Source organism: Balaenoptera musculus, chromosome 1, assembly GCF_009873245.2.
Source record: "Balaenoptera musculus isolate JJ_BM4_2016_0621 chromosome 1, mBalMus1.pri.v3, whole genome shotgun sequence".
In the NCBI taxonomy this organism is placed as follows: Eukaryota; Metazoa; Chordata; class Mammalia; order Artiodactyla; family Balaenopteridae; genus Balaenoptera; species Balaenoptera musculus.
In genome coordinates this window covers 9,115,696-9,255,916 of record NC_045785.1, presented here as the reverse complement: position 1 = coordinate 9,255,916, position 140,221 = coordinate 9,115,696, and the positions used below count along the sequence as shown (strand labels likewise).

Genomic DNA, 140,221 nt, shown 5'->3' with positions numbered 1-140,221 from the left:
ATGGCACACAGTGTGTCCCTGTCCTGGCCGTATCCCTCATGGCCATCACACCTATGTTGAGGATCCAGTTCCTACCTCTGGTCTCCAGGAAGCTGAGGGGGAGTGTGTATGGTTCCATGCAGCCTGGCCTCACAGCTGGAGATAAAACCCAAAGACAGTAGACACAGAAAGAGCCTGGAAGGAAGAGGAAGGAGCCTGGAGCCCCTGGCAGGAGGAACAGGTAAGCACCTCCTCTGAGATGAAGTTTATGAGAGTTGATGGGTTTATCCTCACTGAGTATCTTCCATGTGGGATGGAGGAAGATGAGAAGGGGTCTGTGTGGGACTTCCCTGGTGGTGCAGTGGTTAAGAATCCACCTGCCAATGCAGGGGACACGGGTTCGAGTCCTGGTCCAGGGAGATCCCACATGCCGCGGAGCAGCTAAGCCCGTGCGCCACAACTACTGAGCCCATGTGCCACAACTGTTGAAGCCTGCGCACCTAGAGCCCGTGCTCCGCAACAAGAGAAGCCACCGCGATGAGACACCCACGCACCGTAACAAAGAGTAGCTTCCGTTCGCCACAACTAGAGAAAGCCTGCGTGCAGAAACGAAGACCCAATGCAGCCAAAAATTAATTAATTAATTAATTTTTTTAAAAAAGAATTGTACCAATTCAAAAAAAAAAAAATGGAAGGGGTCTGTGGTCAGCAGAATAGTCCCCCTCCAAAGATGTCCACGCCCTAATCCCCGGAACCTATGTCATCTTAAATGGCAATGGGGAATTAAGGTGGCAGATGGAATTAAAATTGCTAATCAGTGACCTTGAGAAGGGGTGATGATCCTGGATTACAGGGGGCACAACATAATCACAAGGGTCCTTAAAAGTGCAAGAGGGAGGCTGAAGAGTCAGAGTCAGAGTGTCAGAGAAGGAGACGGGATGGATGCAGGGTCGGACGGACGCTATGCAGCTGGTGTGAAGACGGAGGAAGGGGCCACGAGCCAAGGAGTGCAGGTGGCCTCTGGCAGCCAGAAAGACAAGGGACTGGATTTTCCCCTGGAGCCTCCAGAGAGGAGCACAGCCCTGCGTACGCCTTGATTCCAGCCCAGGGACAACCATCTCGGACTCATGAACTACAGACCTGAAAGATAATAATCTGTGTTGTTTCAAGCCACTGATTTTGTAGTAATGACAGTCACAATAAGAAAATAAAACAGGGCCCCTCCTGAGAAGTCAAAGAGTAACCCTGAGTCCCCTCTACCACTCATTCACTGAAGGCCCCGCAGGAACCAGGCGCTGTGCTACGTGCTGGGGACGACACAGAGGCCAACGCCAGACAGTGAGGTTTCGTGAGGACAGCTCCCAGGACAGACACATGGGAGACACTAAATAACAATCCATGGAATGAATGATGAAGGGGACCCTCACAGATGGGATCAGAAAAATACACGAATCACTAGCACAAAGCAGAATAACATAAGAATCATGATATAAGCAGAGAAAAAGAACTAACTTGGGGGATTCATGATGGTTCTTGGAGGAGGAGAACTTCCGTTTTGGGGTTTTTTTTTGTTTTGTTTTGTTTTTTTTGAAGGATTCTTGAGGGGAGGGAATCTCAGGCAGAAAGCTCCGCAGAAGCAATGGTACAGAGGCCGGCAAGCACAGAGCTGTGGGGCATTCAGTGTTTTGATGGGCTGGACAGTGGGAGCAGACAGATAGGAGGCCCAGGACTCAGGGCCTCAGTCTGCACTGAACTCTCATGTCCCACCCTGCGTTCCAGCAAACGCTGGTGCTGCAGGCTGTCAGCAGGTGACAAGCAAAACAAGAAACAAAACACAAAGAATCACTGGGTTCCATTTGAGCGGTTTCTCAGAGCCTTTTGTCTGCTTACTTGCTCCCTGATTCTCCAAGGAAAGGTTCAGGGTGGGGAAATGGGAGCAGAGAGACAAACTGTTTCCCAAACTTAGTTGGCTATAGAGCCCTTTCCTCGTGGAACTACGATTCCCTGGAAGTGACTTTGGGAAATGCTGCCTTTGGCAATAGGGAGCCACTAAGGGTTGTAGAGCAGCTAATACGTGAGGGGATGGACAGGACAGAGGTGAGTAACAAAACCAAGGTCTGGCCTCGGAGTCCAAATTCTGCAACTTCTTACTCCTCACTTCCCACTTACGCCCCTCCTGCCCAGGAGAAACCCCAAGCCAGCCATGTGAGCCTGTTGTTCAGATAATAGCCTTCCTGGAGGTCCTGGGGCTGCAGCAAGTGTCCGAAATGCACACTCAGCTATACCTCAGACGTGGTAAAGTCCACCCCCGTCCTGGAATAACAGTCCCCTGTAGCGCCAGCCACCAAGGGACACTAGCAACGCCAATGAAAACTTGATGGTGTCAAAGAGTAAGGATGGGGCTTCCCTGGTGGCGCAGTGGTTGAGAATCTGCCTGCCAATGCAGGAGACACGGGTTCGAGCCCTGGTCTGGGAAGATCCCACATGCCGTGGAGCAACTAGGCCCGTGAGCCGCAACTACTGAGCCTGCGCGTCTGGAGCCTGTGCTCCGCAACAAGAGAGGCCGCGATAGTGAGAGGCCCGCGCACCGCGATGAGGAGTGGCCCCCACTTGCCGCAACTAGAGAAAGCCCTCACACAGAAACGAAGACCCAACACAGCCTAAAATAAATAAATTAATTAAAAAAAAAAATAGTAAGGATGGGTGGAGAGTCAGCTCCCCAGTGGTACTTTGGCTTTCCAAGCCCTCTTGGAGGTGCCTGGGATGCCTTCCCCAGCGTCAGCCCACCTGCCCGGATGGGGCCGGCATGCTTCCGTGACCACCTCTGTCCTCCCAGCCTGCATGGGGCGGGGGAAGCTGGGTCCAGCCCCACCGCCGGACTATCGGGACAGAGAGAACTCTTGGTCCCCCTGTCCTGACTCAGTAGCAGAGAGAGCACGTGTCCTGGCTGGGAAGGTGAAGGTTTGGTTTAGGGGTTTCATGGTCCTGGACGGTTGGAACCATTTCAGAGGACCACGCCCTCCCCGAGCACGGGAACAACGTGGGGCTCACGGCAGGCAATGAAATGAGGCCATGGACGATGCCTCTGGGAGTTCTCAGCCCCCTGGAGGTCCAGAGCCCCCCACGTGAAACCTGCTGACGGAGCTTCCAGAGCAAGCCCCGGGCCCGCCCCAGACGCCCTTGCTGATGATCCGTGTGACCTGGATGTTGGTGAGGACGTTGGCAGCATCCATGGCACAGAGCCTGTCGTCCCAAACTCTACAGGCTGGCCACCTCCTCCTCCCCTCCAGAAACTTTTCCCCTCCAACCCAGGCAGAGGTGAGGACAGGCCCTTGTGGGCTCCCGCAGGCCTGGGACGGTTCTCCGCATAGTATTAATTACACTGCCTTCCACGTCCCACTTCCCATGCTGCCGCCCTGGAGGGCAGGGACTGTGGCTGGTTCACCTGCATCCTGCATCCACGATGCCTAGCATACAACAGGCACTTAATAATGGCTTACCTCCACACAGCTCTCACCACATGCCAGGAGCTGTTCTCAGCACTTTTCATCTATTATCCCCTATAATCCTTCCATCAGCCCTGCAAGGTAGCTACTATGAGTATCCCCATTCTATGGATGGGGAAACTGAGGCCCAGAGAAGTGACTTAACCTGCCCAAGAGCACCATATGGTAAGTGTCAGAGGCAGGGTGTAAACTTGTCAGGCTGACCCTTAACCAGGATGCTCTACTGTCTCCCAAAAAAGATTTGACAGGGTTGCGGAGTGGGGGCAAAATAGATGAAGGGGATTAAAAGGTACAAACTTCCAGTTATAAAATTAATTAAGTCATGTGGATGTAATGTACAGCATAGGGAATATATTGTCACTAACATTGTAACATGTGTGGTGACAGATGGTTACTAGACTTATTGTGATGATCAATTCATAAAGTACATATCAATAAATGTCGAATCACTATGCTGTATATCTGAAACTAATAAAATATTGTATGTCAACTATACTTCAATTTTAAAAAAGATTTTTCTAAAAAGATGACATGAAGTATGTGGTAGGTGGAATAATGATCCTCAAAAATGTCCACATCCTATGGAAACAACCTAAATGTCCATCACCAGATGAATGGATAAAGAAGATGTGGTACATATACACAATGGAATATTACTCAGCCATACAAAAGAATGAAATAATGCCATTTGCAGCAACATGGATGGACCTAGAGATTATCATACTAAGTAAAGTAAGTCAGACAGAGAAAGACAAATATCATATCACTTATATGTGGAATCTAAAAAAATTATACAAATGAACTTATTTACAAAACAGAAAGAGATTCATAGACATAGAAAACAAACTTACTGTTACCAAAGGGGAAAGGTGGCAGGGAGGGATAAATTAGGAGTTTGGGATTAACATATACACACTACTATATATAAAATAGATAATCAACAAGGACCTGCTGTATAGCACAGGGAACTCTACTCAATATTCTGTAATAACTTATATGGGAAAAGAATCTGAAAAAGAATAGATATATGTATATGTATAAATGAATCACTTTGCGTACACCTGAAACTAACACAACACTGTAAATCAACTATACTCCAATATAAAATAAAAATTAAAAAAAAAAGAATACACACTAAGTGGGCTTATAGGTGCTTTTAATTTTCTTCTCTTTATGTTTATTTTCTACTTTTTCTGTAATAAATACAAATGTTTATTTTTAAAAACATCCACGTCCTAATTCCTGCAATTTGTGAATATGTTACCTTATACGGCAAAAGGGGCTATGCTGACGTGACCAAGTTTAGGGTCTTGAGATGCGGAGATTATTCTGGATTATCCTGGTGGCCCCTATGTAATCACAGGGCTCCTTATAAGAGGGAGGCAGGAGGGGCGGAGTCAGAGAAGGAGCTGTAACAATGAAAGCAGAGGCCAGAGTGATTGGGGGCCATGAGCTAAGGAATACAGGCAGCCTCTGGAAGCTGGAAAAGGCGAGGAAACAGATTTCCCCCTAATGTATCTGGAAGAAATGCAGCCCTGCTGTGACCTGTTTTATTTAGACTTTTGACCTTCCGAGTTATAAGGTAATAAATTTGTGTTGTTGTAAACCACCAAATTTGTGACTGTTACATCAGCAAGAGAAAACGAATATCAAATGTAACCAGGATGAGATGGAACTCCCTGGTGGTCCAGCGGTTAAGACCCCGAGCTTCCACTGCGGGGGGCACAGGTTCTATCCTGGTTGAGGAACTAAGATCCCCATGCCACGCGGCGCAGCCAAAAAAAAATGTAACCAGGATGAATGATGGAAGATCCTACCGTTGGGTTGGAATGAATCAACAGGAAAACATAGTGGCCCCCAAAAGACGTGGGGTCGTGGCCCACATCAGTAGAAGCAAGGTGGCTCCACTGAGGGAGGGTTGATGCTCCCTCCCCCATTCCCCCCCTCCCAGGCAGCACCACATCAGGGGCCCGAGCTCTGCAGAGAGCTCCCGACTCCAACACTCAACCCCGCGCTGACACTTGGACATGCGCAAAACAGAACTAGTGCTTTTCTCCAAAACACCTTTCTGTCCCATACCCAGTTTTCCCACCTCCGTAAACGACACCACCATTCAGCCAGGTGCGGAGCCCTCAAATCTGGACAGGATCCCCCATTCCCATCTTGCCCTCTGCACTCACACCCAGTCCAAACACAGGTCCTATCAATTCTAGCTCCAAAGTACTTTCCTGTTTTCACGTCTCCACCGACCCCTCCCCTGGACCACAGCAACAGCGGGGCCTCCTGCTCCCCGTCCTGCCCCATCCCCAGCAGACAGACAGACCTTTAAAACATACGTGACGTCACTCCCCCGGCAAAACCCTCCAACCACAGACAGAAGTCTGTGTTATCCCCTACTTCCCTGCCACCTTCTCACGCCTCTCACCACACTGGCCTCCGTCCTGTTCCTCCAGTTTTCACTCCTGTGTTGTCCCCACCTCCCAGGGAGAGGACGTCCTGTTTTCCCCACCTAGGGTAGCTGAGCCCCTCTCACACTACCTGGTTAGAATTCTCTCCACTGCAAGGAGCACAGTCCGTGCACTGTCTGTCTGTCAACCTGGCGGAATGTCAGCTGCATGAGGCAGAGACCTGGTGTGCTGGCCTGGAGGCACCTGCAGCCTCCAGAACACTCCCTGGCACATAGTAGGTGCTTGATAAACATTTGTGGAATGGATGAACTGGTAATGTTAGGTAGTTAGTCAGACATTAGCAGCAAGGAGGTGACAGTGGAGAGAAAAACAAGAAGAAATCGAGTCACGCACCCAGCCCTCTGGGGACTCTCCCTTGACCCACCCCCAGAACAGGTGAAACTATGGCCGTGTGGTGGGCAGCTTATCCTGATAAAGAGGGGCACCGTAACACAAGGGGAGGTCCCCGGGCTGTGCAGGCCCAGACCAGACAGGCGTATAACCTATAGTAAACCCAAACTCATTATATAATATCATAATTATAATAAAATCTACACTGTGGTTTTGCCCCCGAGTGGGTGTTTCTTAGGGATTCAAAGGTGAGAGCGTGCACAGCAGCAAACTTGTTACAGAGCTTGGGACTGTCAATCAAATAGTGATCCCCTGTCCCTCACCCCCGCCTCCCTGCAAAATGCTCCTTAAAAGAGCCCTTAAGCCTGGATAGGAATGCTGCTTTCAATTCGCTGAAACAGCCCACTCTCAGAAACAGCCCAAGCGTGCGCTCTCTCTCTCTCTCTCTCTCTCTCTCCCCCTCTCCGAGAGTGTACCTATGCTTAAATAAACTTTGCTTTGTGCTTAAGCTTAACATGGTAGTTTGCAATTCTTTCCTTACTATCGTGAGCCGAGATTGCTGGTCCGGGCCTTCCGTTGACCTCCTCGGTTGAAGCTATTTTGTTACAACGCACGTTCACCCAGTGACATTGCGAGCAGGCTTGACGCCCATGGCACATGAGGAATAAACGTTGGAGGCCCTGGGTGGTCTGGGAGACGGACTGGGAGACCTCGGGGGCCCCTCAGGGGTCTCTGTCTTCATCTCACTGGGAGGAATTTCTGAGGAAGGTGGACACATCTTGCTTACATAGCCGCAGTTTCCAGAACCAGGACCAATGGGTAGACGCTTCGAGGAGATAGATTTCAGCACATCCTAAAGACCTTCTAGATGTCAGGGTAACCCAGGTTGGCATGAGCTGCCTGGGGAGGACGGAAGGGAGGCCTGTCCCCAGAGGCCTACAAGAGGCTGAGTAATTACCAGGAGCAGCCTGGGACGAAAGCCCTGGAGCGATGCCTGGCACAGAGCAGCTGCTCCTTTAAGATTTTTATGAATGAATGAATGAATACTTGGATGAATGGACCTGAAGAGTTAGGTACTCAATGAGTAACTGATTGGCATATTAAAAGTCCCTCCTGATAAATGGAGTATTTATAAAGGGAATGGAATATTTATAAGTGGAATATTTCCTGCCATATCAATAAACAAAGGATGTCGCAGTCACCAATGATTGTAGCCCTCCAATGGGAGCTGGTGAGCCCTGAGGAAACTCAAGATGTGAAAATACAGGCCCCAGATAGCTAAGGTGCATATCAAAGGAATGATTTCAGTGAGCCCAGACACTTGCACCTTCCCATACATAGAAAAGCGCTAAATTCCTAACTTAAGATATCTGGTTTTCTTTATTTAACAATAATCTTTTGACGTTCCGATTACCTGCCCTTCGTTACAAAACTCCTATATATTGGGGCAGTTTCTCAGAGTTATCTGAAACGTTGTCTCCCGGGCTGCAGTCCTCATTTTGCCCCAGATAAAACTTAACTTGCAACACTCACGTGTGCATACGTGTTTGTTTAAGTCACCACTCCCCACCAGCAAGGCCACAGAGGATGCCCAGTGGTTTTCAGCCCTAGGCAGCAAAGATTCTGGCATGGAGTCTTCCTACCCTCACGCCAACAGCCTCTGGCAGGAGGGGGAAGAGAGAACGATGCTGGAGGACCAGCTTTGCCTGGAGCTGCCTTTTTGGACAGTCTGTCCATCGGGTCTGGGGTTCTGGTCCTGCTCTGCCCCTGACCAGTCCTGGGACTGTGGGCAAGACCCCCCTCCACCTCTGAGCCTCCACGTCCTTGTTTGGAAAATGAGGATCATGAGGCCAGATAAGGCACCCCCACGTGGTGTCAGGGCCCCCACGGGCCCGACAAGGCCACGCGTGGGCCAGGCTGAACTAAACTAACCATCTGTGCCAAGGACACCGCCCCCCACCAAGCCTCCCAGTGTTCCCCAGACCCAGACATGCCTCAGCTTCATTTTCCTATAATGATGCTCCTTGAGGTGAAGGGAGGGTTGAGGAAGGTGTGCACGAGCCTAAGGATGAATCACAACGCAACAAACAAGTCTAGGTCAGATATGAGTGGAAGCAGAGCAGAAACTTACAGTAAACGCTGCCCTTCTCCCAGCACTGACGGCTCTCAAGCTGAGAATGCTCCCCCATCGTCTCCTGGCGGCCCTGGCTTCCCTCTGAAGAAGGGGAGGCCTCGCTTCAGACCAACCCACATCTCCTTCCACCTCTTCACATCAGGGGCCCCTCTCCGGGTCCCCTCATTCTCATGTAGAGTGGAATTCTGCCCCCAGGCAGGATTGGGGCCGCCCTTTCCAATACAAAACCAGAAAGTCTTTCCTGCCCTCCTGCTGGCATATCCGTAGGTCAGCACTCCACTCTATGGGGTCACGTGAGCTGAGCTCTGGAAACCCCGGTGGGAGGAGCGCCACATGCCTGAGAACCTTCCTCAGCAGGATGGCTAACTCAGGGCAGAGGTCCACATCTGGCTGGAGGAAAATGGAGTTGGAATGGGGGTGTGGATGTGGGAAGGAGGCTGGCCTGGAGGAGGATGATAGGGGAGCTCTGCATCTGCAGAACTCCTGGAAAGGTCTTGGGCCTCCCTGTCCCGCCACCTCCACCCCCGGGGGCCTGGATAAAAGGATGGAGAAGTGAAGGAGGCGTTCACTCGGACAATGAATTTTTCCCTCAGGATTTGCACCAGAGTAATCCTGGATCACATTACAAAAGCGTTAGAGGGGAGACTGTAGGAAGAGGCATCAGAGGCTAAATCTCTTTCTCAGAAGGTGACACACAGTAAGAGAGCATTCTTGCCTCAGAGAGCCCACCACAAAATGATGGAGTCATGTTAAATCGGATGGCGAAGAAGAAAGGATTTAAAATTCACGCCCTGATTTGGTGGGGCAAGGGGAGGGGTTGTTTTTTCTTTTTAATAATGAACTTTCCAAGTTCTTACTGGAATCATAGAGGTGGAAGAAGGTTTGAAGCGGGCAGGGGAGTACCGAGATGGGCAGACAGCCCCTCCCTCACTGGCGCCCCAATTCCTGCCCAGAAATGACCCATGTCTGGGCCCACAGGGGACAAGGGATGATCAGCCTCTCCAGTAGGGGGGAAATGCAAATGAACACAGCAAGGATATGGCCCTCTTCACCGGTCACATTGACAAAAATAAAAACTTTGATAAGATCAAAAGCCGGTTGGGATGTGGGGAAGTCACTACTCTACACTCATGCCCTGCTGGTGGGAGAGAAAAGCCTCTAGTCACCCTGGGAGGCAATTCTGTGGCATCTTTTCATTTGAATGCATTTTCACCTTGTACTCCGATACTCTCTTCTCAGCTTCTTCTCTGAGAAGGAAGCACAAACCGTTCCCCAAAGCATCCATGCGAGGCTGTATGTTGCAAGAGCCTCATGTTGCAAGCAAGCAAGCAAGCAAAAAACAATGATAGGAACCTTACCACCCACCCATCAGGGACACGAGTTAACAGACGATGGAACCCCCCTGTTTGGTAGAATACTAGATAGCATTTTAAAAGGTAAGTGGGAGATCTGTAAGTATCCACGTGGAAAGCTCCCCAAGACACACTGCAGACATTGTAAAAGCCAAATGAAGAAAGACCTGTATGTTCCATATAGTATAGGATATGGAAAGCCCTATGTATTTTTACAAAACAGATATAAATATGGACGTGCATTTATAAAGGTCTGCAGAGGAAACACCAAAGCAATAATGGCGGCTACATCGTCGTAGGAATCAGGATAAGATACCCAACGATTTAGCTTTATCTGTAGGGTTTCAATTTTCTTTTCTTTTCTTTTTGCATTGGGGATATATTCGTTTATTCCTTGTGTAATTAAATACCTATTATTTTTTTAATTTAAAAAGCGATTTCACTCTATTGAAAGGAAGCACATGAGCGCCAGCCACCAAATGCTAGCAACCTTCGCAGCCCCCCTCACAGTCCTCCCTTCCCTTTATCTCCCCAAGACCTTGGCACCCCAAACTCTCACCCTCCCCCAGGTTATCAGCAGAGGGCTTGGAGGGCTGGGAGGGGGTTCTCTAGCCAGGGCCTCTGTCGTGTAACATGCAACGCTGTCAGCTGCCCCCCTTTGCCCTCTGTTGTGTGTGTGGCAGGGGCGGGGGGGTGTCTCACATTGCCCTGTTGAAGATGGAAGGGGAGTAGGTGCTTGTGCACTTTCCCTCCTTCAGCCTGATGCCCACTCCACTTCCCTCCTCCCCCTGCCCTAAGGTTGGATGAATTGGACTGAACTCCATTTTGGGGGGCCCCCTCTTCCCGTAGGATTAAAGTGGGGGGGAGGGCCCTGCCCCTCCCCCAACAGAATGTCATTGTTCCCACCTTTGCCTTCTGTACCCATATGCAGCAGGCACTCACCAACACCTGCTGTGTTCTATGCAGGGGTCCACCAGGACCTCTGTCTCCTCTTCAGACCCTGTGCTCAGTGCTTAGGCAGTAGACCACATCTGATTAACCTGAGTTCTCCCCCCACCCCGTGCCTAGCTCGGTCCTGGCCACTGGTAAGTGCTCAGTTTTCCTAAAGCAGTCCCCAGATTCGGTTCTGGGGCTTCCCACAACATATGTTTGCCCCACCGCTGACCTTCATCCAGGGGTGGACACCCACCACGTGCTCTAGGGCATGAAATCTACACGTTGGTTGGCTGAACAGGGGTGGGGGAAGTTAATCTGTCTGATCCGGCTGGCTCACCCCTGCTTCTCACCCACACCTAACTCTCCCTCCCTCCCTAGACCCTGGGAGAGCCTGAATCCCAACCTCTTCTGGCCAAGGGAGACCCCACCTGTCCTGCCCAGACCCCCATGGGCCTCACCTGATCTGCCCAGGACCCCCAGCCACAAACAGCCCACCTCCTGCAGGCAGTCCCCTCTGCTCATTTATATTAAATGAATGAATGAATGAATCATCCCAGCACCCTGAGAGGGCGGGAGAGGCGCCCCTACTCGTCTGTCAGCCAACCGCCCACCTGTGAATACTTGCGATTGCGGTCCCCCTGCTTGTCACCTGTGCCCCCTCACCCCGGCTGGGCAGGGAACTAGCTGTGGAGCACCCCTGTTCTCTCCTTCGTCCCACCGGCCCTACACTGTCCCGGGCTCAGGGCAACGACGGCAAGAAGGGGGCTCTGGCTCGCTGGCGCCTCCCCAGGATCCTGTCATCCCCCTTACCTGCGGTAAGGCTCGGAGCACCCCCAGGAGCAACAGTCCCAGCACAGCGCGGAGGGCGCGCATCCCGGCCGGGGGGTGGGGGGGAGGACTGGGCTCGCAGCCCACGCCACCTGCGCAGCCTGGGGAGCACGCCGCACCCACGTGCGGGGCCAGCTGCCAGGAGCCGCGCACGGGCCCGCAGACCTCCCGCGGCGCACCTCGCAGGCACCCAACCGCACGCTGTGAAGTCACTTCCAAAGTGGACGCTCTTTCTCTGAAGGTTCAGCCTTAACCCTTCCCTTCCACCACCACCCGAGGCGCGCTAGGTACCCCAGACTGTTTCCAGGAACGCAGCTACTAGCACTCAAGACAAAAAGGGAGCAAACACGTGCAGAGATGACTCAGGAAAGCCACACTCCCCTTTTGCTGTTTGAATGGCCTGCCCCGGATTTGACAGAACCGGGTCCTGCTGCTTCGGGGTGGGGGGTGGGGGGTGGGGCGGGGTGTTGCCCAGCCCAGCTGGGCTGAGGGGCGGGGAGAGCAGCTCCCGCCCCTGGATGGGGGAAAGGGGGCGGGTACTCACAGGAGATTGGGAGGCTCCAGTGGGTCTCAACCGTCCCACCCCAACCCAAAAAATGGTGACACCTGAGTAAGTTCCTGCTCCTGACGCTCTAATCGACCCAGACCTTCTCTCCTGACCTGGAGATTCTTTGGAAAGGACCGCTGGAGTCAGGAGACTGCGGAGAGAGCCACCATCAACAATTCACTCCCATTCGTAAATATTTGGTGTAAAATGAATCAGTAGACGGATGATAGATGGTTGGGTGGGTGGGTGGCTAGGCAGATGGACTGACTGTTGGAGGGACTGATGGAGAAAAGAACAGACATTGGTTATCAATCCACAGGTGTTTCCCTGCCCCCTGAGAGTTTTCTGCCCAGAGGAGGAGACTAGCACTTTTCCCTAAAAGAAAGAAAACGTACAAGCCTCATTCGAATTAAGTTCTCACTTGCAGCAGATGATTTTCCCTTCCAGTGCTTCTCCATCCCATGGGTTCTCGGCTCCTTTCATTCTACATTTCATACATATTTGTTGCACATCCACTGAGTATGCCGCAGGCCAAGGGTTCATTTGCTTGTCTTGTGTTTGTTTTTTTCAGAAGTGGAAACCAAGGCTCAGAGACAGGCAGCTGGTCCTAGGTGCTCTGACTAAAGATGGCCAGAGGACATCCAAGGACCGAGGACCATCCAGGTTGGCCCGCGGAACCTCAGGATTCTGCACTTCAGTCTGTCTTGCAAGGCGTAAGGCCCCCATCTTCCAGAAATACCTCCATCTCCTTGGGCCACTAGCAGCTGTCTCCCATCAGGACCCTCCCAACACAGTCTCCACAACCCTCCTTGAACTCCTGGATTCCACTTGAAAGGTGCCCATATTGTGCACCCTCCCTGGAGACCCACTTCTGGGCTCTCCCCGGATGCGCCAGGCCCAGCATCCTGGGATGTTTGAGCCGGGATTGTGGTTAAACAATTAAGAGATTATAGAAGTGACCGCCATGGCGTCCACAGAACCAGGCAGGGGCAGGAGCAACCCAGGACGCCTGCTTCCCAGTCCGGAGCTTTCTACTGTAGAAGAGCTGGTGCTCTGAATAAATAAATACTTGTTAAACACACATCCGCACACAACCAAATAACAACATCAAAACAGCTGACGCAAAGGGAGATACAAATTAACATTAATTACAATCATGAAAATTCCACCTTTCTAGCAATCGAAGAGATGCAAATCAAAGCAAATTAAAGCAAATTTTGATACCTTTTTAGACTTATTAAGTCATCAGGGTTTTTTTTTTTCTTTATAAAAACAACTTTGGTAAAATCCAACCCCAAAGTTGTGGTGAAACCAGAATACACGTTCATACTCTGCTAGTAAATGTTACAACCCTTTTCAGAAAGCAATATGGAAGTTCTTAACAAACACCCCCCCCCACCCCCCAAAAAAAAAGCTTACGACGTCTGGCTCAGTAATTTCACCCTAGTAAAGAAAAACTAAGAACGTAGTTGAACTGGAAAAAGAAAAAAGAAAACTACAAACACAGTCACGTTTCCTAAAACATTATTTATAAATTTTGGAAATACCCTAATAATCACAAAAACAAGGAATGGTTGAGGAAATTGTGGTATGCCCATTTAATGGAATACTACACATCCATCAGAAATGATCATTATAGCGATGCAGTGGAAATCTGTCTCTCCCTCCTGTCCTTCCCCTCCTTGGGCAGAAAGGAACCCTTCACCCAGCCTGCTCTGTCGGGGTTCTCATCACCTGACAAATTGTATCATTTACTTATTGTAATAATAGTAGCTGCCTTTGAGTGCTTACTTTGTGCTAAGAGTTTTCAGGCCTTTGTTCCTTGAATCCTCAGGGAAACTCCATGAAGAAGATCCAATTTGTGTGCCCGTTCTGCAGGTGAGCAACTCTGAGGCAAGAGCAGTGAATCCACGAAGCCCGGGGTCCCCAGAGCCAGTGGTGCTCAAGGCCCTTCCCCGCCTGGCTTGGTCCTACGTCTCCAGCTTTACCTGTGCCTCTCCTCCTCCCTGCCACCCCCCGGCGCTCCAGCCTCTCAGGCCACACTCCCCCCAGCCCCACGCCTTTGCACACAGGTCCTCCACTTAGAACACACCTCCGACTCCTGTTTGTCCTCAGAACCCGCTCCAATGCCACCTCCTCTTTGCAGCTTTCCTGGCACTGTTCCCTCCCCTCCCCCAGCCATCTTCCCAGTCAGAAAGGCGGTTTCTCTCGTTTTTTTGGTAGCTCAATTCTAGAACTGATCTCACTGTGTCATGACTGTAATGACTGATTCATGTATCCCTCTGCCCCAGGAAACGGTGGGTTCCTGGAGCACCAGGATGTCCTGGGGAGCCTGATACAGAGCCTAGCCCAGGGCTTCGAGCCAATGACCAGCCAGCCCAGAGAAGGGCGCATCCCGTGGCCAGGGAACAAGCTGGGTCCCAGGAGGGGTTGGGGGCCAGGGTGGGGGAACGTCAGCCTCTACTGGAGAAATTGCAGCAGCCAAGAAAAATGGATGCTTGGGGGATTCTAAAGGGCAGGCGCTGGCCAGAGCTGAGTCCCTGTCTCCTGCAGGTTTCAGGTGGTTCGCCAACCCCTGAACGCATGTGAAAGTGCTTTGAAGGGCGGGAGGGGAAGTCCCGAGGGCCCGAGCGAGGCACAGCAGCGGGTCCTGTTGTGGGATCGCGGGGGGCCCCAGCAGAGCAAGCTGTGGAAGCCAGGCCCCCAGGCCTGCAGGAGGCAGGAAGGTGAACGGCACTGCCCGGACCATCTCATCTCGGAGGAAGGGGGCGGAAAGCAGGTGCAGCAAGAAGCTCTCTGCAGAGGACTGGGAACCTGTGTCACCAAAGGGATGCTGAGCAAGACACCAGGTTCCGACTTGGTTCAGGAAATTCAGGGACTTCCCCAACAGCTGGAACCCCAGCCCCAAATGGCCCCAAATGGCCCCAAAATACCCTCAGCAGATAAAGGGATTCTTTCTGCCACAGGCAGCAGCAGGCAGGTAGGAGGCTGAAAGCCGGAGGGGGAAAGCCTGGACCTTTTTTCTCTGATTGGCACAGGTGCTTCTCTGAGTCCCTTTCTTGAGAGCCTTGATGGAAGTGGGACTTCATTTGGGGGCTTCTCTGGTGGGACCTACATGTCAGGCTGCCTTGCTTGAACTCAAGCCCCCAGAGCTCTCCCCTCCTCAAGGCCCAGGACTAGCTAGACCCTGGTCACTCAGCTCTGGCCCCTTGGAGGGGTGGTAAGAAATGGTGGAGTTCAGGCCTCGGCATTGGGAGAAAATATTAGGGGCTCTCAGCTGACTGGGGGGGGGGGACCCCAACAATGCACAGCGGCAAGCCGGATACCCAGGCCCTTGGCCAGACATTTAAGCCTGGCAACAAGATTTTATTCAACTCAATATTTCTATCTCCACTTCATAGATGAACAAACTCAGAGTAGTTAAGTAACTTGCCTGAGGTCACACAGCTTGAGAGTGGCAGGGCTGGGATTTGGCTCCAATCCACTCTAACTTTCAAGCCTCAGCTGCCTTCTCTTCCCTCTGTAGGCCCCCTGATGCCCTTGCTTTCCCCAGGAGAAACAGCACTGGTATGGGAGTCCTAGTCTGGCCGTGCGACTGTGGGCAAGTCATTTCTTTTCTCTGAGTGTATTAGTTATCTATTGCTGTGTACCTCAAACCTTAGCAGCTTAAAATCACAAACATTGTAGCACACTGTTTCTGTGGGCCAGCAATTTGGGAAAGACTGGACAGGGTGATTTTTCTAGTAAGGTTACAGTCAAATGTCAGCTGGGGCTGCAGTCATCTGAAAGGCTTGACTGAGGCTTCCAAAATGAACCACTCACATGGCTGTGCAGGAGGTCTCAGCTGCACAGGGCTGCTTGAGCGTCCTCACAACCCGGCAGTGGGCTTCCTCCGGAGCGAGTGGTCCCAAGAGAGCAAGATGGAAGCCACATTGTCTTTTATGATCTAGCCTCAGAAATCACAATTCATCATTTCCACGATGTTCTGTTGGTTGCACAGGCTGCCTCTCCTCAAGGTGAGTGGGGACTGCACAGGGGCAGGAGTACCAGGAGGCAGGTGGGGATCATCTGGGCATGTTTCCTTCTCTGCCAGATGTGGATTTTAGCGCTACCCGGCAGCCTTCTGAGGGTTGCAAGGAACCCTGAATGAAACAATGGACATAGAAAGCTCTTTGGATTAGAGGAAAGAAATCAATGTAAGGGGCTTTGCCGTCCTTTGCCCTAAGCCCACCAGGTACACAGGCCCCTGCTAAGGCACCAGACCTCTCCATTCAGGACCACAGCTGAAATGCCCATGGCCTGGTAGTCCCCTTCCCAACGGGTGAGTTGACCACGGCATTCACCATTCCAGCCAAGAGGTGACTCATGCAGAGGCCCACAGGCAAGGCCCTTGGGGATCAGAGGTCTTTCCCCGCCCCTCAGGTGATGCCAGGTGGGTGCCTCAGCACACCGAGCCAGCTGGTCACACAGCCACTGTGGGGACCCTTCCTCGGGCCTCGGGCACCCAGGTCTGGCCTCAGCCATGGCTCCAGCTTGATAGGTAGCAGTTCTAGTGTGCGAAGACCACACGGAGAGTGAGGAGCCCAGCCTGAGGGCCAGCTCGTCCTCCAGCCCTGTGACTTCTCCTCCCGGGGGCCTCTGCACCGTGGTCTGTGAAATGAGGGGCTGGGATTTGATGATCTGCTCTGAGGCTCCAGGGAGGGTGAGAGAGATAGGAGGCCTGCATCCACATCTGGGCCTGGGGGCTCCTGAAGGATGCTTCCAGCTCTCTTCTGGGCTGGCCTAGACCTTGCAACGACACAGCCCGGTCAATCCCATCTCTGCCACTTACTACCTGTGTAGATTTGGCCAAGTTTCTCGTCCTCTCTGAGCCTCAATTTCTTCATCCATAATATGGGAATGATGATGTCTACTGTAAAGTGTTGTAGCGAATGACACCATGGGGAAGCTCTCTCTCTCAGCCCCAGCCCCAGGAAGGGCATCTGTCCTCAGCGACAGCCTAGCCTCCAGGCTCAGGCACCTCTCACCCCATCCATAGCCTTGTGGCTCTTACGCCTCGTGAACTCCTGGGACTGGTGGCTGGGGAGCCATCCAGCCACCGGTCCAGCCACTGTCCAGGATGTCCCAGTCCTGGGACATCTGCTGTGTCCCATCATTTCTTTCCACCTTCCAGAGAGGCAGAGGAGGAAGGTAAGACCAGAGAGGGAAAGAGACTTGGCCAAGGCCCACAGCATGGCGGGGATGACTCCCTGGGCCAAGACTCTCCATCATGGAGTCCCCGTCTCCCCCAGACCTACCTGCTCAGCAGGGCCGTTGTGAATGGGGGTGAGTCATTTAGACTCTCAGGAAACCAAACCCAGTCCAATATTAATCACGGAATCAGAGGCATCGGGTGCAAGAAGGAAACAGAAGCAACGGATGGCGGCGGCAACTCAGCCGGAGGTGCAGCCAAGGAGTGTGTACTCATGGGCGTGTCCGCACAGGGAGCTCCCCGGTCCCGTGTGCCCCGACGGGAAGGCCAGGGCTGCACCCCGGGGAGGAGAGGACCACTCCTCACAGGGCCCTTCTTATCCCAGTGAGCCATTACTCTCTTCAGAAGCACTGTCCCCACCCTACAGAAGGAAAAATTGAGGCCAGGGTCTGCTGGCATCTTGGGAGGAAAAGCATCACCCAGGGCAGGGATTTTGCCCATCATGTTCAGTGCCTGGCATCAGCAAAAAAGGCAGAATGAATCAGAGGTGCTTACAAGATAGCCGGCACAATGGCCCTGCAAAGTGACAATTTAAAAACATTTCATGCGAAAAGAGACGCTTGGAGAAGTCCGTTGCTCAAGCCACACAGTAAGTTCTAGAGCCATGATGCAGACCCAAGTCTGTGACTCAAGGGTGGCCCTCTCCCCTCTCTAGGGCGGTGGTTTTCCTTGCTGTAGCTGTGCCCCCGCCTCCTGTTGTCCTGAAGGCCGAGGGGCGGCCCGCACCCCCTGGTCGCCCTGGAACCTGCTCTTGGCTCCCAGCGGTGTCTGTGGTGAAGGAGTTTGCTATGCAGAGTTGTCCTTGGGTTCCTTGTCACCCCACTCCTGCCCCACGTGGGCCAGGTCTCTGGCAGTCAGGCTGAGGAAGACTCCCAAGGGCCGGCTCTGGAGGATTTGAGGGGGCCAAAGGTACCCCATCCTCAAATCAAGACTTACAGCACAGAATGTTCCAGAAGCCAGTTTCACTTTCCTGAAGGCTGAGAACTTAGAGACCCAAGGAGGGATTGATCAAGGCTCCATGTACTGCCTGCCCCTCAGCCTGAAATTCCACCATTACTCACTCCTTTGGGCCGAGGTATTGAAGGCCCCAGTTAAAATGTAAATCATTTCTGGGGGAAACCACTTGATAAGTCATTAGCGGGTGTCACTGCCCCACATGGGCTGGTTTCTCAGAAGAGCCTGGGAGGAGAACGGGGCCAGACGGTCTGATGGCCAAGTGTAACGTGCTGCTCTCTCAGCAATCTGAGGAATGCTCAGATTCAGACCCCAGCTTCTCAGCTCGGCCAAAAAGTGCCCCAGGTGGGGCTCCTGCCCCCCTGACCTTATCCCCTGTCACATTCCCCACTGGCCTCCTTTCTGCTCCTGGGGCCACCAAGTTTGTCCCTGCCACTGGGCCTTTGCACTTGCCAGTCCCTCCGCCTAAAACCCTCTTCCCCCAGCTCTTTGCCCCTCCCAGGAAACTTTCGGGGTAATGGATATGTTCATTATCTTGGTTGTGGTGATGGATGAATACAGATGCCAAAATGTATCAAATTGTACACTTTAAATAGGTGAAGTTTATCATATGTCAATTACACCTTAATAAAGCTGTAAAATGTATATATATATTTTTTTATGCAGCCCCTTCTCATCCTTCAGGTCTTGGCTTAGATGAAACCTCTTCAAAGAAGACTTTCCTGACCACCCAAGCTGATATTACCACTCTGTGTCACCTCACCCTGTTTATTCCCTTCAAGGGACAACACATCACACCACCATCTGAAACCGTGTATTTGCCAGTAGCCTGACATTCCCCCTAAGATGGGAGCTCGCGGGCTCGGGGACTCTCTGATGCAGATGGGGGCTTGGCTTAATGCATATTTTCTGGAGGACTGAATGACCAAGGCCAGGGGCCCTGGGAGGATGGCGGACATCAGCCCTGCCTCCCGGGCTTCCCTGCAGCTGTGCGGCGTGGAGACTGAGAAGGACAGCCTCTGCTCTGAGAGTGAAACCGGAACGGAGCTTCTGCCCGCGCTTCCGAGCCATCATCCACGTGGTCACCGCAGGAGGACAGCGGGCCGCACTCCCAGCAGGAGGGACCCTGTTCCCTCCCGGGTTTTCCTCATCAGTCCCGCCACGCCACTGGGGGAGGGTAGGCCCCACACCCAGGCCCTTCTCTCTCTCCAGATCGGAGCCATGAGGCCTTAAGGTCTGGGGAGGCCTGGAGCTCACCAGCCGTGAAATCCTGGAGATCCGGGGAAACTAAGGCATGGTCCCACTCTGGCCTCAGTTAGGTCTAGAACTCATGGGGTTCCTGCTGGAGACTGGGACATGGTCTGGGCTATGGAAAACCAACAGCTGTCATCCACAATCCCAGCTGCTCATGATCAACTAGTTTCTGATTTGCGTAAGAAGTTGATCCAGAGTGTGAGAGCCGAGGGGATCTGGAGAGTAAGAGTCCCTCCCCCACCTCTTCACACTGACCCTGAGGCCAAAGTCATGCAGCAAGTTAGTGCAGGGACAGCCCCCAGACCCAGGCTTCTGACACTCCCTCCTTCGCCACCACCTGCTTTATCGTGTTTCTTTGCTGCTTTGGAGCATCTGCCTTCTCCAGGCCTGCCATCAGGGGAGCAAAGGCTTGACCCCAGAGTTTCAGACCCTGGCAAGGGAGGCAGGCGGGGAGCCGGATGACTGCAGAGGCTGATGGAATGTCAGGGGTTGGGGAGTGGTCGGCCTGTTTGAACGCTGCAGGCACAAATGCCCCGCGCACACACCCGTGCCATCCCAGACACCCAGCACAGCAGATCCATCGCCACCTGGAAGTGGTCCTGGTGTCTGTCCAAAGAGATACTGGGGAAATAAGCACCGCACCAAGAGTAAGAAATGGGTGTGTCGTCTGCCCCGTGCCCGCCTCCCGGGGATCTGTGTGTTGGTGGGCTGACACTGCGTTTCAAACGCCCACTAGTTGGCTGCAGTAACCCAACGGAAGCAGCCTGTCCTGTGCTCCTTGAGGCCTAAAGGCCAGCCACTCGCCGGCATCCCACCCTTGTGCTTGGCAGCAGTTAGAGCAGCTACTGCCCTTACTGGGAGGGACCCTGCTCAATGGACCAGGGGCCTTTCTGAGCCATGGCCTTTCAGCTCTGTAAGAGCCATTGAACTAAGCCACATAAAGAAACTGTCAGTACCTACAGGTAGTGGTGGCCGTCACTGTGTCCCCAGCCCCTGAGGCCCCTTCCGTGTTGTGCTACAGGGGCCAGAGCTTGGCCATCCAGGCCTGTGTGGCATGTCAAGTAGAGCTGGGTGCCCACCAAGACCTGGAACTCGACCAGGCCCACATCCCATGGGACCCGACCAGTGCCGCGGGTTTAACCCGCCTGAAGGAACAAAAATGTTTGAATGAGAGGAACACATTGCCACTTGTTTGAGGGGGTGAGTGGTGGGAATTGTCATTTATTCATTCAACAAACACTACAGGGGTGTGGGTAGCAGGCCCCCGGGCTAGGTGCTGAGGATACAGCAGTGAACACAGTCAAAACGCCCTGCCTTTGAAGAGTTTCCATTCTAGTGAGGGGAAGACAGACAACACAGAAAATAAATGAGTAAAGCGCTGGGATTTTTGAGGGGAAAGTGCTGTAGAGAAAAATAAGGGGAAGGGACAAAAAGCAGGTATGCTGGGGCGGAGGAGTACACATTTAAATAAAGTGATCGAGAAAGGCCTCACAGAGAAAGTGGCTTTTGAGCAAAGACATGAAGAAAGATTGAGAGGGAGGGAGCACAGAGCAGCCAGTGCAAAGGCCCTGAGGTGGGGTGAACCAGCCCGGGGGGCTGGCAGGGGGTGAGGTCAGAGGAGCAATGCAGGGTTGTGCAGGGCCTGTGGTCTCTGTAAGGACTTTGGCTTTTACTCTCACTCAGATGGGGGCCACTCAGGAGCTTTGAGCAGAGGAGAAGCATGACCTAACTTGGGTTTTGCCGGGGTCACTCCAGCTGCCATGTTGGAAATAGGGCTGGGGGGTGGGGTGGAGGAATGGAAGCAGGAAGGCCAGGTAGGAGGCCGACTAGAGCATTCAGTGGAGAGGTGATAGAGGCTTGGACCAGGAGGGAGCAATGGAGGATGTGAAAAGGGGCCAGATTCGAAAGGGAGAATGGACAGAATTGGCTGACAGAGGCATTGAGGACGACTCAAGGGAACCTGGGAAACTGGAAGGATGGAGTTGCCTTCAGCTGAGATGGGAGAAGGGGATAATTAATTAGTCACCCACTGGTGACTGTTAGGAGGGAAAGCGAGTGCTGCAGAAGCACATGGCAAGGCCACCTAACCAGACTGTGACGTGGTGCGTGTGGTGGTCAGAGAGGGCTTCCCGGAGGAGGTGACATTTAAGCTGCGACCTGAAGGAAGAACGAACGGGCTGGGGAGAAAGGACGAGAACCAGCAGAGTAGGGCTGCTGGGAAGACTTCAATGAGGGCAGTTAGGGGGAACTTCCAGCAGCCCCAAGGGGCCCGAGTGCGCTGAGGGCTGAGGGCGAGGCCAGAGGTGGGCAGGACTGGCCGGGCTGCTTACTCAGCACCCAGAAGGGAGGAGGCTTGGCCCTGGAGCAGCCCAATCAGACCGAGAAATGGAAATGGGTAATAAATAGCCGCAAATGAGTCATCTCAAGCCCCAATTTTGAGCCTGCTTTGCAGCTCTCCCCAGCCTGCATCCTTCCCGGGTGGGGCCTCTGATTTCAGAATGACCAGGTCAGGCAGAGCTCAGCCCCCAGGGCCCCCCTTGCCAGGAGCTCACCCCTGCAAAACCCCAGGCGGTAAGGCAGCTCTTCTTGCAGGAGTTGGGTCCACATCACCGTCCTCAGGACTCAGACTAAAATGAAGCACACACAGAAAACCTTTTTCTAGACCATCAGTGCTTCACATTTTTTTAAAAAAGAAAAAGAAAAACTTGTACAAATAAAATGCAATTGGACGTACTCAGATGTTTGTTTGTTTGTTTTTAAGCATTTGAAAAAGTCAGACAAAGTTGGGTTCAAATCCCACCTCTGCCGCTGCCACAACTGAGCAACTTGGAACAAGTCGGTTAACCTCCAGGGGCCTCTGTTTCACCCACTTCATAGGGTTGTGCAAAGATTAAAGGAGATGATAAATCTTAGCACAGAGCCGGGCACACAGGAAGCTCTCGAATACTCATTGCCCAACTGCTACAAAGACAAGGATCTCTTCTAAATATGTGGCCACCTAGTCAGGGCCCAACCACATGAACAGAAAGGGCTGCCATTCTTTCCACAGGCCTCCCGGGTCCCCTGGGCCGGAACGCTGGAGCACCTGCCCCTGGCGTCTCAGGACATCTTCTGGAAGACACTATCTCTGTGCAAACGTCCTTGAAAAGATTGTCCAGGCCAAAAGCTGACCTAAGATGTGTAGAAACACCAGGGAGAATTATCTCTCAACAATAATATTGACTATCTTTTACTGAGCAGTTACTATGTACTCGCCAGAGCTCACCATACTGGCCCTTGGATTAGTTTGCTGCTGCTGCTGCAACAAAATACCACAGACTGGGTGACGTAAACAACAGGAATTTATTTCTAACAGTTCTGAAAGCTGGAAGACCAAGATCAAGGTGTCAGCAGCTTTGGTTGCTCCTGAGGCCTCTCTCCTCGGCTTGCAGTCAACCACCTTCTTGCTGTGTCCTCACATGGCCTTTTCTCTGTGTGTGCACATCCGTGGGGTCCTTTCCTCTTTTTTTTTTTTTTTTTTTTTTTTTGGCCACGCCGTGCAGCTTGCAGGATCTTAGTTCCCTGACCAGGGATTGAACCTAGGCCATGGCAGTGAAAGTCGGGAATCCTAACCCCTAGGCCACCAGGGAACTCCCCCTTTCCTCTTCTTTTAAGGACACCAGTCCTACTGAATATGGGCCCCACCCTTATGACCTCATTTAACCTTAATTTACCTCTTTAAAAGGCCTGGCTCCAAATACAGTCACACTGGGAGTTAGGGCTTCAACATGTGAATTTTGGGGGAACATAACTCAGTCATGCTTCCCTGCATGAGCACATTTATTCTCCCCTGTATCTCACAAGGTAGGCATTATAATAGCTAATTTATAGATATGAAATTGAGTTGAGAGGTGAATGTCCAACAACGCATCAGGAAAAAAGATACAGGCGCAATTTCCTGCTATTCAAGTGAATAATACACTTCTCCCTGCCCCTCCCCCCCCCAACTCCAAATAACTCCAAAGGAAGAGGGAGTCATGGGACTTGGGGTCTGAAAATCTCGATTACCCGTGCGTCACAACTACCGAGCCTGCGCTCTAGAGCCCGCGAGCCACAACTACTGAAGCCCACGCGCCTGGAGCCCGTGCTCCGCAACAAGAGGAGCCACCGCGATGAGAAGCCCATGCACCACAACAAACAGTAGCCCCCGCTCGCCGCAAGTAGAGGAAGCCCGCGCGCAGCAACGAAGACCCAACACAGCCAAAAAAAAAAAAAAAAAAAAAAAAAAAAAAAACCCACGAGAGAGATTGAAAAAGAAAAAAATCCTTCCCAGTCAGAGTGAAAAGTGAGACTGAGAGAAACTGAGTGAGAAGATTTCAGCAAAAGAAAAGCCAAACGTCGGCTTCCATGAAAGGACGCGGCCCAGTGGGTTGTTAAATGACTAAGTGCTGGGGCCACAGTGACAGAGACAGGGCCTCCTGCGGCACGTGTGTGTGTAAGGGTGAGTGTGAGGGTGTGTGCATGAGGCTGTGTGCCCACAAGGGTGAGAGGGCGTGTGCCCTCAAGATTATGTGTGCACAGGTACAGAGAACAAACTAGTGATTACCAGTGGGGTGGAGGGGCAATACGGGGGCGAGAGTGAGAGGTACAGTCTCGGGGGTGTAAGATAGGCTATAGGGACGTACTGTACAACACCGGGAATATAGCCAGTATTTTGTAGTAACTGTAAATGGAAAGTAATCTTTAAAAATTGTATAAAAATAAAAAAATTTTTAATTGAAAAAAAAAAGACAAGAGGTAACACGTGTCGGGTAGGATGTGGAGTAAAGGAAACCCGTGTGCACTGCTGGTGGGAGTGTGAATTGGTGTGGCCACTAAGGAAAGCAGCATGGAGACTCCTCAAAAAATTAAAAATAGGAGTATCATATGATCCGGAAAAAGATTATGTGTGTGCCCATGGATGCATGAAGTGTGTAGACACAGGATGCGTGTGTGAGAGGGAGGCCGTGGGCCCGCACACGTGTGAGGCCGTGCGGTCAGCAGAGCATTCAGGATCCTCCCCAGCTGCACAGCGGCCCGGGCAGAGACGCCCCCGTCACCCGGGGAGGAAGGTGAAGCGCAGGGCAGCAAGGTCACTTGCCAGTGTTCCCCGGCCCGGGGACCACACTCAGGACCCAGGCTTTGCCACTGCTCCCTGCTGAGCTGCCTCCCAAGGAAAACTGGAGTCCAACCCCAAGCCAGCCCCCGGAGGCAAGACACACCAGGATGGTTGTCCCTGTGGGTGTGTGGTGCAGGTTAGACACATGAACTCTGGAGTTCATGGTGGTCTGAGTTCAAATCCTGACTTGGTCATGGGCTAGCTGTGTGGCCTTCGGTACGTCACTTGACCTCTCTGTGCCTCAACGTCTCCACCTATAAATGGGGATAATAACTTTACCTCATAGGGTGGTTTTGAGGACTCGAAGGGTTAAGAGATGCAGAGCTCTTAGAACAGCACCTGGCATATAACAAGCGCTGCATAAATCTTCCTTGTTAATATCATAGCAATGAGCTCCCGGGACAGGTGAATCCCAGGATTATAAAAATCCCGAAATGCATCAGATGCTGGAGTGACAGAACACCAAGAGCGGCCAGGCTGAGTCCCAGCGTGGTGGTGACCGGGGCAGAGGCAGGTGTGGTGAGGCACCTTGTCCCCAGGCCTGTCTGCTGCTCACCCCCTAAACCTCCGCCATCTGCCCCAGATCTCCTCTCCTCCACACATCGTCCGAAAGACGCTGGTTTGTCTGGGAAGGTGACTGAATTTCCAGGCAGAAAAAACAAGGCTCAGGCCAGGGCAGCTCTGGGGTGCAGGGTTCACGGGCGGGGGCTGTACGTGTTCCCCCAGCTCCCTTCCACCTCCTCAAGCCCCACGAGGAGTTTCCCAGCACGAAGGGTGTCTTGGTCTGCTCGGGCTGCCATGACAAAGCCCTACAAACCGAGCAGCTTAGACAACAGAAATGTATTGTCTCACAGTGCTGGGGACTGGAGTCTGAGATCCAGGCTGTGGCCTGGGTTGGGTGATGGGTGTCGGGGAGTGGCTGGGCAGGGAGGCCGAGGACAAGTTTGGGCAATAGTCCCCGGAGGAGGAGACAGATAGAGGCTTATGTAACCTCCACGCCCACAGCTGCCATCTTCCAGGCTGTGTCTCACACTGTCCCACGCCCCCAGACTTTGAACCCAAGGATTCCTGGAAGGGCCTTAGTGCTTTCCAGGCCTCTGACCCTTCCACCTCAGCCCAACAGAATTATTCTCACCCACCCAACTCTCCCAGACCTGCAGGCCTACGGGGGCCCAGCCCAGCAGGGACACCGAGCCAGAGTCCTTCATCAGTCATTTACTGGAGAAGCTACCTAGAACTTTTCCCTTCACCCTCTCTCATTCCTGTGTTTCAGGCCAGATGAGGTAGACTGCCCCCAAAACAGGACCCCCATCCTGCAATATGCACATGAGCCCTTGTTTTCAAATAATAATATCTCATATTTATTAAGCATTTATTAAGCACTTACTAAGTGCCAGTTACAGCTCTAAGCATTTCATTACCTGACTGTCTCATTTACTCCTCAAAATACCCATATGATGTAGGTAGCATTATAACCTCCATCTTACAGATGAGGAAACCGAGGTTCAGAGAGGCCCACTGGCTTGCCCTCAACCCCAGGCCTCAGCTCCAGGTCCAGTGCTCTGCTCACACAGCTGGCACCGGCCCCAGACAGATCCAGGAGGGTGTTCCTTCATGCTGCTGGCAGACTTGGGTGAGAGGATCCAGGGGAAGTTTGTCAGAGTTCTTTGGGAGCGGGAAGGATGGGCAGCTGGGCCTCCATCTGGGCTGGGGTCTTCCGATCCTTCTGGTGCAGGAAGGGTCCCCCGTACCAGATCTGGGACCTGGAAAATTCTCAAAGCCCCCGCCTCGCCTCCCCTCTCTGCTAAGACGCCACGGCTCCTGAGCCCTGGCCAGCTGAGAACGGTCTCTTCACCTTGGCAGCTGGAGCCTAGCACGCCTGGATCCTTCTGGCGCCCTGCCCAACATGGGGCCTGGGGGTCTCTGTTGAATTTCAGGGGCTGTCGGGGGGGGCTCCTGGGGAGGGAGGGAGAAGCCTCATGGCCTCTGGCCACAGACAAAGAGGGCCTGAGGGAGAACACCGTGTGGTCAGGGCTCAGCCCGGTGCCACGACAGGGGGATGTCCCCAAAGGCCACCTAAGCCACCGTCAGGCACCTAGTCATCACTGGGGCCCAACCTCATGCCACAGCATGGTCCCACAGGGCCCGGGTTTCTCCTCCCGACTTCCTACACAGCCCCGGCCGGCCACCATAACCACCTGGGGCGCTGGCCACGGGCAGGGCGCTGGTCACCACAGCCCCGCTGGCTGCCTTAACCTCTCTGCCTCCCTGTGGGCAAAGCCCTAAACCTGGTGAGCTGACCGCTGGCATGTTTGCTGCAGTTGCTCTTAACCCAGAAGGAAGGAGTAGCAGGGAGAGCCAGGCTTTAAATCAACTGACTTGATACGTTATTTCTGGTTCCCTTTTATCTCCCCAGGGAAGGTGTGAGCTCGACCGAGTGAATTCAGAGAGGGCAGGCCCCTGTGCCTGTTAGGATGACATTGGTGTCATGACAGGATGGGGTGGGGGGACAGGAAGAGCTGATGACAATCATGGTGTCTTATCACCCTCTTCTCGGGCCAGCCTATGGGAGCCCTCCACCTGTCTGATCTCCTGTACCTCTCTCTCCCTGGCACTATCACCCTGCACAGGTGATGTCACTGAGCTAGAGGGGTGAGGGGACGTGCCCAAGGTCACAGAGTCAGGAAGCAGGATTTTCTATCCTGCAACTTTAATGAATTGGTTTATCGTTCTAACAGCATTTTTGTGAGGGCTTTAGGGTTTTCTATATATATCATATAATCTGCAAATAGAGAGTTTTACTTCTTCCCTTCCAATTTAGATGCCCCAAACGGGGGGGAGGAGGGGGAGGGGGTCTGAACTCCAGTCTCTTTGAAGCCACGTTCTGCACCCCGCCCCCGGGTCAGGCTTTCAGTGTGGCTCCCCATTTGGACCAGTCGGACTGGCAAGGTTGGCGCAAGCCCAGCAGGAACTTTTGTTGCAACAAAATGTACATCCTCAGAAATCAGGATGCTATGTTCAAAAGGCACCTGGGGAAATGATTCTGGAAAATCCTGTGCTTTGCGTTTCCTGGGCCATGCACGGTCCACCTCCATGAGGTCACAGAAGCAGGAGTTGAATGGTCTCTCACCCCCTCCAGGGAGAACCACCTCCTAGATGGCAATCAGGAGATGATTCTGTTCCTTGGGAAGCTGGAAGGGTCCCTTGGGAAGCCAGCTGGGGTTCATTTGTCTTCACACAGTCCCCAATCTGCTCAGCAAGGGCCTGGAACCCACGGCTGCTGTTGGGTGAGGGAGTTGTCACAGCTGTCCCCAGTCACTCCCCACCTCCCATCCCAGAAGGCCAGACACCCCAGGGGGTGCTGGTGCTGAGCAAGACCCATGATGATCTGCCTGAGACATAGGACAACATGATGTACTGAAAACCAGGAACAGCTGCAGCAGCTACCACGCACCCCCGGCGTCACATTCCTGGGACACACTCACTTCAGGTCCCTGAGCTGTGTGGCCTGTATCTTCCCAAGACCTGGGGGCTCATTCACTTGTTCATCCAACATCTATTTACTGCGCACCTGTCATATGCCACATGCCGTGCTACAGCAGAGCCGAGGACAAGGCAGGCCTGGTTCCTGCCCTTGAGAAACATTACAGCTGAACATGGGGCTCATGGGGACTGTTCCTGTTGTTGCCACTGTGTGGTTTACCACTGCGCCCGCAGAGCCTGGCACAGAGGCTGGCACAGGAGGGGCCCAATGCGTATGTGGTGAATGAATGAATGAGAGAACGAATGAATGAATGACCTGTGCGGGGCTGTGTCTCTGCTGTGACACAAGTGACAAAGTCAGACCCTCTGTTCCTATTTCTAAATGACTGGCATATCAATTTTGTCAGACATAAGTGAATCTTGCTTTTTTTCCTTTGGGACGTATGCTAACAAACAAAAAACACCACTATTATTAAGCATGTAAGGTATCCAACCACAAGGGTCCTTGGGTTCAGAGAAATTAAAGCATCCTTCCCAGCACCTTCATGATGCAGGTGGGAAATCAGGCTAGAGGGAAAAGCCAAGTCCTGAAATACAGTTTGGTCACTACTTTTGAGAAAACAGGAGGAAAAAAAAAATTCCAACTAAGAGAAAAACGCCACCTCTGCTTAAATTCTGGCAGGGGATAGGGAGACACTAAAGCAGTGAGCCTCATGGTTAGTAATATAATAACACGTGAGGGCTGGGATGGAGAACGGCAGGGAAGTGCAGTGTGCGATGCGGTGGGTGCATCTGAGGGGCCCAGGGGTTCAGGCAAGGCCCTCTTGGAAGAAGAGACCCTCCAGCTGAGATGTGCAGCTGGAAGGGGTGAAGGTGGGGGACAAGAAGAGATCTGGGCGACCCCAAGTGAGAGAGGGAAGGCCGGAAAGAATTATGAATGGCTTGCAGGTACCTGGGAGGACAGCAGTGACAGTCCTGGAACAGTGGGGAGCGTACAGGTGAGTGAGGCAGGGCTGGAGACTGGAAGCTCTGTGCAGGGGCCTCTCTGCCCATGACGTTCATTCTCGGGGCCCCTCAGGTTTGAAAAAGCCTATTCCCCAAAGAGCCTATTCATTCGGAGTGGCCCTAGAGAGGCAGCATGGGCAAGACAGAAGCTGGAAACCTTCTAAATTTTCAAAAGAATGGGTCCTTCCAGAGAAACCACTTGCCCTGATGATTTAAGGGACCCCGCACTGCAGTCTACACTTTTGTGGGAAAGAAACATTTCTATCTTGTTCAAGCTGTTGCTCTTCTGGGTCAGCTAAACTTAGAAGGTGATCTCAGCTGTAAATTTCATCATTTTGTTTGACAGAAGGCTTCCAGATTCTCTTCTCCTTCTGGACAAAGAATTTCTAACAAAACCGCTGATTCCCACAGGCTCTCTGACTTAAAATCACATGTTGAACAACAGAAAACCAAACAACCCGACTCAAAAATGGGCAAAGGAGTTGAATAGACATTTCTCCAAAGAAGATATACAAATGGCCTATAAGCACGTGAAAAGATGCTCAACATCACTAACCATCATCAGGGAAATGCAATCAAAACTACAATAAATAAGATAACATGTCACACCCATTAGGATGGCTATTATCAAAAAAAGCAGGAAATAAATGTTGGTGAGGATGTGGAGAAACTGGAACCTTTCTGCATTGCTGGTAGGAACATAAAATGGTGCAGCAGCTCCTATGGAAAACAGGACGGTGGGTCTTCAAAAGATTAAACATAGAATGACCATATGATCCAGCAATTCCTCTTCTAGGTTTATACCCAAAAGAACTGAAAGCAGGGGTTCAAACAGATATTTGTACACCCCTCAGAAAATTTAAGAAAACTGAAACCGTATCAAGCATCTTTTCTGACCAAAACGTTATGAGATTAGAAATCAATTACAAGAAAAAAAAATGGGGGCTTCCCTGGTGGCGCAGTCATGGAGAATCCATCTGCCAACGCAGGGGACACGGGTTTGATCCCTGGTCTGGGAAGATCCCACATGCCGCAGAGCAACTAAGCCCGTGTGCCACAACTACTGAAGCCCGCGCATCTAGAGCCCGTGCTCCACAACAAGAGACGCCACCACAATGAGAAGCCCGTGCACTGCAACGAAGCCCCCACTTGCCGCAACTAGAGAAAGCCCGTGTGCAGCAACAAAGACCCAACACAGCCAAAAATAAATAAATAAATAAATTTTAAAAAGAAAAAAAAACTGTAAAAAATACAAACACATGGAGGCTAAATGGTGCACTGCTAAATAACCAAGAGATCACTGAAGAAATCAAAGAGGAAATTTAAAAATACATAGAAACAAATGACAACAAAAACACGACAACCCAAACCTATGGGGAGGCAGCAAAAGCAGTTCTAAGAGGGAAGTATATAGCAATTCAATCTCACCTCAAGAAAAATCTCAAATAAACAATCTAACCTTATACCTAAAACAACTAGAGAAAGAAGAACAAAGAAAACCCAAAGTTAGTACAAGGAAAGAAATCATAAAGATCAGAGCAGAAATAAATCAAATAGAAACAAAGAAAACAATAGCAAAAATCAATAAAACTAAAAGTTGGTTCTTTGAGAAGATAAAATTGATAAACCTTTAGCCAGACTCATCAAGAAAAAAAGGGAGAGGATTCAAATCAATAAAATTAGAAATGAAAAAGGAGAGGTTACAACTGACACTGCAGAAACACAAAGGATCTTAAGAGACAACTACAAGAAACTACATGCCAATAAAATGGACAACCAGGAAGAAATGGACAAATTCTTGGAAAGGTGCAACTTTCCAAGACTGAACCAGGAAGAATTAGAAAATATAAACAGATCAATCATAAGTAATGAAATTGAAACGGTAATTAAAAATCTTCTAACAAACAAAAGTCCAAGACCAGATGGCTTCACAGGTGAATTCTATCAAACATTTAGAGAAGAGCTAACACCTATCTTTCTCAAACTCTTCCAAAAAATTGCCGAGGGAGGAACACTTCCAAACTCATTCTACGAGGCCACCATCACCCTGATACCAAAACCAGACAAAGAAATCACACAAAAAAAGAAAATTACAAACCAATATTACTGACCAACATACATGCAAAAATCCTCAACAAAATACTAACAAACAGAATCCAACAACACATTAAAAGGATCATACACCATGATCAAGTGGGATTTATCCCAGGGATGCAAGGATTCTTCAATATAGGCAAATCAATCAATGTGATACACCATATTAACAAATTAAAGAATAAAAACCATATGATCATCTCAATAGATGCAGAAAAAACTTTTGACAAAATTCAACACCCATTTATGATAAAAACTCTCCAGAAAGTGGGCATAGAGGGAACCTACCTCAACATAATAAAGGCCATATGTGACAAAACCCACAACAAACATCATTCTCAAGGGTAAAAAACTGAAAGCATTTCCTCTAAGATCAGGAACAAGACAAGGATGTCCACTCTCACCACTCTTATTCAACATAGTTTTGGAAGTCCTGACCACAGCAATCAGAGAAGAAAAAGAAATAAAAGGAACACAAATTGGAAAAGAAGAAGTAAAACTGTCACTGTTTGCAGATGACATGATACTATACATAAAGAATCCTAAAGATGCCACCAGAAAACTACTAGAGCTAATCAATGAATTTGGTAAAGTTGCAGGATACAAAATTAATGCACAGAAATCTCTTGCATTCCCATACACTAACAACGAAAGATCAGAAAGAGAAATTAAGGAAACAATCCCATTTACCATTGCAACAAAAGAATAAAATACCTAGAAATAAACCTACCTAAGGAAGTAAAAGACCTGTACTCAGAAAACTGTAAGAAACTGATGAAAGAAATCAAAGATGACACAAACAGAGAGATATACCATGTTCTTGGATTGGAAAAAGCAATATTGTGAAAATGACTATACTTCCCAAAGCAATCTACAGATTCAGTGCAATCCCTATCAAATTACCAATGGCATTTTTCACAGAATTAGAAAAAAATTTTACAGTTTGTATGGCAACACAAAAGACCCCAAATAGCCAAAGCAATCTTGAGAAACCAAAACGGAGCTGGAGGCATCGGGGACCTTTACTTCAGACTATACTACAAAGCTACAGTAATCAAGACAGTATGGTACTGGCACAAAAACAGAGATATAGATCAATGGAACAGGATAGAAAGCCCAGAGATAAACCCACGCACCTATGGTCACCTAATCTATGACAAAGGAGGCAAGAATATACAATGGAGAAAAGACAGCCTCTTCAATAAGTGGTACTGGAAAAAGTGGACTACATGTAAAAGAATGAAAATAGAACACTACCTAAACACCATACACAAAAATAAACTCAAAATGGATTAAAGACCTAAATGTAAGACTGGACACTATAAAACTCTTAGAGGAAAACATAGGAAGAACACACTTTGACATAAATCACAGCAAGATCTTTTTGACCCACCACCTAGAGTAATGAAAATAAAACCAAAAATAAACAAATGGGACCTAATGAAACTTAAAAGCTTTTGCACAGCAAAGGAAACCATAAACAAGATGAAAAGATAACCCTCAGAATGGGAGAAAATACTTGCAAATGAAGCAACTGACAAAGGATTAATCTCCAAAATATACAAATAGCTCATGCAGCTCAATGTCAAAAAACAAACAACCCAATCAAAAAATGGGTGGAAAACCTAAATAGACATTTCTCCAAAAAAGACATACAGATGGCCAAGTGGCACATGAAAAGATGCTCAACATCACTAATTATTAGAGAAATGCAAATCAAAACTACAACGAGGATCATCTCACACCGGTCAGAACGGCCATCATCAAAAAATCTACAAACAATAAAAGCTGGAGAGGGTGTGGAGAAAAGGGAACCCTCTTACACTGTTGGTGGGAATGTAAACTGATACAGCCACTGTGGAGAACAGTATGGAGGCTCCTTAAAAAACAAAAAATAGAACTACCATATGACCAAGCAATCCCACTACTGGGCATATACCCTGAGAAAACCATAATTCAGAAAGACAGATGTGCCCCAATGTTCATTGCAGCACTATTTACAATAGCCAGGTCACAGAAACAACCTAAATGTCCATCGACAGATGAATGGATAAAGATGTGGTACACATATGCAATGGAATATTACTGAGTCATAAAAAGGAATGAAATTGGGTCATCTGTAGAGATGTGACTGGACCTAGAGTCTGTCATACAGAGTGAAGTAAGTCAGAAAGAGAAAAATATCGTATATTAGCACATATATGTGGGATCTAGAAAAATAGTACAGATGAACCTATTTCCAGGGCAGGAACAGAGACACAGATGTAGAGAACGGACGTGTGGACACAGGGCGGGGTTAGGGGAGGGTGGGATGAACTGGGAGATCAGACTGACATAAATACACTACCATGTGTAAAACAGAGAGCTAGTGGGAACCTGCAGTATAGGACAGGGAGCTCAGCTCGGTGCTCTGAGATGACCTAGCTGCAGGGATGGGGGGGGCGGATGGGAGGGAGGTCCAAGAGGGAGGGGATATATGTATACATATAGCTGATTCACTTCATTGCACAGCAGAAACTAACACAACATTGTAAAGCAATTATACTCCAAAAAAAAAACCAAACAACTGAAAGCAAGGATTCAAACAGATATTTGTACACCCATGTTCATAGCAGCATTATGTACAATAACAAAAGGTGGAATTGACCCAAAGTGCCATCGGCAGATGAATGGATAAACAAGATGCAGTAGGTCCATACAAGGAAATTCTTTTTTTTTTTTTTTTAAATAAATTTATTTTATTTATTTTTTTGTCTGCGTTGGGTCTTCGTTGCTGCGCCCGGGCTTTCTCTAGTTGTGGCGAGCGGGGGCTACTCTTCATTGTGGTGCACGGGCTTCTCACTGCAGTGGCTTCTCTTGTTGGGAGCACGGGCTCTAGGCGCGCGGGCTTCCGTAGTTGCGCCATGCAGGCTCTAGAGCACAGGCTCAGTAGTTGTGGCGCACGGGCTTAGGTGCTCCGCGGCATGTGGGATCTTCCCGGACCAGGGATTGAACCCGTGTACCCTGCATTGGCAGGCGGATTCTTAACCACTGCGCCACCAGGAAAGCCCCGGAAATACTTTCCAGTCTTAAAAAGGAAGGAAATTCTGGCACTTTACAACATAAACCCTGAGGGCATTATGCTAAATGAAAGAAGCCAAATAAGAAACAAAAGACATACTGTATGATTCCACTTGTATGAGGTCCCTAGAGTAGTCACGTTCATAGACAAAGTAGAACGGTGGTTGCCAGAAGCTGGGAGGGGAAAATAGAGAGTTAGTGTTTAGTCTGTACTGAGCTCGTTTTGCAAGAAGAAAAAAATTCTGGGGATGGTTGCACAGCAACGTAAATGGACTTAGGGCCACTGAACCGCACATATAAAAGTGGTAAATTTTGTTATGTTTTATACCACTGAAAATAAATTTTTAAAAATTAATTTTAAAACTTACATGTGGAAGAGACTTTGTTTCTTCAGGTGCTAGAATCATGTGGCAAACCATGACCTGCTGCTGAAATCTGCCCAGACACGTACTTTGGATCAGAGGCATTTGAACTTGAAAGCCTCTGGAGGGGATGCGTGCTTGCCAGGTGGCCCTGAGCCCCCCACTCCCAGTCACCTTACTTGCCTGGCTACTGAAGGCGTTGGAGGCTGGAACCCCAGATGGAGCAAGGGAAGGTTTTTAGGCGAGAGCGCGTAGTGTCTGTTATTTTTGCGAATGGCCTTTGCTGCGCAGGAGGCCTGCCTTGCGGGGACAGAGCTGCTGAAGTCAGGATGTGGAAGACAGTAACGCTCACCCAGTACCCCATGAGCCCCCTCCATGTCCCAACTCCTTGTGACTAGTTCTGGCCAACGAACCATGAGCACAAGTGACCTGTGTGTCATTTCTGGGCTGAAGCAACTGGTGATGTCCCCCACAGTGGAGCCTCCATTGGCCTGGGTCCCCGAAAGACGATGTCAAAACAGAGGCCCCATGTGACCCATAACAGACAGGTAGTATGAGCAAGTCAGCAAGAAACAGGCCTTTATGTCAAACCACTGGGATTTGGGGGTTAATTTGTTACCGTGGCATAACTTCGTTTATCCTGACTAATATATGTGCTGTGCTGGATGGGGAAAGGTTTTCTCAGCTTCACAAGCTCCAGGTGGGAGCCACGGACCACAGCCATAGTTCCACCGCTCTAAGCTAGAAACCTCAGAAAAAGCACATGCTTCCCCTGGGCTTAGGCTCCCCAGCTATTCCATTTGTATCCTAAAAATCAGGAATTTCATATTGTTCAACCTACGGGAGTATAAAGACAGGTGCTGCTTACTAATCCAGGAGGGCAGATCTGGGCTCTCGGCCAACCTTGCCTCTGACTCCAACCCTCCTGGCCCTGTTTCCCCATGTGTCCCTGACGGGGTTCTAGATCACCCGTGGCTTCTAGGGCTGGGCTAGAGATGGGAGTGAAGGAGCCACCTGGCCCAGGGACTTCAAGAGAGTCCCTCCATCACTGGACCCGTGTCAGGGCCCAAGAATAAGGGGAGAGCTCACTCATTCCCCTCTGTCACAGCTTCAGCCTCATCCACAGCGAACAGCCTGAGACCCCAAGCCCCTTGCTGAGATGGATTTTTAACGCTGACCTTGGCCTCAGCCTACTTTGGGGAGCCTCACCCCCACCTGTCTGGTGGGGAGGCCGCCTACCCAGAGTTAGAAGCTGCACAAAGAGCCACACTCAGGGCGCTGGATCCACCCCGCCCAGCACAGGTTGTCAGAGGTGTCCTTCTGCAAGTGAGGGGGGGGCAGGCCGAGGCCAGGGCACCTCCAGGGCTCTGAGGGCATCAGCAGGACAGACCTGGCACATGTGGGAATCTGGAGCTGCAGGGAGTGCTGAGCTTTATTTACAAACGTGTCACAGAGTCCCCCCTTCCCAACCCCAGGGTCTCCTCTGTCCTCAGGAAGGAGACAGGCCTGAGGCCACCCACCGGCCCAGCCTAGGAAGGTGGGGCCTGAGTCCACCGCCAGCTGAGGCTGGGCAAAGCTCCCCTCTCGTGGGCGCCCCCGCCGGAGGGGAGAGGCGGAAACGACGGTGGGGGCACTGTCCACCTCCCAGTGGCCAGTCCTCAGGGCTTCGGCCGGGGGGCGTGGGGCTGGGGCACGGAGAGTTCTGACCAGATCGGGGTGGGGGCTGGGACCCGCGTTGGCACGGCCTGGAGAGTGAAGGGAAGGGTGTCAGGGGGGCCTCTTTGGGGGCAGCCTCATCCCCTTCTGGCTCTCAGAGTTGGGGTCACCTTCCAGGGCGGGGTGGGGTAGCCAGCCGGGAGCAGTGGTGCCTGGAGAGGTGCCGTGGGTCAGGGCCAGGGCTAGGGCCACGGAACCCCACAGAGAGACGTTTCCAGGCTCTGCACTCCTACCCCAGTCCTGCCCCCCAGGACCCTGCGGTCCCCAGGCTGCTCCAAGGCATCTGTCTCTCCCAGGGCACCCTGGACCGTACCCGGTGAGAAAGGCTGGCGGCTGACAGCTTCCGACGTTGGGCCTCAGAAGAGACACTGGACCAGAGGTCCAGGCTCTTGGGGGCTGAGCTTTTCTCAGACTTCGGAGGAAGAATGTCCCAGCCCAGCAGGCAGTGCTGTGGAGAGCAAAGGGTTAACGTGCCTGGCCTGGAGCGGGGCTCCCCGCTGACTGGGCACACCCCAGGGAGGGGCTGTACCTCTCCTCTTGGACTGGCAGCATCCTCTAGGACAGGGCTGTGTCCCCCATGAGGGTGAAGGGGCCCCCCAATCACAGTGTCCCCCATGGACTGAGGCTCCCCGAGGGCAGGGGTCTTATCCACCACTGTTACCCCAGGCCTCCCTTTCCTAACCCTGCTGACCCAGGCCTTGGGCCCCGACCACAGATGGGTGGAGGGAAGGCCGTGGATGCTGATGGAGCACGTCCTGTGTGCCAGGTTCTGCCCCAAGCCCCTGACAGGTATTGACTCACTGACCTGCCCCTTGCCCACCCCATGAGCCTGAGGACAGTATGTTGTACCCATTTTACAGATGAGCAAACTGACTTTCCTCGGTACCCCTTCTCCTCCCCGCAACCCCAGCACCCCCGGCCTCAACTGGGAATGAGTGGGGTCCCCAGTGACCCCTGTCCTACCCAGGAGACACAAAGGACCTGGGTTCAAATCCCGGCTCTTCCATCCAGCTGACCTTGGACAAGTCACTTCCCCTCTGCCTCAGTCTCCTCATCTGTAAAGTGGGATAACAGTAGGACCTGCACTCTCGGTTGCTGTGGCTCCACGAGATAATTGCCCTAAGGACTGTGCATGTGGCCACAAGAGTGCAAGAAATGGGGCCTGTGTGCACTAAGCCAACGCACTGCATGGGCAGACAGTCCTCCTGGAAGCCAGGGGCTGGGTGGGGAGCCCAGCCTCCCTCAGGGAACAAGCACGGTACACATGACATGAGTGGCCCAGCCCAAACTCCAGAGACTTGGGTCCTTGAGCCCAGCCTTGCTGTGTGGCCTTGGGACAGTCCCTGGCCCTCTGGGCCTCAGGACACGTCCAGAGACCTGGGCCAGACAGGGGGCAGCCCCAAGGCCATCCTCACCCGGGGCAGCGCCAGCGTGTCGGAGGCGTCGAAGCTCTTCCGCCGGTGGATGCGGTACCGGTGCGGGGGGTCCAGGACAGACAGCGGGATGCTCACCCTGGGCGGGGATGACAGTGGGGGTACTGCTGCAGGCGCCTCCAGGCTGCTGTGGCCCATCCTGCCCTCCCTCAAAACCACAGGCCCCAGGCTCTGCTCTCGTCCTCAGCTGCGGCTGCCCCTACAGCTCCCCCCGGTGTCCTGCCTGCTCTGGCCACTCACCTGACCTGCGCTGGCTCTGCCAGGGTCTCTGGACCCCGCTGGTCCCGTGGTGTCCGGCACAGGCGGCAGGGGGTGCCGGGATCCGAAGGCACCAGAAACAGGCGCCGGTTGACACGGTAACAATACACACCTGTGAGACCCGTGAGACGCAGAAGCCCCCCTCAGCCAGGGACCCCAACCACACCCACTGTGTACACAGACAAGAGCATGCACACGCACACGTGCTCACATGCAACAACACTGAGCACCGCCTTCTACTCAAGCGTGACACACGCGTGCACATGCTGGCAACTTCACATGTGCAAATGTCATCCGTGCAAACACGAAGCACGGCTTCATACAGTCATATCTGTGGACACACGTGAACGTACCTACACTTGTAATCACACACACAGGGTGCACACACACGTACATCCATAGGAACACGCCTCACACACATATGTACACACATGTATACACTGTATGCTGCTCGTGCAAACCCACAGCAAAGATTTGGGTGCTCACGTGACTGAGCTGGCACCGCCCCCCCACTGCCCACCCAGACGACCCCTGTGCAGAGAGGAGGGGGAGGGAGTGGGGACACATGGGAAAATGAGGCAGCTGGGAGGAAACGGAAGGCACGGGCAAGGGCCGAGGTGGGTAGCACAGGGCTGGCCCTGTTCCCCATGAGGCCAGGCCTCAGCTCACCCCAGGCTCGCGGCCCCCTGCCTGGACCCCAGGCCTCCCTCCCCCCGTCCTCAACACCTCAGCTGCCTCCCCAGGCCCCCAGGCCTTAGCTGGGCTGCGGGGCGGCCGCCGAGCGCTTACACTCACATTCGTGGTCCCCCTCCACAGCACCCCTCTCCTGCAGGCCTAGGAACTGGGATCTGTGAGGGCGAGAGGGTGAGCAGGCCAGGGTGACACAGCCCCTGAGCCAGCCGCCCCGCCCACCCTGCGCCTGCCCCTGCTCACTCGGGGTCACTGCAAATACACTCCTCCTTGTTGGCTTCCCGGAACTTCTGCAGCTTCGAGAAGAAGGCCTCGGGCTTGCTGGTGACGGGAGAGCTGTTGTCCAGAGACCCTGGAGTGGGCAACACACAAAGGAGCTGCTGTGTGGCCAAGACTCAGGGGACGCTCGGCACTGGCACCCCAGGCCACCTGCTTTGACCCCACCATGCCTCGTACAGACCTGGAGGGGACCCTCCACTCAGGTGACTGTTGGTTTTGTCTCGTGTCTGTCTACCCTCATGCATATCCAATCGTCCACGCAAAAAATATTTATAGAGCTCCTACTATGGGCCAGACGCTGTTTTACGTGCTGGGGAAAGAACAGCGATCTGGACAAAGCCCCTGCCCTCGTGAGGCTTACATTCTAATGTGGCAACAGATGAACTAGTCACCAAAGAAACCTGTAATACAACATTGACAGGTGACACCTGCCAGGAAATAAAAGAGAGTCAGGAGGGACTTCCCTGGTGGTCGAGTGGTTGACAATCTGCCTTCCAACGCAAGGGACGCGGGTTTGATCCCTGGTCAGGGAACTAAGATCCCACATGTCACGGGGCAACTAAGCCCACGTGCCGCAACTACAGAGCCTGCACTCCACAACTAGAGAGAGAGAAGTCTGTAGGCCACAATGAAGAGCCCACGTGCCAAAACTAAGACCTGACACAGCCCAAAATAATAAATAAATAAATAAAAGAGAGTCAGAAAACTGAACTTGGTAGGGCAGGGGAGCCAGAGGAAGTTTCCCTGAGGAGCTGACACCTGAGCAGAGACCTGATGAAGGGAGGGAGGGAGCCGTGGGGACATCCCAGGCAGACAGAAGAGCAAATGCAAAGGCCCTGGGGCAGGTGTGGTTGGTACATTTGAGGAACACCCAGGAGGTAAAATAGGTGTAGGGGTGAGGGTGGGGGGGATGAGGCTGGGAAGCCAGCGGTGGGTTTGGGGACAAGGAGTGACGCAATCAGATCAGCCATGTACTTTTACAGGACCCCCCTTCTGGCTGCTGCAAGGTGAGGGGAAGCAGGGGCACCAGTTAGGAGGCTACTGAAGGCATCCTGGTGGAGACAAACAGTAAAATTCTAGAAATATGTGGAAGGCAGGATTACCAGGATGCACAGTGTGTGAAAAGGAGAGGAAAAACTCAAGGCTGATCTCAAGATCATGGCCATTAGCTCCATAAATGCAGTTGCCACTAACAGAGACAGAACAGACTGCAGGAGGACCAGGTGGGGCGGAAATCAGGACCTTGATTTTGGACCTGAGATTAGTCTAACACACCTAATGAGCTCTGCAGAGAAGAAAGCCAGATATACAAGTCTGGAATTCAGACGAGCAGCACGGGTAGAGACAAAGTCAGGGAGAAGAGAGCATGGAGAGCCTCGGCACTGAGTGGGGCGCCTCTGGAATTTGGAACAAGGAAGTGGATCCAGCAGAGACTGGACAGAGCAGCCAGGGAGGTGGGGAAGAGGCAGCGGGGGTGCCCGGGCCTGGAAGTCAGAAGAAGAAAGAGCTTCAGGGAGGAGGGAGTGGCTGCTGTGTCCACGCTACCCAGGGGCCAAGAAAGCTCTGGACTGAGCACTGAGCCGGGAGCTGGCAACGCAGAGGTCACTGCTGACCCGGCCGAAGACAGCGTCAGAGGGTGTCAGGGACTGAAGCCCAGTGTAAGAAAAAGTCGGGGAGAGAAACTGGAGACAGCGAGTCTAGATGGCCCTTTTGAGGAGTTTTGTTATAAAGAAAAGCAGAGAACACAGGCAGTAACTAGAAGCAAAGGCAGGATATAAAGGGAGCGATGCTTCCTCAGGATGGGAAATCACAGACTGCAGCTTTACCCCGACCAGATGTGAAACTTTGCTAAGTTTTTCAGTCTCTTGATGCCTCAGCCTTCTCATCTGCCAGTGGGGACAGTAACAGCGTCCACCTAATCAGATTATTGTGAGGAGTCAAGGAGTGAATGGGAGCGAAGCAGAGGAAAGCTCTTGGGACAGGGCCCGGCACATAATAAGCACTCACTGAAATCAACTGTCATTAATATTCCCTGGCGTTCGTAGGCTGACGGGGCAGAGTGATGGTGGAGGAAGGAGAGGAGAGAATCACGGGGAAAAAACCCTCTGGGAGGGACTTCCCTGGTGGCGCAGCGGTTAAGAATCCGCCTGTCAATGCAGGGGACACGGTTTTGAGCCCTGGTCCGGGAACATCGCACATGCCACAGAACAACTAAGCCATGCGCCACAACCACTGAGCCCGTGAGCCACAACTACTGAGTCCACATGTTGCAACTACTGAAGCCCACGCGCCTAGAGCCCGCACTCCGCAACAAGAGAAGCCACCGCAGTGAGAAGTCCGCGCACCGCAACGAAGAGTAGCCCCCGCTCGCCGCAACTAGAGAGAGCCCGTGCGCAGCAATGAAGACCCAACGCGGCCAAAAATAAATTAATTAATTAATTTTTTAAAAAACCCCCTGGGAGCCAAGAAGGGATGGGGCTCGAGCACACAAATGCAGGGACAGGACGGGGGCTCGGAAAGGGGGGAGAGAGGCGCGCGCACATACACACACTCACACACACACACACACACACACACAGGGCAGGCAGGGGGTAGCCGCCTCTGCTTTCCTAGAGACAGGAAGCAAAGCAGTGAGCTGGCAGTCAGGGAAGTCCTTGGGATGGGGCCTGTGTCCCCACCACCGCAGGGTCTCAGCAGCCCCACGGAGCACCTGCCTTGGGGCAGCAACTCAACTTCTCTGTACACCAGTTTCCTCCTTTGTGAAAGTGAGGGTCCGACAGCACCAACCTCCTAGGGCCGCCCACTCACTCACTCAGCCAGCGTTGGCTGAGGGCCTACTACGTGCCAGGCACCGTTCTAGGCTCAGACTCGGGGAGCACAGCAACAAAGAGACGGCCAGGCCCCTGCTCCAACAGAGCTTACAGTCCACCGGAGGAGTCAGACAAGAAACAAGCAAACAAGATGACTTCTGAGAATGAATGAATGATACGAGGAACATACAAACGGCTGATGCAATAGACAAGGATGCAGGCGTGGTGGCCCTACAACGTTGTGCTCGTGGAAGGCCTACCATTTGAGGTGAACACTCAGTGACGAAAAGGAACCAGCAGGTGTGAACCTGGGGAAGTGCATTCAAAGCAAAGGGCACAGCAAGTGCAAAGGCCCCGAGGTGGCCATGAGCGTGGCAGGTTCAAGGACCAGCAAGGAGGCCGGCATGAGGAGTCAGAAGGTAGATGGTTAGAGGTCATGTCACGGGGCCAGGCGGAAGCCAGATCACACCTCAAAACTCTAGATAAGGATTTCAGATTTTACTCTAAGTGCTAAGTACTCTGAGTGACGTGATCTGATTCCGTGTTTAAAAATTCGTTCTGGGGGCTTCCCTGGTGGCGCAGTGGTTGAGAATCTGCCTGCCAATGCAGGGGACACGGGTTCGAGCCCTGGTCTGGGAGGATCCCACATGCCGCCTGCGCGTCTGGAGCCTGTGCTCCGCAACAAGAGAGGCCGCGATAGTGAGAGGCCCGCGCACCACGATGAAGAGTGGCCCCCACTTGCCACAACTAGAGAAAGCCCTCGCACAGAAACGAAGACCCAACACAGCCTAAATAAATAAAAAATTTATATAAAAAAAAAATTCATTCTGGCTGCTGTGCCGAAAATGGATGATAATGGGGGTGAAAGAGGCCAGAGGGAGACCAGCCAGGAAGCCACTGAGGTTGCTGGGGGAGTGGGGGGATGGGCAGTAAAACATAAAGAGATGACACGCATACAGAGTTTCACAGGGGCCTGGCACACAATAAATGCCAAAAAAATATGGCAGCTCCGATTCGTTCATTCATTCAACAAACACTCAGTGAGCACCGTCTCCGTGCCTGTCACTGTGCCAAGGGCCGAGACAGGAGACGCGGTACCGAAGGTGCTCACCGAGGGGGGCGGAACAGTCGGAGAAAGAGCAGCGGCGCCCGCCGGGGGCGCAGGCAGGTGCATAAGCAAGCTGGGGCCTCCACCCACGCCCCCGGGCAGGGACCCTGGCCACACCTGCAATCCAGTTGTAGCCCAGGCACGGTCTGAGGCGCCAGCTCTTCTCAGGCATGGGAGACTCCCTGTTGGTCACTCTTGGCTGAGGAGGGAGGCAAAGAGGGGCAAGGGCTAGGCCAGCAGGCCTGGCCCAAAGGAGGTCCCACCTTGCAGGGAGGAAAGGGGCTGTGTCTTAACTCATACCCTGACATGGGCCCCAGGGCTCAGCCGAGGGCTTGGGGGCTGGAGGACAAGAGTTTGGCCCCCACCTCCCTCCATGTGTGACTTTGAACAAGTGTGTCCTCTGAACCCCCGTCTTCCCATCTGCATAATGGGGCTGGTCACCTTCTTCCCAAAGTGCTGTCTGAGAAACTAATGGCCACAACTTATCAAGCACTTAGGCTGAGCTGGACTTGACTCACGGTACCTCCCAGGAGCCTCACCCTGGAAGGGAGGCTGCCCATGAGTGCATCTGTCGGGGGGAAACTGAGGCTCAAGGAAGCGCCCATCAGCGCATGCTCCGCTCTCCCGCGTTACCTCGGACAGCTTGCTCCGCTGAGCCAGGATGGACTTCAGGGCCCGTGCCTCCTGGGTGTCTAGACTGTCCAGCTGTGCTGAAAGCTCTGGGTCGCTCAAGCCTGAGGTGGCCAGCAGGGGAGCCGAGCGGGGCCTCAGTGGGTCCGGGGACTCCGGGTGGAGGCACCCGGCAGGTGGGAGAGACACCGCCCCGGAGCTGGCCCCGTCCCTACCACAGGGGTCACCTTGGTGGGCATCCTGTGGGCAGCAGGCTCTCGAGGCCACTGAGGACGCCTCTGGGGATGACGGCATCTCTGAGTCGTAGCTGCCGCTGGAGCCCAGGCTTGACTGGAACAGAGAGGCCAGGTCACCCAGCCATCTACCCAGCTGGCCTGCACTAGGCATGAAGGCCTGGTCCTCATCCTTGCTCCAGCCTCTGCATGTCCCAGGCCAGTCCCTTCCCACGCTGGGCCTCACTCGGGTTTCTCATCATCAGTAAAATGGGCATGCTGCACGACAGGACCCGGAAGCCCTGGATTCTGGCCTGAGGGTTAGGCAGCCCCTCCCTCACTCCCGGGACGTGGCCGAGGCGCTCACCTCTGAGGCCGCCTTGGCCACGGACCGCCGCACGGCATCCTGTCCGACCCACAGCTGCCTCAGGAGCTCCAGGTTGAGCTGCCGCAGCTGTGCCAGATCTCTGGTCTCCACCATCCCAGGCGTATCCGCTGGCTTCCCACGACAGGTGTCACCGACTCCCGGGCCACAGAGTGCCCTCACGGCCGGGTTCTCCTACCTGAAGCCAAGACAGACAGCATGACATAGCGCTGAGGAGGCCACCCTGCGGAGCCAGAGGCCGGGGTTCAAATCCCCACTTTGATACTCCCTAACTGTGCAGCCTCAGACAAGTTATTTAACCTCTCTGTGCCTCAGTTTCCTCATCTGCCAAACAGATGATAACAGCATTGACCTCATAAGACTGTTGTAAGGATTAAAGGAGATAATGTATATTAAATGTTAGTACAGTGCCTGGCACACACAGTAAGCACTCAATAAATGCCTATTATTATTGCACTGGCCACAGTGTTTCCTAACATGTCAAAAGAGATCAATCCCTCTTTAACAACCTTAACTATGAAATTACTAGATTAATTTGTAGAAGACAACTGGGGCAGGTCCACAGATGTAAAGCATTATAACTTTCAAATTCAACACAAATCAGATTTCTGAAGGGACTCTTCCCTCTCTCCTGACCTCCCTCCTTCTTCCCTTTCTTTTTTACAAATGAAGAAACCAAAGTTCAGAGAAGTTAAGCTACTAGACCCAAGTCACACAGCTTGTAGGTGGCAAAGCCAGGATTTGAACCAAAATCGGGCTCCGGGGTACATGGTTATGCCAGCCTTTCCCCAAACAGTGTGGAGGGGGGGCCTGGGAAGCTGCCTCCTCCTTCTCCCAGCCTTTGGCCCCCCAGGGATCCAGGCTCAGGGACACACTGATGCCTCTGGAAGGGATTTCTGCAGACTAGGGGGAAGAGGCTTCCTCTTCCCTCAGAGTCCCAAGCCCAGATGCCTCCAACCAGAAACTGAGTCTCCCCCAGTACACACGATCCCTTTCTAACACTGCGTCCAGACAGACACCCTACTCTCAGAACCCCTGCCCTGCCCCCAGCCCTCCCACCCACACGCCTCACCTGTGGACCGCCCACACCCGGGGCGCCTCCTCAGGGCCCGGTTGCAGGGGCTAAAGCAGAGAGAAGCCAGGCTACCCTGGAGCCGTCCCCACATATACCCATGCAGGGAAGGCGGGGCAGCGGAGATGCGAGTACAGACGACTGTGGGGGGGGGGCAGACAAGCGGGGTAAAAAGCCTCATCCGCAGGACAGGGACTCCCGGACCCCGTCCTTATCTGACTCTGGGCCAGACCTATAGTCCGAGGATCTCCGTTTTCGCACGGTGTTAAAGAGAACACCTCCGACTCCGGCGGCGCTCTGGAAAGCTAAAGCTGCACCAAGGTAACGGAAAGGCGACGTTCAAAAGAGAAACTGGGGCAGCAAGAGTACCAGCTGCGGTGCCGCGGAACAAAGGGGCGGGACCCCCGGGATAGGGAGACTCAGCCTCCCTCTTCTTTCCCTTCGCGGGCCCCGGACCTCCGTGGGGGTGTACGTGGGGCAACCCGTCCAGCCCTTCCTCTCCATCCCCGGCCCCGCCACTCCCTCACTCACCGCCAGGAAGCCCCGGAACCGCGCAGCCCACCGCCACCTGCGATGCTGGGAGTTCCGCCCAGCCCGCCCTACGCTACGGCGGCCGGGGGCGGGGCCTGATCCAGGAGCCCTGATTGGTCAGATGTGGGGCGGAGCCGGGACGCTCTTGCGAGCTTTACTTCGCCTTCAGAAGCTGCCGTTTCAACATTGAGGCAGGGATAACGACGGCGCTCGACATCTGATTGGTCAACTTCCCAGGTCTAGCGGTCGATAGTCGGAATGGGGCGGGCCCCCAGAAGACGGGCTCCGATTGGTCAGGACAAGGCCGCGGGCTATTTCGCGTTTGGTGACGGCAGTGTCAGAGTCTGGAACTGATGCTTCCGCAAAGCCAAGGGAGGCAGCTGTGGGTAGGCGGCGGCCAGTGACCCATGCTTTCATACTTTCTTTCGAGTACTTATGCCTATTTTGTGCCAAGAGGCACTGTACTAAGCACTGGGAGGCAGGAAAGAATTAAGAAGGGTCCCTTCCTGGAGGAGGGGGAGAGAGGCAGCGGGTAAGATATGAACACAGGTAGCTGTGATCCAGTCTGTAAAATATGGGCAAGTTTATATGGAGTGCCTACTTTGCGCCATGTATTTTCCATATGCCAGTGCATGCCAGCCTCATAAGTGTGCTTTAAGATGAATATTATTGTCCCGTTTTACAGACAAAGCAAAAAACGAGGTCATGAGAGATGAAGTGACTTGACCAGAACCTTTTAGAGGCAGTCAGTATAATTCCCAAATTAACAGACGAAAGGAAAGAAAGAAAAGCCATCTCAATAGATACAGAAAAATCCACCAAGCACTGTCCCTTTTTCTTAGTAGTTGCAATTGGAGTGCCACAATCTTTTTACTTGAAGAGATGTTCCGGCATTTGACAAAATCCAACACTCATTTCTGATTTTTTAAAAAATCTTCCAGCTTCATACAACTCAATAGCAAAAGAGACCCCAAACAATCCAACTTAAAAATGGGCAGAGGATCTGAATAGACTTTTTCGCAAAGAAGACAGATGGCCAATAGGTACCTGAAAAAATGCTCAATATCAATAATTATCAGGGAAATGCAAATCAAAACCACAATGAGTTATCACCTCACATGTGTTAGAATGACTATTACTAAAAAGGCAAGAAATAACAAGTGTTGGCAAGGATGTGGAGAAAAGGGAACATTTGTGCACTGTTGGTGAGAATGTAAATCGGTGCAACCACTATGGAAAAGAGTATGGAGGTTTGAAATTTCCTCAGAATTTAAAAATAGAACTACCTTATTATCCAGCAATTCCACTTTTGGGTATTTATCTGAAGAAAGTAAAAACACTGATTTGAAAAGCTAGATGCACCCCCATATTCATTGCAGCATTATTTATAATAGCCAAGATATGGAAACAACCTAAGTGTCCAGCAATGGATGAATGGATACAGAAAGTGTGGTATATATCTATAATGGACTATTATTCAGCCATAAAAAAGGGGAGATCTTGCCATTTTCAATAACACGGATGGAACTTGCAGGCATTATGCTAAGTGAAATAAGTCAGATAGAGAAAGACAAATACTATATTTCTCTCTTATATGTGGAATCTAAAAAAACAAAACAAAAACAAAAAGCAAGCTCATAGATACAGAAAACAGATTGGTGGCTGCAAGAGGCAGGGAGTAGAAGAAATGGGTGAAGTGGGGTTTTTTTTAGTTTAACTAAATTAATAAAAATCTTTAAAAATAAAAATCTTGGGGCTTCCCTGGTGGCACAGTGGTTAAGAGTCCACCAGCCAATGCAAGGGACACAGGTTCGAGCCCTGGTCCGGGAGGATCCCACATACCTTGGAGCAACTGAGTCCATGCGCCACAACTACTGAGCCTGCGGTCTAGAGCCCACGAGCCACAACTACTGAGCCCATGTGCCACAACTACTGAAGCCCACGCACCTAGAGCCCGTGCTCTGCAACAAGAGAAGTCACTGCAACGAGAAACCCGCGCACCGCAACGAAGAGTGGCCCCCGCTCACCACAACTAGAGAAAGCCTGCACACAGCAACGAAGACCCAACGCAGCCAAAAATAAATAAAATAAATAAATTTATAAAAAATAAAAATTAAAAAAAATCTTCCAGCAAACTAGGACTGGAAGGGAACTTTCTCATCTTGATAAAAGGCATCTATGAAACACCTACATTTAACAGCATATTTCATAATAAAAGACTGAATGCTTTCTCCCTACAATTAGGAAAAGGTAAGGATGTCTGCTATCATCAGTTCAATTCAATCTTACACTAGAGTTCTAGCCAGTGCAATAAGAAAAATCAAAGGCATCTGGAACGGAGAGGAAGAAGTAAAGCTCTCTTTATTCACAGACAGCATGATAACAGAAAATCTCATGGACTCTACAAAAAAGCTACTAGAATCGTTAATGGGTTTTGCAGTTGCAAGATACAAGATCAATATACAAAAATCAGTCGTATTTCTATATATTAGCAATAAACAATCAAACTGAAATTTTTTAAAAACCATTTAAAATAAATCAAGAAATATCAAAATTAAATACTTAAGGATAAATCTGACCCAAAAAATACAAAACCTATACATTAAAGTTATAAAACAGTGTTGAGAGAAATTAAAGGAGAGTAAATAATTGGAGAGATATACTGTGTTCATGGCTTGAAAAACTCAAATTTTTAAGATATCAATTCTCCCCAAATTGACCTATAGACTCAATACAATCCCAAATAAAATCCCAGGAAGTTTCTTTGTATAAACTGACAAACAATTTCTGAAATTCATATGAAAATGCAAAGGACTTAGAGAGCCAAAACAATTTTGAAAACAAAGAACAAATTCAGATGACCTACGCTACCTGCTTTAAGATTTATTATAAAGCTACAGTAATCAAGAGAGTGTAGTATTGGCATCAAGGTAGACAAATAAGTGAATGGAATAGAATAGAAAGTCCAGAAATTGTCTCACACATACATGATCAATTAATTTTTGACAAAGATGCAGAGGCAACTCAGTGGAGAAAGGACAGCCTTTTCAGCAAATGGTACAAGAACAATTGGATGTTCATATGCTAAAGACACACACACCACAAAACAAAACAAAATTTTTAAAACCCTCTATCTGTACCATATCTGTACCATATGTAAAAATTAACTCAAAATGTATCATAGACCTAATTGTAAAACCTAAAACTATAAAACTTCTAGAAGAAAACCGAGAATAAAATCTTTGTGACCTTGCATTAAGCAGAAATTTCTTAGATACGACACCAAAAGTACAATCTCTAAAAGAAGAATGGATAAATTGGACTTTGTCAAAATTAATAACTTCTGCTCTTTGAAAGACATTGTTAAGAGAGTGGAAATACAAGCCACAATATTGGAGAAAATAATTGCAGATCACATGTCTAATAAAGAATTTGTATCCAGATTATATAAATAACTCTCTCAACTCATAAGAAAACAACCCAATTTTTTTATTGAAGTGTAGTTTGTTTATAATATTGTGTTATTTTCAGGTGTATAGCAAAGTGATTTAGTTAAATATACATATTTTTCATATTATTTTCCATTATAGGTTATTACAAGATATTGACTATAGTTCCCTATACAGTAAATCCTTGTTGTTTATCTATTTTATATATAGTAGTGTATATCTGTTAATCCCATACTCCTAATTTATCCCTCCCCCGAACCATAAGTTTGTTTTCTATGTCTCTGAGTCTGCTTCTGTTTTGTAAATAAGTCCATTTGTATTATTTTTTAGATTCCACATATAATGTTTGTCTTTCTCTGTCTGCCTTACTTCACTTAGTATGATATTCTCTAGATCCATCCATGTTGCTGCAAATGGCAATATTTCATTCTTTTTATGGCTGAGTAATATTCCATTGTGTATATATATATATATATATACCTCACATATTCTTTATCCATTCATCTGGTTTTTTGTTTGTTTGTTTGTTTTAAGGTTAAAAAACCCAAAACTTTTATTTAGAAAGGCTGAAATGATTGTATGCTAATTTGAACAGCTAGGTTGTATAAGAAAGTTCCTTTTTTTCTTTTTTTTTTTTGGCTGCGCCTCACGGCTTGTGGGATCCTAGTTCCCTGACCAGGGATTGAACCCAGGCCTCAGCTGTGAAAGCACAGGGTCCTAACCACTGGACCACCAGGGAATTCCCAAGAAAATTCCATTTTTGATATCTTCCAAGAATTGGATTCCATTATGTGTGCTTTGTTCTTTCTTCAGTCAGACTGGAGTTGAGCAGAAATATGGCTTACTCCTTTCCCCTCAAATCATTCTCAGGCTCCAGACAAGGAGCTGGACCTTTGGGTGAACAAGCAGGTAACTGGCAATGGTACCTTTTAACTCGGGAGGCTTTCCAGGAGTATACAGGAACAAGGAACAAGCTGCTCCTGAATGAGAAGATCATGTAATTAGCAAAGTATCTAAAATAGCCAAAACTATTCTCGCTATGAATAGCCAAGAAAAGCTAAGCAAATGCTATCCACAGACATTTGCTGTATCTTAGACAGTTCCTTATCAAACAAGTTATCGTCCTCTCTCCCAGTTAGCTCCAGTGAGTTCACCATTACAGGCTCTGGGGCTAGAACAGGGGTAAGACAGGATGCTTGCTTTCCTCATTGGCATCCATTCATCTGTTGATGGATACTTAGGTTGCTTCCATGTCTTGGCTAACAAACAACCCAATTTTTAAAATGATTAAAAGAATTGAACACCAAAGAAGAGATACACACAGATGGTGAATAAGCACAGAAAAGATGCTCCACATCACAGAACTCTCCTACTGAGGCTGGTCAGAGACTCAGCTCAGCATCCTTACCCACCATTAATACACCTAGCACCAGCTTTTATCCCAATCTGGCTTTCTAGAGTCTTCTCTTGCTCTAGGCTCCATTTGCTAGGCAAATGTAAAATAAAACCAGAATGAGACACCACTGCATAACTATTTCTATGTCTAAAATGATGGCATGTAAAATCAAAGACTCACTATACCAGTGTTGGCGAGGACAGGGAAAAACTGGAACCCACGTGCTCTGCTGGTGGGAATGTAAAATGGTACAATCACTTCAGAAAACAGTTTGACGGTATCTTAAAAAGTTAGATATAAATTTACGATATGACCCAGAAATTCCAGTGCTAGGTATCTACCCAAGAGAAATGAAAACATGTCCACGCAAAGACTTGTACAAGAATGTTCCTGGCAGCATTATTCATTATAGCCACAAGAAAGGGGAAATAATCTAAATGTCCATCAACTCATAAATGGACAAGCTAAATGTGGCATCCATACAATAGAAAATGGCAATAAAAAGAAATGAAGTACTGACACGTGCTACAACATGGACAAACCTCATAAACATTATGCTAAGTGAAAGAAGCCATACAAAAAAGACCACATATTGATGACTCCAATTATATGAAATGTCCAGAAAAGGCAAATCTATGGAGACAGAAAATAAGATTAGTGGTTCCACGGGTCTGGGTGGGAACAGAGATTTACTGCAAATGGGCAGGAGGGATCATTGTGAGGTAATGAAAATATCCTAAAATTGGATTGTGGTGATGAGGCTGCAGAACTTTGTAAATTTGCTGAAATGATTGAATTGTACACTTAAAAAGAGTGAATTTCATGATACATATATTGTACCTCAGTAAAGCTGTTTTTTTTTTTTTTAAAGTTAAACAAACGTGACCCATTTGTTCTACTTCTAGGCATTTATCTAAGGGAAAAAATATAATCTATATGAAGACTTGTATATGAATGTTCATAGCAGCTATATTGTAAATCCAAATGTCCATCAAGGGGGGAATGGATAAACAAATTGTGGTACATCCATCCATACAATGGATACTACTCAGCAATAAAAATGAACAAACTACTGGTCCACACACAATATGGATGCATCTCAAAATAATTATGCTGGGAATTCCCTGGAGGTCCAGCGGTTAGGACTCTGCACTTTCACTGCTGAGGGCGTGGGTTCAATCCATGGTCAGGGAACTAGGATCCCGCAAGCTGCACGGCCAAAAAAAAAGTAAAAAAACAAAGTTATGCTGAATGGAAAAAGAGTACACACTGTATCTTCCATCTATATAAAACTTGAGAAGATGTAAACTCATCTATAGTGACAGAAAGATGAGGGGTTGCTTGGAGATGGGGTGGGCGGGAGGGACGATGACGGGGCACGAGGAAACTTGGGGGATGATGGGTTTGTTCACTGTCTTGATTGTGGTCATGCTTTCATAGGTGCATACATCTGCCAAAACTTATCAAATTGTACACTTTAAACATGGGCAGTTATTGTATGTTAACTATATCTCAATAAAGCTATTAAAAGGTATGAAGCAAGTAAGCAAACAATAAAGAACTTGGCCTAGCTGGGCGCAGTATGTTTGCCCTCACTGGAAATGGACCACTTCCACTCTTATGCCATGACGCCGCCTCAGGGATGAAGGTTAATCCTCCTGGTGGTCAGAGCTGTGAGCTGTACACTTGGTCATCCATTCATGAGGAGGGATGAACAGTCTAAGGAAGAGATGATACACAGTCTCCTGGGTGGTGCCAAATGGTGTGGCTGGAGGTCAGAGCTCAGGAGAAAGAGATCAGAAGACTAGCACCAAGAACAGGGGAAAGGGGGAAGATGAACCAGTGATGTCCAGTACATGGGGGCGCACGGGATTACATCTTGATGTCTCATGTTTCGAATCCATCAGAGGACATCTGCTGCCCGGGAGACGGTCCTCGACCAGCTGGAACGGACGATGCAGCTGGTAAATGTCAGCCCCCCTCTCTGCTCAGCCACCCCAGTGCAGGTGCGATGGGCCCAGGGACAGAGCAGCCAAGATGACGGGGGTGAAGTAGCCTGGGCTCCTTTCCTAAAGGCTCGGTCCTGCTGCTGCTGGACCCCTAGTCTGCAGGACCTAAGCTGAGCCCTTGATACGGCATCTCCAAGAGACCAGCCAGCCATTGATCTGGTGGCAGATCAATTACATCAGGTCCCCTTTGACCCTAAAGGGAGCGATTTGTACTTATTGAAATTGATGCTACTCCATGAAAGGGTTCGCCTGACCTGCCTTCAGGACTATTGCCCGCACCACCATCTGAGGGCTGCCTGATGTAGTGACGTGGTATGCCACACCACATTGTCTCACACCAAGGGACCCATTTTTTGGCAGAACAGATGGGACAATGGGCATCTGACTAAAGGATCCACTGATCTTACCGGGGACCCCAACACCCGAGTGGCATGGCCTGCTAAAGACATAGCTCAGGGACCATACGCTACAGCTCTGTTCTCCAGGAAGTTGATATATGCAGCTGTGTCCCCTGAGGCTAGATTACATGGCGACGGGAAGCAGAGGGTGGACACTCTCCCTATTGCTCGCAGTGAAGCACTTGTGGAACTTGCGTTTCCTATCCCTGCAAACATTGGCTCTGCCAGGTTGGAGGTCCCAGTGCCCGGGGCTGGGAAACTTCTGCCAGGGGACACAATAGGGTCCCACAGTCCCAATGAACTTGAAGACGTGACCATCACCTGGTCTTCGGGCCTCTCTGCTGGTGGACCAGCAGGCAAAGAGAATTACTGTACTGCTGCGGGTAATAGATTCCCATCACCATGAGGGGTCAGGACAGTGTGTACAAAATGAGGCAGAGGTGTTTCCAGAACCTCCTCTGGTGTCTCTCGGTGTCTCCACACCCACTGATAATAGTAAGTGGCAATTGTGGCAATCACAGCCCACCCACGGCAAGACAGCCAAGGGCTCAGATCCCTCGGAGATGAAGATCTGGATGACCCCACCAGGAAATAACCAGACTAGCTGCAGCTTTGGCCATGGACGAGGGACCGACCGTATCACCGTGAAGAGGACTCGGTTCAATGGGACTTAGACCTCCCCTCTCGGGGAAGAAGGGCAGGAAGGCAAGAGCAGATCTGAGTGATTGGACGGGTGAACGCTTCAGACCCTCTTGGCCTTACCTGCCTTTTGTTCCGGCTCTACCTCGGCTGAGTGGTCTGATGGAAACGCAACTTGCCCGGCCACACCCCCTGCCTGAGTCCTGGCCCTCTCACCTCCACCACCGCCGTGGGCCCCACTTTGTGCTCAAGCATTTCAATATGCAACCCAGAAATGCACAGAGTCAATGTCCCATGGGGCATATCTTCACCAGCTGGAAGAGGGAGACGGTGAATAAATTCTGCCCCCTTCCTCTCCACCAGGAAAGGGTGCCGAGACTCATTACATGGCTCCTCAGGGTCACATTTAGTGGCGGCCAGCTCCACCACGCACACTCCTGCTGGCTCTCCCTCCTTCTGACTGCCCCCCGCCCTCACTGTGTTTCTCTGGGGTTGTTCTGCCGATTAAAACGAGGGCGCACAAGCCTTCTGCTTTAGGCTCTGCATTCCGGGAATCCTAAGCTGTGATTGCCACCGTCACATACTGACTCCCCAGTGTGCATCTCTGCACCAGACATCACCTGAACTCCAAGTTCACATATCCAACTACGGAAGAGGGACTCTAAGTTCAACATGTCCAAAACAAAACTCCCGATCTTCTCTCCCACACCTGCTCCACCAGGAAGCTTCCCCATCCTGCCACCGACCCAGGACAAAACCCGAGTCAGCCATGACTCATCCAGTCTATCAGCACATCGCATTGTTTCTGTCTTCAAAAGGTCTCCAGAACTGACCACTTTTCACAGCCTCCATCAAAACCGCCCAGTGCAAATCACCATCCTCTCCTCCCTGGAATATTGCACTTGCCTCCTGACTGGTCCCCCGTGCTTCCATCCTTACTCTCTTGTCTACTCTCCCTATAGCAGCCCAGGACCCCTCGAGTGTAAGTATGTCAGCTCACGTCACTCCTTGGCTCGGAACTCTCCATGGCATCTACCTCGCTCGCGGTGAAGCCAAGGTCCTCACAGTGGCCGGCAAGACCCCAGTCTCCCCTGGTTCCTTTTGCAACTGAAGTCCAACTGCTCTCTGCCCCCCTCGCTCTGCTCCAGCCACACTAGTCGCATTTTGTTCCTTGAAGATACTGGCATGCTCGTACCTCAGGGCCTTTACACATGCGGCTCTGCCTGGAATGCCCCGCCCCAGATGTCCACAGGGCTTCATTCCCCGCCGAATTCATTCAGCTCTTTCTTCAAACGTCATCTTCTCAGCCAGGCCTACCCCAGCCACATTCTTGTTACCCCCTCCCTGACCTTCCCTGCCTCATTTTCCCCCATAGCCCTTATCTTCTGACATACTCTTTTACTCAGTGGTTTTGCCTGCTGTCTGCCTTCCCCCACAAGTATGTAAGCGCCATAAAGGCAGGGATTTTTATCCACCTTATTCACTGCTGCGTCTCCAATGCCCAGAACCATGCTCAGCACGCAGCAGGCACTCAAATATTTTGATGAATAAACTTCTTGGTTTGTACAAAGGGGAAAATCGATCAGTAGGTTTTTGAGAGGATTGGAAGTCACGCGTATGCATGTCTGACACAAGCCAAGCCCTCTATAAAAGTTGCCTGTTCTAATCTCTGAGTCTGACTCAGAGACAGAAAACCCTGTCCTGGAGGTCAGAGTGAACCTAGCTGACATCTGTGAGCAGGGCCCAGTGCTTGGAACAGGGAGGTACATTCCTGGCTACATATTCTGTGATTAAATGGCGACACTGTTACTGAAAGGCCCAAAATCTCAGGCTCTTGATTCCCCAGAACTCTCAGTGGGCAGATGAGGTAGTCTGAGGAACCACAGGAATGAGTCTGGCCTTGACTGGGAATAAAGAACTAGGAGGTGTTGAGTGAGGCAAAGAGGGTAGAGCACCTTTTTTCAAACAACCGGTCATGACCCAGGAGTGGCTGGTGAGCAGTTTAGTGGGTTGCAAACAGCAGCTTCTTCATGAGAAAATACCTGTGTATTGCAGAAAAGGGGTAATGATTGACTTTTTTTTGGTTTCACTTGCACATATATGTGTGTACTCAATCGTGATAAATTTCTAATAATGGGTCAGGGTAAAAAAATGTTCAAAAGCCACTGGGCTTTGGGGAATTTGGACTTGGGCTCCAATCCAGGTTCCATCACCCTCCAGCTGCTGCTGTCTGAACTAGTCCCAACCTCTCTGAGCCTCAGTTTCCACAGTGGAGTGGAAAATGTTAATTACTAAACATACAACACACTTGAAAGCCCCTAGGTGCCATGCCTACCTATAGGAAGTTTCCAGTAGCATTTGTTACTTCTGCCCCCAGCGCTAGAGGGTTGATAAATGGTGCGACTGTGTTATCAGGACAGGATTTGTTAATTCAGCAAGTATTTACTGAGTTCTGATTCTGTGCCAGGCACTGGTCTAGACCCTGGGCGCTTACCAATGAACAAAACATGTAAAAATCTCATATTTTGCTTATGTTCTTAGAGCTTATGCTCTAGCAGGCGCAGACACAATATTGCTCAGATGATGAGTAGGTAGGAGGGTACTCAGAAGGGTACTCAGAAGTGCCAGGGAACAGGGGAGAGAGGGATTTTAATAGGGAGGGGTGTGCATGGACCTCAATGAGGTGACGTCTCAGCAGACTTGGAGATAAAGGAGTTAGTCAGCTGTGGTGCATTCTGGACCACGGGCAGAGGGCCAGCCAGGCAAAGGCCGTACGGTAGAGTGTGGACAGCAGTTTCAAGGAAGAGCAAGGACCAGTGTGGCCAAAACAGAGGGAGCCGAAGAGGGAGGGGCAATCAGAGGCAGTGGATCCTGAAAGGCCACCACAAGGACTTGGGCCTCGATTCTGGGTGGGACGGGGAGCCAGAGCCGTATTTCGAGCAAAGGAGTAATACGAGCTGAGTTCTATTTCCAGCCTACGTCAAGGTCACTCTGGCTGCTGCTTTGAAACAAGTGTGAGAGGTGCCAGGGTGGGAGGAGGGGCTGAGTTAGAGGCAGTAACGTGGGTCAGGGCCGTGACTGTGAATGGAGTGGATGAAATGGTCAGGGGTGAGGTGTATTTTTAAGACAGAAACTGACAGGTTGGACGCAGCACGTGTGACAGGGGAGTCCAGGATCACGCCCCAGGTTTGTGACCTGGGAATCTGCAGGGACGAGGATGCCATCCGCTGAGGTGTGGAGGCCTCTGAAATGGATGAGCAGCGCGGCGAGTGGGCAGTGCAGAGCCCAGGGGACAGGTGTGCAGGGTCAGCGAAACGGACTAGTCATGCCCCAGCCACTGCTGAGGGCCGTTTAAAAAAAAAAAAAGAAAGAAAAGGTCACAACCAATTTCTCAGAAGGCCAACTAGGGTGAACCAGTCTGAGTCATTACTTTTTAAGTGAAAAATGAATGGTTTAGAGTTATGGCGAAATCTGTAAAGAAATCACTCTAGATTTCCTGGTTCTTAAAGATCAGTTACGCCTTTTGTTCTTCTGAGAGTATCAGATTCCTTCCAGAGTCAGGAGGAACCCACAGGCAGATTACAGTGGGAACTTCCCCTAAACGAAGTTAAGGTCATTTCAAAATACAGCCTGCAGACTTTGTCATGTCAAAGAGAGTTTGCATAGGAACAGTAAGCTTAGGAGACACACAAAACAAATGGTTTCCAACTAGGTTTTATTTTAGTGTTCAATATTATCAGCAATGATACAGGAATAATTCAGGCAAATATATCACCTTAAATACATCAGAGAAAAAACCCACCATGTCAAGCACGTCTTGCACTCCAGCAAATGAACATAAAAACTGAGAACAAAGTCAGCAGCATTAAATTAAAGTGCTTTTTGCCACAGTTCTTTCAGAGTCTCGCCCTCAGTGGTGTAATTTCAATTTTACTTATTGTATAAGAAGCTCAAAATCTCATTCATTGCCCAGAGGCTACATTCAAAAAAAATTCATGTTTGGTTATTCTAAATAATAACCACCCCCCCAAAAGCACAAGATTCATTGGAATTGTGTGACACTGATTTCTCCAGACACACTGGGAGGGAACCACCATCCAGGCTGGCAAAAAGCTCACAGCGCCCTCCCGCCGCATGGCGGCCTCGGCGAAGTCCATCACTTTGTTCCACGCACCAGGGTAGACTGAGGGTTTGAAGGACAAGCGGGCACCTGGAGAGCACACCACCTGCGTGCCACCCACCAGTGAGCAGAGGCCACCAAGTCATTTCCCCAAAGTCGGAGGGCGGGTGGATTCAAGAGAGCAGGACAAGCTCCACCTCTCTGCCTGAGCCTCTTTCTGGGAGAGACATGACGCTGGTTTCTAGGAAGTTCTCTGACCTGCCCTGCAAAGGCTGTCACCCGAAGGCTGTTTGCCCCAGACAGTTAACACCTTGGAGACAGGAACCTGCCCCCACTTTGACCGGTAACGATCCCCAAACTCAACAACAGGAAACACTTCTCAAAATCAACACGAGGCCCCATGTGTCAGCTGGAGGCTCTGGGATCAGGGAGGGTGGGAGGCTGGGTGCTGGGTTCCCCGCACTGTCTTTCGGCCACGTGCAGCATCGCTGGCACAGGAGACTTCATCCAGAGGTCTGGTGGCCAAGGGCAGCTTGGGCCGAGGCGGGGTGAGGGGTGGGAATATGTCTCTTAGGGAACATCAAGCTAGTAGAGTGGGCTCTGAGACCCCACGAGCCCCTCACAGAGCAAGGTCAGATGCAAGGTCCTGTTCTGCATCAACTCCAGATTCTCTAGCTGTCCTGGGAGGGGCCCACTCCTCTCAGCCTGCCGCCAAGGTTCCCTCCTTCCGCCGTCTTTCCTTCTACTACATCCTTTAACTATCTGGACCAAACCATCTTTCATGAATAAGAAACCAGAATAATAGGTTAAGGACCGAAACCAGAACAAGGGACAGAATGAGGAGAAGGAGGCAAGTCTCTCCCCATCACGGCACCGGCCACCCGTGACAGCAGGGGCATTAGGACACACCCTCCACACGCCCCCTCCCCTACGCCACTCAGCGCTCCAGCTACCTCTGCACTCTCAGCCCCACCACCAAGACTGAAAGGCTGGTCTGGAAGGCTCTGCAGATGGGACGAAGAATGAAAGCCGAAGGACCAAACTGACACGTAAGCCACAACCCTCCTGGGACAGCCTTGGCCTTCCTGGAACCGTTCCCAGTGCAATCCGGGAAGAAAATGCAACCACCCCCTAAGGTGGCCTTTCTCTGCGGATGCGCTGGGGTGCGTGGTAGGCAGGTGCGCGTGGGTCAGTGTTGGCGTTGGCTGGAGGGGTGTCTGCCCGATATCCTTGAAGGCCCAGCCAGGCCTTCTGCAATGCTGGCTGATCCCAAGACCTCATCAAGCAATCAGATGATTCTCAATCAACAGAGCCGGACAAAGCAGAGAAAAGACTCGACTTCACTCCTCAGTATCATGCTGTCCAGAGTCATCACTGAAAAAAAAAGTCTCCTTCAGGGGTATGAGCCGGAATATCTTCCTGCAACAGCAGGCAAAGGAGGGGGAAAATAACTAGCGTCTCAGGGCTCAAAACGGTGGGAGACAGTGGGTGCTTTCATTCTCACGGTGGCGGCAACGGACGGGAGCTGCGCGTGGCCCCGGCGGGAGGCCCCTCGCGGCTGGCAGCGCTGCCCCTCCCCACGCAGGCGCCGGCTCCGGGCTGCCCACTATCTGCTGGGCTGCAGGTACTGGTGCGTGAACATGTTGAGTTCGCTGTCCAACCAACCAGCTTTATTCCTGCAGAGAAACGGTTACCTTGTAGCAGTAACAGCTGATAACAAGTAACGGCACGATGTGCCAAGGCCAAGTGCTGTTCTACCGGACACTTGACTTGTACAGACTCATTTACTCATTATCCCTCCAATAACCTCCACTTCACCGAGGAGGAAAATGAGGCCCAGAGAGGTTCAATAACTTCCTACGGTCACGCGACCAATCAGTGGTGGAAATAAAATCAGGTGTTTCTGACCCTCAAGCCCTGTGTTTGCTTCGTGCCGGGACCACGGGCAAGTCCCTGGACTGTTGGGAACACGGTCGTCCTGCCTGTCAGCAGGAGGCTGGGCTGCTCACACGCAGCCCTTTTCAGGTTCACCCTGTCGCTGCAGGTGACGAGCAGCAGAGACACCCACCCCGAACCCACCGGCCGCGTGAGACTTCCCCGGGGATGCGCGGCGTGTCTCTAGAACACAGCTGTCCCAGGGCAGTGGGCGGGGAGGGCAAGGCCCACCGACGCCCTCTGATGCAGCTCCCTCTGTGCTGACGTCAGGGCGGGGCAGGAAGAACAGAGTCCCGTGTGCTGATGTTATCCCGGCCTGAGTGGGCCGAGGACTTCTGCAGAGCACTTTCACACGCAGCTCTGTGACTGTGTCATGAAACCTTACTCCATTTCACAGATGAAAGCAATGAGACATAGGAAAGCTCAGTGATTTGCCCAAACGGGGGTGCCAGGACCAGAAGCCAGGACTCCTGACTCCTGAGACCCATCCTCTCCCCGGCAACCTGCTGCTGGAAGCTCTGACTTTCAACAGAGACCCTACGCAGACCTGGGTTCCGATCCGGGTTCTGCCAGTCACTGGCTACCTGGCCAGCTCCCCTGTGGACACGGATGCTGATGTGCCGCACCGTGAAATGGCGGGAGGTGGGGGCTGGGTGTAGCCCACTGTTCCCGCCGACAATAAAGGACAATCAACGTGTGGAGTGTCAGAGAGTGCTGGAGCCCAGCACGCCTGGATTCTTCTACTCCTGGCTTGACCACTTACTGTGGGATCCCAGATAAGTTACTTAACCTCTCTAGGCCTCGATCCTCCATTTTATAAAGTGAAGGTGATGATACGTCTCTAAAGGGACGCTGAAGATGGGACAGCACGTGTCAAGTGCCTGAGACACCGCGGTTAAGGACGTGCCTGTGAGCTGTAACCCCAGGGACCGGACTTCCTCTGCTGCCACATGGCCAACCTCACCTGAGCAGTTTGGCTTTGCTCTGAAGCGAATCAAGAACCTCAATTTTCTTGTTCATGGCGGCAATTTCCTGCTCCAGGTTCTCCCGGGTGACATCAACTTGCTGGCACAGATGGGCAAAGGTCCCAGACAGTTCCCTGAGGGGGGAGAGTCAGGATCAACCAGGCCACGTCGGTGGTGAAGCAGCCAGCCCATCTGTCACCTGCGCCTGTCCCGGTTTGTCAGAATCGCCCCCGCCCGCTGCTGAGACCGCGGACATCACAGCCAGCGCACACACGAGCATCAGCACAGGGTGAGAACCAGGAGCGCAGAGCAAGACGCCCCGGCTTGGGCACAAGAGACCAGGATTCAGATCCCGGCTCTGCTGCTACAGGGGCACGGGGAGTGGCTCTTCAATTTCCTGCACTCAGTCGAGTGCAGGAGACACATGACTCCTCTTCAAATCTCAATTTCCTCATTTTGAAAAACAAGGTGCCAGTAAAAACGTCTACCTCAAAGGGCTCGGGGAGAAAATGAAGAGTTAGGTGCAAAATGCCTAGCAGAGGGCCTGCCACATAGCAATAAAAGGCAGGCAGCCAGCGCCTTCCTGACCACCACCCAGATCAAGCCATCCATTCCCACCTGCCCTAAGATACGCCATGAAGCATGGGCTGTGGCTCAGAACGTCAAAGCTACACCCACAACCCAAGCCCTTCGAGGTAACCTTTAAAAGATGGCTACAGGTAACAGCCCTCGTCTTCCCATGTCTTCCTTTCTTGGGAGACCAGAGGCCTACCTGGTCCCAGCCCAGGACGTAAGGTGTCCCTGGAGACTCCTCCCCCATCCCTAGCCTCCACGCTGGCACTGCACAGCTGAAGGCCAGAGTCAGACAGCGCTCAGGGCCCAGTGGTTTCCAGGCCAGGTTAGGAGGAAACCTAGAGGGCAGTCCTGAACCACGGGAGCCGGCACTGGCCCCTCGGGGCTGACGGGGCCACTCACTGCTGGACTTGGTGGCTGCAGTTGGAGCCGGTATAGCTGATGATGAGCTGCAGCTTCTCGCTGGCGTACTCTACAAACTGGCGCTTGAAGGCCCTCTCCTTGGCCTTGGCGGTCCAGGTCAGACGCTCGTAGACGTACAAGAGGCCATAGAGGCCAAGGGAGAGGGCGATGAGTCGCCAGCCCACAGCCTTCCACACCTGCAGAGGCACAGTGGTCAGCTGGCACAATCCCTCTGCCATCCCACCGCCCATCCTCTCAGCCAGGACTTTCCCAAGAGCCTCAAAGAGCCTTTGTGCTTCTACTCAGAACACTCCTTTCAATGTCTTCCTTGGTCTCACTGAGGCCAGAAGGCAGGGACCATGTCTAGTTTGGAGACGAGGGAAACTTAGTGTGGGCCACACAACATGACTTGTGCAGAGGCCACCTCTGGTTGTGAGCACCAGAAGCACAGATCCAGGCACAGAGGAATCTTAAAGGTAAACGTTAGAGTACTCTGAAGGGACACTCCATTCTGGTGACACGGACAAGCAGAATTCTGCACGTCGGTCCTCAGTAGGTGGCTTCTTTTGGTCTGTTTGTAACACTTTGGTTGGAGGCAGTGTAGTTACAGTCAAAGAGCACCGGACTTGGAGCCAGAAATCGAGGCTCTAGTGTGCAGCTCTTCCTTGGCTGTGTGACCTTGGGCAAATTTGTTTACACCTGTTTCCTCCCAAAATAGGATAATGGCCTCCACCCAATTCTCAGGGTTGTTTGGGTAAAATGAGACACTGACTGTAAAAAGGGTTACATAACCGTCAAGTGTCAGCTTCTCAGATCATGACCCTCTGCCAGGTCACCATCTGTGAAAAAAAAACCAGAGCATGTACCGTCTACAGGCCAGGAGGGAGCGGGCCTCAGCTCCAGCCCGCCCTAGTCTTACAAGCTGAGAATGCAATTCCTGGCAGTTTTGTTACAGTTGCGTTCTGCTACCACTCCACAACTCAAACGACCATGACAAAGAGAACTTGCCCATATCATCAAGAAAATTCAAGGCATAAATAACTCTAGCTGCAGTGTGTCTTGGGTCACACAAGACATGGGGAGTACCCCAGTAATCAAGAAGGCAGCCTGTGATCTCAGGCCTTGGGGCAGAAAGAAAGGGCAATAAGACTGCAGCTGGAGAGACAAGGGTTCAAGGCCCAGCCTGGCCTCTTTCTGTCTCAAGCCCTTGCAAGTTTTGCTCTCGGTTTCCTCACCTACCAGTGAGAAACTCCTGGTCATACCCACCTCTCTAGAACCCAGCCAGGTTCGTCAATTTCTCAGGTCACTTCCCTACCCTACTGGCCCTACAGGGGAAAGAATATGGTCCTGGAGTCAGATGGGGTCAGAGCTCAAATCCTAGCTGTGTGTCCTTGGCAAGCCAACTGCAGATGTTCTTCTGTAAAACGGGAACCTAAATGTCATGTTAGTTAATTGAGACTTAAATAAGTCAATGAATGTATGTTAAAGGGCTAAGGCTGCACGGCTCCTGAGATCACAGCAAAAAGTCGTCACGGATGTGAAGCGCAGGGCCGATGTGGGGACACCCACCAGACTGTGCCTCTCGGTCCCCACCCCCCTGCCCACCCCTTCCCGAGCAGGGCTTGTCACTGACCACTCCTCCAACAACGAGAATGCCCATGGAGGTCCTGGAGGTCAGGGAGGCCAGGCCGGTGACCATGGAAACCATGAGCTCCTCCTGGGTGAGGGAGCCCTGGGGCAGTGGGGGCATGCTGGGGTTGGCCGGGGTCAGGGGCATGGGCCGCTGCACCTGCAGAGAGAAACGAGGAGGGGCTGAGAAGATACCGGCCAGTCTCTCATTCTAGGGTCCAGAACAGGGGCACGGGGAGTGGCTCTTCAATTTCCAAAAGGGAAAATGAGCTTCACACGTAGCAGAGAAGAATTTAAGCTCCTAACAGACCTGCCCGCCCAAAGGTGAGCACCGTGGGGTACCACAGAACGGGCGCAGTGGCCGCCCTGGAACGCTTCAGCACAGGTCCCCAGGTGTGGGACGTGGCCCGAGAGCAGCCCGGGCAGTAACTCCAGTGGTACAGAGATGGGGGGTTCAACATCTAAACATGAAAATGGTGGTATGTGGACAGATAGGTCATCTATATTTAATAGTTACATGCTCACTTTAACGTGTAATAGAAAAAAAAATGCGGCTTGAGTTTGTAATTTCACAAATATTAGTGCTTAGGATAAAGCTAGGTTGATTTGTGGCAAAAACCTGACCGTGGTGGTGGCCCACATGCCACGGCTGTGACCTCAGGGCACCCCTTTCAGAACAGTTTGTGTGCCTGGGGTGCAGACTGACCTCCCTTGATGCCCGAGGGTGCGGGACTTCGCTTGCCTGGTCGTTGTAGCCCATCAAGGCCCGGCGGCTGTTCTTGGGGCCCAGGAACCTATTCACCAGCATGGTCCACCCGAGAGAAAAATGGAACTCGATGTCCTCCTGAAAGTCGGCACACAGCTTGTCACAGTTCAGGTCGTAGCTGAGGGAGAAGCACTGCCGAGGGACCAGCAAGTCTATCTGACTCCGCATAGACACAGGAAGGAGGGGTTTCAAGCCGTCTGTCAGGAACAGAAATGCAGAGAAAGCACAGCAGCTCAGCCCCGTGCCACGCCAGGGCCGAGCCTCAGAACGCTCACTGCGGCCCAGGATGCTGACGGTGAGGCCCGGAAATCAGGGCCGGAAGAGCGGGCCAGTGGGTGGGGGGATGCAGACCAAGGCTCCACACCGGCTAACGTGAGGATTTAAGGAGGAGGCCGAACTCTCAGCCTCTGCTAGTCCCATGTGGTAACACAAGACACCCCCATGGGGACCTCCCTGGTGGCGCAGTGGTTAAGACTCCACCTGCCAATGCAGGGGGCACAGGTTCAAGCCCTGCTCCGGGAAGATCCCACGTGCCGCGGAGCAAGTAAGCCCTTGAGCCACAGCTGCTGAGCCTGCGCTCTAGAGCCCGTGAGCCACAACTACTGAGCCCGCGTGCCACAACTACTGAAGCCCGCGCACCTAGAGCCCATGCTCCACAGCGGGAGAAGCCACGGCAATGAGGAGCACACGTACCACAACGAGGAGTAGCCCCAGCTTGCCACAACTAGAGAAAGCCCGTGCGCAGCAACAAAGACCCAACACAGCCAAAAATAAATAAATACATAAATAAATAAATTTTTTTTTTTTAAAAAAAAGGACCCCCCCCACTGACCCCCCAAGTCTATGTGTAGAATGAACTCATGACACATGCCCAGAACCCCAAGGTATGGAGCTGACTCATCATAAAAGGTGACAGACAAGGAAAGGCCTTTACTTCTGTAGACTGGCCTGAAACTGATCTTTGGGCAGCCCAGGGACCAGGTCGCGAGGCCCCCGCAGCACTGACCTATCATCTCCTGCTGCATGGTCTGCAGGGAGCTGGTGATGGCCGTGGAGCAGCGGTCCGACATATTTCGGCCCAGTCCTTCCTCTATATGGCGGTGCAGTTCCTGCAGCCAGAAGAGAGGCGAAGGGAAGTGGCGCCCTCTGCCAGCGGTTCCCTCTGGGGAGCCCAGGGACAGGGAAATCCGAGGCTGGTCAGCCCAGGCCCACAAGGCAACGGCGGCAGGCAGGCCGCATGGGAGCCTGGGGCTCGTGTCCCTGGCTGAGAGGCCCTGACTCAGAGCAGCAGGGGCTGAATCGCTGTCTGCTTGGTGATTCCTTCCAGTAGCCAACAGGAAATAAGGGGAGCCCCTGCCCAGAGCACCTGCCACTTAATGACTCACATTCTTATAAACCTTGAGGACCACTGGGGAAGGGTGGAAGTCCATCTGGTACTCGTCCACCAGCACAGAGAGGCGCCGGATCTCCTCAGCCATCGCGGTGGACACCTACAGCAGAAGCAGCGTGCTGGTTAAGTGTCAAGGAGGAATGTGGTTCAATTCTGCAGCACCAGGAGAGAGTCTAACAGACTCTAACACACTGGATATCTTTCCCCTCACCCATGCAGTGTCCTCAGCTGATCTACGGAATTAAAGTTTTTGAGGTAGAGGGGATATGAGAGACTGGCTGACCAAACACCCCTGTAAGAGATGGAGGAGGAGGCCCAGAGGAGGGGGGACTTGCCCAGGGTCACACGATAGAAGAGCAAACCCAGGGAGGCGCCACGTTCTTGAATCAGGGCCACGACTTCCTCCTGGAAGGCTGAGGAGCCCCCAGGTAATAGGATGTCTGCGTTTTCACTTTTCTAGCTCCCCAGCCTCTACTCGGAGTCCAAATCTCCCCAGTGTGCTTCCTCTCCCACTTCTCACCTGCCTCTCAACTTCCTCCGTAATCTGCTTAATTCGCAGTTTGTAGTCTTGCGCCAAGAGCTCCAGCTGCTTGTCAATAAATTTCAGCCGCTCCTGCCGCTCTTCTCGCATTTCCAGGCAGTAAACCCTGAAAGAAAGAGCTCTGGTTACGCGACGCAGGTCCCCACGTGACTAAGCAGAGAAGCAAGAGGGGACGCGGGGAAGCCTGTGTGGGCCCCAGCGGCGATCCTGGCGGTTCCATGCACGTCCCCGGAGGCCTGCTCTTCCCCTTCCCAGGTATGAGGGAGAGACGGCGCCGACAACTCACTCAAGTTTTCCAAATTTGGAAGACGTGGTGGTGACAGACAGGGGAGGGCGCTTTCAGGGGCTTTAGAACAAGTTCTGCCAATTAATATAGAAAAAAATCACTAGTATAATCAAGAAAAAGAAAAAAGAGGTACTACGCTACCCAGAAGCCTGGCCAAATTCCCCAAGTCTGAATTACTGATGGGGTCAGGGAAATGGGAGTTCCAGCATACACTGCTGGTGGGACCTCGGATGGGTTCAGATGTTTCAGAAAGCCACAAGTAAAACTGGGTAAAACTGAAATGCATATACCCTAAGAGGAAACGTTCCACCTCCAGGAATTAATGCTAGAAAGACACTTGCAGATGTGCACAAGTGGACACACAGACTGGCATCCACTGCAGCAGGGTTTGCAATAGCAAAATAATGAAATCTAAAAATCAATCTACAGGAAAAGGAGGTACATTCACAGTGGACTACTCTATAGCAGCTAATAGTCCTAAACTCCATCTACAGGTACCAACAAGGACAAAGGGTAAAAACGATGCTGAGTGGACAGAGAAGCCAGGTGCAGCATGATCCTGTATCTGTGCATTTAAAGCACTTGCAGAGCAACATTATGTATTCCTCAGAACTTACATAAAAAGTACTGCTTAATGAATGACAGGACTACACACCAAATTCATGATTGCAGTTGCCTCTGAGGAGTGGGCAGGGGGACACTGGGACAGGGGCTGAAGAATCAAAGGGTATTCAACATTTTTTTCTGTGTTGTTGTTGTGGGTTTTTTTTAACATCTTTATTGGAGTATAATTGCTTTACGATGTGTTAGTTTCTGCTGTATGTCTTTTATTTTAACTTAAAAATAAAGCAAATATTGTCAATTCTGTGCAATGGAAGCACGGTATGTTATTCTCTGTATATCTTTCCTATATTTTAATTTCTCCAAAAAAAGGGTATTTTTAAGAAGTATGCCCTGGGGCTTCCCTGGTGGCGCAGTGGTTGAGAATCTGCCTGCCAATGCAGGGGACACGGGTTCGAGCCCTGGTCTGGGAAGATCCCACATGCCGCGGAGCAACTAGGCCCGTGAGCCACAACTACTGAGCCTGCGCGTCTGGAGCCTGTGCTCCGCAACAAGAGAGGCCGCGGTAATGAGAGGCCCGCGCACCGCGATGAAGAGTGGCCCCCGCTCGCCGCAACTAAAGAAAGCCCTCGCACAGAAACGAAGACCCAACACAGCCATAAATAAATAAATAAATAAATAAAAATTTAAACAATAAACAAAAAAAAGAAGTATGTCCTGCTTCAGGCTCTGAGAACGGCTGCAGCGCTCGGCGCAGTGTTGGGCCAAGGCCACCAACACGGGCTTGTGGGGAACCTCACTGCACAGGCCAGGTGGGATGGACAGACGCCCCACGGCCTCCTCACCAGGCTGCTCCTCGTGGCTCGAACGGGGCCTGGAGGGAACCCTGAGGCTCCGATCTGGCGGCCAGGCTCTGGCCCTGGGCTGGGTCCAGGCAGGGGTGAGGCGGTCACTGCCACGCTCCCTCCTGTCACCTCCGGGGCTCTTACCGCTGCTCCTGAGCCGCGATGTGCAGAGAGTCCATGATGAGGCGAACAGCCTCCGCGATCTGCTTGGCCCGGACCGTGTGCTGCTCAAACTTGGTCTTCACAGCCGACTGGGAGATGCACTCCTGGAACAGACAAGAGGCGCAGAGGGAGGCAGAGGCCACCGGCCAAGGGCCAGGCTCCGGCATCCACTGCCAGGGACACGGCTGGAAAGGGCCGGGGAGGCACAGAATCGCCAGACACCAGGATCAAAGGCTTGTGCTCACCTCAAATCTCCTCTCAAAATTCTGAAACTCAAGCATCCTCACTTGAAAGCCTTCTGCAAGAGCGCCCCCTAGGAGAATTGCACCACATTAGTCCAGAAATAACTCGCAGTCGAGAGCTTCTCACTCAGGGCTCTTCTCACCACCTCGTTCTCAGAACTGTTTCTACTGGCTGACTTAGTATGAGACCCAACGACTCAAATGTTAGGGAAAAGCAAGAAGCTGGTTCCATCGTCACCTCCTTCGGGCATGCCCTGGGCCTTCTGGATCCTGGCGTTGAGCACCTCCTTGGCAGACACAAAGAAGATGCGGTCTCCAGCCTGGCCTCGATCCACCACAGCCAGCTCGTCCACCAGGAAGCTGGTACAGCGCTCCATGTGCTGCCGCCGTACCTGGAGCCCAAGCAGACGGGCGTTACGTGAGCAGGCAGGGTGCGGGTGAGCCCCTCCTGATGGAGCCCGCGGCCCCCAACTGTTTCTTTTCTAAAACACAGATAATCTGTTCACACAGCTCAGGGTTCAAAAGGTACAAACACACATGCAGCGACCATCTCCCACCATCTGTCCTCCAGCCACCAGGCTCCCCAGAACCCAGGTCACAGGGGTTCCCTGGGGTACAGCCTGTCAAAGACAGCTGGTGCATCAACAAGCTGAAATGCTTACACGTGCCCCAAATTGCCTTGTTAGAGCCTACAGAGTGTCTCACTTTGGCACCCCAGAAGGAAAGGAACCTGGGTGGGGGGGGGGATTGGTCAAGAAACCTACATCTGGACTCTGTACTGACAAGCTGAGTCTTCCCTGGGCCTCGTTTATTACATGAGTGGCCGCACCCCAAAATCCCTCCTAGCTCTGAAGCCCTAAGGTTCTACTGCTGGAACTTAAAAGTGATGACAGCCTCTTGCAGACACCTGCCACGTGCCAGGCCTTTTCTCAAAGTTAACAGATTTCATCCTCTCAACAACTCTATCTACTATATCCAACTCACAGGTGAGGATTTACCGGAGGGGTTAGGGAATTCACCAGTCACACTGCCCAGCGTCAGCCTGCTGACCACGTGCTTTATCATCACCCCATATCACCTGTCTGTTACTCCTTTTTCCTTCATTTCACGCATAAAAAGTAAAGCATTCTGAGCTGTCAGTAAGAACCAATTATTCTTCACTCCTCTTTTAAGCTTCTTTCCTGGATGTCTTTCTAAAGCTAAGCCTGTTCTATAATGATTAATTCTTTATGAACTAAAGAGAGCAAGCAAGGGTGCAGCAGCTAACGTGGTAGGGACGTTTCTCAGACCAGGAAGAAAGCCTTTTGAAGAGTAGAGGGGTCCGGGAAAGCGAATGGGAGAAGTGAAGGGTTTGCGTTTTGTTGCTGCTGTTGTTTTTTTTTGCCACACCACGCAGCAGGCAGGATCTTAGTTCCCGGACCAGGGATTGAACCCGTGCTCCCTGCAGTGGAAGCACGGATTCTTAACCACTGGATCTCCAGGAAAGTCTCAAAGAGTTGTTTTTGTTTCTTCGTTTTGTTTTTGTTTGGTTTTGTTTTTGCCACACTGCACGGCTTGTGGGATCTTAGTTCCCTGACCAGGGATTGAACCTGGGACCTCAGCAGTGAAAGCACTAAGTCCTAACCACTGGACCGCCAGGGAACTCCCACGAAGGGGTATTTTTAAAGCCATCAGCGACCCCAAGGAACACCCGGGACTTCTCTGGTGCTGAAATTCATTCAGGGATGTGGCCTGGGAGAGCATAAAGAGGGACTGGGTAGACACATGGGGTGGCATTCCCCAAACTGCTGGGTAAAGAGGCACCCACCTCCTCCATGTACTCAGGCTCCGAGGCGGACGCGTCCCAGCGGTTGTTCAGGATGAAGATGTTAGGGCGGGACAAGCGCTCGCTCACCTTGTGGAAGAACTGCTTTTCCTGGAAGGGGGGGAAGACCTCAGTGTGGGAGGAGCTGTGCCAGCTGAGGCCCTGCCAGCCCGCCCCCCCAGCTGGGTCCTCGGAGTGGGGGAAAAGGTGGAAGAGGGGTTACCGTCTGCATCAGGGTGGACTCTGAGTTGGCCACCAGCACGAACACATCAGCGTCCAGGCAAAACTTGTCAATCCAGCTATCTAGCTCTGTGGTGACATCGATGCCAGGGCTAGAGGTGACAAGGATAAACTGTCACCAGACACACAGACCATGGGCCCCATTCTTCCTGCTCTGAACAGACCTGAGGCAGCCAGGCAAAGGAGGAGAAAGCTACAGAAGGGAGAGAAATTGGGCCTGGCCCTTATTGGAGGGATTTTTACTTTTCATCTCGTATCCTTCCAGACTGTCTGAAAATGTGGTTTTTGCCATACGCACCTATCACCTTTATAAAAACCTAATGATCTGAATTTTACTTTGGGGGTATACAATTAAGGTGAAGTTCTGTATTTATGTGAGTCTGGCAAGCACCCTAGCACTGCATTTCTTGGTATAGTTACAGCCTGTCCACAAAGCAGGAGCAAAGTGTCCCTTTGAGAAAAATAAAATACAACATGGACCTCACCACCACAAGCTCCACCCCCCCCGCCCCCAATAAACACACTAATGTTGGGTTGAGGCTGAGAACCTTCCCAACTTTTGAGCACCTCCCTATCCCTCTTTACAGACCATCACTGGGACATCTTCAGGGCCCTGACACCTGCCCAGGGATACAGTAACCAGACCCTGGAGGAAATCCAAGAGGCAGGAAGATTTGGTTGAGCCAGTCTGAAAAGCAATATACTTAAGCAGAGCAACAACAGGACCTAGGGGATCCTGGCCTAGATGATCCAGAAATGGAAAGCTGGTGCCCTCCCAGCTTGGACCTCCTGGGGAGGCACCTTCCCTCTTACCTGTCCATTAGCACAAGGTCATCCTTGAGAAGCGGACACTTGGAGTTGGGCCACATCACACTCACCAGGCTGCCGGCATGCAGCTGCTCGTCCTGGTGAAGGGCGTGGGCCAGCTGGTTCACAGTCTGATGGGGGAGAAGGGAAAGAAAGATCAGGGCCGAGGAAGAGCCTCCAGCCTGGAGATTTCCAGTGCCATGTGGCCATAGCACGATGGCCTGAGACTGTTGCCTGATCTGCTACCCCTTTTTCTTTCATTTCACACATAAAAAAGTCAAGAGCTGGGAGCTGTCAATAAGAACCAACTATTCTTCACTCCTCTTTTGAATTTCTTTCTTGGATGTTGTCCTAAAGCAGAGGGTTTTCTGCATTAATTAATTCTTCATGAACCAAAATGAGCATCTGGCCCCAACCAAGAATGCAGCTGGCTCTCAGAAAGATGAAAACACGCAAGCCCCGAGCTGACGTGTCAGAATCACACAGCAAATGCAGGGATCGCTCTCTGGCAACACGCCAAAGAACAAGGCACATATGCTCTTCATCACAAAGAGAAAAGGCCTGCCCAGCAATTCACAAGGACTGTGAATCCGGACTTCAGGCGCTCCGGGTTTCAGACCCTCCCTGAAGCTCTCGCAATTCCCAAGCAGCCAGGCTAGGACAGGGCCCCCCCAGACTCCACCGCAGTGGAGGGCACTGCCTTCTCCTTAGAGCTTCCAGTGGTCCTGGCACAGTGGATGCGCTGGCTGGTCTAAGCCCGGATTTAACCCACCAGCATGCCCAGGGAGGGCTGAAAGCCGGGCCGGCGCTGCCCCCTCACCTTGACATTCCTCTTCTCCTCTGAGCCCTCTGTGAGGAGGAAGGCCTCGTGGCCATCTGTGCCCTCCACCCGCAGGAAGCAGTTGGTGGTGTGGCCGATCCCGGAGGGCAGCACTTTGTCCCAGAGCATGGCATTGATCACAGTGCTCTTCCCGTTGCTCGTCCTACGAGGAAATCCTGGCTGTCAGTGAAGCTACCGCTATCTGCGTCTCAGGCTGTCACTAAGAAGTTACAGCCTGCAAGTCCAAAGTCTTGTCCTCCACAGTGATGCGGCGTGTGCCCAGACAGGCAGAGAGGGCTCTCTGTGTTTATGAAAATGCTGGACAAACACCCGTGACCCGTGCTGTGATGTGCTCCTGGTTCATCACGGCAAACCAGGCTACAAGGGGCTCCCTCGGTGTGGCGCCGGCACGCAGATGCTCTCTGCCCTCAAGAGAGCCCACCACCGAGCTTGAGGCTCTCAGCATCACTCTGGAGACCACCTGTCTGACTCCGAGGGATAACCCACCCCTCCTCTTCTACTTGGAACCACTCACTCACCCCCAGGGTGGCTTCCTCAGTCTGAGTGACCTCAGCTGAATGACCCCAAAGTCCCTGGTTTTCTACAAAAGGCCAATTTTGCTGCTCTTCTCCCATCACGCTCCTCCCAAACATGAAGCCCCGCCTGTCAGTCCCAGCTGATAAGGGCCGGCTACAGGGCAGACTACTGTAGCGTTCCTGCCCGTCACGCCCCTTTCCGACATTCTGGTTCTTGAAAACAGCTCTACTCTGCAGACTCATCTCTCCAGCTCACCAAAGCCAGGGCCACAGCTCTGAAGGGAGGACGCAAAATGACAGCCCGGAGGTCTGAGGGCCACCCCTGAGGTGATCAGGGGCAGGGGTGGCAGAGTGCCAGTTCCTCAGGCTGCCACTGTGCGCACAGCATCCACCCGTCTGGGTGTCTTTTTTTTTCCTGTATTGGGCTTTACTTTTTTTAAAGGTGCTGTGGTATAACAAGAAATATGTTTGGTCTTTGTCCCTAGTTCCTGGCACAGAGCTCCTAAAACCCTTGGAATTTCCTGAGTGGTAGGAGTGCCTTTAGTTACTCATAAGGAGCCCCTGTTGAGCACACCTGTTTATGCTAGTGAGGTGACTGAGGTGGGGCCCCCAGGCAGCCTCAGGATGGGCTGGTCACCAGAAAGACCAAGTGATAAGAGGGCTGGGACTTTCAGCCCCACCCACTGACCTCCAGGAAAAGGAAGGAGGGCGCTGTGGATTAAGCTCCATAAAATCTCTTGAACAATGAGAACTGATGAGCTTCAGGGTGGAAGGCAGTGCACCTCAGTTCCACAGGGACAGAAGCTCCTGTGCTCAGGACCCTCCCAGACCTCACCCTGTGTACCTCTTCACCTGTATCCCTTACAGTACCCCATTATTTATATACTAACCAGTAAATGTAAGTAAATGTTTCCCTGAGCTCTGTGAGCCGCTCTAGCAAATTAAGAGGAGGAGGTCGTGGGAACCTCTGATCTATAGCCAGTGGGTCAGACGCCCAGGTTTCCGAATGGCACCTGAAGCGGGGGCGTCTTGAGGGACCGGGCTCTTAACCTGGGGGGGTCTGCCGCCACCTCCAGGCAGCGTGTCAGAACTGAGTTCACTGTGTAGGCCACCCAGTCAGAGCCCACCGAGAACTGGAGAAGTCCTTGGTACTGTAGCAAACATTCCAGAGGTGCCTACCAGACCTCAAAGTGTAACAAGAAGGATATCTGAGGGCTAAAAATATAAAGCATTTAGAAGAAAACATAGGGGAAAAGCCTCATGACACTGGGTTTGGCAATTTCTTAGATATGACATCAAAAGTATAGGCAAAAAAGTATACATAAATTGGACTATATCAAAATAAAATATTTCTGTGCATCACAGGACACAGTTAACAGAGTGAAAAGGCGACCTACAGAATGAGAGAAAATACTTCCAAATCATATGTCTGATAAGGAATTAAATCCAGAACTCTTACAACTCAAAAACAAAAAACAAAAAAACCACACCAAAACGACATAAAAAAAACCCCCAAACAACCCAATTTAAAAGTGGGCAAAGGACTTGAATAGACATTTCTCCAAGGAAGATATACAAATGGCCAACTAACACATGAAAAGATGCTCAACATCACTAATCACTAGGGAAATGCGAATCGAAACTACAAGAGATACTACCTCACACGCATTAGGACGGCTACTATCAAAAAAACAGAAAACAAGTATTGGGAGGATATGGAAAAACTGGAACCCTTGTGCACTGCTGGTAGGAATTAAAATGGTGCAGTCACTATGGAAAACAATATGGTGGGTAGTTCCTCAAAAAATTAAAAACAGGGGACTTCCCTGGCAGTCCAGTGGTTAGGACTCTGAGCTTCCACTGCAGGGGGCCCAGGTTGGCACGGGTTCAATCCCTGGTCAGGGAACTAAGATCCCGCATGCCGTGCAGCACGGCCAAAAAAAAAATTTTTTTTAAACAGAATGATCATACGGTCCAGCAATTCCACCTCTGGGTATATTCCCAAAAGAACTGAAAGCAGGGTCTCAAACAAATATTTGTACACCCACGTTCATAGCAGCATTATTCACAATAGCCAAAAAGTGGAAGCAACAAGTGTCCATCATGGATGAATGGATAAACACGATATGGTATACACATACAATGGAATATTGCTCAGCCTTAAAAAGGAAGGTATTCTGACAAATGCTGCCACATGGATGATTCTAGAGGACATTATGCTGAGTGAAAGAAGCCAGTCACAAAAAGACAAATACTGTGTGATCCCAGTTACCTGAGGCACCTCGAGTAGTCAGACTCATAGAGACAGGAAGGAGAATGGTGGTTGCCAGGGGGGTGGGGAGAGGGGAACGGGAGTTGTTACTTAATGGGCAGAGTTTCAATTTTCCAAGGGGAAGAAGTTCTGGAGATGGATGGTGGTGATGGTTGTACAACAATGTGAATGTATTTAACAAAACTGAACCGTACACTTAAGAATGGTTACGACGGTAAATTTTACATTATGTGTATTTAACCACAGTTAAAAATAAAGAAATAAGAAGGAGAGCACTGCACTCTGAAGCATGCCAGCTGCTTCTCTGCCTTGGGGCCCTCAGGCTGCAATCCCACACAAAGTGCCTGCCTCCCTGCCTGCCCCCAGCTGGGAAGAAAGAAGGTATGAGGGCTTTGAGACTCACCGGCCAAAAAAAGCCACTTTCATGTGCCGCCGGGCCAGCACCTCGCTGATGCCCCTCACTTTGGACAGGTAACCTCTGACGTCCAGAACCTGTTCTTCTGTCGTAACAGGGTCCAGTTCCGCATTCCTGTAGGTGTCTGGAGGTGGAGATTGAAAATGGCTCACCCCACGGTCTGAGTTCCACAGTCACAAGTGTGGAAGGCAGAGTCCACCACCACGGCTCCCTGCTACTCCCTACTGTGGGCCGCAGTGCAGTTAAGAACACGGCTTGGGGGCCTTCCCTGGCGGTCCAGTGGTTAAGACTCCAAGCTTCCACTGCAGGGGGTGTGGGTTCGATCCTTGGTGGGAGGACTAAGATCCCGCAGGCCGCGCAGCCAAAAAAAAAAAAGAACACAGCTTGGGAGCAAGACTGCCTGGGTTCCAGTGCAAGAAGCGCTGGCTCTTACCTCTTCCTGACTCTTTGTGACCCCAGGCAAATGAACATTCCTGGTCTTAGTTTCCTCACCCTTAAAACACAGATAACAACAGTACCTACTTCATGTGACTAGTGAAAGGATTAAATGGATTAAAACACAAAACCGCTAAGAATGGGGGCCGGTACCTAATGAAGTTTTATGTTTTTTACTTAACAAATACTTACCAAGTTCTCACTATATGCCAGACACTGTTCTGATCACTTTTCTTTTTTTTTTTTTTTTTTATTTTTATTTTATTTATTTTTGGCTGTGTTGGGTCTTCGTTGCTGCGTGCGGGCTTTCTCTAGTTGCAGCGAGCGGGGGCTACTCTGTTGTGGTGCACAGGCTTCTCATTGCAGTGGCTTCTCTTGTTGCGGAGCATGAGCTCTAGGCGCACTGGCTTCAGTAGTTGTGGCACACGGGCTTCAGTAGTTGTGGCGCGTGGGCTCAGTAGTTGTGGCTCAGGGGCTTAGTTGCTCCGCGGCATGCGGGATCTTCCTGGATCAGGGCTCAAACCCGTGTCAGTTGTATTGGCAGGCGGGTTCTTAACCACTGCGCCACCAGGGAAGTCCCTGATCACTTTTCAAATATGGTCTCATTTAATCCACGGCATGTACCCATCAGAGTTAGCAGATGGCAGAGCCGGGATTGGGACCGGGTCCCTGTGCACCTTCACGAGGCCCTGCCTGTTCTGGCCCCGCTCACTGCTCCAGCCAGGTCTTGGGCACCCGCTGCCTCGCATGCTGCCTCACCACATCCCCACACTCGCCACTGCTCTGGGCTTTGCTCAGTGCTTCCCCACGCCCCTCCCCCACTCTGAAGAACTAATGCACCGCCTCGGGGTGCTCTGGCTCTTTCCCACTTAGCCTGCCCTGACCACCCCTGAGTCAGGTCCCCTTGTTTATGCTCCCACAGCACCCTGTACTTCTCCTATCTTAGCCCTTATCTCACCACAGGGTAACCGCCTAGCTCACCTGTCTGCACCACCTACCACGTGAGGTCCAAGCTGTCTGATCCCAGCACCCAGCGCTCAGCAGGTGCACAATGTTCGCTAAGCAAACAGATACTAGGATCACTGCATTGCTTCTTCCCAGGGCCCTTGACAGGCAGATGGATAACATACTATGACAGATGGGAGCAACTGAGCAAGATCCTGTCCCCATCCCATCTAGTACTTACACGAGGAAGGTCATGAGCTGGCTGGACAGCAGACGGGTGTTTGCCCCTCAGCACACTCTTGCTGCAATGGACTAAATGTTTATGTGCCCCCATGTGATGACGGTATGATGGTACAGCTGACCCTTGAACAACATGGGGGTTAGGGCGCCGACTCTCCACACAGTCAAAACTCAGCATGTAATTTAGTCAGCCCTCCATATCCACGGTTCTGCATCCACAGATTCACCCATGGATTCTGTACTACTATAGTATTTGCTACTGAAAACAATCCACATATAAGTGGATCCGCGCAGTTCAAACTCATGTTATTCGAGAGTCAACTGTATATAGAGATGGAGACCCCATGCCTGGGATTAGTGCCCTTACAAAAGAGACCCAAAGAGCTAGCCAGCCACTCCTGCCGTGTGGTTACATGTGATGATACAGAGAAAAGACAGCAGTCTAGGAAGCTGGCCCTCACCAGACACCAAATCTGCCGGTACCTTGATCTTGGGCTTCCCAGCCTCCCGAACTGTGAGAAATAAATTTTTGTTGTTTACAAGCCACCCAGTCTATGGTATTTCTGTTACAGCCTCCCAAACAGACTAAGGCACTTGTGAACCACTGGGCTGATAGGCCCCAGCACTGAGAGCACTCCCACAGCATCCAGAACACGACAGGTGCATTTCAGAGATGCCCAGCGAGCTTCCCCTGCAGCTGTTGCCACGAAAGGAAGTGAGCAAACCAACAAGACCTCCCCCATCCACTGGCCACCCCCTACCCAGACCCAACAACATTCTTCCCTTATGTGGGCACCTGGGTGTGGCCTTTGGAATGCGCCCCCGGAGGAAGCTGGCTCTTAAGCCTGTGGCTACATTTAAAAGAAATAGGCAGTAGGCCAACAAGCTCTTGTTACCTGCCCTTTAGAGAACAGTCCCAAGGCAGTAGCCATCCCCTTCCCTAGCCAGGACAACCCCAAATACATCTCAGGATCGCTCCAGCGCTTTCCCTCCTAATACGAGAGGCTTCATATTTCCACAAAAAGAGAAACCAAAACACCCACTCCGGATGCCGTCACACAAACACCTTCATTGTTAATTAAGCCGGTGTTCGTCCACAGAACCATCTGAGTGAGTCAGAGCATCACAGAGGGTTAGTCTGGGCTCCGGCGGGACAGGGGCCTGGTCTGTCCCATCTCTGCAGGCACAGGGCCAGGCACACCAGAACTATTGCTAAACAAACAGATAATAAACTGGAATAATTACAACCACCAATCTGATAACCTTGAAATTCAAATTTTTAAATTTAACAAATACTTCGGGAACGCCTCTCTTGCTTCAAGCACCACGCTGAGGGCAGGGCATAAGGAGTGCATTCTTAGTCCATTCGGGCTGCTCGAACAAAATACCATGACTGGTGGCTTAGACACAACAGAGATGCATTGCTCACGGTGCAGGCGGCCGGCAGTCTCGGATCGGGGTGCCAGCCTGGTCAGGTGAGGGCCCTCTTCCAGGTGGCAGATTTCTTGTTGTATCCTCACGTGGCGGAAGGGGGCGAGGGAGCTTTGTGGGGTCTCTTTTATAAGAGCACTAATCTCATTCATGAGGGCTCCACCCTCATGACATAATCCCCTCCCAAAGGCCCTACATCCTAACACCAACACTTTGGGCCTCAGGATTCCAACATGTGAACATGGAGGGACAAACATTTACACCATAGTACTGGAACTATTTCCTTTCTTTAAAGGGAGCCTAAAGTAGCAGCCTGACATGTAACCCAACCAGAAGCCAAGGTGCTCCAGCGGAAAGCGAGAGTGGAGAGCAGTGTGTCCCAAGGGCATTCCCATTGAACTTTTAGGGTTCTGCAGACTAGAATTTGGAAACCCCTGGTCTCACCTGAGCCCCTCTTTCACAAATGAGGAAACCAAGGACAGATAAGATTCAACTACTGGGTCTTCACTGACAATCCCAGGACCTGGAGCCAAGGTGTGCCTTCTAGAGAGGGAGTCTGAGAAGCCAGTGGCTGGAGTTGGTGCTCAGACCTAGTGGGGCCCTGGGAACCAGTCCTTCTCTGCTGACAGAGCAGGGATTAGAGGTTGGGCTCAAATTAGTAACTAGAGGAAAAGGTACTGGTGACACAAGTTTCTTATTCATAGTCCTGTTGTCTAAAAATATCAGTGAGAGAACACCCTGGTCAGGAACAACCAACACCCGGACAGTGCCGGCACTGATGGCAGCCAGACCGGGCCAAGGAAAACACCTGGGCTTTGGAGTCAGAGACACCTGGGTAAAGGCCGCTGTGTCACTTACAAGGTATCAAACAACTCTCAAAACCTCAATCTGCTTGTCTCTTAGATGAGGGTACGATTCACCTACCCCTCGTGACTAAATGGAACAGAGTTCGTAGAATTCGTCAATGATAGGTCCCTTGTTTTCCTGGCCCAATCTCCCCGGAGTCCAATTCCACATGATTCCGAGAGCAGAGCACCACTGAAGGTGACAACCCATCTGGTCATGAGCTCCTCAAGAGCAGGGCTGTACCCCCCAATCCCCAAATCCTGCCACCTAAATACTGAAGCTGACAGGAGTGGGCCTGGCTGAGCGCGTTGCCTGTCTCACCTTCAAGGAAGGCAGCGCTCTCCTGGATGTAGGCCCCCAGCTGCTCAAAAATGCCATTGATCTTCTTCTTGGCGGTGACAAAGTGCTTGAGCGGGGAAGCATTCACTTCAGCCATGTGTCTCTTATCCTTCTTGACTGTGATGATGGAGTTGCATCGAGAGAAGAGCAGGGACATTGCGCTGCAAGAGAAAGAAGACACGTGAGCGAACCCAGGGACACCCAGCTCAGGACGTTCTGCTGGGGTGTAGCGGGGTGCAGCAGGGGGACGGGCACCAGCTCGAGGGTCCATCCGGAACATGGGCCCTCCAGGACTAGATCAGGGACAGCAAGATCAGAACCAGCACCTCAAGAGTAGGAAGGGACCACTTGGGCCAGTCTCCATGTCACACAGTGTGGGCACCCAGGGCCCTGAGCTCAGGCCTAGCGCTGGCTGTTCCCTGCCTGGTGAACAGGGACAGGCCTGCCCTCCCCATCTCAGAGGGGGACAGAGGGGAACCACAAGGTAACACACAGAGAAGCCCTCCTCCTGGCCTTATGCAGAAAAGAGTGACAGAAATCTCACTTATTTCCTATACATCACCCTCCTGAGAAAAAGCACTGGATATTGAAAGCAGTGAAAGCATAGTGACCCTCGAGGTCAGGCACTCCCACCACCCCGCCCTGGCTCCTCTGCCGCCCAGTCCCGATGGCCCTAATTCCTAACAGGTTTTTGCTTTTTGTTTTTATTTTTGGTTGCTGGGGAGGGGTGGAGGAGTGGACGGCAAGGAAGGGTGATCTTCAGATGAGAGAGGTCTACTTCTACAATTTACTTAAAAACGTTTACTGTTCTCTTTCATTATAAATGTGTACACTGTAGAAAATGTGGAAACTACAGGAAAAAAAAATCCACAACCCCACCATTCTGTGACAGGCACTATTAACATTTGCTTATCATCACGGTCTGTTTTTGTGTGGGTAGCTCTCCTGCTCTTATTCAACCACACGCACATCTTTGCAGGCTCTTTTTCTTCACGTGGCAATAACATGCGAGGGGCCATGAGGCTTAACTCCAAAGCCCTAGAGATCTTTGCTCAAAGTCAAAAGAGGGAGACAGACCAGAGAAGGCGGTCCCCAGATGTGGCTGGGCATCCCTGGATCGTTCCTCAGAGTTCCCAGCTCGCACAGTGCCATTTCTTCAGCAGAGCCCTCAGACGCTGGGACGTCACAGGGAAAAGGCCTTTCTGAGGATGAGGGGAGTGTGCACAGCTGTGTGTGCCCGGTTCTGCCCTCCTCTACACTCAGCAATTTCTTGTCGGCTCCTCCCCCCCCAGCCACCCTAATCACACCGCTCTCCACCAGACCCGGCACTCACTCTAGCTGGGAAATGACAGCGCGCTGCCCACGAGTGAACATACACGAGAAACTGCCAAAGTGTGTTGAACCAGTTCCTGAGAAGCAGAAAGAACATCTGGAACAAATGCATAATAACTGAAAGGTGGCCCTTAGGAACTAACCATCCCAAAGGGTGGGCAGAAAGAGAGACCCACAGGGAAATGGGGACCCACAGGTTTTGCCTAAACCTACCAATTATTTTGCGCTGTTCATGATTTCTGGGGAGATGAGAGAGGAAAGTGAGTGTGTGTCCTTCCTCCCCAGGAATATGCCACAGCTGGGAGATTTTCTAAGCATGGAGCCCACGTGTCAAGGGCTGAAATAAGAAAGACAGCAGAGCTCTGAGAAGGGGAACTAGGAAGAAAATACCACTGGCTCCTCCAAAGCAGAAAAGGAGAGTACATTGAAATCAGGCTTACTGTGGCCCAGCAGGAAAGACTCTTAGAGAAACAGGGGATGTGTGTAAGCAGAAGAGGAAAGTCACCGAAAGGAGAACTGGGTCTGGGATGGCATGATGTAGCTAGCATTATAGATAGATTCTGGAATCAGACAGAGCTGGGTTCAAATCGTGACTGTACTATTTCTCGGCTGTTTAAACCTCAGATGCTTGGATTCGTCACATGTACAAGCATGATATCACGTAGACCGTGAGAAGATTAAAGATGACATGGCACGAACTCTAAGGTAGTTTTACATGTTATAAAACAACAAGAGTAATAAACTCCACCAGCAAGATCACAAGACTTCCCCCTGGAATAGCCAGCCTTCAGGGGAGGGCAGAGGCAACTCCACCACCAGCACGCTCACAGCTGCCCGACGGCTGCCATGGGGATCGAGGACACAGGTCAGCTCAGGGGTGAGGCTCAGCAATGCCCTGCCCCAGAAGTGACTTGCTTGCAGGCAGCAAGTTCTCAGAGATCAGCTGGGCTTTTAGAAGCAAGTGCTTTCAAATTCTGGTCATTGTTTGCAAGTCCAAAGGGTATGACACCAAAGGCGTTAGTGTTCGGTAAATGCAAGATTTAAAAGCATACACACTAGTTAAAGCTTAGTGCTTCAAGGTCGCCTGGTCTGCTCAGAGTGCAGCCCATCCAGGCGCTGTCCTGCTCTCACACTCCCCAGCCTGCGGCTGCACGTCCCGAACCACCAACCCCTCCAAACTGCTTTCTCTGCCTCTGTTCGTGCCTGAGCTGAGAGTCCATGTTGGTGTTACACATGTTGCTTTCAGCCTGGAATTGTCTTTCCTTATTCTCCCGTTTGGCCTACTCCTCCTGTCCTTCTAGACCCAACTCTAGTGTCACCCCCTCCATGAAGCCTTCCTTGACATCTCTGTGGAGGCCATGCAACCTTACCAGACTTTTGGCTTTTTTTTTTTTTTTGTCATACTTTCTCCCTGTCTAATCTGTGAGCTTCTAGAAAGCCAGTCTCTAATACAGAGCAGTGACCTATTTCCATTTCTACTTTCCTCCTCTACAACTGTAAGAGACATGGTTTGAGATAGCGAATGCCCCTAAAGGGGATTACCTTCCTACCCTTCCAATCCTGGAATACATATATTTACTTTTTTCTTAAAAAGCAGCCTTTGGCTAAGCATCTGTTTCTTAGTATTTGGAGTTCAGTGAGTCAAGAGAGTTAAACAAATCTTTCAGACTCCAGAATGTAATGCTTCCAAAGAGCAAGCTGGGCATACACACGTGCACAAAGGGACCACAGTTGCAAATACACACACACAAGCCAAGATAGGGCCCCAGCTATCTTGGGGTTCCACCTGCTGGCTTCCTATGCTTCTAGAGCTGGGGGAAACAGCTGGTTCCTGCTCCTCCTCTGGAAAGCCCCGACAGCCCCTACTTCACCGCAGGGCTCACGGCAGGCATGCAGAGCCAGTCCCCCAAGCACAGCTGGGCCAGAGTTGAGCTCCGGTATCAGCTATACACTAAGTGGCACGCTTCAGGCTGTTGGGACCGCCTCAAAGTGCTCTTGAGGTCATGGTTTCAGAGAGTTTACGGCAGCATTTCCCAACGCGTGGCCCACAGAACTGCAGTGGACAAAAATGATTCCATAGCAGAATCAATTGGTAAAACACTATATGCTACAGTCCCCCTCCACTGGAGTACACGAGCACAGCAAAGACTCTGGGAAGGAAGGCCTGTTTAACTGTATTTAACGCAGCATTTCACAAACTTATCTGAAGAAACCCTTCTTCTGCGTCACAGTTTTTAAAACCCTGACGGTCAGACTTTGGGAAAAGCCTCATTCATCCCAGTAGTCCCCCACTCCCACCCCAAACAAGTGCTGGGGGCACAATATTAACAGGTATTAACCTAAGACCAGAACCAAACCCAATTCTAAACTGAACCCACCAGGGACTTTCCTGGCGGTCCAGTGGTTAAGACTCCATGCTCCCAACGCAGGGGGCATGGGTTCAATCCCTGGTCCAGGGAACTAAGATCCCGCATAATGCAGCCAAAAAAAAAAAAAAATTAAACAGCTATTAGCACTCCCAGGTACTGAAAAGCTCTGCCTCAACCTAGGCTATTAGTTAAGGAGGATTAAGCGCCTTGGGTATAGGGACAGCAACAGCAAAAGTCACCACAAGGTGTGTCTGGATCCCAGGCACAGCCCCTGAATCCACACCACCGCTTCACCCAGTTTCATGCACAGCAACTCCTAGCAGGGAAAATAAAATGGATCCACGGACTGTCTGCTGGCACAACTGGAACAGAGGAAAAGCTGAGACACTGAAACAAAAGAGTATGCAGGGTGGGCTTCCCTGGTGGCGCAGTGGTTGAGAGTCTGCCTGCCAATGCAGGGGACACGGGTTCGAGCCCTGGTCTGGGAAGATCCCACATGCCACGGACCAACTAGGCCCGTGAGCCACAACTACTGAGCCTGCGCGTCTGGAGCCTGTGCTCCGCAACAAGAGAGGCCGCGATAGTGAGAGGCCCGCGCACCGCGATGAAGAGTGGCCCCCGCTTGCCGCAGCTAGAGAAAGCCCTCGCACAGAAACGAAGACCCAACACAGCCATAAATAAATAAATAAATTTAAAAGTAAAATCACAGGTTTAAAAAATGGCAACTGTTAAAAAAAAAAAAAAAAAAGAGTATGCAGGGTAAAGGGGCAGAGTAGACTCTTAGAAGAGCCGTGATCAGGAGCCAACGAACCAACTTCTGCTGGGCAGAGAGGGGGAGGGGGGAGCCAGCACAGCAGAGAACAAACGAGGGAGATAGAGACTCATTCTTCAGGGAGCCCAGAGATCCCAGCCACTTTCTGAACAGTCAATCTCTAAACGGGCTCTCTCGGCAACCAGTGAAATCCTCCATGGAAGGTGAAAGGAACTACAGTTCTTTCCAACACGGGCTGGAGCGCTCCAGCTCTGCGCAGAGATGACCCCATCCGGGAGACCTGCTGCTGGGTGGCCAGCAGAGTACACCCCTTTCCACTCCACCCGGATCCAGGGAGCCAGACGTCACAGCCACCCCACTTACTTTATGGATGGTGAGAGACCTTCACAGGGTGGCCATCATGGACATGGCTGGAGTCAAAAAGACGAAAAGATTCTGAGTTCTCCTCTGTCCTGTCTCAGGTTGAGGTTGGCTACTGACTGTGTTGACTCCACCAATTCTGAGTTATTGGAAAGGAAAAGGGACATGTCAACAGGGCAGGAAAAAAAAAAAAAAGATGCCAAAGAAGTCTGATCAGGTTTAAAAGCCAAACAAACTCATCCCCGAGGGAAGCTTACTCACTGAGGTATTGGAGTGGCATGTGAGGAAGTGCCCTGGGGAAAAACACAACACACAGGTGTGAGGCCAAGCCCGGGTGTGCACAAACACGTGTTCAGACATGTGCTGGTGAGAAGCAGGGACCCTGGTAAAGGCACATCCAGAGGGGTGAGAGGAGGGGGCAGAACCAGGTCAAGGACTGGGCTTGAGGACTGTGGCACGGAGGATTAGAGACGGGAAGGTGGAGTTGAGAGAGAGAAGTGGAACTTACTGAAAGCCTCTATCTGCCAGATGCTGTAAAATATCTTACTTAATTCTCAATTCCATGGTGCAAAGAGAGGCTTGGAATACTTAAGAGATTAATGGACTGCTAGTTAAGTGGCCAAGCTGGGAACTGAGATAGCACCTCCCGTTCACTGTAAAGCTCACTTATTTTCAATTACGGGAAGCTGCCTTACCCGACCCTTGGGGATGGGAAGGGTGACAGTCAGAGCCCTTTCTGGGAGGAGAGAAAGAGAGTAAATAGAGAAATTAAAGAAACAGGGCAATCAAGGCTTACAACAGACGGGAATGGGCAGTTTTGGCTTCAAGCATCCAAGCAGCTAATTATTCGACATTTTCTGTCTGCCCTCTGTGTGTGTGTGCTAGGCGCTAGAGTTAGAGATGGATAAAAAACAGTCCCTGCCCTCAAGGGGGCTTACCGTCCATTGAGAAACCAAACAAGAGACAACTGTGCGAGAGCAAGAAATGCCCAAATTTGGGGAAGTCAGAGCAGGGCGCCTACGGTGATGAATGTAGGCACCTATCATGTGCTGAATAAGTGCTGGCAAATACAGAGAACTGGATGAGAAATGGGGAAAGGGCAGGGGTGGGATGTGGTGGTGAAGGGTGAGAAAGCGGGGGTGACAAGAAGCCTCAGGAGACCCCATTCCCGAGTCCCGCGTCCCGCCCCCTCCTGTCAGGGCCGCTGAGGGCCCGGCGGCGAGGCCGGAGCGTGGGGACGCCCGCCGGCCCGGATCCTGAGTCCCCGGGAACCCGGCGTCCCACAGGCCCACGCCGGGGTACTCAGGACTCGCCGTGCTGCCCCGGGCCGGGCCCCACCACCCGACGCGCTCGCCCTCTCACCTTCACCTTCCCGGCCTCCCGGCGGCCATCATAACCCCGACGTCACCAACACGCTCCCCCCGGGGACAGGCGGGAGGAGGAGGCAGGACGCGCGCGTCACCAGCCGCCGCAGGTTCGCCGTTCTGGTCCCAGTGAGTCGGTGGACTCCGAGCTCAGCAGGTTCCACCCTACTAACCCTTATGTGTCAGGGATCAGCTGTCTCAGCGCCTGGAGAGGCGCCTCAGCGATCTTATTCACAGCCCAGGCGTCCCAGGCCGATGACGTAAATTTCGGGACTCCCGCTGCATCATGGGGGCTGTAGTTCCGCCAGGCGCCCGAAAGGGCTGGGGTGGGCGGGGCCACGAGCTGTCAAGGGGAAAAGAAACCAAGGGCGTACGTAGATTAGCGGTTCCCGCTCTTTCGTTTGTTGCCCCAGAGCCTGACCCCAAGGACCCTGTCTGCTCTGGAATCCAAGCTTGCGTTTGGTAATTTTAAACAAGAGCTCTCAACAGGAAGACAGGAAGCAAGCCTGGGCCTGCCGCCCTTCAATTGACTTTGAGGAAGTAAGAACAGCAACAGTCCCTGAGTAGGCTACCTAACATACGTCGTTTTGACCTTCACAGCGGTCCCAGTTGGCTCAGAGGGGAGATTTTACCCCAGCTCACATATGGCAGCTTACTAGGCCTCATTATGTGCCAGGCACTGGGACACGGCAGTAAACAGGCTCCCGATGGCCTCAACAGCAGCAGGGAAGGCTCCAAGCCTGCGCTCTCAGGTATGGTACCCCCAGCCGTGTGTGCTACGAGCTCCTGAAATGTGGCCAGTGCAAACTGAGATGTGTAAGACTTGGTAAGAAAAGGAATGTAAACAATCTCATTGATATTTTTGTATTGTAAAATGATAGTATTTTGGATAAATTGTGTTAAATAAAATATATTACTAAAATGAAGTTCACCTGTCCATTTTACTGTTTAAAATGTGGCTACTAAAAAATCTAAAATTACATAAATGGCTCGCTGTGATATGGTGGTTTATAATAAGAACTATATATTTGGTCTTTGTCCGCTGTGCCTGGCACAGAGCTCCTAAAGCCCTGGTAATTACCTATATAAGAGCCGTAGCGGCATCTTTTGTCATAATATTTAGTTTTGTCCTCAGTTTCTGAAACAGCTTCAGAGCTATTCAAATAAAGGTGAAATGAGTGTCTTTTTGTTATTCACACCTTTCAACCACACCTGAGTTTATGTTAATGAGACAACTTTTGGGAAACTCCTAAAGATGGGGGCTGGTTGCCAGGGGAACCCAACCACGTGATTAGAGGGTTGAAACTTTCAGCCTCACCACCCCTCTCAACCTCCTGAGAGAGGAGTTGGAGATTGACTTGATCACTAATGGCCAATGATTTAATCAACCATGCCTATATTCTCCGTGAAAGAAATGTTCTTGTCCCATGGCAGAAAGAATTCAGAGATGAGACAGGGAGGTCAAGAAAGTAAATTGAGTATTTATTTAAGCAAAAGTACGCTCTCAAAGGAAGAGCGGGCAGACAGGTGAGTAGCTGCCCCGAGTTTTCTTGGCAAGCCGGTCATGTGGGGTGTACAAATGAAGGGGCGGAATATTCATTGCAGAAGGAAGGCTTGGGGGTCGTGTTCCCTGATTTTCATTCCAGCTCCACCTTCCCAAGGGGAGGAGGGATTTTTTTTTTTTGGGGGGGAGGAGGGATTTTTGTCCTTATTTACCCTTGATTGGAAGTGTCATGGAGCCACTGTATGATGGGTATTTCTCATCTGCAAGGCTAATTTTTATTGTAATGAGAGCATAATGAGCAAAAGGTTACGTCTGGACACCGGAGATTCCCACCTTTCTTTGTCTGCCACCCCAGGATATGTGGTTTCCTGTCAGTCTGGAGGTTCCTGCTTTTCTCTGTCTGCCTGTGGACCCCAAGATGCATGGTTTCCTGCCATCTGGCCTGTGCTCCCCTTTCTCTGCTCACATCTAGCTACCTGCCTGGTTTTTTGGTGTATTTAAAAAAAATAATTAATTAATTGATTAATTTTATTTTTGGCTGCGTTGGGTCTTCGTTGCTGCGTGTGGGCTTTCGCTAGTTGCAGCGAGCAGGATCTACTCTTCGTTGCGGTGCATGGGCTTCTCATTGCGGTGGCTTCTCTTGTTGTGGAGCACGGGCTGTAGGTGCATGGGCTTCAGTAGCTGTGGCATGTGGGCTCTAGAGCACAGGCTCAGTAGTTGTGGCTCACGGGCTCAGTTGCTCCGTGGCATGTGGGATCTTCCCGGACCAGGGCTCAAGCCCATGTCCCCTGCATTGGCAGGCAAATTCTTAACCACTGCGCCCCCAGGGAAGCCCTACCTGTCTGTTTTAACACCTATGTAATGAAGTCCTCATAAAAAGCCCTGAACTATGGTCCAGAGAGCTTCCAGGCTGGTAAACAAGTGGAGGTGCTGGGAGGGTGGCGTGCCCAGAAAGAGCATGGAGGGCTTCCCTGGTGGCGCAGTGGTTAAGAATCTGCCTGCCAATGCAAGCGACATAGGTTTGAGCCCTGGTCCGGGAAGATCCCACATGCCGCGGAGCAGCTAAGCCTGTGCGCCACAACTACTGAGCCTGTGCTCTAGAGCCCACGAGCCACAACTACTGAGCCCATGTGCCACAACTACTGAAGCCTGTGCGCCTAGAGCCCGTGCTCCGCAACAAGAGAAGCCACTGCAGTGAGAAGCCTGAGCACCGCAACGAAGAGTAGCCCCTGCTCACCGCAACTAGAGAAAGCGGTGCACAGCAACAAAGACCCAATGCAGCCAAAAATAAATAAATAAATAAGTTTATAAAAAAAGAAAAGAAAAAGCATGGAAACTCCTCACTCCTTCCCACATGCCTTGTCCTATGCATCTCTTCCATCTAGCTGTTCCTAAGTGGTATCCCTTTATAATAAACTGGTAATCTAGTAAGTAACTGTTTCCTGAGTTCTGTGAGCCCCTCTAGTAAATTAATCAAACTTCAGGAGGGGCTCATGGGACCCTCCAATTTATAAACGATTCATCAGAAGCACAGGTGACAACCTGGACTTGCAATTGGCATTTGAAGTGGGGACGGTCTTCTGGGACTGAGCCCTTAACCTATGGGATCTGATGCTATCCCCAAGACAGCCTTTCTGTTTTCACTCAGAATTGGAGGACTGCTTGGTGTGGGAAAAACCCAGACACATTTGGTGACCAGAAGTGTCATTAAGTGGAGTATTGTGTGGAGTATAAGGAAAAACAATAGAGTTTTTCCTCTACACTCGGATTTGTGGTTCACATTATACAGTTGTACCTCGGTATCCACAGGGGATTGGTTCCAGGACCCTCCCGGGACACCAAAATCCTCCAGTGCTCAGGTCCCTTACATAAAATGGTGTAGAACAGCCCCACCACATGCAAATACATATTTGGATAAGGAAGGCCAACTTTATTCCTACTGGACTGCACTGCTTTATAACCATGGTAGAATCTTGCCTATGGACACCTCAAGAGGCAAATCGTTAGCCTCTGGACCAACCAGCTTATCAGTTCCCAGTGAGGTTGGTCAGAGGTAGCTGTCCCGCTCTTTCTGTGCTAAGTGAGCTAGAAGCCTCCCATCCTAAGAGTCAGACCCCAGACTTTGTGAGGCCACACTCAGACCCTGCCTCAGGGTGTGGCCAGGCCTCTGGATGTGGCACACATGGGGGCCTGTACTTGCCGCCTTGTAGAGCAGCTGTTTTCCTCCCCCAAGCTCCCTGGCCTCCCTAAGGGGACTGTCAATACTCCAAGGGCACGAAGTGAATTCCATTTCCCTTCCTTGGCAGAATCTTGCCCAAGTCAGGAGGAGGCCTGGAGGATCTCCCCCTTAAACATCTGTCCTGTCCATTCCCTCCTGCGAGCTCTGGCCTAGGCGCTGGTCACTTGCCTGGGCTGCTGCAGGAGCCTTGGAATCCATCCCCAGCCTCTAGTATGACCGTCCACCCAGCACCCTGCTTTCTCTCTGAAGCATTGCCTCAAGCTGTGAGGCCTCCAGTGACAAGGCTCCCCTAGCTTGGCTGGTGGTGTGATTGTGGGGCTGCAGGGCAGGGGTGGGGTGCATTTGCAGGACATCTTTTCCACATTACCTATTTCTATTTTGATGAACTTTTCCATGGTGGACATGAATTGCATTTGTAATCAGAAAAAGGTTAACAATGAAAAACAACCCTAAGACACACACACACACACACACACACACACACACGTATAGCACAGACCCTCTCAGAAAGGACACCCAAGAAACAGATAAGGCATGGTCACTTCTGAGGAGAACTGGGAAGCCGGGGGTGAGAGATGGGAAAGAGATTAAGATTTGCACTGTTTGAATTCACCATGGGTTTTTTAAACACAGAAACTTATCTTTAGAGGGAAGGGATAAATTAGGGATTTGGGATTGACACATACACAACTACTGTAAATAAAATAGATAAGCAACAAAGACCTAATGTATAGCACAGGGAACTATATTCAATATCTTGTAGTAACCTATAATGGAAAAGAATATACACATAACTGAATCACTTTGCTGTATACCTGAAACATTGTAAATCAATTATTCTTCAATTTAAAAAAAATTTTTTTAAAAACTTATCTTTAGTATATATATGCAAAACCCCTGAATGACTCCAATTAAATAAAGTCCAAGTCTCCTTAGCCGGGGAAAATGGGTTTTGCAATCTGACCCCCTCCACCCCACCCACACGAGCCAACCTGCTTCTCAGACCCCACCTGTGCCTTCCCAGCTCTAGCCCTTGACCTAAAGAGTGTCTCTGCCTATTGGATACCTCCTGCCCCTCCAAGGCCCAGCTTAAATGGCATCTGCTAGCAGGCTTCTCAGCCTCAGCACTACTGATATTTGGGGCTGGGTAATTCTTTGTTGGGGGGCAGGGATGCCTTGCAGGATGTTTAGGAGCGTCCCCGGCCTCTACTCACTAGTGCCAGCAGCATTCCACCCCCCTTCCCAGGGTGTGACAACCCCAAATCCCTTCAGACATTGCCAAATGCCCTTGGGGGCAAAATCACCTCAGGTGAGAAGCATTGTTACACATGCTGCTGGTCCCTCCTGCTCCCCACAGCAGTTCTTACAACCACTGTGGCATTTATCACACCGGGTCCACAGTGAACTGCATTTGGTTTTTTGTCCTCACCACTGATTACAGGATGCCTGGTGGTGCGGGGGTGGGGGGGGGCAGGCAGGGACCAGATTTCTGCTGAAATCATATTCAAATCCCTGTCCTTACCACTTGTGTGACTTTAGGCCAATCACTTGGCCTCTCCAAGCCTACATTTCCTCATCTATAAAAAGGTGATGCTAGCCCCTACCCCAGAGGACTGCGTGCTGAGCCGGCCTGACATGCACGATGCCCAGCCCAGAGCAGGGACGGATAGAGGTTACTGCTTATTATTAATAAATGCCCTGAAGTGTTATTGGTGCTACAGATCTGCCCAGGGTATGGTGGGGCAGAAGTTCACTGTTCCCTGACATTCATGTTTGCAAGAAGGGTGGTCAGCGAAGGCTTCAGAGGAGGGTGACACCAGATTCAGATCTTAAGAGATGACACAGTATGCCCCAGGTAGCAGTGCCTGGCTTATACGGAGGGTTTATGGAATATACAAATGACATGGAGATCACATGTGACTGGGTGTGGGAAACACAAGTCACCCAATCTGCCTGACCCAGTCTGCCAAGTCACCCACGGCCGGCCTTCCTTGCCAATCGTGAGCTGTTAAAGCTTCTCCCTGCAGACACCCGCCCTGACAATGTATACACCTGCCCACCCCAGCATCTCCCACTCAGTGGTTTGAATGACCTTTAGTAGAAACTCTCCTGTTTCTGACTGTCTGTCCCTCTCTCTGGAGGCATTCAAGACAGGGTGACACAGTGCAGTGTGTGGACACAGCACTCCCTGCTCTGCGCCCCCAGCAAGGGTCAAGTAGAGGATGGAGCTGTGGCATCCGTGCATTTCCTGTCTCCCAGGAGGTTTTCTGAGTCACCGTCTCCAAGGGACAGAGTTTTGCTCTCATGATAGGAGCCAGGGAGGGTGGGGCTTCAGCAGTCCCACGGTCAGGGTGGGGACTTGAGTCCGATCCAGGTCTCGGTGTCAACCCTGAAGCTTGGAGCAGAATTCCCCGGGGCTGCAGCTCTGCTGGGGAGAAGCTCTGGGGCGTGGCTTCTCACCCCGAGAGTCTCTCTGGGCAGCTGGGTCAGCCCCTCTTCTGCTCAAGTGTTGCCGGAAGAGGTTTTTCAGGAAGAGGAATGGGAAAGGACGAGTTGCTACAAAGCAGTGAAAGTGAACAGTTTCCCCCGGGGCTGTGTCCGGAGCACCAGGAAAGTCCCAGCCAAGGAGGTGTGCTCTGCCTCTAGCCTGTGGCCCAGTCTCTCTGATGGCGGCTCCAAGAGCAATGAGAGGTCAAGAGCCTGGAGGCTGGATCTGGTTCCCTGGGACCCCGAGGTCCCAGAGGCTGCTGGGCAGTGGTTGTTGACAAAGAGGAAAAGGTCTGTGGTGGCCGGGCCGGGCCAATTAGGGATCGACGAAGGAGACTGCGATGTAGCGGGTGCCTTTGGTGGTGGGGAGCCCCTCGTGGTAGTGCGTGAGTCGCCCGGGGTGCATGAGAGTCCAGCCCTTCCGTGGGGCTCGGACGGAGCAGTTGTAGCGCAGGAACCGACAGCCCCCGCCCTGGGAGACAGGAGGTGTCAGTTCCCCAACAGGAAGCACCAGTTCCCCAATGGGACGCTGGGCCCTTCCCCTACTACCCCCGTTCTCCCATCTGAGCCATCACAGCCAAGGGGCTCTCAGCACAGCCTGCCTGGGGATGCCTTGCAGAGCGACGGCCATGAGCTGCCTAAGGAAGACACTCAGCAAAGACCAAGGGACCAAGAGCATTGGCCTTGCAGGTAGGCAGCACTGGGCAGTGCCAACTAACTCTGTGACCAACCTGAACCTCAGTTTCCCCTTCTGGAAAATGGGCATTAAACTGTACAGGGTGGTAAGAATTAAATGAGATGATACAAGTAAGAGCTTAGGGCTCAGTTTCTCAACCTCAGCACTACAGACATTTGGGGCCAGATAATTCCCCCCCACTTTTTTTTTTTAATTGGGATAAATACATATAACGTAAACTTTCCCATCGTAATCATTTTTAAGTGTACAGTGGTATTAAGTACATTCACACTGCTGTACAGCTATCACCACCATGGACCAGATAATTCTTTCTTACGGGGGGTGTCCTGGGCATTCCTGGCCTCTACCCACTAGATGCCAGTAGCACCCCCATAGTTGTGACAACTTCAGATATTACCAATGTCCCCCCCCCAGGGAGAGGGGCAACATCACCCTCTATGAGAACCTTGATACATTGTAAACTCTCAAAAAAAATGATAGGTGTTTTTATGGGTGTCCTTCACAGTGCCTGCTCAGGACTGAGTCCCAAAAAGCTCTTAGAAAATAGTAGCTTAAGGAGTAAATGAATGAATGAATGGCTGGCTCCCTGGCTGATCACAGCCAGAGGCCTTCCCTGGGGCCCTGAGGCCCTCAACTGCTCCTTCCAAACCCTCATGTCTTCCTGGTTTCCCCAGCCCTCCCCTCTGGCCTCTAGCTTGTGCCCCGCACCTGCACTAACTCTGTCCTGTCATTCCCAAAGCTGCGTCTTACTTTCAAGAGTGATGGGGGCTTCCCTGGTGGCGCAGTGGTTGAGAATCTGCCTGCCAATGCAGGGGACACGGGTTCGAGCCCTGGTCTGGGAAGATCCCACATGCCACGGAGCAGCTGGGCCTGTGAGCCACAATTACTGAGCCTGCGCGTCTGGAGCCTGTGCTCCGCAACAAGAGAGGCCGCGATAGTGAGAGGCCCGCGCACCGCGATGAAGAGTGGCCCCCGCTTGCCGCAACTGGAGAAAGCCCTCGCACAGAAACGAAGACCCAACACAGCCAGAAATAAACAAATAAAATTAAAAAAAAAAAAAAAAAGAGTGATGAAAACCCTAAGCTTTTGACTACTAATAGCTATCATTCCTTGAGTACTCATTATGGGTCCATGTAAGCAATTACCTGGATGAACTCATTTAATTCTCACGATTCTACGGGGGCCCCCTCTAGGTTTTCCCATCTAAGACGTGAGGAAACTGAGATGCTAAGAAACATGCCTGGTTATATGTTACAGAGAGCTGGTGAGGGGAGAGGCAGGACCCAGGTCCAAGCGGTCTGGTCCCGGTCCTCCTGTGCCGCTGCTCTATTATGTCTAAAGCCTTCTCCCTCCCACCAAATTGTGCTCTGAACCCACCCCTTCCAAGAAGCCGTCCCCATGGACCTGGAACCCTTTCTCTCGGGTTCTCTGGCACCGGCATACCCTGGGCCCCTCTGCCCGACCACCATGTGAGTGCTCCCCAGCCAGCCCTCCCCCCCGGCCTGCCCCCGGCCCGAGGTGGCCGCCGCTCACCTCGTAATCCACCCCAACCCGGTTCAGGGCAATGTTAATGGTGAAGGTGGAGGCGTCATGGTGTGGCATCAGCGAGGGTTGCTCGTCAGGCTTATAGCGGACAACAAAGGCCAGGTCGAACTGGGCCTGCGTCGAGGAAGCGGGACAAGAGAACTGGAGTTAGAGAGAGGCCCCCGAAGGCCGGGAAAGGCAGGGGTGCACAGAAGGGACCCCTCATCCAGTCGCTGGAACGTTGGCCGGGAGGGCAGGTCTGTTTATGCTGTGTTCTCCAGTGCGTGGCACAGAAAAGGTTCTCAGTTAAAATGTGGGGAGGAAGGGAAGGAAAAGAAGGAAAGGGAAAGAAGGGGAGGACATGGAGGAAAGGAGGGAAGAGAGGGAGAAAGAGAGGATGGAGAGGAGAGGAGGGGAGAAAAAGAAGGGAGGAAATGAACTTAATCCTCACGACCAGTTCTGGCTGGTGATTCCTTGAGGGTAAGGCCCAGGCACACTCAAAGCAGGTATTTGGAGAAAACCATTTAAAGAGGAGGTGACTGAGAGAAGGAGTGCAAAAGCCAAAGAGACAGTCAAAAGACACACGAGGCAGGAGCTAAAGGAATGGGCATGCTGGCCAGCTAACTGGGGGCTTGTTTGGTGGGCTAGCATAGGAGTCACTGAGGCAGGATTTAAGTACACAGAGAAAGATGCAAAGGGGTGAGTCAGAGGCTAGAGGCCCAGTGGCCTTCCATTACCCTAGACGCCTCCCAGGGCCCCGCCTCACACCTGATGGGAGAAGACTTCACTCCCGGAGACCAAATATTCTGTCACTTCTCCCCCAAGCCAGGAACACCCTCCCCCCCACAAGCCCCAGCCACTCCACCCCAAGCCCTCATCCTGGCTGCACCCCAGGCATGCCCACCCTGGTGTAGTAGCCCGGGTAGAGTTTCTCCGTCATGGGGGCGATGTACTCCACCAGGAACTTGTGCCACTCCCGCTCAAAGTTGATCTGGTTCATGTGGATGTCTATGGTCGGCACGTTTTCATAGCCACCCTGGATGCGGTTGTCCTGGAAGTGACCAAGGAGAGTGTGGTAAGCTGAACTCTAAGATGGGCCCCCCGCCACCCCGCTGGAATTCCAGCCCCCTGGTGTACAGGCTCTGTCTAATCCCCTCCCTTTGACCTGTGAACCTGACGGGATAAGGTTAGGTTACAGGACAAAAGTGATGGGGTTTAGCAGATGTAATTAATGTAACCAGTCTATTGACTTTGGGTTAATCAAAAAAGGAACTCATCCTGGGTGGGCCCTTCAAGGAGGATCTTGAAGAGGGAGACTCTGTGTCCTGCTGGCCTGGAAGGAGCAAGCTGCCTGAAATTCTACAGCTGCAAAGAAATGAGTTCTGCCACATGAGCTTGTTAAAGGACCCCAAGCCTCAGATGAGACCCCAATCCCGGCTGATACCATGACTGCAGCCTTGTGAGGCCCTGAGCCGGACTCCCGACCCACAGAAATTGGGAGATAATGGGTGTTGTTTTAAGCTGATAAACTTTGTGGTGATTTGTTACACAGCACAGGAAACCAATGCAGAAGGTTAGCTGGGACACTAGCATCTCAGGGCTGGCCCGGTCAGTGCAGCACGAGGGTTCACCAGACCCCACACATGGGCTACGCGAGTTACCGGGTTCTGCAGATGAGCTCTGCCACCAAGCACGTAGATTAGGCAGTAACCAGAACCACTGCTTAGTCAAGCTGCCAGCCCAAAGGTTAGCTGGTCTCTGAGGCACGTAGGCCCAGGGGCTCATGTGCTTTTAAATATGGTTCCTGAACTTTCCAAGACGTATGAATTCCTCCTTCAGGGAATGCACAGCCTGTCACATCCACCACGCCCCTTGCTTCTGCTGTCTGGTGAACTTGGCACTGCTGTCGCTTCCTAATTCTTCTGCGTCCCACACTTGCTCATTCCTCCCCCATCTCCATCCACGCCTGATCTGGGGAAGGAAGCTAAATCATTCTAATCAGAAACCAGGAACTGGAAAACTTGCAATTTAAGCTTAAGGCAGCTCAAAGTCACCCAGCGGCCATGGCAGCTTGAGGACCAACGCCCCATCCCATTTCTCAATCCCTCTACTCCTAAGTGCCCGCAGGCACCCCTGCCAGTGCCCCCATCTCCAAGAGTCCCAGAGAGGTTGGCTGGCTTGCCAGGAAAAGAGCCCAGCGGGCAGGCATGGGGGAGGGGCAGCCTCCCCCAGTGGCAGTCCAGGCATCTGGGACCCCTTGTTATCTTGTTACCCTGTTATCTCCCAGAGACCACCGGCCGTAGTGCTCCATCTCCTCCACCAGCTCATCACAGGCCGTCTCCGTGAAGATGGGGAACCAGTAGACGTCTGGGCAAGGCTGAGGAGGGCGGGGACTCGGTCACAGGGTCCAGAGTGGCCTCACCGCATTCTCCCCCTGCCCCCGTGGCCCTCTGCAGAACCCACCGCAGGCAAGGCCCCTCATGTGATCTATGCCCGGTCCCACACACTCCAATCTGTGAGCCCTCCATGTCCCCATGAGTGTCCCCAGGGAGCAAGGGCTCAGGGAGCTGCTGAAGGGAGAAGGAAGCAGAGCTCAGAGCTGGCCCTTCTCAGCCAAGAGCAGCCAGGGCCAGGTCCAGGAAAGGGACATGCGTATCCCCAGTGCCCCCAGGGAGCAGAGGCCCGTAGGCTCCGGGAGAAGCAGAGAAGCATTTGTTTCTCACCCTAGGCCCGTGGTCCACAGTTGAGACCACATTTGGGGATATTTTCTCCTTTCTTGTTCAGGCCAGGGAAGAAGCGTCAGGCACCCCCAGGCCCCTGCAGACTCCAGTTGGAAAGTGCCAGCAAGAGGAGGGGGCCCATCCCACTGTCCACTCCCTCACCCCAAGCAGCGCCACAGCATAGAAAGGTGCCTTCTCCCCGCCCAGGTCGGCTGGCTTTGTTCCTCTGCTGTTTGTCCCCCCCCGCAGCAGGTGCCGATATGAATCCAGCAGCTTTGTTCCCAAAGGGCCTCCAGTCCTTACCATCTCCACCATCTTCCCCGCCAGGGCCTTGGTGTAGTTCTCGTGGATGTACTTCTCCTTCCAGTCCTGTGGGGAGTGGGAGAGGTGGGGTTCTCAGGCCTGCCTGGGCCAGCTGGGGCTCACCCCTTGTTCCACTGCATGAGCTGCTCCAAGATGGAGTTCTGCCCCGCAAGCCCCCTGCGGGGCGCGGTGGGGGGGAAGCCGGTATGTGCCTATGCCACTGGGTCATGTGAGCTGATGGGCGCACAAGTGTGCCTGCAGGAGGGGGTGTCTGCATGTGCGTGTACACGTGTGTGCATGTGTGTACAGGTCTGCCTGCAGGTATGTACATGTGCCCACATCAGCCACAAGCTTGCAACGTCTAGGGATGCTGTCACAACTTTCTCCTCCTCTGATCATCACAACACCCTCAGAGGTGAGGCAGGCTGGGATAGTACGCCCATTTTAGAGCTAAGATAACTGAGGCCCCAAAGGTGGAGAGGCTCAACTGAGTCACAGCTGATGGACCACAAACCTCGGCTTCTGACTCCTGGTCCCTCCTCCACCAGATGGCGCTGCCTCTGGAGATATTCTCCTCTCCCCACTGAAATACTGCCCAACAAGCCCCCTGGGGCAGAGGGAGGCGGCAGGGGTGGGGGTGGCTTGGGGTCCCAGCCAAGGTCGTGCTGTGAGAGGGAGGCTCCTCAGGCCACAGGATCACTTGGGTCCCCTCCGCTCCCACCCCTGCCCACCCACGAAGGGCCTCACCTCGGGGTTGCTGAACACCTCCCAGAGGTCGTTATGGAGGTGGGTGGTTTGGTAGCTGTCCAGGGACAGCAGGTGGCCGAAGGCGTGCCGGTTGGTCAGGAACAGGAACACATCCTGGGGAGAACGGGCCGGATGGAAGACACCCTCCCCCTCCCCTGCACGTCCCCAGGGGCAGGGTGGGGGGCATGACTGCAGCCTCCTCTGCCCACCAAATTCGAGTTCACCCCATCTCCCCAGTGCCTGGATGAGGCCTGACACTGGGGATGCAATCAAGGAAGACTTCCTGGAGGACTGAACAGGAATGAAAGAATGAATGTGCAAAAGAAAAGGATGGTGTTCTGATCCTGGAATTAGTTGTGGGCACAGGGGAACAATTACCCTGCCATCACAGTTTTTAAAATAACCACAAAATAATATTGCGTGGGGCACGGGGATAGGGTAAGGGCATCTCAGGCACATTACTTGGAGTAAAGGTGGAAAGTTTTAGGTAGAAAGTTTTCTTTAGGCTCTGTCGAAAACGTAAATAAAAGAGGTGGTGTGAAAACAGGTGGTGTGAAAAAAATGATCCTGCAGATCCCGAGGACCAGCCCTCGTGCCCGGGGCCCCAAGTGCCCCCACCAGGGCCTGGAAGCCTTGAAGCAGCCCTGCTGGGATCTCAGAAGCTGCAGGGCCTATGGTGACAAGGTGGTCCATCTTCCCCGTCAACAGGGCCTCTTCTGACTGCCCAGCCCGGGCTAACCTGCTGCCGGATGTTGGCACAGAAGGCCATGTCCGGGTCCAGCTTGCTGTGGTGGAATAGGTCCATCTCCTGCAGCTCAGCCCGCAGGGCACTGCCCTTGATCAGGTAGATGTTTGAGATGTAGGGCACGTTCCAGACGCCGCTAAGGGAAAGAAAGGAAGATGGAGGGGGCCACAGGCGATGGCGAGGGGTCATAGTCTGGGGGTCAGGGGGAGGAGGAAAGGGGAAGTCACAGGCTGGGAGGGCACGATGGTGGTGATTTGATTCCCCTACCCTGGGCACATGGGCCCAGGATAACTATCAGGAAGTCCTTCTGTGTGTCTGACTGCAGTCTTCCTTTCTTCAGTTAAACAGGAATTTGAGAGCAACAGGACAGGAATACTGGGGAGGGCAGTGCTGTGAGGCTAAGAGGGAGACAGATGAGGGTGCCCCCCACCCTGCAGGTACTCACACACGCCGCCCCTGCACAATGTCCACGTAGTCCTCGGAGCGGGCGTAGTAGCCGTCTGCACTCAGTGTCCCCCAGAAGTTCGACCACAGCCTCCCGTGGCGGGTCATCAACGGGGCGATGACATTCCTGGGGAAGGAAGCACCTCAGAGGGAGTCCCTCTGCCACGGGGAGGTTGGGGCAGACCCAGGTATGGGGAAGGGGAGGGAGAGTGCCTTCACCCTGCAAGCACCTCCTTAGGGTAGGGCCTGGAGCCGGGTCTGGCCCATCTGGTGCCAGCTCCCTCCCACAGGGCAGCCAGGAAAGGCTGGGGTGGGGGGTTGCGGGGATGGGAGTTGGGGGGTGAAGCTGGGGTCTTGTAGCCGGGAGGTGGGGAACATCCTAGACCAAGGTAGCCAGGCTGGGAAAAGCCCGCGGTCATAGGTGAGGCCAAGGCGGGGGAGGAGGAGAAAGGCAGGGGAGGGGCTCCCACCCCAGGCCCAGGCCCAGGGGCATCGTGAGCCCTGGCTCCGAGGGCCTGCTTTTCCAGCAGGCACAGCCCACGCAAGCCTCACTTGTTCTGCTCGATTAGCAGCTGCAGGGTTTTGGGCTCGGTCAGGGCCACATCGGCATCCACGCTGAAGTAGTAGGTGCAGCCACGGTCCTGCCGGCACAAGTCCCTGCAGGGAGGGGGACACAGGGTCAGCGGGGACAGGGTTCTGGCGCCAGCCTCCCCACCCAGGATCCCAGAGCTACCCCGAGGCTGCAGTCCCCAACCATTGCCCATATCTGCGATCACCAGGTACCAGCCAAGGGTCTTTAGGGAGCTCAGGCCGGCCCTGCTGCAGGCTGGGACCAGCCACCTCCAGGTCCCTCCCAACTCCGAGGCCCAACCCCTGGGCTACGGAGCTGTCAAGACAAGGCCCGGAGCCTGGCAAGTGGTGTCTAGTGCCCTGAAAACCTTGCTACTGGCGAGAGCAGGCCCACAGACAGGTGCCTACACTGCCCGGGGCTATGGGTAAACCGGTTCTGCCTTCCTGGAGGATAGTTTGGCAACTTGTACCCAAAAATCTTAAAAATCTCATACTAAGTAAAGTAAGTCAGACAGAGAAAGACAAATGTGATAAGATATCACTTATGCGTGGATTCTAAAAAAATAATACAAACCAACTTATTTACAAAACAGAAATAGACTCACAGACATAGAAAACAAACTTATGGTTACCAAAGGGGAAAGGGAGGGGGAGAGATAGATTAGGAGTATGGGATTAACAGATACAAACCACTACATATAAAATAAACAACAAGGATTTACTGTCCAGCACAGAGAACGATATTCTCTATCTTATAATAACCTATAATGGAAAAGAATCTGAAGCTGTACACCTGAAATTAACACAATATTGTAAGTCAACAATAGTTAAATTAAAAAAAAAAAAACTATGTTCTTTTTGTTTATCTGGTGCCGGGCTCAGCAAACTACGGGCCACAGTCCAAATCTAGACCACTGCCTGGTTTGCTCATGAGCTAAGAACGGTTTGTTGCTTTTTAAAAATTTATTTTATTGAAGTATAGTTGATTTACAATGTTGTGTTAATTTCTGCTATACAGCAAAGTGATTCAGTTATACATATATATATATATACACACACACATTCTTTTTCATATTCTTTTCCATTATGGTTTATCACAGGATATTGAATATAGTTCCCTGTGCTATACAGTAGGACCTTGTTGTTTATCCATCTTATAGATAATAGCTTGCATCTGCTAATCCCAAACTCCCAATCCATTCTTCCCCATCCCATCCCACAAGTCTGTAAGAACAATTTTACATTTTTAAATGGTTGGGGAAAACAAAAATCAAAAGAAGTCACGTGAAAATCCTATGAAATTCTAATTTCAGTGTTGATAAATAAAATGTTATTGGAGCACTGCCACGCTCAATCGTGCTCCAATAGCCGGGCTGAGTGGTCACGGCAGAGCCCACAAAGCCAATTTACACAGATTTACTAGCTACTCCTTTATAAAAAATTTGCCAGTCTCGGATCTGGATTTTCTAATTCTTTTATAGTCAACACAAATTACTTGTTTGTTTTAATGATAAAGGAAAAAAAAATCAGAGATTGTTTCTCTAATTGTCAGCATTTATCTACTCTGGCCCTCCAGTCCTTCCCCTTTCTCTCATTTGCTTCCTGAATCCAAATGACAGTGCTCAGCCCCTCCCAGGAGCACCGAGGTTGGCTCAACTACTTCCCCATTTGAGAGATGGGAACACTGAGGCCCAGAGAGGGGCAGGACTTGCTGGAGACCACACAGCCTTCTGACCCTGTCTCCCCGCCTGGTGCTCCTGATACTGCAGCCCCTCTGCCGCGACCCCCAACTCACACGCCCATGTTCCTGGCGTCCGCGTTCGCCACCCGCACCTCGGGGCCCAGCAGTTTCACAGACTGGTACTCGCTGCCATGCTCTGCCAGGAACTGCTCCACCTGAGTCTTATGTTGCTTCTCCTGGGGGTGAGGGGATGGAGGGTGAGAATGAGGCTTCACCCCAGGGACCACAGCACCTTCTGCTACTGCAGGCTGCTCTCCGTCATGCCTGGAACATCCCTGGCCATCTGCTTTCCTAGCCCCAGAACTCTGCCCGCGCCAGACCTTCTGCCCGGAGTGCCCTTCCTGGCCCATCCTTTGACCATCCTCCTCTGACCAGGCCAGGCCCACAGGCCTCTTAAGAGCCTCTGTCACCAGGACAGTGCCCCTCACCCCACAAGCCGCACAGCCATAGTCGTTGATTCTGCTGGTCCAGGGTGTGGCCCTGGGGTCTGCTTTGCTCTAAAACGCTCCAGGCGATCTTCAAAGTGCACTTTGAAAAACAGTTTATACCTGGAGCCCCTGCACCGGGAAGTGGAAAGAGCAGGGTGTTTAAAAACAAACCCAGGGTTCAGAGAGAAGTCCAGCTCTGCTCTGATTAGCTGCATGAACTTGGACAAGTCACTTCACCTGTCTCAGCTTGTTTCCTCCTTTGTAAAATGGGAAGGCGATCATGCCTCCCTCACGGGGTCACTGCAAGGAGTCAACAAGTCAGAGCACAAAGTAGGTCCTCAAAGACTGCCTGGAACAGTTCTCTTTTTCTATACAAAGTCACAGTTCATGTGTGTGAGGTTTGATGTCTCCAGGGAAGCTGGGAGCCTCCCAAGGGCAGGGCCTACACCCTCCTCCTGTTTCCAGGTGGCACAGTTGAATGAATGTCTGTGACCCACGCAGAGCTGAGCTGAGTGGGGGACCACAGGTCCCTGGGGGTGGGGTGCAGACAGTCAGGGCCGAGAGGTCTCGGAAAGGGGTGACCCTAGACGGGGCAGCTGAGAAGACTCTAGGGAAGACAAGGAGCCTTAACAGCAGGTAGAATTTGGAGAGCGTATTTGGCTTCTCTCAGCAAAAGCTGAGAGGTGGGACTTTAACTGGCTGGGAAGGAGAGGCAGGCAAGGGAGGGAGCTAGTCCTGCTAGCCACAAAGTAGCAGGCCTCCAGGCCCTCCCCGATTCCTCAGAAGGTACCCAAAGAATGAAAACCAATTTGACTATCACCAGATCAAATCAGGAAAGACAGCCTGGAGCAGGAAGGGAAACAATGACAATGACATCAGCTGAGAGCACCTACTATGCAACTTGTTTAACCCTTGCAGCAATTCTCCTGGCCTGCACTAACATTATCCCTATCTAATAGACCTAAGAGATGAGAAAACTGAAGCCCAGAGAGGTTGAATAACATGCCCAAGGTCACACAGCTAATATAAGCAGTGATGTTGGGGTTCAAACCCAGCCAGTCTGACTCCAGAGTCAACCCAGCGACTGGGGATACAGCCCACTGCCCACTTCCGTTTGGCCCAGACAACCCTGGTTCAGTCACTTCCTCAGAGGTCTCAGGGCGTCTCGTGAGGCTGAGCCCTTGACCCAAGCCACACGGCGACCCCACCAAGTGCCTGCTACTCACATGGCTGTGAATGAAAAGCCGCAGCCGTTTCCGGGGGTAGTGGAGGCGCAGGAGCCGCTGGAAGAACAGGGACAGGAACGGCGTGGGCTGTTCGATGAATACGCCAACCAGGACCGTGGGCAGAGCTTCATCCTGCATGGGGAGAGGGTGGCACAAGAATCCGGCGATGTTCAGCCACTGCGCCATCGCTGAGCCCCGAGGATGGCCTGAGGGATCTGGAGCCACAGGCAGACGCTTGCGGACTTAGCAGGAAAGGGGCCTGGGCCGGGGCGCTCCTAGCAGGATGTGCAGATGGCAGAGGCCGGGACCGGCAGGGAAGCAGCAGGAGGCTGTCCCTGCCGGGGACGAGAGCAGCGTGAGCCAGACTTGGAGCGAGGACGGGTTGATGGCACGCCGTCGGGAGAGCTTGGCTGGATGGGGTCTGAAGTGGGCCTTAAATGAGGAGTAAGTTTCGTGGGATGGGGAGAAGGCTGCAGGAGCACCTGAAGGACCAGGCAGAAGAAACCGGAACGCAGGCATCTGGGGGAAGCTGGAGCATGTAGTCTGAGAAGGTTTCCAGGAGGAGGTGTGTGGGTGAGGAGGAGGAGGATGGAACCCCAGACAGGGAGGTGACCCCTCTACCTCCCACCAAAGACAACAGAGTCTCCAGAATCCACCATCCTCCCCTCCCCAAGGGACGGAACCCCGGGGTCCAGCAGCCTCACCCCGATGCCCTCGAGGCTGCGCAGGCCCTCATCACACACAGCACATCCCGTCTCAAAGGTCCAGAAGCGTGGGATGTAGTTGCCCAGGTAGTTCAGCTGCAGCTGTGGGGAGACGGGGGGTCTGAGAGGAAACAGGCTCAGCGCCCCCCCGCCCCCCCCAACCAACAAGTCACATCTCCCTGGGCCCCTTGTGGGCCTGCACCCCAGCCTCCCCTAAGGGGACAGGAATGTGGCTTTATTTGGGGTGGGACTTGGAGAGCATGTCCGTCCCCCTGGAGATCACCAAAGCTGCTCTGAGGGAGGGCGGAGGGAGGACTCAGCACTCTGGTGCTTCTTCATCTTTGGATCTCCTGGGAGCTTGTAAAATGCAGATTCCTGAGCCCCACCCCTGCAGACATTCCAAATGAGCAGCTCTTGGGTGGCATCAGGAAATCTGCATTTTAACACCCTCTCCTTCCCCTCCGTCCACATGATTCTGACGAGGGTGGTCAAGGACCACACTCCAAGAAATGTGCTGTGATCCAGGGGCCCGTTCCCCAGGGGCCAGTTGGGTCTGGCCTGCTCCGCCGCCCCTTCTGTAGCTCTGGGAGCACAGGGAACAGTCTGTCCTGTTCAGGGCTGGCGAGGCCTCATGCCCTGGTACAAACATTCAATCGATGTTTGTTGAATGTAGAAACAAGCCTGCCCGGGAGTGGCAGAGTACAGATGACTGAGGGCAGCCCAGTCTGGGTCTGGATAGGGACAGGAGCCTCCTTTGTGGTCCAGCAGAGATGGACAGGGCACCACCAACCACCACAGTAAGGAGAGAAGGCACCACACTGCACTCAGATGTGAGGTCAGAGGCAATGAGTGGGTCCCAGGTGGGTGGCCCTGACCCCAAGGAGAAGCGGTGGTGTCACAGTGGGAGCACAATTGGGATTCTGGACCCCCATCCCACTCTCCCCCGGGAGCTGGGGCCCCTCCCTACCTTGGTAGGCCCATTGCCATGAATCAGGACTGGGAGGGTGTCGTAAGCCAGGTTCCTTGCTCTCACTTGGCCCATTTCAAACTTGAGCACCACCTCATCTGGGGGGCAGAAAGCAGAGACCTGTCCAGCGTCAGGCCCACAGGCCAAGCTCCAGGGCTGACAGGATGGGCTAGAATCCAAGTCTCCCCCAGTGAGGCCCTGGGCTAGTCACTTCAGCTCTCTGAGCCTCAGTTTCCTCATCTGTAAAATGGGGGTTAGAGTGGGAGGATTCCGTGTCCTGCGAGTACTTAGCACCACGCCTGGCACGTGGTAAGCATGGAATCCATGGCAACCCCTACTGTTTGTTGTGATTACTTATTAGAGCCGGAAGCAGAGGATGGGAGCAAGCAAAGACCTGAAACATCCCAGCTCCAGGTGCAGTTCAACCAGCAGGGAGGCCTGGGTCGGGCAGGGACAGATCCTGTCCCGGTGGAGAAAGCCCCTGCAGTAGGGTCCCAATACCCAAGCTCTGACCTGGTCAGTCTGCACGTAAGACAGCGGGTAGGACGCTGCCTTGCCTGACAGTTAGTTAGAAAAGGCCCTTTTCCCAGAGGCCTGAGAAGATGCCGGGCTGGGAGGCCTTTTGTGGCGGGTGATCATGTGATGGGAGCCCCTCTGTGCAAGCTCCTGATCCACCTAAGAGGTGGCCTGGACCCAGCTTCTTAATCTAGGTACACAAACTCCCAGAACCCACAGGCCAAAGCGCGCAATGCTTCTGCACTTCCCTGGGAGGGGAGCTGGAGCTCTCCTCAGATACTCAAAGGGGTCCATTTACCCCATTAAATCACCAATCAATGATCTGGTCCAAATTCTCTTTTCTAAGCATGGGAAAACTGAGGCCCGAGGGGTACGTGTGTGTGTCTTGCCTGAGGTCACCCAGCAAGATAGTGCCAAAGCAATGTCATCACCAGCCACCGACAGGACCAGGCCAAGAGCATTTGTGGTTTCAAGGGCCAAGTGGCCTCTCTGCTTCCGAAGTCATCCATCAACTCCCCGCCCCCAGCCCAGGAAGTCTTCACGTGGGAGGTGGGAGGGCAGGGGAAGGAGGTGAAGCAGGCTCACCTCTAAAGACCAGGTATGCAGGGCAGGGATCAGGTACCCGCTGAGTGCATCACCCAGCTCCTCCCAGGCTGAGCCTTGGTGTCCAGCAGGCTCTCTGGAATGACCTCCTAGCCCTCCTTTCTCCACCCCCAGAGAGACACAGCTCTGCCCCCAGAGGACATCCAGGTGGTCTCTGGGGACCTGGGGATGAGGTGGGTGACATCCCAGCACAACAACCCAAGAGGAACCTCCTCGGCTCAGGTCCTGCCTGGAACCCTCATCTCCTTACCACTCCTCTCAGGATCCCCCTCCCCGTCGGGGCTGCTCACCCAAGGCTCCATCCAGATTCTGGAAGATACGGCAACGGTGGTCCAGGGTGATATTGATCCCCTCCTGCAGGAAAGAGGGCACCAGGCTGCAGCAGGGACAGGCCCTGGCAGAGGACAAGGCTCCATCACCCAGTGTGGGGAGTCTGTCCTCCCACTTCTGCCACTTCCTTCCCCACACCCACTGATGTGCCCTGTCACATCAGGGCAGCTGGGAGCCCTGGGAAGGCCAGCCAGTGGCCAAGCCCCTGGGATCTACTAGTCTAGTGGCTCTATTCACAGAGAACCAGGGACCCTCAGAACTGGAAGGAATCTAAGGAAACAGCTGGTTCAACTACAACAACCACAGTAATAACAAATGCTTGTTTAGCACTTTACTATGTGCCAATCACATCCTAAGTATTATATGTACATTAACTTAATCCACACAACACCCTTATAGATTTAAAAACAAGGCACACGGACTTCCCTAGTGGCACAGTGGTTAAGAATCCGCCTGCCAATGCAGGGGACACGGGTTTGAGCCCCGCTCCGGGAAGATCCCACATGCCGCGGAGCAACTAAGCCCGTGCGCCACAACGACTGAGCCTGCGCTCTAGAGCCCAAGAGCCACAACTACTGGAGCCCGCGTGCCTAGAGCCCGTGCTCCACAATAAGAGAAGCCACGGCAATGAGAAGCCTGCGCACCACAATGAAGAGTAGCCCCCGCTCACCGCAACTAGAGAAAGCCCGTGTGCAGCAGCGAAGACCCAACGCAGCCAAATAAGTAAATAAATAAATAAAATTAAACAAACAAACAAACAAACAAGGCACAGAGAGGTTGGATAACTTGCTCAAGGTCACACACTTAGTAATTGGCTAAGCTGGCATCTGAGCCTGGCAGCCTGGCCCTGAGGTCCACGTTCACTGCATAACGCTGCCTCTTCGAGATCTGACTGTGTCTCATGGAGCCCTAGGCCAGGCCAAGTGACACTCTAGGCTCAGCCCTCATCCCACAGAGAACAGCTCCACTGTTTTGTTTTCGACCACGAGCTTCTGCTAGCATTGTCACTGGAGGCAAAGGGGAAGGAGGAGGAAGGACTGAGCTAACTAAAGATCAAGTTCATAGTTTCCACTGCACAAGTCCAATTGCTTCATTTCATTATTTCACGGATAACAAAAATCGAGGCCCAGAGAGGGAAAGTGAGTTACCCTATGTCACGCAGCACAGAATAAACAGGGGTTGGGCGGGGGTAAGCAGGGAAGAATCCAGGAATACTGACCCCCCTCAAGGGCTCCCTAAATTTCCTGCCTGCCCAGAGGACACTGGCTGGCTTTGGGGCTACACTGGCCCAGTTCTACTGCCTCCATTCCCCTCAATGATCTCTGTGTTTTTTTTTTTTTGGCCTTGCCACGTGGTTTGAGCGATCTTAGTTCCCCAACCAGGGATTGAACCCGCACCCTTGGCAATGAAAGCACAGAGTCCTAACCACTGGACCACCAGGGAATTCCCCAACGATCCCTGCCTTGAGACAGGCTGAGAGGCCTAGCTTCTAGGGCCCAGGTCCAGCCAAGATCACATCAACCCCCTAGAAACCCTCCAGGTAGGGTTGGGCAGGGGCAGCTCAGCCTGTCAGTTCCTTTCATGACCATCCTCACCACCTGACACGAGGCTGTAAATTCCTTGTGTCCCCAGCTTGAAGGTCCACGAGGGCAGAGACCCCAGCTGTCTTGTTCATTGCCATATCCCTGCCCTACACCTGACAGTGTCTCACACACCACAGGCCCTCAATAAATACCTGCTGAATAAACGAGTGAATCGAAGAATAGATAAATGGAGTGTCAATGCCCAACCCAGTGGGTCAGGCCTCGGGGGCAGGGGCCGCTCCCAGTGCAGCCTGGTCTGGGGGAATCCAGCGTCAAGATCCCACAGTCCCACCCACTGCCTCTTACCCTCTTCTCCGGGTCCAAGAAGATCTTGGTGTAAAAGAGCTGGTCGCTGTCACTGTCTTCACCCTCCCACTCGGCCACCAGTTTGCTGAGGTTGGGGGCATAACCGATGAAGCCTGGGGGTGGGGGACACACAGAGACAGACACTTAGCTTCCGGCCTCTAAGCCAGGGGCCTCTTCCCAGCCTCCCCTCTCATCCACCTCCCACTTCCTTACCCATAAGCCCTGCCTCCTCTCAGAAGCCCTCCTGGATTGAGAAGAGGTGATGTCTACAGGTTGGAAACAGCCTGCCAGTTAATGCCACTTGATGACAAGTTCCCACTGAGCCCAGAGAGAAAAATCAGTGCTGTCCATTAAGCTGCACCCGCTCAGGTCCTGGGCACCACACAGGTGGTGAATAAATGAATTAGACCAGAAGCCCAGGAGAGCAGGGCTGGTGGGGCCTAGGCTTGGAGCCCCTTTTCTACAGTTATCTGAGAAACTTGACCCAGAGAAGGGCAGAGGCTGAGCCAAGGTCACACAGTACAGGAGGGCTTAGAGGGTAAGGCCCACACAGCCCCCAGGCTACAGTGCAGACTGGTGAGAAGGGAAGAGAAAAAGGAGAAGGTGGGCAGCCAGGGAGGGCCCTGCCCCAGGGGACACCTCTACCCCTGGGCCAGGGCCAGGCCATCTGGACTGTGCTAACTCTCCTGGCCGATGGGGGAACGTGGTCCCTGGGGGCGGATCCCCCTTCCGTGGCTGGACAGAGGAATCCAGAATAAAATACGGATTTTATTCTCCGTGCAGTAGGAAGTCACTGAGTGATGTGTGTAGACTCGCATCTGGCTGCTGGGTGGAGAATGGACTGCAAGGGGCAAGGGTGGAGGCTGGCAGAGCAGTTAGGAGACTACTGCCTATGCCAGGGGCCCCATGAGGCAGCGGCAAGGGGCGTGGACATGAGAGGGCAGATTCCAGAGATCTTTTGAATTCGGAGTGATGTGACCTGCTGATGGACTACGGTGCGGGAAGGCAAGGGAGGAATCAGGGGTGACTCCTTGTTTTGCCCTGTGCAGATGGGGGGCTATTGAATGAGACAAGGAAGATTGCAGAGAAGCTGATTTAAGAGTTAAAAAGTCAGGAGTTCTACTGAGGACATTCTCCATTCAGGACGTGTGAGCCATCCGCATGGGATGTCAAGCCAGGGGGGGTCCTCACCCAGGCAGCAGATGGGCCCCTCTGGAGCCTGCCCAGCCTGCCACACACTCCGCACCCGGGCTCCTCACCTCCAGAGCCCAGGAACCTCTTGCCGTCAGATACCACCGGGTACTTGGCCTCCAGCCTGCGGTCTGGGTAGATGAGCTCCTCGGCAGAGAAGACCACCTGGCTCCTGGCCTGCCGGAACTTCTTCAGGAGCTCTCGGGGCCCCGAGGCAAACAGCACGTCGTAGCTGTGGCCAGAGCCGGGAGAAGACAGGGCAGGGCAGAGGTGAACAGGGAGGAGAAGGGGCGGGGGAGAGGGAGGCAGGGGCTCAGGAGGGTACAGGCAGGAGGAGACCAGGGATCAAGGCTCTCCCCCTCCTCCCACGCCAGCCCCAGGGCACATCTGGGAAATGGATCTGCCCTGTTGCCTTTGCCCCTGCCCACCACGTTTCCACCCCCTTCCTGGGCAGAGACGTGGTCCCCATAATCTGTGCCCATCTCACACTCAAAGCATAGCTCACCATACCTGGGCAGGTCCCCCCACCCATCTTTCCACCAAGAGTGTACATGGGTCTTTTCTGGGGTTCATAGACCCCTTAAAACTGCAGGCAACCTTAGCTAGAGTAACCCCCCCTCATCCCTGATGTCCTGGCAGGGCCTCATTCTAGAATATTCTTCTACCTCTCAGCTGCCTACCTGTCTGTGAAGAGAATGACCAGGTCCTCCTTGTCTGCGTGCTTCTCCAGGGCTTTCTTCAGTAGTCGAACCTTCAGCCCTCCACCTGCCGACATCTCCTTCTCCCCGTGCCAGTCCTCCCCCAGCCCCAGCGCCTGCAGAGAAAGGCCCCTTAACATGAGCTTTTGGTAAAGAAAAATCTGGCCAGCTCAATTTCCAACCCCACCTGGGCAGTGCACATCTTTGCTTCTGTCTGTGTCCAGCACCTCCTCCCTTCCCCGTGGGAAACCATTCTAAGACATATGTGTGGCTGAGCAGGCTCCTGGTGTGGTCATGTGACCATGGCTGGCCAATCAGAGTCTCCCATCTCTCCCAGAGCCACGAGTTTGAGCATGTAACCCAAGTAGGGCCTATCAGAGTGTTCCCTGGGACTGTTCTGTTAAAGGTAAGGAAAGGTTGTCTTGTTCTGCTGAGGTTGTGAAGCTGGGGCATGTGGGTCTATGGCTGGTGGTCATCCTGCCACCATGTAGAGAGAGCATGTCTGCAAATGAAAACAAACAGGGCCTGAAGATGGAAAGACAAGGCCCTTACCATGCTGCTTGAACTCCTAGATCCAGCTATGCCTGAAGCAACCCTCTGCCTCAAGCCCCATTTACGTAAACTAATACACTTTCTTATAATGAATTTTTAAAAATTTATTTATTTAATTTATTTATTTTTGGCTGCATTGGGTCTTTGTTCCTGCGCACGGGCTTTCTCTAGTTGTGGCGAGCGGGGGCTACTCTTCATTGCAGTGCGCGGGCTTCTCATTGCAGTGGCTTCTCTTGTTGCGAAGCATGGGCTCTAGGTGCACAGGCTCCAGTAGTTGTGGCGCACGGGCTTAGTTGCTCCGCGACATGTGGGATCTTCCTGGACTAGGGCTCGAACCCCTGTCCCATCCATTGGCAGGCGAATTCTTAACCACTGCGCCACCAGGGAAGCCACAAACTAATACACTTTCTTTCTGGCTTAAAGCCACTAGACTGCAAGCTGTGTAGGCAGGGCCCTGGTCTGTCTCGTCCATCATTCTGTCCCCAGTGCCAACCACGGTACCTGACACAAGGAGGCACTCAGCACACTCAGTGAAATGGAGAAATCTCTCCCTGCAGGGCTCAGCCCCACAGACTGCAAGCACAGGACATGAAATCCATGCCACTGATGGACATGGTGTTAGCTTGTGTATAGCAAGCTATTGTGTGACAGCAGTGTTTATACAGGTAAGATATCCAGATGAGGGCATCCCCAAATCACCTGGGAGGCCTTGTGGAAATGCTGATCCCCAGGCCCTACTCTCTAAACTAGCCACAGGTCCCCCGGTGAGTCTTATGCACTAACATGAGCACTCCCACATACCTCTCGAGTCTCACCTTCCACACACCCTCTATCTACAGCACCTCCTAGACTTTGCTTATGTTCTTCCCATCTTACTTTTCCAGAAGATTTCCCTTTGGGCCCAAGTCAGTTTGGGAAAGGCAGACATCCAGCTCCTGGACTCTCCCACCACCCATCGGCTATCTCTGCCCCACCTGGGGAGCCCCTTACCTGGATCTTGTAGCTGAAGAACTGGGCTGAGCGCTTGAAGCGTCGGAACCCCTCGGTCTCCTTTGTGGCCACTGTGAGGACCAAAAGGTTGTCTAGGGATACAGAAGGGAATGAAGGATGAAGAGAGGTGACAGCAGGAGTGGATGACCGTGCCCAGCGGGATGTGTCAAATCCCACAGGATGTATCTTCATGTCAACCCATTATAGACAAGGGCCCAGGGCCCAGGTAGGAAGAGACACACCTAAGATCACTCAGCTGGTTAATGACAGACCTGGGACATAATCTGCGTCTCCCAATTCTCCTTCAGGGCTCCATTCATCTGGTAACTGACCAATGTGGCAGGAAGTACCCAGAGCAGAGGTGTCTGCACCTCGCATTGTGAGACTGGGTCTCTCTGGATTTAGGAGCAGAGGAAGGGATTCGCTCTGAATGCTGAACAACAGGAGGACCTCTCTGGCCAATATCAGACATTAGCCTGGCAACAATCACAGCTCTCCATGCCCGCACTCAGGGCAGACATTGCTAATCAATCCCAACAGACTTTCTTGCTGAGCCTCACTTGGCCTTGGATTCTCCCAACACTGTGAGAACCAATAAGAGCTGGCCTGCAGTGGAAACTGACTTGAAATCCTGGCCTTTGGCCAGATCGGCTATGCTACCTTTTTAACGAGGGACCTCTCCGAGCTCTGTAGTGTGGCTTCACCTCTGCAACAGAACCTGCTGGAAACACTACCAGATGCCATCTCTGGGAGCCCTGAAGAAGCCCCTCCCAGACCATACTTTGAGGCTGTGTTCTATGAGAAGTGAAGGCTCTGGGAGTCCCCTGGTGGCCTAGTGGTTAGGATTTCGGGCTTTCACTGCTGAGGCCCTGGTTCAATCCCTGGTCGGGGACCTGAGATCCCACAAGCCGTGCTGCACAGGAGAGGAAAAAAAAAAAATTCCCTGTAGCTGGCCTGGTTAGGCTCCTAGCTCTGCTCCTCACCAACTGTGTGACCTTGGGCAAGTCCTTGACCCTTCTGAGCTGGTTTCCCCCTTGTAAAATAGGGATAGTAGTAGTACCTACTTCCCAGGGCTGCTGGACTAATTAAACGAGATCAGGCCTGTAAAATCCTTGTTGGGATGCTGGCACACACTAAGCTATTATTGGTGCTTATTACTGAGAGGCAAACGCCTTGCTCTGGCATTCAAGGCCTCCGTTGATTGGCCTGGTGACACACTCATTCCCTCCATTGAGTGGGCCCTCCTCCTGGCTGGGCTCCTCCCTCCTGCCAGGGCTCCTCCCTCCTGCCAGGGCTCCCTCTCTCTGCTCTTTCTCTAACCTTCCTCCAGGTCCCAGGGCCAGTGACACTTCTTCCCTGCCACCACCTCTATGAAGCCTTCTTGGATTTCTCCTGACCTCTCTCTGGGCAGAGGGCAGGACCCCACTTTGCAGCGCCCATTATTGTTTCACTGGGTGAGCCTTACTTCCCTGGGGTCCAGGTCTTAACACTTTTCTGGGTGAACAGACTCACCAAGTGGCCAGGCCAGCACAGGCAGGTAAGGCCCTCCCACCTCGACCTCCCCAGGAAGTCAGGAGGAGCCTGGGGTAAAAGAACAAAGGAGTCCAGCCTGACAGAGCTGGCTGAGCCGAGGGGCAGGCTGCTGGTCCCAGAGCAAGGGGTTGGTGCCAGGTGGCCCAGCCAGGATTGGCAAGAATCCGCTGTGGGTGGGTCCAGAGACCTGGGGCAGAAGCGGGTGGATTCACTAGGCAGATGTGGAGAGGGGAGGCCTCACCATCTGACCCTGGGGTCCAGGAAAGAGGGGTGCTGCTCACACTTGGGGAAGGGCTCCCCCCAACTCCTGCCAGGATGGTTAAGTCTGCCCTCAGGCAAGGAGAGCCAGAGCCCCAGCTCTGAGGCCCTCTTGTCGACAACAGGGGCTGCTGGGGACAGGAAGAGTGTCACATTTCATGGATGGAAAAAGCCAGCGTGTGTATCTATGTGAGATTCTGGATTCTCCATTGGACCAGGGCTCCTGAAGTCAGGAAGTGGGGGAGGGGAAGTGAGGAACCCAAGACTCAGACACGGTAACCTGCCCAAGGGAGCCATGAAGTGGCAGCACCATGATTTGGACACAGATACCTGGACCCAGAATCCCCTCTCTTAACCTCTGCACGCACCGCTCAGGCCTGGGACGTGGCCAGGCGTCCGTCTCCATCTGTCTAATGAGACTGACCAGCTCAGGCCATGCTGGACCCTCCCCACACGCCCCCTTCCTCCTGCCCAGCCTGTCTCCGCTCAGTTTTCCTTCCAGGTGCTTGCAATGGCGCCTTAACAAATCCTGGGTTCCTTGGGCAACACAACGCCCACTCTCCTAGCCAAGGACCCCACAAAATCCCCCAGCGCAGAGGGCCCCAAACCTGCCTGCATATCAGCATCACAAGGGAGGTTGTGAAATCCACACTCTTGGGCCCCAGGACCAGAGATCTGAGATGGACCCAGGAGTCTGGATTTGTCCTACATTTCCCTGGTAATTTCTGATGTCAGCCACATTTAGAAACTGCTGGTCCAACACATCCCTTGGTCCTCTGACTCTGGGCTCCAATGCAGGGGCCTGGGAGGTGGTTCACAGCAAGAGAACGCAAGGCAGGTCCCTCCCGTAAGGGACCCTGGCATCACCCCTCAACACCCCCATGAAACTGCGTCGCTGAACCCAGCCGGCACCGCATTCCTTTGTCCTGCCTGCAAAACTTGCTCCTTCCCCTGAAAAGGCCCCAGGCCACTTCCTCCAGGAAGCCCTCCTCAATCTCATCCCCTTACCCAGTCAGTCCTTGGCCCGTCTCCGTGTGCACAGCAGGTGAAGTACCAGTACAAACTTGCTCCTCCCTTTGCCAGGCCAGGCCCACGTCTCTATTTCCTTGGTGTCCCTCCCCCTCCCCAGGACTCGGACTGAGTGTGACTTGGGCCTCAGGTGCAGTGTCTGGCCTTCAGGAGCCCTGTGGAGATGATTAGTAACCGCTAGCACTGTTGAGCCTTTTCTAGATGCCATGCACCTCGGGAAGCTTGTTACATTCATTATCAAATTTAACCATCAACACCCTGTGCGGTAGGTGATATTTTTACCCCCGCTTCTACAGGTGAGGAAACTGAGGCACAGAGAGGCTATATAACCTCGAGGTCACAGGACCTCGAAGTGAGAAGGAAATGAGCTGGAATTCCAAATGCCCATGCCCTTCACCGCACTGTTTCCCCGTCCAACATCCCGGAATGCTGGGAATCCCAGCTGTAGACTGAATCCAGCATTTCCAGCCACCTTCTCTCAGACCACCCCAGTGTGGGCACCCGCTCCAGTCACTGGGTGAGGTCTCTTCCCAACTCACTGCACAGCCAGAGCTCTAGGCAGCCTACAGGGTGACAACGTGGCCCAGGGCCCCGCCCACCTGCTTTCTGTCTGGTCCAGCCAGCTGCCTTGGGCTGAGGCCAGGGCCCACGTGAGGCCCGACATACAGGGCTCTTGGTCCCCCTGACCTGCTGCTCAAAGTCCAGCAGTGGTTTCCCCAGATGGATGACCCATGATCCAGGGTCAGCAGAGACAAACCAGAGAGCAGAGTGGAGTGGCAAACTGCCACAGATTGCTGGGAGAGTAACTTAGCCTCTCTGTGCCTCTGTTTTCTTATCTGTAAAATGGGAGTAATAACAGTAGTACCAGGGAATTCCTTGGCGGTCCAGGAGTGGTTAGGACTCTGCGCTTTTACTGACAAGGGCCCGGGTTCAATCCCTGGTCGGGGAACTAAAGTGCTGCCCTGGAGGGCAGGGATGGAGAGGAGCTGCGTTCCTGAGAGTGAGAATGATGGGGAGTCGGGGGGGTAGGGCACGGGGGCCTTGTGGGGAGTGCAGACATCTCTCTGGGATCCTAAGAGAAGGCTGAGGACTCAGGCCCTGTTCGGCTGTGCTCCTTCAGATACCACCTCCTCTCCCCAAGCAGTGTCGGTCCAGGCAAGGGGGTGGATGGTCAGTGTGTGGCCTTGGCTCCCAAGGCACGGTCATGACACACCCAGTCTGCTCTCTGGGGAGGTGGGAATGAATGAAGCTCCTCTCCCATCCCCCACACCCATCTGGGGCTGGAACGGAAGCCAGGAGATGGGGATTCCCAGGGCTGGAGCCAACTCTACCTCTTCCCCAGGTCTGGCCTCCCACTCATTTCTGCCACCTCAGGTCTCCTCAGACTCCCCCGCCCTGACACACACACAACCAGCTGGGTCTGCCTGCTTCTCCATTTCCTGTGGTGGAACAGCACGACCTGAAGCTCCCACCCAAGCCCAGCCGGCATCCCTGGAGTCTCAGATCTCAGCGGCCATCGGGCTCAGGCTGGTCCTTCCCTCTCCGTGGCCAGATGAAGGCCTGCAGGGAAAGGCATGGGCCCAGGGAGAGAGGGGGGCTCAGCTAGAAGCAACTACAAAAAGAAGGACGGACCATGTTGCACCTGGACTCTCCCGCCCCCTCAGCTCTGTGCAAATTTGCTTGCTCGGATGCTGCTTTGTTGAAGGCCTTTTTCTGTCCCCCACATTAGTCTGGGGGCCCCCCAGGGCAGGGCACTGACGCCAGTGGGCAGCTTGGGCAAGGCCTGTAGGAAAAACTACCATCCTACGCTGCCTCCTTGGCCAGCAGGCTGAGGGGTCCCAACCACCTGGGTCTGGGACAGTTGGGCAGACTTCCCCAGGCAGCATCTGCCGGCAACACCTGCCCCCCCATCTGGAGGTAGGGGTCAGCAGGAATGGGCAGAGGGTCTGAGTCCCACTCAGTGATGCCACTTCCAATCAGCTGTGGCAACCTGAGACCAGGTGTTTAACCGTTTAGGGTCTCAGGCTTCCTATCTGCAAAATGAGGCCAATGATTCCTTATGTATCAAAAGGGTCTGAATGGAGCAAGGGAAGCACAGGGCCTCAAACTTGAGAGCGGCCTGACTTTCGCCACATGCCTGGGGACCCGCTTACTATCTACTAGGTACTTTACCTGGATTATCTCAGCAACACCCTGAATCCTGTACCCTCTGTGGGGGCTGCCTTGTGTCTCCTCTGTCCCCTCCCATCGCCTGCTAGGGGTCAGGGCACCCGAAGCCTTGTCATCAGTTTGGTCCCTCCAACTCACCTCCCTGGGCTTCATCACCTCCCTGGGCAGCTGGAGTTTCTCTCCTGGCATGGTCTGGGGTGGAGGGAGCCTACATCAGCAGAAGCAGAGGGAAGAGAGGCCCAGGGGGAAAAAAGGCCAGCAACTGGACCCAGGCCACAGGACCTTTGCACACACCACCAGCCCAGCCCTGTGCTTAGCACCTCCCTCACTGGATTTTTTGACCTGTCTTACTGCCCTGCTGGGATACTCCGGGAAAGCTGGGCCAAGAAAGAAAATGCGTTTATGGGCTGGGCATTGAGCTGAACTCTCACCAACAGGCCACATCCCACGGAATCCTTGTCAAGAGCTCTAGGACAGAGGTATCATCACGCCTGTTTTGCAGGCTAGAACACCAAGCCTCATGGAGATTAAGCACCACTGCTTTACCACAGGAGACGCATGGCCTTGGGCAGAACCTGGCACAAAGGAAGTACTCAAGAAATGGTGGTTCCCATCCCTTTTCCTGGCCCAAGGGTCTGCTAAACTACCATCCTGCCCCACTCTGGTTCCCAGTTTCTCTAGAAGAGTGGGCCAGGGGGAACGGGGGATGATGGAGGGTGTGGTCAGTCTGGCTCTGCTTCGCTGGGACTGCCAGCGGTCTGTGTCCTCCTGGGGCTCTCAGATGCTGACCGGGCGGCCCTGCAGGTGGTCCAGGGAGGGCTGGGGAGGAGAGTAGCACCCGCTCAGGATAGTGGGACACACTTTGAAATCCAATCTGCCTTGGGGTTGTAGAAAAAGCACTAGACCCGGAGTCCAGCAGATCTGAGACCCACCACGCCAAAGCTGGATCCCCCTGGGAAGTCACTACGCCTGTCTGGGCCTCAGTTTCCTCATGTGCAACCCGGAGAGAGCAAGACCCACCTGGGAGGGGCAGAGCAGACCACTGAGGACACGGGTGAAAGTACAAACGGCTCTGTGATGTGAGCCACCCCTTCTGTCCCCCACCCTGCCCAGGTGCCCCTCGCTCCATAGTTATGAGGCCTAGGTGTGAATCCTGATTTCAAAGCCCACAAGCGGTGTGACCTTGGGCAACTGAATCAACTCTGGAGCCTCAGTTTGCCCAGCTGGAAAATGGAAATGATAGAAGGATGCACTTCCAAACGTTAGGATCCTGCTTAATTGACGTCTGACTCATAGCCAGTGCTCCACAAAGGTAGTTATGGTCCTTATTATTGTGAGTGTTATTATTATTTGACCCTCTGGGTACTGAACGGGACTTGGGCCGTTCCTCCCCTCCAGCTGCCCGAAAGTGGGAAACGCAACCCTAAGAGGGGAAGTGCCTTGTCCAAGTCACCACTGATTCAGTGGACAACTGGCCTGAACCCAGAACCCCTCGGAAGCCCAGGCCTCCCCGACAGGCCAGTCCTAACGGAGGCAGCCCCCAGACCAGCCCACCTGCCCCCATCCCCCCCACCCCACCTCCGGCCCCGGATCCCCCCCTCCCGCCCCCGGCCCGGAGCCCTCACCCTCCGGCTTGGCATCACCCTTCGTTTCGACCAGGAGCAGCCAGCCCAGCGGGGCCAGGAGCAGCTGGAGCCGCATGGTCCGGGTCTGGGAACGTCCGGCGTGTCCAGCGGCGCTCGCTCGCAGGCTGGAAACTTCCCGACGGGGCCGGCGATCCCGCTGCCACGCACTGGGCCCGCCCCGGGGGCGGTGTCGCGCCGCGCTGCCGGGGGGAAGGGTTTCCTGCAGACTCGCCCGAACCCGCGGCCTCTCCGAGTCCGGGCAGCTCCCTGCGGGCCCGTCCCTGCGGCTCCCGGGTCCTTCCGCCGCCGTCCTCCTCCCTCCCTTCTCCGGGGGCTTCACTCCGACCGGAAAGAGGAGGGGAGACGGGGGCGAGGCAACAATTTCTATACCCCGGACCCCGCGCCAAGCCTTGATGGTATCAATAAACGTTAAGCCTCGGTTTCCTCTCTGGAAGGTGGGGTTTATAATGGTATCTATGCGTTGGGCCTTGCACGGGTTAATGACATTGTTACCTGCAGTGCCCTTAGAACAGCTCCTTGATAAGCCCTCAGTAAATCTCAGCTATTCAGATTTCATTCGCCCTCGTCCAAAGCCTTGGGCGTGAGGGTCTGAGCCTGGAGCGGGCGAGGCCTGGCAGGAACGTGTTCAGAGGCATCCACACGCCTGCCGAGACCCTCCTGGCTGCTGCAAGTGCAGAAAGCGCATCACCGCCCCGCAAAAAGGGACTCACTTAATCTGCCTTTTTGTCCCTGGGAGGCAAAGGGAAACTCTGAGACAAGGAAGGTCTTGTTCCTGAGGTCACATTGTTGAATGAATGGATGAATGAATGAATGAGAGAGAGAGAGAAGAAAGTGAGGGAGGGAGGGAAGGAGGGATGAAGGAAGGAAGGAAGAAAGAAGTTGTTTAGGGTCTCTTCACAGATGTGGGTCTTCAAAAAACAAATCAAGGGTTTCTAGAACAAGGGTTCCTGGAGCAGATGTCAGCTAGAGGCAGCCATCTCTGGGAAAACAACAACAACAATTTTCATCCTTGGAAGAGACCCTCAAAGGGAGATCCTTCCCAGCAGGTTAGGCTCCAGAGGAGTGGGTAGTGGGTACAACCCTGGGTGGGCAGGGGGTTCCCCACTCGCAGGGGGAAAGGGCAGAGGGAGGAGGAATGTCATGATTATCAATGAACAACATAAAGCAGGCCATGCTAGGTCCTGGGGAAAAGAGAAATCAGCAGTACTCTTAAGACTGCTTCAGCCAGGGTAATGCACTACTGACATGATGTTACATGGGAAAAGCAGTATATACTGTATGACCCCACTCAGCAAAAATATATCCTTACAGATACAATGCATAGAGATGATGCTAAAAGAAAATGACAGCCAAATATTTACAGTCATTATATCCAACTTGTGGGAATGTGTGTGTGTGTGTTATTGCCAGGTAGTTTTTATTTTCTTATTTGTATTTTTCATTGTTTTTACAATCATTTTACAATGAATATATACTATTTGTTCAATCCAAACAAAGCCAACACATGTTCTTTTACGTTGATAGGTACAATGCCTGGGAACCTGGGAAATCATCTCACTGAACAGAGATTTACTCATGGTAAAGATGGTAGAAGTAAGGCCCAGGGGGACCCAACAGCAAGCTTAAATTCGAAAGGCAAGTAAAGGGAAGAGGCATGAGTGCAATCCAGGGCCTCTGCCACCCAGCTGGGACCTGGGACCTAGGGCGGGGTGTTTCTGCAGCTGGGGACAGGACATGGTGCCAGAATCCACCGGATGTTTTTGAATTCAGGAGGATGCAGACTGAAATTCCAGCTCCTTTGAGGAGGAAATGGAGGGATAAGCAGAGGGGAAGAGAAGGAGCATGTGTTGACTGGCTCAATTTTCAAAGCTCTGGCTTATGCCATGTTCCCCACAGCCCTGCCAGTTAGGCAGTATTGCCCCCATTTGTGAAATAAGGAAACCGGGGCTCAGAGATGTGAAGCAACTTCCTCGAAGTCACACAGCTGATGGGGGACCACAGTAAGGGAGGCGACTTTGGAAACTGGCTCTAACTTCCCTTTTGCTCGGGCCCAAGGAGAACCTCAATGGTGACATACTATGGACGGAAAAAAATCCTTGGGCAGTGGAGTTCCCAGAGTCATTGCAAATCAGGAGGGAGAATCAATCTTGGAGGCTGCTGGCCTCCCCTGGAGAAAGGATTCACCCTGGTGAAGCCTGCCTGCCACCCTTCACCAAAGTGCTGGAACTTGAACTCGGTCCAAGCTTCATCCAAAAGGAGGACTTGTCTCTTTAACCAGGGGTGGCTGCTGCCTAGATGTTACTCAGGTTACGTGCTGCACGTGTTGTGCACAGTTAAAGGCACAGGACTCTGCTTTTCTGGGAAGCAGAAAGGATAGCTGGACTGGAGGGTAGTGGTCTGGTGCCACAAGGGGCTTTTCTCCCTTTCATCCTCTGCTTTTCTCCATTTTTACCATTTCCTTTCTTGACCCGAGGAAGAGCGATGGCCTCAGTGGACAGCCACGTTCTGTGCTGCCAGCCGATTCTCAGCCTCCTCCCCCTTTACACCCATCAGCTAGTCCCACTGGCACCTACCCCCTTTGATGATGATGATAATAATAATAATAATGGAATTTCTAAGCTGTTCCCTTAAATGAAAAAAGCAATATGCAAGAGTATATAATATGCTACAATTTCTGTGAAGGGAAAAATATAGGTCTCTGTCTATATGGCTATATATCTGTAAGTGAATAGAATTTCTGGAAGAGCATCCAAGGAACAGGAAGCAGTGGTTGCATCTGGGAAGAGGAACTGACCAGCTGGGGCTCCAGGAAAGAGGAAGACTTAATGGCCGCTCTTCCCCCTTTCGTATAGGTTGAATTTTGTGTCATGTACATGTGTTTCCTGTTTCCTAGTAAAAATAAATTAAATAATGAATGGTTATTTTAAGCCAGGCAGTATGCTAAATGTTTAACTTGTTTATCTAACTTAAGTCTCAGAGCAATCCTACTCTGTCTCATGATCCCCATTTTATGGATGGAGAAACCAAGGCCCAAGGAAGTTAGCTGACTTGCTAGCAAGCGGCAAGGCCAAGATTCAAAACCCCAGCAGCCTCACGCCAGTGTCCTTACTCTTGACCTCCTGGCTTTGTCGTGGCTGTGTTGCTGATCGTGGGCTGTGATTCCCTCCCCTGGGGTGTTTGAGAGTGGTAAGGGAGTTAAGAGCACCAGCATGAGACTTCTCTTTAACGTAGGAATCGACTTCCAGGAATTGCTCCCCCAGAAGCAGTCTCAGAAGTAGGCCAAGGTATATGTCTATTACACAGACATTCGTAATAGGGAAAAATAATTATGTGGGTTTACATTTACTGTGTACTTACCCCATGTCATGCACCTTGCTTGCTTTGCCTGTATTAACTTACTTATTCCTCAGAAACCTGAGAGGCAGTTTCTCTGGTCATCCCCATTTCACAGGTGGGATCAAGCCTGGTTTAGTCCTTTGCTCTCATCTCACTGTGCCTCCCAAGTGTTTCTGCCTCCCTGAGGGGCTTGGATGGATCCTATCTCTCTAACTGTAGGTTATGGATTCCTGCACATCCATGAAGTTATTCTGTGGGGTTTGCGAAATCCTGGTGGAAATTAAGAATTTTGTGTGTATGTTTTGATAATGATCTTAAAAAAGAAAAAAAAGAAGGTAAGCATACTGTAGGATCACCTGGACAGCTGCCTTCTTATAGGGTGCTGGCCCTAAGACTTGGCAAACACACATGTGTCTGCTCACAGCCCACAAGAAGCCACCTCAAATGACCGTTTAATTTTCAACAACTGGGAAGCACTGTCTGTCTGGCTTTGGAATGTCCTGAAACTAAAGTGGAAACAATCGGCCCATTGTCTGCCCCTGTGCTCAGATTGAATTTTTTCCCCAGAAACAAAACAAAATTTGTCTTTTGCATTGATAATACACAATTTAAAAGCATTTTCAAAGCATGAGACTTTAGTGTTTTATGTTATTTAATAAGTTAAGACTCACGGTTGACATCAAGCAGACGAGTTGGTGTGGTAGAGAAATGGACAGTCCTGGGCCTGATTTGTGTCCCATATGCTGTACATGCAGCCAGACAGGTCGGGAAGAGTTGTCAACAAAATATATCCTAGGAAGTCTGGTTGACAGTGCTTACTTTCTTTTCTTTTTCTTTCTTTCTTTTTTTGGGGGGTACTATTCTGTACAGTTCTAAGTCTTTTATTTTTTTTGCAGTGAGGATCATTTTCACAGAAAAAAAGTTTTTAAATTATTTTTTAAAAATCTTGGGGCTGTTGAATCCATTAGTAGCGAATGGGGCCCAACACGTGTTCGGTTTAGCTAGCGCGGTGGGTTTTTTCGTTTTTGTTTTTGTTTTCCATGAATTGGCCGCTTCCAGTCCTCCGCAGACCCCTCTCCTCTTCTGGACTTGACTTTGCAGGCGCGAGAACTGACGGTCCAAACCCCGGCGGTGCCCGCCCCCTCTTCGCTGTGGCCCCGCCTCCTTCTCCCGGGCCCGCCCCTCTCCCCTCCCTCTGCCCTCCCCTTTTCCATCTGTCGCAAAAGAGTAGGCGGCGCTTGACGGCCCGAGTCGTTTGACGGCCGGAGGCAATCGAGAAGGAGGAGGAAGCGGCTGTGGCGGCTGCCGCGGCGCCTGTGACGGGGGCTGGGGTGGGCGCCGCGGTCCGGGCCCGGGAGTGAGGCGCGGGCGGCCGGGCCGGTGGGCTGGGCGGCGGGCCCGGCGGCCGCCCCCGCGCCGCGCCCGCGCCTGGCGGCCCGATGTGGCTGCAGCAGCGGCTTAAGGGGCTGCCGGGACTGCTGTCGAGCAGCTGGGCCCGCCGCCTACTCTGCCTGCTCGGCCTCCTGGTGCTGCTTCTGTGGTTCGCAGGCTCCGGGGCGCGGCGGGCGGCGGGCGGTCTGCAGCTGCTGCCCTGGCCCCGCGGCGAGCCGGGCGCCGCCGAGCCCTCTGCCTGTCTGGAGGCAGCCACCCGCGCGTGGCGCGGCCTGCGGGAGCGGGGCGAGGCTGTACCGCTGGGCCCCGGAGTGCCGGCCCTGGTGGCCAACGGCTTCCTGGCCCTGGACGTGGTCGCCAACCGGCTGTGGGTGACCCCTGGGGAGCGGGAGCCCGCCGTGGCGCCGGACTTCGTGCCCTTCGTGCAGCTGCGCCCGCTGAGCGCGCTTTCTGAAGCTGGAGAGTCAGTGTTGCTGCTGCGGGAAGGGCTGCTGCGGCGGGTGCGCTGCCTGCAGCTCGGGACTCCGGGTCCCGGCCCTGCGGCCGCCGGCCCGGGCCCCGCCTCGGCCTCCGGCCTCGTCACGGGATCCGGCCGAGACTGCGTGCTGCTGCAAGAGGACTTCCTGGCGCACCGGGGCCGACCCCACGTCTATCTGCAGCGCATCCAGCTCAACAACCCCACGGAACGCGTGGCCGCGCTGCAGACTGTCGGGCCCACTGCCGGCCCGGTCCCCAAGGCTTTCACCAGCACCCTGGAGAAGGTCGGAGACCATCAGTTTCTCCTCTACTCGGGCCGGTCCCCGCCTTTTCCCACGGGGCTGGTGCACCTGCTGGTGGTGGCCGCCAAGAAGTTAGTGAACCGTCTCCAAGTGGCTCCCAAGACGCAGCTGGACGAGACTGTGCTGTGGGTGGTGCACGTCTCCGGCCCTCTTAACCCCCAGGTGCTCAAAAGCAAAGCAGGCAAGGAGCTCAAGGTGCTCCAGGACTTGGCACGGAAGGAAATGCTGGAGCTCTTGGAGATGCCGGCGGCGGAGCTGCTTCAGGACCACCAGCGCCTCTGGGCCCAGCTCTTCAGCCCAGGTGAGGCCTGGCGAGTGCTTGGTCCACCGTCCACACCTTGCACCAGGGTGAGCACGGTCCACCCTGGAGATGCCCCTGCAAAGTCTGCAGAGGTGACACTGAAGGGCGGGGTCCCGGGGTGGTTCAAACTTGGGCTTGGCGTTTGATCTGGGGCTGACTCTTGCTCCACCACTTAGTAGCTGTGTGACCTTGAACCCTACTCTCTCTGGGCTTGTGTTCAATAATAGCAGTAGCACCTGCCTCAGAGGACTTTTATGAGATTGTCATGAAAGAGGAGTGTGAAGGGCAGGTCTTATTGTTATTCGTTCTTGTGGCTGAAGCCTTATTTGAGCAGCGTGGTTTGGGAGGTCAATTGGTAAAGGATAAGCCAGAGGCCTGGCCGATCCCGGGATTCGTTTTTGTTTTTTGTTTTTTTTTTAAATGTGCTTATTTATTTTTGGCTGCGTTGGGTCTTCACTGCTGCACGCGTGCTTTCTCGTTGTGGTGAGTGAGGGCTACTCTTCATTGCGGTGCATGGGTTTCTCTTGTTGCGGAGCACGGTCTCTAGGCGCGCGGGCTTCAGTAGTTGTGGCACGTGGGTTCAGTAGTTGTGGCTCGCGGACTCTAGAATGTAGGCTCAGTAGTTGTGGCGCACGGGCTTAGTTACTCCGCGGCATGTGGGATCTTCCGGGACCAGGGCTTGAACCCGTGTCCCTTGCATTGGCAGGCAGATTCTTAACCACTGAGCCACGAGGGAAGCCCGATCCCAGGATTCTTAACTCAGTTCCCCACAGTTCTGGCGGTGACAGGCATGGGCTTCTTGACATGGCTCCCGCTAGCCTGAGCTGTGGCCTCGCTGTTGTGGCTGCAGCTTTCTCATGGTGGGGGGGGTGGGTAGTGGAATCTCTTCAGCAGGTGGGATGCTCCTGTCAAATGAAAACTCCTTCGCCCCGTTGACTGCTTAAGAAAAGGAAATCCTAGTGTAGAGGAGAGAGAGATTAAGAGATTTTGGTTTCCAGGGTTCTAGTTGTCTAAATCCTAAACTTAGTTGCTCAAAGAGTCTTTAACTTAGTCAAGTATTTATCGAATGCTTCTGCCAGAAAGTGTTCTTCACGTGGGGCATACGGAAGCAAACAGAACAAAGTCCCTGTTCTCATGGTTCTTAAATTCTGGGCGGGCGGAAGACAGACATTAGAAAGCGAAAATTTGGATAAAAAAAGCGAGATAGCTTTTTAGGCTCAAGCGTTTTAAGGAGAAAAGATAAGAATATGTGCTTGGGGGTGAGTGACTGCAGTGGGTGGGGCGAAGAGTGTCAGGGAGGCCTCTCCGAGCAGGAATCGCAGAAGCTGAGGCCTACACAGCTAGAAGAAGCGCCGTGTGGTGGTCTGGAGGGAGCCAGCAGGGCAGAGGCCCTGAGGCAGGGGCGGGCTTGGTTGAGTGGCCACTGTGGCTGGCAGGTAGTGAGCAGGGGGAGGGTGGCAGTGGCCTGAGAGAGAGTAAAGGGCCTTGGGGCCTTGGTGAGGACAGTGAATTTCATTCTAAGTGAGATGGGAGGCAGGGTGGAGGCACTACCTGGTGCACATTTTTAAAGGTCCCGGTGCTGCTGTGTCAGAGTGTAGACAGTGTGGGGGAGAGGGGGGAGGTAGAGTGGGGAGACCAGATAAGAGGTTTCGGCCGGAGCCCAGGTGAGAGGACGGTGGCTGGGACCAGAGCTGTGACTGCGGAAGCAGAGGTGGATGAGTCGGATACTTTTGCAGCTGGAGCCACCGGGGCGTTCTGTGGACTGGCTGTGGGGAGTGAGAACTTGAGGGTGACTTCTGGATTTGCGGGGAGGGCTCCAGCGGGTGTCTGGAGATGATTTAGGGAAGGATTAGCATGGGGCTGCAAGGATTCAAACCTTGTCAGTTTCCAAATGCTTGTCAGACATCCAGCTTGAGACACCGCGTGGGCGGTGAGCTGAGTCCAGAGCTCATACAAATCTGGGAGATCCTGTGCTCAGATGTTTAAAGCTGCAGGCCCGGTGAGAGAGAAGCAGCCCACGACTGGCCAGGGCGTTGATGACAGTTCTTGGAGTCGGGGAACTGGCCTTTTTACTTGGCGCCCTAGGCTTGGCTAAATCTGTGTTCTTCTGGGCTCTGGCAGGAGCCCCACTGGCAGGATTTTCAGTTTCAGGCCCAGAGAGCTCAAGGTGGTCACGTGAGGAAGCCAGGCAGGATGCTGTTCTCCCGTACTCGTGGGAGACTGGAGCTGCTGTTTTCATCCCTAAGGACAAAAGCTTCGTGTCTCTGCTGCTCTTGGGCTTTGTTTCATAACCTCAGCCTCTTGGCCATGCCGTTCCTCCTTAACGTACAACCTCTGTGGTGTTACAGGTGTGGAAATGAAGAAGATCACCGATGCCCACACTCCGTCAGGCCTGACCGTGAACCTGACGCTGTACTACATGCTCTCCTGCTCCCCCGCACCGCTGCTCAGCCCCGACCTGAGCCACAGGGAGCGGGACCAGATGGAGTCGACACTCAACTACGAAGATCACTGCTTCAGCGGCCACGCCACCATGCATGCTGGGAACCTCTGGCCGGGCCACCTGTCCTCCATCCAGCAGATCCTGCAGCTCTGGGACCTGTGGAGGCTGACCCTGCAGAAGCGCGGCTGCAAGGGGCTGGTGCGGGCGGGCGCCCCGGGCATCCTGCAGGGCATGGTGCTCAGCTTCGGCGGCCTGCAGTTCACCGAGAACCACCTCCAGTTCCAGGCCGACCCCGACGTGCTGCACAACAGCTACGCCCTGCATGGCATCCGCTACAAGAATGACCACATCAACCTGGCCGTGCTCGCGGACCCCGAGGGCAAGCCGTACCTGCACGTGTCGGTGGAGTCCCGCGGCCAGCTCGTCAAGATCTACGCCTGCGAAGCGGGCTGCCTGGACGAGCCTGTGGAGCTGACCTCGGCGCCCCAGGGCCACACCTTCTCGGTCATGGTGACGCAGCCCATCACGCCGCTGCTCTACATCTCCACCGACCTCACGCACCTGCAGGACCTGCGGCACACGCTGCACCTCAAGGCCATCCTGGCCCACGATGAGCACATGGCCCAGCAGGACCCCGGGCTGCCCTTCCTCTTCTGGTTCAGCGTGGCCTCCCTCATCACCCTCTTCCACCTCTTCCTATTCAAGCTCATCTACAACGAGTACTGTGGGCCTGGCGCCAAGCCCCTCTTCAGGAGTAAGGTATAAAGCCACTGCGCCTCCAGAGCCCGGGGCCCTGGCCTCGCGTTCTGTCCCGAGTCTAGTGTAGTGGGGTGGAGGGTACGTTAAGCTCCAGCTCTGTGCTCCCACTCTTTAAAGAGCCTGGACTCAGGAGAAACGGGCTCTGTGGCTTCTGGTTTGGAAAAGGAAGTAGCACTTGATCTGAAGGAGTGGGAGAAGGGCCAGAGGCAGGTCTGAGCTCCTCAAGCGTGAAGAACCCGGAAAGTCAGATCAAAGGGAAATGTGCAGGCCGCCTTCCCGGGTGGCCGTCACAGGACAGGGGCTGCGTTTGCATCGCATGGATCTGGCAGCCTCTGTTAAGCAGGCGGGCGAGCCGCTTCTCCCTGCTAGGTGGTGGGCTTCTCTGCTCTTAATCTGGCGTATCCCCATTCGCCCGTGGTTCCCAGCTGATCAGGGGTACAGGCCAAGCTGCCTTCGCAGGTCCTGCCCAGCGTCGTCTGCCCGCCCCTCCAGCCGGGCCTGGCCAGAGCAGAGCCCGTGAACTCGCCGCACCCGCCTAAGGAGGCACCTGGGCCCCCGAGTCTGTGGCAGCTCTAGCCCGTCCCTGGGCCAAGCGCTGTCAGCAAGGCGGGCTCGGAGCCTGGGTGGGGTGCCAGCAGGGTGTCTCCATCGCCTGCTTCCCTTGAGATTGCTGTAGCTGTCCACCGGGGTTGGCGTGAGCAGTAACGACCTGTCTTGTTGATTGAACAGGAAGATCCCAGTGTCTGAGCGGCATCAGTCCTGCTTTCAGTCACCACTTGCACAAGACACCCAGCACTGAAAGTCCTGCTGCTGCGAACAAGGGATCCTTGGAAAGCACCCAGCCTTTTGTGCCTTGTTGGGGGACACCAGTGACTCGGAAGTGCGTGTGGATGTTCAGGAGTTTGCATCGGGGAGCGGGAGGGGAGGGGCTGGTGGACTTTTTGTAAGCTTTCGACTCAATAAAATGAACCTATACGGAAAATACTTGAAATTGAACTCACTCTTTCCACTTTCCTCCTTTCTTCTGTCCCAGGAAATAGACCCTCTTTTGAAAAGACTTGTCTAGGAAAAAATGTGTTCTTTTCCTAATTTAATGTGTTCTTTCTTGAATGAATTTTTAATTTATTGTTGAGATTTTGCTGGATGGCTTTTGCATCCACTCTTGGTAGTGAATCTTGGCAGTGATTTCCAATATGCACCACCTCGGGAGGTTTGGAGGCCCGCATGCCGCCTGCGTGGAGGAGGTGGGTCTCCGTCGCCCTCGGGTTTGCACGTTGTGTCTTTCTTATCATGAGCCTATGGAGATCTGTGGTTTTGTACCTCTGGGCTTCAGGGGAGGTGTTTAACTTTCTAGTGATGATGATTGTTGGGTTTTGGAATACCAAAGCTTTTTTTTGTGTTCTGTTTTTAAATAAATCTCTTTCAAACCTCCACGACCGGTTTGCGTGTGGTTGAGACCTCTGGAGACATCGGACTTTCCTCGGTCACCAGGCTTTTGGATAGAGTCTGAAGCAAAGACCCCACCGTGGTGACAGTATTCTTTTCCCACGTCCTCTCCGCTTCAGAGGAACCCACTCAGAGGCTGTGGAGGTGGCCCCCGTGCTGCCCACCTGCGGGATTGCTGCATGTCCCAGCTGAGTGGGCTGCTCGAGGAGCATTACCCTGGCCCCTTCCTGCTGCAGTGCCTCTCCCCCTGCCTGCCCTAAAGAGAGTTGCCTGCCCCGGTTTTGCTGCCCATAGGACCGGGGGCAGGAAAAACCATGAGTGGGCCTCCTGCAGATTGTTCTCGAAGCTAAGGTCTGAGTCCTTCCTTTGTGGGGAGAATGGAGCAAAGAGGGGCCAGGCTGAGTGTGCACCATCACCTTAGTGTCTTGGTGGTTTCCCTGGCTTCCCAGATGGGCAGCCTGACTCACCAGGAAGCCAGGTTTGCTTGCCAGGTTGCCGAGTGTCCGGCCCCCGCAGGTGGCTGGGAGAGAAAGTACACAAGGGTTTCAGGCTCTTCTAAAGTTGCTCTGGTTTGCTGTCGCTCCAGTCCTGTGCGCCTTCCACCCCTGCTCTGAGGGTGCCTCACCCTTCTGGCCAGGGGCCCTTGGCTGGCAGGGGGTTTGGTGGGCTGTGGTGTATGGCGTGACATGCCCTCTAGTCATTGCATTCAACTGGAAGTTACTTGACCACAGGAGCGGCGCTTCATGGCTCCCACTCACCCTGTTAACTTGGAACCAGGCATGGTGTGGGCTCCCGTACATGTAAACACGAACCCACGTACCTGTACCTGGAGAATACCGAGCCAACGACTAGAATTTCAGTAGACGAATACTTGCGAATTATAGGTCATTGAAGTGAGCACGTGTGTTAGGTATTTTACATCAACACGGCCTCATGCAGGGAGGAGGTCGCTAAGGGTTAAGATCCCAATTTGAGAGATGAGGAACCGTGCTCCAGGCCGAGCAGCCCAGGCTGGGATGCAAACTGGGGCTCGCTGTCAGCCCAGCCTCTCTCTCAGCCCCTACACTCTGTTTCTCCCCATGCTCTCTCCCCACACACTCCTCTGATGGCTCCCGCAGGATGGGGTGGGTAATGCATTTGCTCCTGCCCTCTGGGATGACGTCAGCCCACTCTGAAAGCGGCTGGGCGTCTGCCGTGAGCCTCTGCAGTGCCTCCAGTTCAGCCTCATTTGGGAGCAGGCCATCCACTAACTCTAGTGGGTCTGCCTCTCACGGTCCAGTAATGCACTGGAGCTTTCTTCTTGGGCTGGATGCACAAAGAGGCTTGGTCAAGGTGCTTTTCAGGGGTAGACACCTGGTATGGAATTGCATACTACCCAGCACTTCCCAACAGCTGAAAAGTTGGTTTGGAAATGTATTAACTCCCTGAAAACCTACGGGCACCTTGGCCTCTCGTGCTCCATCTCACGTCCTCTCAGGTCACCTTTCACTCCTGCCGTGGTTGCAGCCACCAGCTCTTTCCAGGTGCGGGTTCCTGGCAGCATCTGACCTCACCTTCTCTCTGACCTTCAGGAAGCTGCTCTGCACTCAGCATGTGTGTAGCCTCAAAGCAGGCCAAGGATATCGCTGCTAGGGGCAGCCCTTCTCCCATGAGAGACGGAGCCAGTGGACCAGTGCTCCCTCCGCCATCCCCTGGGCGGACAGTTCTGTGACACATTCTACACGACTCCTCAGACGGCAAGATCAGGCCCCCCACTGCCCACAGTGGTGAAGAACTTGGGAAGACACCCTTGATTCAATTTCCCTCCCTCCATTTTACCCTCCCCCAGCCTCCCTCTGCTGTCCCCTGGGATCTCTTCCTAAATAAACTACCTGCACACAAGTTTTGCTTCGGGTTAAGACACTAACCAGGAGGTCTGTGGCTCCTCTGGAGGGTTTTTCCAAGAGGAAGTTGGATTCTCCTGTGGGTGTTGTTACGGACTGATTCACATGTTGAAGCCTAACCCCCAATGTGATGGTGTTTGAAGGTGGGGCCTCTGGGAGGTGAATAGATCATGAGGGTGGAGCCCTCATGAATGGGATTAGTGCCGTTATACAAGAGACCCCAGGGAGCTCTCTAGTCCTCTCCCTGCCGTGTGAGGACGCAGAGAGACCACAGCTATCTCCAGCCCAGAAGAGGGCTCTCATCAGAATCTGACCACGCTGGCACCCTGATCTCAGACTTCCAGCCTCCAGAACTGTGAGAAATAGATTTCTGTTGTTTATAAGCCACCCGGTGTGTGGTATTCTGCTGTAGGAGCCCAAACGGACTAAGACAGTCATATTCTTCCATTGGAGGAATGGAACTTTTCAAGGGTGATAAACCAAAAATCCAGACATTCGTAGTGTCTTAGATTAAAAAAAACCTTAGAGGGACTTCCCTGGCGGTCCAGTGGTTGGGACTTCGCCTTCCAATGCAGGGAGTGCAGGTTCGATCCCTGGTCGGGGAGATAAGATCCCACATGCCTCACGGTCAGAAAACCAAAAAAACATAAAAAACAGAAGAAATAGTGTAATAAATTCATTAAAGACTTTAAAAAAAAAAAAAAAAAAAAAAAAAAAAACCTTAGAGGTTTTTTTGCTCAAGGGTCCATAACCTGGCTTCAAGTGACTTATGAACCCCTGGAATTGCAAAATGTATGTACTTTTTTTTTTCATGAGGAGAGTTTCTGTAGCTTTCCTCAGATTCTTAAAAGGATTCCTGACCTTCAAAAAAAACCCTTAAGAAGAAGATAAGACTTTGGGGTCTTGTTTTCAGCCCCCCACCCCACCCCCAAGAAGTCTGACCTCCGGCCATCTGCTTAGGGGTCTGGTGATCGGGTGGATCACCTCACTTGCTGAGGGGCACTTGTTCCCTTGCAGAAAGGAGGCCCATCTCAGCTGAGCTGAGCAAACAGCCTCGCCATGAACAAGCTACCTAGTCTCATAATCGTGCTTCCTGGGAGCCTCTCCTCTGGACTTTGGCTGATGGAAGCTTCAAATAAATCATTTGACTCAGTAAATGTTCATTGTGAATCTTTGGGATTTCCCTGGCGGTCCAGTGGTTAAGACTCTGCGCTTCCACTGCAGGGGGCATGGGTTTGACCCCTGGTCAGGGAACTAAGATCCCACATCCCACATTCTGCATGCCGCACAGCGAGGCCAAAAAAAAAAAAAAAGAAAGAAAAGTTCATTGTGAATCTTCTAGCAGGCCATGCATCCGTCCAGCCCTTGGGTGACAAAGGGGGAATGGTTACGATTGATGATCATCGTCTGTGTGCTTGGCACTTCCCCACTAGCTCAGGTTCTGTGAAGGCAGTGGCTATACCTGTCTTTGACTCTGGATGGCCAGAGACTACAATGCCTGGCACAGGGTAGATGTTTAAAGAATAATTGTTGAATTGTGTCTGTATGCGTTATGTCATTCAATCCTTGTGTTTCAGTTAAAACAAAGGGGGTTGCAAGTGACAGAAAACTTAATTATAACTGGCTTAAACAAAAGGAAAAGTACTGGTTCCATAACAGTATAGTCCAGGAGGAGCTTCAGGAATGGCCTGATCCAGGACTCAAATAATTTCAGTAGGATCCATCTCTTAGCTCTGCTTCCTATAGATTGGTTTCCATCCTCAGATTGGCTACCCTTGTGGAAACAAAATGGCCACAGTTATCATAAGCCTTTTGCCCTCCTAACCAGGACATCAGAGTCTGAGTCCCAGCATTCCTACCCAAAGTGCCGAAGTTCACCTCTGATTGGACAGCCCATCCCTGAGCCAATCATGGTGACCAGGGTGCAAGGGATATATTAATTAGGTTAGACCATTCAGGCCACCTCAGAGCTAGGCATTGGGTCAATCTCAAACCATTGAACAGAGAATAATAGGAGAGGAGTGGTTCCCCAAAGGAAATTTGGGGTACTCTTGTCAGGAAGGAGGGGAAGTAGATGCTTGGCAGCAAAGCACAGCTCTCCAGTATACCCTGTAGGGCAAGCTTTATTCCCATTTTACAGATGAGGAAAGTGAGGCTCCGAGGTGATAAGGCACTAGGCCAAAGTCACACAATTTGTGGAGTCTGGGATGTGTCCCAGGTCTGCTAGCTCCAAAACTAGAGGCTCCCACTACTTGCCCAAGTCACGGTGGACACATTTTGGAAATAGCCACTTGCCTATTTGCCCAGAGCTGCACCAGTCTCTTTTTTTTTTTTTTTTTAATTTTATTTATTTATTTTTGGGCTGCGTTGGGTCTTCATTGCGGTATGCGGGCCTCTCACTGCGGTGGCTTCTCTTGTTGCGGAGCACGGGCTCTAGGTGCGCGGGCTTCAGTAGTTGTGGCATGCAGTCTCAGTAGTTGTGGCTTGTGGGCTCTAGAGCACAGGCTCAGTAGTTGTGGCGCATGGGCTTAGTTGCTCCGCGGCATGTGGGATCTTCCGGGACCAGGGCTCGAACCCGTGTCCCCTGCATTGGCAGGTGGATTCTTAACCACTGCATTACCAGGGTAGTCCTGCACCAATCTCTTCTGATCAGGAATGTTGTTGTTTTTTCATCCAGAAGTCTCTCTGGGCAGGACATTAGGTGGACTGTACTTATCTCCAAACCCATTTATCTGATGTGGGGTTCTCAGTCCCTGTATTTGACCAAATCCCCTTAGTAACCTAGTTGACTGGAAAGAGGTCAGATACAGACCCTGAGCTGGAGGAATGCACAGTCTAAAGGGGAGACAGACAGATAAGAAAATGGACAATTATACTGCGGTCGGGGCTGTGGAGTATGGGGCTGGCACATCTAACCTCCACTGGAGGGTCAGGGATGGCTTCCTGGAGGATGATGAGTGTTCCCTAGGTTAAGGTGTGGGAGAGGACCGTCCAGGCAGTGGGCAGAGCACGAGTAGACATACAGAAATGGGGAAGTTTAAAGAGGCAATGGACAGTAATACTTCAGTTTGTCTGGAGCATAGAATCCAGGAAGGGAAAAAAAGTAGGTATTAAGCTTAGACAGTTGGGATTTATGGTTCCACCTCATTGACCTGTAAAGGCAAGGGGTAGGTGGGCTCTGGCCCTAACTCATGGCAATGATAACATTACAGGTAATAATTTCTCCCGAGGATTAATCACTTACTCTCCCCTAGTTACTGTCATAATTTTAGCCAATCTTTACAGCTTCCTCCAAAACCAAGGAGGACAGTTAATCATCCTGTTTTACAAAAGTAGAAACTGAGACACAGTGAAAGAGACTTGCCAGAGATCACTGACCACCTTGCAGGACTGACACTCTCCCAGTGGCAGGTTAACTATCACCTCTGCTAGTATGTGAAGGAGAGTGCTGGAAATCAGAGCTCCTGGTAGCCCGCGAGCACCACAGGAATCAATGTGACTGTTCAAGGGGGTCCTGAGAGATGACCAAACGGAGGACAGGTGAGCTCAGGAGAAAGACTGTGGCTTCTCTCAAAAGAAAACTTCAAGAAAAGTTAACTAAGCAGCATTTCTGGAGCTGGGAGCTGGATGCGAAAGAGTGGGGAGTGGGCTGGGAGTTAGGGGGCCTGGGTTCTGTCTCCAGCTCCGTCATTATCATTGTGTAACCTCAAACAAGTGGGTTAAGTGTTACACTCTAGGTTCCCACCTGTAAAATGGGTCTAGTAACACCTTCCAACTTCAGAAAGATGGTTAGGAATTCCCATGAAATAAATGACTCTGTGAAGGTGCTTTGATAAATTCAAAACCTTCTCCCCATACAAGGGGGAATTGTTTGTATTATGTGCCTGGAGGCAAGGGAATGCAGATCAGGACTTCCAAACCTTGGGTCCCTGAACAGAATTCAGGGGGTCTGCGAAATTGGATTGGAAAAAAATCTTTATTTTCGCTAACCTCCAACTGAAATTCAGCATTTCCTTCCATGATTAACTTTGGCATTTGCATCATTGTCACAAATAGAAATCACAGATGCAGTCATGACACGCCCAGTGGTGGCAGGCATCTTGAAATATTGCTCAAGTTCATCTTGACTTTGAAATGCTGGTAGTCATGAGACTTACCACTAGATACCAATATTTGATCTATTAATGAAGAAGTGCATATGTTACCAACCGCAAAGTTGTTTTTAAAATGTATTCAGGGAATTCCCTGGCGGTCCAGTGGTTAGGACTCCATGCTTCCACTGTAGGGGGCCTGGGTTCGATCCCTGGTCGGGGAATTAGGATCTCACAAGCCGAGCGGTGCAGCCAAAAATAAATAAATAAATAAATAAATAAATAAATAAATAAATAAATAAATAAATATATTCAAAACTTTAAAATTATGAATCATGTTTAACATACACAAAAGTAGACCTAATAGTATAAAGAACCTCCGTGTGCTGGTTACCGAGTCCAACAACCATCACATCAACAAAATTTTATTTTTGTCTTTGTTTTTTTATTTGGGGGGTGGGGCTTTTTTTGGCATTCATTATCTTGAAGCAAATCCAAGATATAATGGCATTTCATCTGTAGATATTTCCGGGGAATTCCCTGGCAGTCCAGTGGTTAGGACTCCACGCTCTCACTGCTGTAAGCGTGGGTTCCATCCCTGGTCAGGGAACCAAGATCCCACAAGCTGTGTGGTGTGCCCCCCCCGCAAAAAAGTTTATATTGTAGATATGCCTGTAGGTACTTCTAAGTATAAGGAGGTTAAAACAAAAAACATTACCACAATATGATAATCATACCCCAAACCCTTCAGTAATTCCTTAATATCATCAAATATCTGGTCAGATTGAAAAAAGAAGACATCTTATAAATGTAAGAAGTTCTGAAAATAGTGTTTGTTTAAACCAGGATCCCAGTAAGTTCTGCTTGGTGAGACGGGTTCTTTTAAGTCTCTTTCAATATATAGATTCCCTTTTTATCTCTCTCTCTCATTTCTTCTGGTAATTTATTTGTTGAAGAAATCTGGTGGTTTGCCCTGAAAAGCTCCTCGCAGCCAGGACTTGCTGAGTGCATCCATCCCCGCAGAAATGCAGACAAGCTCGACTGTGCTCTGCTGTTCTGTCAACTAGTGGTCAGATCTAGTCTTAAGCAGATTCAAGTTCGATTTTCCCCGGCCAGACTACTTCATGGAAGCAGCGTGCTCTTTCACCCGGAAGCATATAATATCTAGTTCTCTGGCTGCTCGGCGTGCTCGTTACTCTGGATTGCTGCTATTGCCGAAAGTGAACAACAAACAAGTTAAAACCCCTACTTTAGATACACACTCAGCCTTCAGAGTGCAAGAAGCACTGTCACCAGTATTTCGTTCTCAGTGACCAGATCTCGTCGTGAAGAAAGCAGCGTTTCTAGGGGGACAAGAAAGCTAGCCGCCCCAGTGGGCAGGGGTAGACGGTGGACAACTGCTGGAGCCTGGGGTTCTGGTTCTCTACACAAGAGAACATCAAAAGGGCCTGGGAAGAGGTGGTCCCACAGCCGCGTTACAGCTTCCGCGAGGTTCCTTGTACACGGATGGGACAGCTGGCCACAGGGAGCAGCCTGGGAGGCAAGGAAACAAAATCCAAGGAAGGAACTTGTAAGAAAGAAACGTGCAGATGGATTCCCTCCTTTCTTTACTAGGGCAGACGCTGCTAGTTTCCTTCCCGCGGTATTCAGTTTCTCCCTCTTACGATCTACGCAAAAGTCACGGCTGCCTAGAGAAAAGACTACATTTCCCAGCCTACTTTGCAGCTACGCGTGCTCAGAAGGCTGAGTTCTGGCCATTCTGGTCGGTTGAAATGGTCATTTCCGCTAGAGTTTCATCCAATCCGTTACAACCCTGAGCAAACGCCTTCCTTGAGTGGTATTTTTAGCGAATGATACAGTGTCTGTTCCAGAGCTAAATTATCTCATGAGAATAGAACAGCAACACTTACAAATACGCTCTAGGAACAACAACGAATCCACGCTTACACTTACTTCTAAACAAAATTTCTTAAAGATTTTTTTCGCGGTCCAGCGGCTAAGAATCTCTCCTTTAATGCGGGGTACAGCGCCTTAGGTTCTTGGTCGCGACACTAACATTCTACATAACGCGGGGCAACTGACCCCGCTGACGGCCATTATTGAATTCCGGGGCGTCGAAGCCTGAACACCACAACTTTAAATAAACTCTCTCTCCCGGGTAGGAGCGTTAAGCACTTAGGAACAACTAAGGAACGCAAACAAAAGCACTCTATTGACTCCAACAGAACAACTACTTCGCTTTCAGAACTTCGACACCTTTTTTAAGAAAGCTTATCGCTAGCCACAGCAATCAGAGAAGACAAAGAAATAAAAGGAATCCAAATCGGAAAAGAAGAAGTAAAGCTGTCACTATTTGCAGATGACATGATACTATACATAGAGAATCCTAAAGATGCTACCAGAAAACTCCTAGAGCTAATCCATGAATTTGGTAAAGTAGCAGGATACAAAATTAATGCACAGAAATCTCTGGCATTTCTATACACTAATGACGAAAAATCTGAACGTGAAATTAAGAAAACACTCCCGTTTACCATTGCAACAAAAAGAATAAAATATCTAGGAATAAACCTACCTAAGGAGACAAAAGACCTGTATGCAGAAAATTATAAGACACTGATGAAAGAAATTAAAGATGATACAAATAGATGGAGAGATATACCATGTTCCTGGATTGGAAGAATCAACATTGTGAAAATGACTCTACTACCCAAAGCAATCTACAGATTCAATGCAATCCCTATCAAACTACCACTGGCATTTTTCACAGAACTAGAACAAAAAATTTCACAATTTGTATGGAAACACAAAAGACCCCGAATAGCCAAAGCAATCGTGAGAACGAAAAATGGAGCTGGGGGAATCAGGCTCCCTGACTTCAGACTATATTACAAAGCTTCAGTAATCAAGACAGTTTGGTACTGGCACAAAAACAGAAATATAGATCAATGGAACAGGATAGAAAGCCCAGAGATAAACCCACACACATATGGTCACCTTATCTTTGATAAAGGAGGCAAGCATATACAGTGGAGAAAATACAGCCTCTTCAATAAGTGGTGCTGGGAAAATTGGACAGGTACATGTAAAAGTATGAAATTAGAACACTCCCTGGCACCATGCACAAAAATAAACTCAAAATGGATTAAAGACCTAAGTGTAAGGGCAGACACTATCAAACTCTTAGAGGAAAACATAGGCAGAACACTCTATGACATACATCACAGCAAGATTCTTTTTGACCCAGCTCCCAGAGAAATGGAAATAAGAACACAAATAAACAAATGGGACCTAATGAAACTTAAAAGCTTTTGCACAGCAAAGGAAACCATAAACAAGACCAAACGACAACCATCAGAATGGGAGAAAATATTTGCAAATGAAGCAACTGACAAAGGATTAATCTCCAAGATTTACAAGCAGCTCATGCAGCTCAATAACAAAAAAACGAACAACCCAATCCAAAAATGGGCAGAAGACCTAAATAGACATTTCTCCAAAGAAGATATACAGATGGCCTACAGACACATGAAAGAATGCTCAACATCATTAATCATTAGAGAAATGCAAATCAAAACTACAATGAGATATCATCTCACACCGGTCAGAATGGCCATCATCAAAAAATCTAGAAACAATAAATGCTGGAGAGGGTGTGGAGGAAAGGGAACACTCTTGCACTGTTGGTGGGAATGTAAATTGATACAGCCACTATGGAGAACAGTATGGAGGTTCCTTAAAAAACTACAAATAGAACTACCATACGACCCAGCAATCCCACTACTGGGCATATACCCTGAGAAAACCATAGGTCAAAAAGAGTCATGTACCAAAATGTTCATTGCAGCTCTATTTACAATAGCCAGGACATGGAAGCAACCTAAATGTCCATCGACAGATGAATGGATAAAGAAGATGTGGCACATATATACAATGGAATATTACTCAGCCATAAAAAGAAATGAAATGGAGGTATTTGTAATGAGGTGGATGGAGTTAGAGTCTGTCATACAGAGTGAAGTAAGTCAGAAAGAGAAAAACAAATACAGTATGCTAAGACATATATACGGAATCTAAGGGAAAAAAAAAAAAAAAGGCCATGAAGAACCCAGTGGCAAGACGGGAATAAAGACACAGACCTACTAGAGAATGGACTTGAGGATATGGGGAGGGGGTGGGGTGAGATGTGACAGGGTAAGAGCGTGTCATGGACATATATACACTACCAAATGTAAAATAGATAGCTAGTGGGAAGCAGCCGCATAGCACAGGGAGATCAGCTCAGTGCTTTGTGACCACCTAGAGGGGTGGGATGGGGAGAGTGGGAGGGAGGGAGATGCAAGAGGGAAGAGAAATGGGAACATATTGTATATGTATAACTGATTCACTTTGTTATAAAGCAGAAGCTAACACACCATTGTAAGGCAATTATACTTCAATAAAGATGTTTAAAAAAAAAAAAAAAAAAGAAAGCTTATCGCATCTATCCCCAAACGTAAAGTAAAACCAATGTTTTAAGACCAGTATTTGTTTAAAAAGCAACAACTACCTCTCGCGTAAAAGACTCGGTGTACTAAACGAAAGAAACACCGATTTACCCACCTAAGAAAACCAGAACTTAAATATTCTAATTTTAAACATCATTATTGGCCTTGCTAATGCAAGACCTCAAAAAATTGGGTAAAAACTCAGAATTGTTCCTCTCCACGGAAATCTTTAGTAAAAGGCGAAAGATTTATACGATCTGAAGAGAAACCAGAGTATGCCTTTCTCTGGGCGGCACGCATTCCTCAGGTAACTGCTACCCCTAACACAGTAACGGTGATTATTTAACTGAAAGAGCTATTCACATCTGCTTTTTTCCCAGACAATTCTATGAAAGAATTCTCACTTCTGGGAAAAAATAATTAAAGAAAGAAGGAGAATCTAGTCATTTTTAAGTCGAAAATTTGTCCTGGGTGCAATGCATTCTGGATATGCAAATGAAAACCTCAGTCTGTACGCTCCGGTTTCCGGAGATACCTCAAATAGTTCATTCATCTTGTGCTGGGACCGAGACTACCGCCAGGGGGCAGAACGGAGGCGAGACTTAACAGGGATAGTGAGCTGAGGCTGATCCAGCTAGAAAAAGTCTGTTTTATAGGTGGCATTACAAGTAAAATTTTCTCTTGGAGTTAAATAAAATAAAATAGAATAAAATAAAGTAAAAATTTAAAAGCTTGAAATAATTATCTTCATTCATTCAACAAAAATTTATTGACCACTGTGTTCAACCCTGTGCCGGCCTCTAGGGATAGAGTGGTAACTGTAATATTTCATCTTCAAGGAGTGCTCAGTGTGATGGGGAACCAGGTGTCAGTGATGAGCGCTGATAACAGAAGACAACATCTGGGCAGCACAGGAGCCGGGTGGTGAGGGTATTCTGGGCAGGGAGGCACAGTGCTGAGAGGGCAAGTAACCAGATGGCCATCAGTGCCAGCTAAGAGCTTGGATTTACCCTGAGGACAGTGGGGAGGCAGTGAAGAGCTTTAAAAATGAATACATGATCAGATTAGCTTTTTAACACAGTGGTCCTGGGACCAGCAGATCAGTGTCACCTGGGTACGTGTTAGAGATGCAGGTTCTTGGGTCCTACTCCAAGACCCACTGAATCAAACTCTGAGAGTAGGGCCCAGCAGCTGGGTTTTAACAAGCCCTCCAGGTGAGCGTGATGCCAGCTGAGTTGAGAAACACTGTTGGACAACCACTCTGGTTAAAGTGTGGCTATTGTTGGAAAGCAAGGAGGTTTGGGGAAGCTAATTAGGAGCTTGAGAATTAAAGCAGAGAGAAGTACGGTGGCCTGGATGGGGGGCAAGGCCTGGGAAAGGGTCAAAGTCGAGGAGAGAAAAAATTCTAGGGAGAT

The 140,221-nt window shown here is 51.8% G+C and overlaps 4 protein-coding genes and 2 non-coding genes across 16 annotated transcripts; 1 reads left to right on the top strand and 5 right to left on the bottom strand.

Moving 5' to 3' along the window:
- Positions 1-20,802: 20,802 nt before the first annotated feature.
- On the bottom strand, positions 20,803-45,883 carry LOC118884775 (migration and invasion inhibitory protein). Of its 6 annotated transcripts, none has more exons than XM_036832682.1 (10): positions 45,805-45,883; positions 44,184-44,379; positions 43,608-43,934; positions 43,092-43,173; positions 39,021-39,129; positions 38,877-38,935; positions 38,070-38,199; positions 37,812-37,908; positions 36,710-36,844; positions 35,243-36,425 (listed from the first exon to the last, which is right to left on the bottom strand). In XM_036832682.1, the coding sequence occupies exons 2-10, from the start codon at positions 44,295-44,297 to the stop codon at positions 36,339-36,341; spliced, it is 1,140 nt and encodes a 379-aa protein (XP_036688577.1). In that variant the 5' UTR covers positions 44,298-44,379; positions 45,805-45,883; the 3' UTR covers positions 35,243-36,338. The 6 variants fall into 6 exon arrangements, with proteins under 6 accessions (XP_036688614.1, XP_036688577.1, XP_036688585.1 ...); XM_036832690.1 differs by having other exon boundaries at positions 38,883-38,935; XM_036832719.1 differs by lacking the exons at positions 35,243-36,425; positions 36,710-36,844 and adding an exon at positions 20,803-22,166.
- Positions 45,884-50,340: 4,457 nt separating this feature from the next.
- LOC118887197 lies at positions 50,341-50,467 on the bottom strand. The gene has a single exon (XR_005017915.1). It is a non-coding gene; the product is annotated as a small nucleolar RNA SNORD22 (small nucleolar RNA).
- Positions 50,468-57,393: 6,926 nt separating this feature from the next.
- On the bottom strand, positions 57,394-85,681 carry MFN2 (mitofusin 2). 5 transcript variants are annotated; one of them, XM_036853789.1, is made up of 20 exons: positions 85,438-85,681; positions 84,337-84,368; positions 84,079-84,214; positions 79,225-79,403; positions 74,995-75,130; positions 71,784-71,946; positions 70,970-71,094; positions 70,140-70,248; positions 69,920-70,027; positions 68,351-68,504; positions 68,116-68,183; positions 67,853-67,974; positions 65,996-66,122; positions 65,471-65,575; positions 65,092-65,194; positions 64,062-64,282; positions 63,324-63,479; positions 61,691-61,887; positions 60,715-60,849; positions 57,394-59,491 (listed from the first exon to the last, which is right to left on the bottom strand). In XM_036853789.1, exons 4-20 carry the CDS (start codon positions 79,397-79,399, stop codon positions 59,422-59,424), a joined length of 2,274 nt encoding a protein of 757 aa, XP_036709684.1. In that variant the 5' UTR covers positions 79,400-79,403; positions 84,079-84,214; positions 84,337-84,368; positions 85,438-85,681; the 3' UTR covers positions 57,394-59,421. The 5 variants fall into 5 exon arrangements, with proteins under 5 accessions (XP_036709684.1, XP_036709677.1, XP_036709695.1 ...); XM_036853782.1 differs by lacking the exon at positions 84,337-84,368; XM_036853800.1 differs by lacking the exons at positions 84,337-84,368; positions 85,438-85,681 and adding an exon at positions 84,584-84,686.
- Positions 85,682-88,170: 2,489 nt separating this feature from the next.
- PLOD1 (procollagen-lysine,2-oxoglutarate 5-dioxygenase 1) lies at positions 88,171-118,126 on the bottom strand. Of its 2 annotated transcripts, XM_036867365.1 has the most exons (20): positions 117,869-118,041; positions 116,382-116,435; positions 111,255-111,346; positions 109,695-109,828; positions 109,083-109,246; positions 107,824-107,936; positions 105,895-105,958; positions 104,486-104,583; positions 103,519-103,620; positions 102,815-102,946; positions 101,215-101,336; positions 99,402-99,506; positions 98,851-98,976; positions 98,400-98,541; positions 97,661-97,774; positions 96,914-96,979; positions 96,163-96,267; positions 94,795-94,941; positions 93,900-94,025; positions 89,967-92,141 (listed from the first exon to the last, which is right to left on the bottom strand). In XM_036867365.1, the coding sequence occupies exons 1-20, from the start codon at positions 117,942-117,944 to the stop codon at positions 91,986-91,988; spliced, it is 2,238 nt and encodes a 745-aa protein (XP_036723260.1). In that variant the 5' UTR covers positions 117,945-118,041; the 3' UTR covers positions 89,967-91,985. The 2 variants fall into 2 exon arrangements, with proteins under 2 accessions (XP_036723268.1, XP_036723260.1); XM_036867373.1 differs by lacking the exon at positions 116,382-116,435 and having other exon boundaries at positions 88,171-92,141; positions 117,869-118,126.
- Positions 118,127-122,502: 4,376 nt separating this feature from the next.
- KIAA2013 (KIAA2013 ortholog) lies at positions 122,503-128,327 on the top strand. The gene is made up of 3 exons (XM_036872054.1): positions 122,503-123,697; positions 126,046-126,899; positions 127,629-128,327. The coding sequence occupies exons 1-3, from the start codon at positions 122,665-122,667 to the stop codon at positions 127,644-127,646; spliced, it is 1,905 nt and encodes a 634-aa protein (XP_036727949.1). The 5' UTR covers positions 122,503-122,664; the 3' UTR covers positions 127,647-128,327.
- Positions 128,328-138,967: 10,640 nt separating this feature from the next.
- LOC118887519 lies at positions 138,968-139,083 on the bottom strand. Its single transcript, XR_005018017.1, has one exon. It is a non-coding gene; the product is annotated as a U5 spliceosomal RNA (small nuclear RNA).
- Positions 139,084-140,221: the final 1,138 nt, after the last annotated feature.

Excerpts from the sequence above, each read along its gene's own strand:
- LOC118884775 (XM_036832682.1), bottom strand. The coding sequence starts at position 44,297 with ATGGTGGAGACCAGAGATCTGGCACAGCTGCGGCAGCTCAACCTGGAG. Across the intron at positions 38,936-39,020 it reads TGTATTTGCAGTGACCCCGA|ATCCCAGTTCCTAGGCCTGC; the intron begins GTGAGCAGGGGC and ends TCGCCCTCACAG. Across the intron at positions 38,200-38,876 it reads GGGGGACCACGAATGTGAGT|GTGTGTATTGTTACCGTGTC; the intron begins GTAAGCGCTCGG and ends CGGGTCTCACAG.
- KIAA2013 (XM_036872054.1), top strand. The coding sequence starts at position 122,665 with ATGTGGCTGCAGCAGCGGCTTAAGGGGCTGCCGGGACTGCTGTCGAGC. Across the intron at positions 123,698-126,045 it reads GGCCCAGCTCTTCAGCCCAG|GTGTGGAAATGAAGAAGATC; the intron begins GTGAGGCCTGGC and ends GTGGTGTTACAG.
- PLOD1 (XM_036867365.1), bottom strand. The coding sequence starts at position 117,944 with ATGCGGCTCCAGCTGCTCCTGGCCCCGCTGGGCTGGCTGCTCCTGGTC. Across the intron at positions 99,507-101,214 it reads GACGCCAGGAACATGGGCGT|GGACTTGTGCCGGCAGGACC; the intron begins GTGAGTTGGGGG and ends CCCTCCCTGCAG. Across the intron at positions 96,268-96,913 it reads CGGGGAAGATGGTGGAGATG|CCTTGCCCAGACGTCTACTG; the intron begins GTAAGGACTGGA and ends CGCCCTCCTCAG.
- MFN2 (XM_036853789.1), bottom strand. The coding sequence starts at position 79,399 with ATGTCCCTGCTCTTCTCTCGATGCAACTCCATCATCACAGTCAAGAAG. Across the intron at positions 70,249-70,969 it reads GACCTTGTGCTAATGGACAG|CCCTGGCATCGATGTCACCA; the intron begins GTAAGAGGGAAG and ends TGTCACCTCTAG. Across the intron at positions 66,123-67,852 it reads ATCGCGGCTCAGGAGCAGCG|GGTTTACTGCCTGGAAATGC; the intron begins GTAAGAGCCCCG and ends TCTTTCTTTCAG.